At 41.6% G+C, this 138013-nt stretch overlaps 2 protein-coding genes across 7 annotated transcripts in view; one reads left to right on the forward strand and one right to left on the reverse strand.

Moving 5' to 3' along the window:
- Positions 1 to 5002, forward strand: part of LOC128406670 (proteoglycan 4-like) — a 14561-nt gene extending 9559 nt beyond the window's left edge. For all 5 annotated transcript variants that reach the window (XM_053374231.1, XM_053374230.1, XM_053374232.1 and 2 more), the window contains 3 exons: positions 172 to 287; positions 2129 to 3469; positions 4837 to 5002. In XM_053374231.1, coding sequence (XP_053230206.1) covers positions 172 to 287; positions 2129 to 3469; positions 4837 to 4869 — 1490 coding nt within the window. In that variant the 3' untranslated portion in view covers positions 4870 to 5002. The remainder of the gene's footprint in view (positions 1 to 171; positions 288 to 2128; positions 3470 to 4836) is intronic.
- Positions 5003 to 33124: 28122 nt separating this feature from the next.
- Positions 33125 to 91169, reverse strand: RPS6KA6 (ribosomal protein S6 kinase A6). 2 transcript variants are annotated; one of them, XM_053375034.1, is made up of 22 exons: positions 90420 to 91169; positions 75055 to 75114; positions 67653 to 67769; positions 64354 to 64435; positions 63121 to 63201; positions 62318 to 62397; positions 60407 to 60513; positions 59398 to 59435; positions 53096 to 53238; positions 52482 to 52552; positions 51270 to 51358; positions 48553 to 48617; positions 46367 to 46469; positions 45846 to 45970; positions 44191 to 44316; positions 41372 to 41461; positions 38712 to 38870; positions 37970 to 38131; positions 37463 to 37539; positions 36331 to 36448; positions 35031 to 35171; positions 33125 to 34922 (listed from the first exon to the last, which is right to left on the reverse strand). In XM_053375034.1, exons 1-22 carry the CDS (start codon positions 90591 to 90593, stop codon positions 34797 to 34799), a joined length of 2334 nt encoding a protein of 777 aa, XP_053231009.1. In that variant the 5' UTR covers positions 90594 to 91169; the 3' UTR covers positions 33125 to 34796. The 2 variants fall into 2 exon arrangements, with proteins under 2 accessions (XP_053231009.1, XP_053231010.1); XM_053375035.1 differs by lacking the exon at positions 90420 to 91169 and adding an exon at positions 90380 to 90400.
- Positions 91170 to 138013: the final 46844 nt, after the last annotated feature.

A 138013-nucleotide genomic window follows, 5' to 3' on the forward strand; every position in this document is an offset into this window, starting at 1 on the left:
GGCCACCGTGAGATTAAGATGGTGGTCTAGATCACAATTGACCTGATTCAGTAGGGCTGTTCTTATGCTGTCCTTTTAAGCAGCTGTTAAGAACTGAACTCATAGGTGAATTCATTGTTGTTGGGTTCCCCCCTCCCTCAAAGGTCTTTCTTATTTCTATCTATATTTCAGATATCGAGTGCTATAATGCCATACTAAAGCCACGAGTCAGCCTAAGCTTTCCTCTGGACTTTCCAAAGCCAGTACGACCTGGTACCAAAACAAGATCAAGGCCTTCTGCTTTAAAGGTAAGCAGAATTCCTCCAGGCAATTAATAAGACAAGAACTTTTAATAAAGTGCAATATTAGGAGGGGGCAATGCATTGAAATTGATAAAGACAAAACTCTATTTTAGTTTAGTTTAGTTTAGTATTCAAGTATTTTAGAAGTTGTCAAAGCCATATGGGTATATTGGTTTCAATATAAAAGATGTGTCATATCTGCTACAACATAGTTGAGGAACCTTTGCTCTTATGGATGTTGTTGGACTACAACTCCTGTCATCCATGACCACTGACCATGCTGGCTAAGTCTGATAGGAGCAGGACCTGAAGGGCCAAAGATCCCCAGCCATTAAGGGAGTGATCTACAAAAAACCCTGAAAGGTACAAAACTGCCAACAGAATAGCATGGTGAAATCTGCTTACAGAGCCAGGAAGTTCAATGGAAAATCCACCTGGCCTGTGACATTTCAATGTATATATTTTATATTCTGCTGACTGGATGTTTTGACATGTGCTTTTTTGTGAGAATGCACTGCATCGTGGGCATTGTAGTCCACAGTAGCTTTATAAAAAATGATTACAATTAGAACTACACTCACATTATAGAAGCCCAGATGGGTTGTGTGCATCCTTTCAACCCTTAGCAATGGCCTTCCATGTTGGAGAAACTCAACAAAGATCCAAGCTGGTGAAGAGGACACCAGAAGGGTAGCTTGCCACATTTTGAACTAAGTGAAGCAACACATACTGTATTACAATCAAAAATATATGAAAGTCTCCCTGCTTCCCTATAGTTCCTCTTGTATGCTGTGATCAGCAGAGGGTAACCTCTTGGTAGTTCCATCACCTGCAGAGGTTTGTGGGGGACCCTAAGAGAAGGCCTTTCTTGTGGCAGCCGCAAAGCTGTGGAAGACCCTCCCTACAATAGTGCATCTGGCACCTTTATTGTACAGCTTCTGGCAAATGCTGAAGAAACACCTCTTTAACCCTGGCTTTTGACACATGAGGTGTATAATTTTAAGACCAACTTTATTTTTGTGATTCCAAATTATTTCAAATTGTTTTTGATATTGCATTTTAATTTGCAACCCACCCTGGAACCTTAGGGTGAAGGGTGGCATAATGTCACCACAGGCACCACTCTACCCATTTGCCCTCTCACTCTTGTTGGCTCTTGTCCTATCTACAATGGCCCAACATAACTTTATGGGTCCAAGTCACATGAGATCACCAACTTTGCTGCCAGATTTATACTCAACACACACATGTCAACTGTGCCGATTCTCTAAGGTCAGCTCTCATTCTCCCCTTCCACTGATATAACACTGGCTTTTAGGGATGCTTTGTTAAAATATTTTTTGTGTGATTTGCTAGATAAAAACAGTGGTTAAATCCCTGTACCCCTGATCTAAGGAAGTTAAATTTCTAAGTTATGGAGATGGGTGCATCTTGCCCCTAATGTACATCCGTACTGATGCACACCCATAGGCAGTAAGGTGTCATGTTCTGCACTGTCTGCCACTTCTCATGCTGATGAAGCTCATTTTTATAACAGATTGTACAGCAGTTATGAGAGGTTTTTTGAAGCATATCTTTAGCCAAAAGAACAAAAGAATGAACATCTTGGTTTTCTTGAAGCCCCAGATGTGCCACTGCAAATTAATGAATGCAGTATAGCTTTGTGCAGCTAGAGTAGAGTTTTCTACCCTGAGAAATGAAGGAGGTGTGAACGTGGCCGCGGAACAAGAGATATTTGGTATGAGAGAGTTGGAAGGTCTGCAGCTATCCATGGATTCTCTCCTTATCTCAATCCCACTCTCTCTATGTCACAATTACTAACATGCAATTTGATTGCTGCCTTTCAGCGAGTCAACGTACCACTAGCACCGGCACATGTGCAAGTAGACTCTAAAATCCCCACCACTGAACCACCCAAGCCAATTGCTCCAGGTGAATCTGATGAACCATCTCTAGAACCATCTCTAGAACCAAGCCAGAACCAAGCCTTAGAGAGCTCCGAGAAAGCAGATCCAAGCAAGTCAGAGGAGAAAAAGAAATTCTGGCACAAGTTGCCTTGTTGGAAGAAAAAGAAGGCCCCTGTATCAGACACTAAGGAACATGCAGGTGATCATACCAAGGTAGATGCAGCTGGTAATATAACAGTTACACCTGAAAATGAAGAAAAATCACACCATAGCAGTGTATCACCCCAGACCACTGTGGAATCGCCATCACCACCACCACCACCACCACCAAAATCACCACCACCCATTTCCCCTTCAGCTACTAAACCTAGGAAAAGAATCGAAGATAAGAAAGATACCACACTGATGGTATCTCCATCAGACATAACCCCTCAAACATCTGCTGCGCCATCACCAAGTGATGATGGGGAACAGTCAAAATCACCCAAAGGGATTTTGAAATCATCAGTGGAAAAAATGCAGCCTGGAAAATCTGTTTCCATCCATACACCACAAGAGATAAACAGCACCAAGCCTCCTCCAAAGCATTCAATGACTCATTTTAGAAGTAAGGAAATTTCACCTGTGACTAATGACAGTCCAACCTCTGAGAGAACATCAGCCACTGATGAAACAGAGCTGAGTTCTGCACCTACCACATCACTCAAATCTCAGAGGCGCACACCTCTGTTTGCCAGAGCTTTTAAGCCACCACTAAATGTTTCCAGGAAACGTTTTGGAAAGGGAAAAGAAGAAGGCAAAGTTTCCACTGTTGCAGCTTCAGAAACACCTTTGCCTGAGTCTACTAATTCTGGAGATCAAGAAATTTCACCTCTGACATCTCAGCCGCCATTGGAGAAAACAGTGCCCACATCACCACCTGGCATGGTGCCTCCTGATTCAGCGCCCAGATCACCACCCAGAAATTTGCCGCCACCACCAGAAGATCAATTGAACACAGAGGCAGCTTCTGCTCTCACTACCTCTCTCAGATCTCAGAAGCGGGCACGTATGTTTGCCAGAGCAAGTACACCATCCCCAAATGTTGCCACTACTCATTTCAGAAGTGAGGAAATGTCACCTACAGCTGACAGCAGCTTGCCTCACCCAAAGCCTGGGAAAACACCACTCAAATCACCCACCACTTCTCCCAAAGATACTGAGAAACACACAGCGGTGCACAAATCTTTCTTCACCACAATTCCAACAGGATCTCTGGAGGAGGTGAAAGCTGCACGCCTAGTAAGTTGTTTCTCTTTTTCTTCAAATCTCATGAAAAGGCAAGTCAGAAATGTTGGTGTAATAAGGTCAAATAGTTGGTGTAAGGCAGTCAAATATTATACCATGGAGAAGAGGTAATATTGGGTGCACCGCAATCAGAACTTCAATACAGGTAGTCTAAAGTTTAAAAAGCTGCAACATTGCTTGTAAAATACAAGTGCTCATTGGCCGAAGCATTAGAAAACAGGAGCAAATGTATTCATACTAAGCAAACTAGTAGAATCCTACCTATCTTGCTCATTCTTACATCTGACATTCTTGTGAAATAGCTTAGTTATATAAAAGTTTCCTCAGAGAGACACTCCAGCATGAAATGGCTGAAACAGGAGTTTGTTTCTATGGATGCAATGAAGGGATTGAGCACCTCAAGCCTGAAATGGCAATGTGTGCACACCCCCTCAGCCTCTCTATCTGGCCCTCAGGATTTTCCCTAAGCCACACTCCGAAACTGTGCTGCTGTGTACCCTCCTTAAGTCATTTTGCCTGGCTAGACTACATCCTTGAACTCTGATGATGCCTTGTCCCAAGCATATACAACTCACAATGAGGACATGTGATTGGACGTTTGGTTCTTTAGTGTCAAAGCACTCAACTACATCAGCTTCTAAATAGCTAAATAGCTACCTAGGCATCTCCTTCATCAGGCTTGTGCTCTGACCCAGATATCTGGAGCAACAATGCAAACATGCCCCTTTCAGCACACATACCCACACTTGTGATGCCAGCAGCTGGTGACCTCCTGTACTACAGCTCCAGCTGCTCCTGTCCCTTCAAACCCCTCCTTGTCCTTGGAGACAGCAAGGGAAGAAGCAGAGGAGATTCTAATGGCCTAGCTGTCTCTGCCTCTGTCTCTTCCACCTCTGTGCCTTCCTGTAACTCTTCCCTACCTCCTTTTCTCCCATTTCTGACTCTTCTTCTTCCCTCTGCCACATGGGTGGTACAGAACCCCACAAATCACCGGCCTCTTCCCCTTGATCATCCTCCTGCTCCCCTGGCTCCTCTGCCCACCCTTCAGACTCCTGCCTGCACCTGGCATGCTTCTTGCTTATCTGGGTGGAGAACAGAGATGGGTGTGTGAGTACGTGTATATTAGTAGACAAAGGTAACATTTACATATATTTTTTTCTCTGCCCACTTTTGTTTCTGGCCCCATCTGCTACCTGAAAGTGGCCCTCCGAAGGCACTACTCTCAGATAACTGTGTGCAGAAATGCATTCTTGTATGTGTATAAGGTGGCAAAACTTGCATGTTTCTTTCTGCAGAATAATTTGTAATTCTTCTTGTTGTTATTAATTCCATTCTCATGCCTTCTATCTTCCTCATTCCAGCCTGGAGCAAAATGGGTTCAAAAATTCCTTTAATAAAAAGAAAGGAGGAATTATTTTTTCAGTTCTACCACAACACTTCTCTGGGGATTCTTTATGCAGCAGCTGGTATCAATGAATAGCTCTTCCTTTTATTAAAAGCTAACAAATAAAACATATCCGCCAACAACCTGTGAGTAGTGAGTTTATTGGCATAACTTGGTAATTGCCTTGTTCATGCTCAGTCTGTAGAGCATGAGATTTTTAATTTCAGGGTCATGGATTCAAGCCCTACATTGGGCAAAAGATTGCAATATGCATTGCAAAGCATTGGCCTAGATGACCCTTGGAGTCACTTCCTACTCTAAGATTCTGCATCTGATACCAGAATCCTCGGAGGAAGGCAGCCCAGAAGTTGCAGGACCATGGACAGCTCCAAGTAAACAGGTTGCTCTCACAAAGGTTAAGAGCAGACTGAGTCTTTAAAACAACAACAACAGCAGCATGTTTGGTTCCTTGCCTTTTCCCAGCAGACATAGCATAGGAGGTTGGGTGTTGCCACTGCAGCTTGCCAGGGCAGGGCAGGGTGGTGGTAAAGGCAGCCAGCTGCAACTTCAGATATGGGAATGTAGCTTTTGAGGTTTCTGCCCAAATCAGCCACTTCTGCACCATTCCCTGTGTACAGCATGTCTTTGTAGGAACTATGGTGCAAATCACTTCATGCTCCCAAAGTGGATCCTTTGAATCAATGTGTCAGATGGAGAAATGGTTGTGTGAACTGCCTTTCCCCCAGAATGCTGGTGTCACAGCATGGGCATATTTTTCTCACTCTGATACAGTCTGCCAACTTAACAACACATTTCTCTGCAAGTTCTGGCTTTTTAGCAAAGACCAGTCATTGCAATGTGTACTAGAGCAGTACTCCAATTTGGCCAAGTACACCAACAGAACAGACTGACAGAAATGTGGTGTCAAGATAGGCATATAGGAAATAAATGCAGTGTGTCCATCCTGGCTTTGGGACAAATGTCACAATATAGCTTCAGCAGTTAATGTGATTGAACACATTTTTTAGTCTTGGGAGGTGGTGGTGGTTGGTTTCAACAACTCCAGCAATGCAGAAACCTCTTTATAAATCAAACTCAGGATTTCCCTCCATGATGTTTGGAAAGGATACCATCACCTTAAGAAACAGAGGCTAGATCCAGACACATCAAAAAAGCGATTCAGTTAAACACCTTGTAGACTTCTTAAAGGGAAATCCCGTTGGTGAAAGATGGGAATCCACAGCGCCATCTGGTCTCACAGTGTTATAACACATATAAAGTGTTTTGGGGTTTTTTCTTTATCAATGTGGCTGTGGCATAGAATCAGTTTGTAATGAGCCCTGCAAGAGAGCAAAATGCAGCGGACCAGGAGACAGTGCAAACATTCTTGAAATGCACACTATTTGGAACAGAGGTGGATGGTGCCCCTTGGGACTAGTAGGGCATAAGGCAAGGGGACTAACAGTGATAGTCAGAGTCACCCCCCTGGTTGGTTTAAGGAGGGAGGCTGGCTGGCTGAGGGCAGACTGAGCTTGCTGGGCCAGTGCCTCATTTACACTAATGGACCTGTCCACACTGGCTGGGGGTGGGGGGGGGGAGGCAAAGTACATGTGTAAAGTTATGTATGTTGTGAAATAAGTGGATAGGACAAAGTTTTTTCTACTCACCTTCCACACAGTGAATCAATGGAATTTGCTCCCATAGTGGTCAGCAGCCAGGGCAGCTTTAGTGGGGAGAGGTAGACATTTTCATGGAGGGAAAGGCTGTGGGTTGCTACTAGCCATGATGGCAAGGCCCTTCTACCATTATTGTACTGAAAAGATTTTTAAAAGGGAGGCAGCCATATTGATCAAGGAGTTGGAGCAACTCCCTTATGCACAACAGTTATAACATCTGGAGCTCTTTCATTTAGAAAATGTGAGAGTAGTAGTGTGGCGGGGGGAGAGACATAATAGAGGAATAAAAAAAGTAACCATGATGGGAGAAAGTGTATAGAGGGGTTCCCCCCCTCAAAACACCAGATCTCTGTGGCATCCAATGAAGCAGACTTTCTGAAGATTCAGCAGGCTGCCTCATAATACGATCGAAAGTCTGGCAGTGCAAAGCCACCTCTGTCTTTAGTATCTATCAAAATTTTATACTTTATTCTTCACTCCCCCCCCCCCACCAGACAAATCTTGAAATATCTCTTTGCCATTCCCTAAAGCAGCTAGTGCTATTTGTTACTGGTATTGTTTGGAATAAGAACAAAGGTAAGATATTCATCTTTAAGGCTGAAATCCTTCCTAAAAATGATAGTTTCACCTTCCCCCATATTTCCAAATCCTTTTTAACGAGTTTCAGAAGATTCAGGGCAGACCAAAGGAAATACTTCATGCAGTACATAGTTAAAGTATGGAATTCCCTCCTGCAAGATGCAACTAGACACATTCATGGAGAATTAGGCTATAAACGACTAAAGGAAAAAAAGTTAAGGACCCCTAGATGCTTAAGTCCAGTCAAAGGTGACTCTGGGGTTGCGGCGCTCATCTCACTTTCAGGCTGAGGGAGCTGGCGATTGTCCACAGACAGCTTTCTAGGTCATGTGGCCAGCATGACTAAACCGCTTCTGGAGCAACAGAACACCATGACGGAGACCAGAGTGCACGGAAACGCCATTTACCAGTACCTATTTATCTACTTGCACTGGTATGCTTTTGAACTGCTAGGTTGGCAGGAGCTGGGACAGAGCAACGGGAGCTCACCCTGTCCCAGGGATTCAAACCGCCAACCTTCTGATCAGCAAGTCCAAGAGGCTCAGTGGTTTAGACCGCAGCACCACCCACATCCCCTAAATGGCTACTAGCCATAGTGGGTGTGCTCACCTTCCAGTGTTGGGGCCAGCATGTCTCTGAATACTGGTTTCAGGGGATCACAAGCAGGAAGAGTGCTGTTGCACTCATGTCCTCTTTGCAGGTTTCCCAGAGGCATCCACTTGTTTAGGAGGCTGGACTAGTTGAACAGGATAATGGACCAGAAGGGCCATTAGAATGATACAGCAGGGCTTGTATAAATAATGCTTGAATTGACTCTTGGTTAATTTAAATGAAAATCCATGAGCATTTTTTAAAAAATGTGTATTTTTGAAGTAAGTGCAACAAAGGCCATTTACACATCGATGATGATGATGAAGATGAAGATTTACTGTTATTTAAGCCTCATGGTGCAGTGGGTCTGTGTATCTGGTTGTTAACCAGAAGGCTTGGGTTTCAAGCCACCCAGGGACAGCTGTGGGAAAGATTCCTACATTGCAGGCGGTTGGACAAGATGACCTTCAGGGTCCCTTCCAATTCTACAGTTCTACAATACTATGAAATCTACGAAAAGCCCCTTTTGGGGGCTTTTATGATACACCCCCCCCCCGCTGAAACCCTGCTCCATAATTCATTCAGCTACCTTAAAAGAATTAAATACCCAACTGCCCAAGGCTCAGAATGTGTTTGTGGAAGTGATGCAAAGTAATAAATGACAACAAATTCTTAAATATTAATTTGGCCTCCAGCACTTAACAGAATGATTTGCATGAATTAATCTGAGACAAAGCTTGCATCAGTTTCGGTAAGGAATTTGCTAGGAACTTCCAGCCACTACGAATCTTTCAAAAGATGCTAGTTTGAAGTTCTATAACAGCATACTTCAGTTCAGTCATGACCTCCCACTTGACACATTAAAAAAAAAAATACTTCCAAAGAGAAATTTGGTAATTTCCTGGGAAATCATGAAAATTTAACAAATTGCTACAGAGCTTATTCCTAATTTTTGTATATGGTAATTTAGAGAATAAATGATGGATATAAGGCTGCAGTTGAACCTCTGGTTTTTTCACACAGAAGCACTTTTAAAAGTTATGTCACATCTGTACTATGCATTTAAACCATCAGTTTTGGCTCCTCCAAAGAATCCTTTTAACTTTAAGGGCAGTGAGAGTTGTTGTTAGGAGACTCCTAATCCCTCTTCCAAGGGAACCTCTTGGGGTTGTAGCTCTGGAGAGCAACAGGGGTCTCCTAACAACTCTCAGCACCTTCATAATTCCCAGGATTATTTCGGGGAAGTCATCACTGTCAAAGTGGTATACAGTGGTACCTCTTGTTGAGAACAGGATCCGTTCCGGAGGCGCGTTCACAACATGAAAAGCCCGCAACCTGAAGCACTGTATCTGCACAGGTGTGCTTGTGCGCATGCGTGAAGCACGATTTAGCACTTCTGCACATGCGCGAGTGGCGAAACCCAGAAGTAACTCTTTCCAGTACTTCCGGGTCACCGCAGGACACAACCTGAAAAAACGTATCATGAAGCAAACATAACATGAGGTATGACTGTGATAGTACTTTAAAGAAATGATAGGGATATGGCCTTAGACTATTGTAGTAAGGAACAGCAAATTTTCTTTTCTTGAGGTGGTTGCCTCTTTCTGCCTTATAGTAAGATCCACCACTGGCAAAGCATGAATCACCTTTACTTGTGTAACACATGAAAGGGAATAATCTCCCTCCTCAAATAGCTAGCCAGAGAAGGAGGCAGGAGCAGGGCTGTGGCCGGATCGTCCATGTTCACTGCCTCTTTGCAGCTTCTGCAGTTAGCAGCAAAGCAGCTTCAGCAGCTGCAATGCTAAGCCTCATTTTCTAACAGGAAAAAGTATCTGAATCTTTCCTCATCCTTCATTTTGGAGGAGTGGGGTCAGGGTAAGTGTCTTTCACCCCTCCCTCAGTGGTGTTTTCCCATTGATTGAGAACTACTGATTAAAAGGATATAGAAACTCAGGAATGGGACTTAAAATAAGGTTACCGGAGTGACTTGCAGCAATCAGTAACAGAAAAGTTCCTGCCCTCAAGCATACAGTCCAAAAAGCCAAGGCACAAAAGAAAAAGGGTTTCGAAGGCAGGAAGAACAGTGCAAACTTGGACACTGCTTCTCACTAGCTAAGTTATTGTAAGTGTTCTTTCCAATAGGATTTGGTGGAAACAAGGCCATTGCTGGCGCTCCTTCATGGGCCAATGGATTATTTCCCCCCATGCCATAATGACCTTTCTGGGAGACAGGGGGACAGCTTTCCAGTGGCCCTTGGTTCCCTTGCTGAGACCAGAGCATGCTGTCCTTCAGCTCTGCAGTCTTAGGACAACTGTCCATTGGACTCTGCTAGTCTGCTAGGGGAGGGGAGGGGAAACCAAACTCCCTGTATAGGAACACAGGAATCTGCTTTATCAGTTCATCTAACTCTGTATTATCTACACTGGCAAGTAGTGTTTCACCAGAGTTTCAATCAGGGGAGATTCCAAGCACTGCCTGCCTGCGAATGAACCTCGGACCTTTTGTGTGCAAAGCAGATGTTATTCCATTGAGCTATGACACCCCTTTAAGAGAAGCTGCTGGTCCTCTGCCCAATGGATGGGGGCAGGAGAGTCTCCCCTTTGCAATAAAGCTGCTTCCCCCCCCCCTTGGAGGAAGTGGGTGCAGCCTCCCAACCACCTTTAGGTACTAGGTTATGACACAGTCCATAGTGGGCTGACCAGAAAATGTAGCTCATATGGCTAAAGTGCGATCCTAAGCATACTTACCTGGGTGTAAACACATTGAACACAGTGGGACTTAATTTTTAGCAAACATTCCTAGGATTGCATTGTGTGCCAACTCTTTCAAACTGATGGAAAGAAGTTACATTTTTAATTGAAAAAGATGGAATTTTATTACATTTTTGAAAACGAAGAAAAGAAAGATGGTTAATACCCAGTAACAGCAGTGTTTTCTCTTATGTAAACTTATTTCAAAGCAGTTATTTCATTTGTATAACCATGTATGTTCAAAAAGGAAAGTGAAAAGGATATAACACATACACACACACACACACACAAACACACCCTGGGGGATTGGTTTATTATTATTATTATTAATAATAATAATAATAATAATAATGCTGCAATTAGCCACTGTAAACTGTTCTATTTTTTATTTTCATGAAATCTTTACTTAAAACATTCATTTATTGTTTTTATTATTATTTTAAGTATCTGTTTGATTTTGGAAAGATGTTGGCTGGCCCAGTTTCAGACTGAAAATAAGAGTGAATAATCAAATGCTACTTTATAATGCCCTAGGGACTAATCCTGCTCTAGTTAAAATAGAGCAAGAATCATATAGGATGGAGAATGGCTCCATCTTCTGACCAAAGAAAAGAGTATGAAGAGGGAAAATAGAGGGAAATTTCAGCATGAGCAAAAATATAGTGGAACAGTTTTCATATTATCTCTCTGGAACGGTTAATCTGATTTGGAGATCCACCTTGACTGGGGAGGGTTAGCCTCCATTACTTCATACTATTGACAAAATGAGCCTACGTGTGCTTACTTGAAAGTAAATCTCAGTAGTTCAATGGGGCTTAGTTGATTGAAGAATTGTATTTCTATGGTGCTTTCCATTCAAATGAATGCTAAAGCTGCTTACAAAGAATAAATAACAGTACCAGAACAGAACATCACAAATACATCATAAAAAATATAATATAATTAACAAATCAAGAGTTAAACAATTACAACCTATAAAATACTATTAAAAAACCAACAACTAAAGATAAAACAAAAATCACCATTACAGTATTAAAAAATCAGTGTAACGCTGCTTGTAATGCTGTTTTACATCATTTCCCTTCTCTGGTTATCAGTCTCTTGTAAGTAAGGATTGCTGCCTAAGGGGTGGGGGGTTGGGAAACAGAGCCCCACTTTTTGGGAAGCTGCATTGTGTTGGGAAACTGGTAACTGTTCAGAACTGGGTAATCAAGAGCAAGAAAGAAAACAGATCCAGATCTCCTGGTAGACATCTGGTTGATTTGCAGTCAATCATCAAGAGTTTCTGATTTCCCTGATTGATTGGCATCTTGTCCCTCTGAACCTCTGCATCCCCCGCCTGCAAATTAGGACAAGTAGTGAAGATTGCTGACACAGCTTAAGTTTAAGAGAGAGAAAATGCTTGCATCACTGCTGTGCCTATTTTAATAAATGTTTTAACCTTCCACCTTCTTCTGGCCAATGGAACTCAATGGAAGGCAGATTATACAGCAAACATTTAGAATAAAAATTAAAAGACAGTAAAAACACAATGCAGTGCCGGGGGAGGGAGCTTTGTACGTCCAAGGATCACATTTCCCTTTGGGGACAGTATACCAGTGGTGGGTGGAGCTGGAGACAAAAGTAGGCAGGGCTCGACCAATTACACACACACATAGGCACATACTCTCTTCTTTGTGCAGACACAAACATCCATTCATATTTCCTTCCATCCATTTCATACTCTTCCCCATCGTTCTCCCACCTCCCCTCTTCCATCCCTAGCTGCCTCCCATCCTCACTGCACACAGCAGTTGAGCTTTCCATAAAGGCTTTTTAAAAGCCTAACTATTGCATTTGGGGGGGGGGGAATCTGTGTTATGCGGCAACATATAAATGACGTATCAATCAATCAATGTTTATTGTGCTAGTCAAAGGCCATGACACAAGCAAAAGCACAAACAGTTTTAGACTCAAAATATAAATCAAGGCATTGGCTGAAACAAACAGAATCATCAGCTTCTGGTGAGACTATAACCAGGGGGTCTCCGCTGCTATATACAAAATGTATTTCGGATTTAGACCTCTGAATACCCCTTACAGTTCACAGCTATTTTGTCCAAATCCTTCTACCTAATCTCCTTAGCCACCAACGCGAAAAGTGTCACTCTATGTGTCACTAATGTGTTGGAATTACTCAGTAACCACAGAACGCGCTCAATTGTGGGATGATTGCTTCCTTGAACAAACAAAGGTTTAAAAAAGCTTGGGGGTGTGTATAAGGGGCAGTATAACAAATAATGAATAATATCTTCCACCTCCAATTACCTGCATATACAACATCTATCTGCATATGGAATCTTTTTGTAACAACCAACCAGCACTGCCAAGGGCATTGCTTGAAAGCGCAACTCAATAAAGGCAGATATTAATGATACAGGCAGGGCTTTTGACAAGTAACTGGCTCTAAAATGCTCCATTTTCAGTATAGAGGAACATGGGGAGCATTGAGATGATTTAATTGCTTCTAAGTTCCCTGGTACGCAGGCTGAGACCCTACCCGCCTGCGGACTGTCTCGCCAGAGTGGTGCATGCTTTAGTTATCTCCCGCTTGGACTACTGCAATGCGCTCTACGTGGGGCTACCCTTGAAGGTGACCCAGAAACTTTAATTAATCCAGAAAGCAGCAGCTAGACTGGTGACTGGGATTGGCTGCCGGGGCCATATAACACATGTCCTGAGAGATCTGCATTGGCTCCCAGTACGTTTCTGAGCACAATTCAAAGTGTTGGTGATGACCTTTAAAGCCCTAAACGGCCTTGGTTCTGTATACCTGAAGGAGCGTCTCCACCTGCATCGTTCAGACCGGCACTGAGATCCAGCGCCAAGGGCCTTCTGGTGGTTCCCTCATTGTGAGAAGTGAGGTCACAGGGAACCAGACAGAGGGCCTTCTCTGTAGTGGCGCCCACCCTGTGGAACACCCTCCCATCAGATGTGAAGGAAATAAGCAGCTATTTTATCTTTAAAAGACATCTGAAGGCCGTCCTGTTTAGGGAAGTTTTTAATATTTAATGCTGTATTGTTTTTAACATTCGATTGGGAGCCGCCCCGAGTGGCTGGGGAAACTCGGCCAGATGGGCGGGGTATAAATAATAAATTATTATTATTATTATTATTATTATTATTATTATTATTATTCAGGAGTTTAACCAGTGACGCCAATCCCTGGTTAGTGCTTATCCATCTTCAGAACCTCCTTCAGGTCTTGCAGGCAACAGTAACCAAGACTGCTTTGAATGTTTCGCATTGCTTCCGCTGAAGCCAGGAGAGTCTGCTCTTTGAGGCTGGCGGTGGGGGAAAGCAGCGCTTCCCCCATCACCAGCCCCAGAGGATCGGGGGGGGGCACAATCTGGGTCGAAAAGCCCGCAGGAGCCGCGCGCTCTTTAAAGAGCACGCCGCTCTTGGGGGCATTTCCCCAAGGAGGGAGAAGGGACTGACTGGCAAAGTCAGTCCCTTCTTGCTCCTGTGGGCTTTTGTGGGAGATGGGGGAATTCCCCCACCTCCCGCAAAAGCACGCAGAAGCGGCGTGCTCTTTAAAGGCTGCGCAACTTCTGCTGGCTTTTCTAGGAGGTGGGGAAATTCCCGCACCTCCCACAGAAGCCCGCAGAAGCCGTGCGCTCTTTAAAGGGGCTGCGCGGCTTCTGCTGGCTTTTCTACGAGGTGGGGGAATTCCCCCACCTCGTAGAAATGCCCGCAGGAGCCGCACACCCTTTAAAGAGCGCGCCGCTCTTGGGGGCTTTTCCCCGAGGAGGGAGAAGAGACTGACTGGCCATTTCAGTTCCTTCTCCCTCCTGGTCGAAAAGCCCGCAGGAGTCGCGCCGGCTCCTGTGGGCTTTTGCAGGAGGTGGGGGAATTCCGCCACCTCCCGCAAAAGCAGGGAGAAGGTATTGGAGTAGCGCACAGGCTGTGTGCAGCCTGTCCGCTGCTCCCAGAGCTGCAGGGGGGGGTCATATTTTTTTCCTTGAATTCCCCCCCGAAAACTAGGTGCGTCCTATGGGCCGGTGCGTCCTATAGGGCGAAAAATATGGTAGTTTCCCCCAATGTATGTTTAAATTAATGAAATCATTTCATTAATTTAGGCCTCCTTCAAAAATCTGCTTTCTCGTTCTTGAGCAGTTTTTTATAATCTGCTCTAGCATTACTCCATTTTTCCATGGATTTCGCTACAGATTTCTTCTAGAAAGCCCTGTTAAACTTTGCCAGAACTTTCATAACTTCTTTACATTGTGCATCAAGCCAGCTGTATTGAACCATCTGAGTACATTGTTTGAAGCTTTTGAATTTAATAACCTGGGTCTGCTGCAGTTTGTGGGAAGGTGTCCACCAGAACTGACAATTCACTTTCAAAGCTCTTGCACAGAATCATCATACGATCACTAGATAATATCTTTTGAGCGTTATTGCTTAGATTGAGTGACCATTTCAATCTTTTCACACCCAAAAGCTCTCCAGAATCACCTCCTGCCTGAGGAAGACATTTTATTAGGGGACTTAATAAAGGGAAGTGATCACTTTCTGTTTGTTCTTGCACTTCAAATATTTTCACATAAGAAAATAATGAGGGTGGTACTCTAAATATAATCAACAACACTTCCACTGTTTAGATAGCTAGAATAGATCAGCTGGTAGAGCATGAGTCTCTTAATCTCAGGATTATGGGTTCCAGCTTCACCTTTAACAAAATATTCCTGCATTGCAGGGAGCTGGACTAGATGGCCCTTGGGGTCCCTTTTAACTCTACAATTATATGATTCTAACTATATGAAGAATGGGACGTGGGTGGCACTGTGGGTTAAACCACTGAGCCTAGGACTTGCTGATCAGAAGGTTGGCAGTTTGAATCCCCGCGACGGGGTGAGCTCCAATTGCTCGGTCCCTGCTCCCGCCAACCTAGCAGTTCGAAAGCACGTCAAAGTGCAAGTAGATAAATAGGTACTGCTCTGGCGGGAAGGTAAACAGCGTTTCCGTGTGCTGCTCTGGTTCGCCAGGAGCGGCTTAGTCATGCTGGCCACATGACCCGGAAGCTGTACGCCGGCTCCCTCGGCCAATAAAGTGAGATGAGCACCACAACCCCAGAGTCGGTCACGACTGGACCTAATGGTCAGGGGTCCCTATACCTTTAACTATATGAAAGAATGTAAACTGACCCTCTGAGGGCTCCATGAAGCATGTTCAAATCATGAATAAAAACCCTATCCAACAGTTTCATACCCTGCGGATTGTATTTCTTGTCCAGGAAGTAGCGTGGTAAAAGAAAAAGGCCCCCCAGCTCTAAACATAAGGGGAGTACGACTCCTTCTGAAGCACCTCCTGCAAACAAAGTAAGTAAAGGCAGCTAAAACCATGAGAACATAAACACAGCCCTTCTGGATCAGATCAAAGACCCACCAAGTCCAGTAGCCAACTAGATGCCTTTGAGAAGCCCACAAGCAAGACCTGTGAGCAACAGCATTCTCCCCACTTGTTTCCCCCAGCAACTGGCATTCAGAGGCATATTTCCTCCAACATTGGAGGCAGAGCACAGCCATTGACAGCCTAATCCACCGTTTGCCTAACCCCCTTTTAAAGCAATCAAAGTTGGGGGTCATTGCTACATCTCATGGTATTGTCAGAGAACTTATTGAAATTATAGCATGAAAATTGAAACGTGTGTTGGAAGGGTTTAGCAAGCGAAGGTTGGAATGTGAAGGTTGTTTTTGCAAGAGAACCATGAGAGAAGAACAAAGCAGCACGTAAGCAAGAGGAAGGAGATAAGGATGAAGGCCATTGCTATTTCAGAAGGCGGTTGAGCTATGCTGTGTGACGTAGCTGGCCAGAACAGTTGTTGTGTAGGAATGCTTAAAGTTTAACTATTGCTATGCTTTTTACATGAGGTGGCACTTTCTGCTCTAGGCGGTTAAATGGTGTCCATTGCAATGCTAAATAAACACCTTGCTTTGCTAACCTCTGGAGTCTGGATTTTATTGGCCATTCCGGCCCGAACCTGCAAGGTACTGGCTACTGAAACCCAATATTTCCCCATTAGTAGAACATTCCATAGTTTAACTACATGCTGTGTGAGGAACTATTTATTTTTGTCTGTCCTGAACCTTCCAACAATCAGCTTCATTAGATGACCCCAGACACGAAAACTAGTGATCTTTCTCTTTTTAAAAACATTATGTGAGTCTTATTGCATATTTATTTATTTTTCATATAAATTTTTATTGGTTTTCCATTAATTATACATATATACAGTCTAGATTACATAAGTTGCATATAACATAGCTGTTACAAGAATCATATATATAATACACAGTTATTTTGGGCATATTTATAATGGTTCTGCACTTATCTGATTTTTAAAAAAATGAAATTGCCATATACAAGTAACTTTATAAAGAAGAGCCCTTGCAAAAGGGTCTGTTTTTCATCTTGCATACTGTCATTGCAAGCAGGTTGGCGGTGCTTGACAAACAAGGAGTGGCACATTTTCCTGGTTCTGGTGTGCTCTGATCTGCTTGCAGTTATGATTAAGATGATGAAGAAGATGCACCATTTGGAAGACCAGGAAGAAGTGCCATTGGAAGGACTTGATTTGGCATGCCAAGCAAGATAGGGCCCATGAGCTATAGGTGGACCGTACACAATAGCTTTCATTTCTTTTCATTAACATAGCTGTGAAAATTGGCTTGGAATCTCTTTTACCTCCAATCCTTTAATATCGAGATATGGCATGGTTAGAGTGTTGTACTAGGACCCGAGAAGCCAGGGTTCAAATCCCCATTCGGCCATGAAGCTCACTGGGTAACCTAGGGCCAGACACTGAGGATAAAATGGTGAGTAGAACCACAGCGGGTGGCGCTGTGGTTAAACAACAGAGCCTAAGGCTTGCCAATCAGAAGGCTGGCGGTCCGAATCCCCATGACAGGGTGAGCTCCCGTTCTTCATCCCTGCTCCTGCCAACCTAGCAGTTCAAAAGCACGTCAAATTGCAAGTAGATAAATAGGTACCGCTCCGGCGGGAAGGCAAACAGCATTTCCGTGCGCTACTCTGGTTCGCCAGAAGCGGCTTAGTCATGCTGGCCACATGACCCGGAAGCTGTACGCCGGCTCCCTCGGCCAATAAAGCGAGATGAGCGCCGCAACCCCAGAGTCGGCCACGACTGGACCTAATGGTCAGGGGTCCCATTACCTTTAGAACCATGTATGCCACCGTTCCTTGCAGGAAGGGGGGCATCTAAATGTAATTTTAAAAATTGCTTTTTAAAGAAAAAAGCATGGCAATACCTGTGCAAAGTGAAAAGCTGCTTAGTACATATTTTTATAAACAGAACCAATGTATGTTGTGAGTTGGTGGCAGAATGACATCTGGAGGTTGTGATGTTACTTTTTTGAAAATCTTCATGGTTTTGAAATATTATTTTGACTTATTATTTGCCGTGAAGCATAACTGTTACTGGCACTGCTCTTGAACAATAAACGAATCAAGGGCATTCTAGAGCATTCACTTGGGGCAATGGTTCACATTTTAGTTTAAAAATACCAATTGCTGCCAATGTATCTTTACTTCCCCCTTTCTGCTTATTCAGGTGTTGCTCTCCCCCTTCCCTCCATCCCCTTCTATGTATGTCAAAGGGACTATTAATAGGCTTCAGAACTGCCAGAACAAGGACATCCAAATTTGATTCTCATGGGAGAGGAAATAACTGCTCCAGCTTGATGCAGATGGTGAGGTTTATTCCAATGCCACACATTGGGTTTTTGCAAAGTGTTGCAAAAGTGACTTTAAACACACACACAGAAAGAGAGCAGTGTTCTAGGTATAAACCAATGTGCACGTAATTCTGCAAGTCAATCAATAGATTTTATTGCATTAGCCGTGTGGCCATAGCATGATATACATAGAAATAACAACATAAAATGGGGGTGGGGAGGTAAAGGTAGATATCGTCCTGGGCAAATACTTAAAGGGAGGGGGGAAAAAAGAAATAACAGAAGCAACAGGGGATTTAAAACATCGAGTGACCGATAGTACAAAAACAAAAAGACAAAAAACTGCTGAGGCTGGAGGAGGATCATTAAGGGGTCCTTCAGCTCCTCAGATTTGTCCTAGCTCCATTGTCCTTGGACAATAAAGCTGCTTGGAACTTCGTTCGATTGTGCAGCGTATCGACTGCAGCTGTGGTGTTAAAAAGAAGTTAGTGCCGCTTTCCTCTTCATCACACTGAGCAGGAAGTTAGCTGTCATCTCGGTGATCCAACAATCAGAATCCTGCAAAAGAAGGGACACTATCCAGGGCTGGATTGGGAGATGAAGCTTGTTCATGAGAGGAGTTAAAAACCGAGATCTTTCATCTGTCCAGTTGGGACAGAAGAGCATTACATGTTCCATAGTCTCCAGAGCCGTGTCATTACAGATGCATGTTCTGTTTGCGATGGGGACTCTGGAATAACGACCCGACAGAACTGCTGTAGGAAAACAGTTGAGACGGGCACAGGTAAAGGCCCTTCGCTTAGCCTCCGAAGAAATTGTAAAACAGTATAGAGGGATTCCTTCAGGGGGAGGAATAGCTAGGGCTAGGCCTGAACACGGCCCTCTTGCATCGGCAGCTGAGTTAGAGAAGTCAAGTTGCTGTAGCTTCTTTTTAATTGAAGGTAGGGCCGCCGGACTAATACACTCTAATTTAAGAACAGTTTTGCAATTCAGATTGTAAAGAGAGCTGAGTTTGAGGTTAATTGTAGTTTTCCAAGGGGAATTATGGATATCTCTTAGGATCAGATTGGAAAAACCACCTCTAATTCGAGCATCCGATGCTAGTAGGTGGGAGCTATAGGAAATGGCTCGACACCATGCTCGTTTTACAATTGAGGGCTGAGCGAACTCAAGTCGTAGGGCTGCACCTGAGACGCATCTCGGGACACCGGAAAGAGATCTCAGAAACATATGAAGTGGGCGATCCAAGTTACTTGATATTGCTGTAGTCCATACTTCACAGCCATATAATAATTTAGGAACAACTTTGGCATTAAATATTTGAATTGCTGCTGGAAGGTGTTTGCCGCCCTTCTGGTGGTAAAATCGGACAATGGCATTGGAGGTCGTGGTTGCGGCGAAAAAGGCAGATTGTAGATGGGTGGTCCAGGAGAGATTATAAGTGAATATTAAGCCTAGATATTTAAAGGCTTTTACCTTTTCTAAGCAGCCACCTGTGATCTTAAGCGGCTCCAGCTTGAGTTTGCGGGAACGAGTGAAGTGAAGGACTTTCGATTTTTTATAATTAATATTAAGAGCTTCCGCCTTACAATAGGCGATAAATGCATTAACTGCATTTGCTAGGTCCGCAGCTGTTCTGGATAAGATGACGGCATCATCTGCATAGAAAAGGGAAGCAACGGGGTGACCTGCTAAGTGAGGAGGATACTTAGTTGCTAGCTTCAAAGGGGAAATTGCATCATGAAGATAGAGATTAAACAGTAAAGGGGCCAAGAGACAACCTTGTCGGACGCCCTTGGCCGTTGGGAATGGAGTGGTAAGGGAGCCGTTGGGACCACTTCGGACGCAAGCTGTGGTGTTTGAATAAAGGGAAATAATTAGGGAGAGGAGGTGCGGATCAATTCCCAGATGGGCAAGTTTGGACCATAATCTCTGCCTAGGAATAGAATCAAAGGCGGCCTCCAGGTCCATGAAAGCGACAAATAGGTGGCCTTGCCTTGGTGCAGTATATTTACTGGCAAGGTGATAAAGAGTTAGACAGTGGACCATGGTTGATGCTGACTTTCGGAAGCCAATCTGTTCTGGCGGTAGAATGTTCCTCTCCTGGACCCATGAAAGAAGTTCTTCCAGTAGTACAGCGGCAAATATTTTCCCCGGAATAGATAATAAACTGATGGGGCGATAGTTCCTAGGGATGTTTGGCTGGCCGCCTTTGAAGATCGGAACTATTATAGCTTCTCTCCAGGAGTCGGGGATGTCTAGGGCGGAAGAGATAGCGGTGAATACAGGAGTCAGCTGTTCGCTCCACCAAAGAGGATCAGTCAGGAAAAGGTCCAACGGGACCATGTCTGGGCCGGGGGCCTTATTCCTTCGCATGGACATTATGATGTTGAAGATGCGAGTTGAGGTAAAGTTTATTGGAGAAGTGGGACTAAGAGAACAGGAACAGAAGTCCGGCGGGGGGTGAAGGAGATCTGTAAAATGATTTGGAGAAGCGAAACTGGTTGAATAATAGGCAATCCATTCATCAGCGAAAATCTGGGTAGCTGAATTGAGTGGTGCCGAAGGTCTAACTAAGCGCCAGAAGGAGCGGGAGTCATGCCTCTCTACAGCCGAACGAAGAGTGGACCAAGCCTCAAGGATATGCTGCTGTTTCTTGCAATGAATCATGTTTCTGTATGTCCTTTTAATATCTATGAGCTTTGCACGGGTTTGGGGGTCGTTGGAAAATTTGATGATTCTGACCATTTTCCTAATTCGCCTTCTTAGGGCTTTACATTCCTTGTCAAACCAAGGTGATTCAGAGAAGAGGCGTTGGTGGATAGGCGAGGTGGTGGTTATGTAGGTTGTTGAGAAAGCATCAATTAATTTCCGATACTGGTCAGCGGGCAGAATTGGGTCAGAAGGAACAGCAGACATATCAAATGATTTTTGTATGTCCAGGGCAAGAGAGGAACTGAGGCTTGTCCATTTCTTTGTTTTGTATACAGGGTGGCTTTGTGTCGTGGAACTATAGTTTGTGGGGGCTGAAAATGGCTCTATTAGGTTTAACAATAGAGTCAATGGAAGGTGGTCACCACCAAAATATTCAGCCACTTCCATTTTTGTAGAAATTGAAAATAGCTCCGGCGTCAATAAGATGTAGTCGACAACACTGGTTCCCCGGGAAGTGATGCACGTTAACTGCTGCGAAGACAAGGGAGTGATGTTACCATTCGCGATGCAAAGATCGTTTTCCATGGCCAATTGGGCCATCAGCCTCCCCGACGCATTTGTTATAGGATCAAGAGAGCATCTGTTTCCCCAGGGGGGCTGCAGGGGATTGTCCAAGAGAGCTGCGGGAGATAATATATCATCGTCGTTGGGACCTATTCTTGCATTAAAGTCGCCTAAGAGGATTTGGGGAAGTCCTGGGTTAGTTGTTTGAAGATCATGGAGCCAAGACGAAAGTTCAGACCACCTTTCATTGCGGTCAAAATCATTGATTGCTGGGGGCAGATATACTGTAGTTATCAACCATGGGCTTTTGGTCTTTGGAAGATGGATCTTTATAGTGAGAAAGTAAGGGGACGATTTAATTTCCTCGCAAATAGTGAGGGATAAGTTGGTTGAAATAAGACAGGCGAGGCCAACTTGGGGGTGACCCCTGTTGGTTAGTTTACGAGCACAGGAGCTAAAGGAGCAATAATTAGGGAGAGCGATACTTTGTTGGGACCAGGTCTCTTGGAGGCACACTATGTCAAAAGAAGAGATGAAGTTTATTGCCTCAGGATCCATTTGCTTTGTCGCCCAGCCGTTAACATTCCAGGAGACAATTTTAAGGCTCTGGGATGGATTGGATGCGTCTTTAAAGGAAGGAACTGCTTTTGCTTGATTTGTGAGTGGGGATTGAGTCTGTTTATACCTAATGATGTCGAATTTCCGCGGAGATAGGGAGCCGGCTGGTGTTTGCCTCTGGTCTGATCTTTGTCAATTATTTCCCAAGGTGCTTTTAGGGATTACTCTTTTATGAGCTGGCCCATTGCTCTCCATACATGGCAGACTAGCCAAGTGATCTATAGTTTCGGCTGTTGAGTGTTGAATACTGACATTAGTGGTCACCGGGCCTTTGAAGTGTGTTATCTCTTTCCGTAAGTATTCTTCCGGTACCTGATTATGGCCCAGTTCTGCCTCGTCTAGGTACCTCAGCTTGTCCCAAGAGCCTGGTGAGTTCACCTTGGGGATGGTTCTCCTTGTTGGAGGTGGTGTGGTGTTCTCTTCAGTGTGCTGGGCTTCCTTGATTGGAGGTAGGTTAATCTCAGCCACCGTCTGAAGGTAACGTGGCCGACAGGCCGCTGGGTTTTGTTCTTGTATAGGGTTCAAATTATAGGAAGTCTGGTCCTTATTGTGGGCGTCCACGTTAATTTCCTTATTTATATCTCTCCCAGCCAGTTTAACCCTCAGCAAATCCAGTCTTTCCAATATTTCAGTCTGTATTGGAGATGGAAAATGGCAAAATTGCCTAATTAAGGTATTTTCTTCCACGGAGAAAAGGTCCTCATCTTCATTCTCTTGAAATTGCAGGTCTTGCAGGTGAGCATCTTTCCTTTTTAGTTTTTGAGGCTCTTGTTTCTGGAGACCAGGCCAGGTTCTGGGAGGTTGTTTCTCCTTACTAGGGTTTGCATGCTTAGTTTCCAGAAGGGGATTCGGTGGAGCCTTGTTTTCAAAAAATCTGAGAATTTTTATCTGGGCCTTTGAGAATATATATCTTGATCTGTAGATAAACTTGGCCAGGTTCTGGTCTCTAAATGTGATCATTGCTCTCATTGAACAACCATCATGATGCAAATAGTCTACAGAAGTAATGTCATATGGCTTTACTGCTCCTGGCAGTATATCATTCAGAATGTTCAAGGAGCTCATTCTTCGATCTTTCCCTGAAAGGAAGCCCTTTGATTTTGGGAAGTTTGTAAATACCAATTTGTGGGGATTTAAAATCAAGTTCCAACATCTTGCCTGAGTAAAGGCTTGCCCATCTTGTATAATGTTGTCATCGCGATTGGGCATTGCATCATCCCCTTTTCCCGGTTTGCTAAGCGGTTTACTACCTTCATTGTTAGGCACCACTTCTCCCCCAGATTCTAGCTCACTGAGTGAACTGTTACCAGAGCTCTGGGACGTTGCTTCCATCCTCCCATTTAGTTCTGAACTATGCTTCGGAGATGCCACCTTAGCCATTAGCTGTGGCGATGACTTCTTTTTCCCCTTCCTGCCTTTCCCTTTTTTATCTCGTGCAGCAGATTTATTTGAGTCCGATGGGAGTAGATTAAATAATTTCTGCCATTGTTTATGTCGGCTTATCTTTATTTTCCTTGTTGTTTTAATGTTCTTAGTTTTCTTTTCCCTGGCTTTTGATCTATTTTTTTGCAATTTCTTGGTTGTTACTGCTTGTCTCATCTTCACAGGTTCATCTGGGTTATGCACAAGTTCATCTGGTTTGTGCACTTGGGGTGCATCCGTTGCTATTGTCTCTTTTGGTTGGGGAATAAAATTTTCCACAAGGGTCAGCAATAACCCATTTGTTATTGTCAAGTAATTTTTTATGTTGAAAAGGTCTGTATTTATATCTTGGAGGTGGGCCTGAAAATGGCCATCACTCGGTTCAGTTTGAGTATATTTAGAAGTGGGCGCCTGGTCTTGGTGGCATGTTGTTAATTCTGCCAGGGGCCGCGGATTATAGGTGACAGAAATATTTTCCTCGAGTTTCTCCGCTAGAACTAGCTCTTGCGCCAAGCTTCTTGGGGAATTTGTATTTGCAGAGTTTTGTTGAAGCTCTTTGAAGTAATGTGACCGTTCAAGATAAGTAAGGGGGGGAGGAGTGACTTCGTCAATAGTTAGTTCAATTTGTTCGCTCATGCATTCCTCCCTCTTAGGGAAATAATTTATAATTTTACTTTGTCTCTTTCCGGGTCCCGGGGGGCTAAGTGGCGTATCTGGCAAGATACCCAACTCCTTACATAACTTTCTGGTGAGGACCATGTTGGGTAGTTGTCTTCCAATTAGAAAGCTGGTTGTCCCCAAGTGTTTCTACCTAATTTGCAGGACCGATGGATGAATGTGGGTGTATCTGCAGCTTTCTCCTGCTTAGCTCATCAGCAAGCACTGATTCTCAATATGTTTCTTTGGTGGAGCAGGAAAAGGGAGGAAGGGAGGAAGGTTTGAGAGCTCCTCCGTCAGCTCCCAGTGTCCTTTTGCTGATAAAAGCTGGGGGTTAATTGATATAAGGTGAAAGATGGTAATTATTTTCCAAGCCGAGCCTCTTTATCAGCCTGCTTTGCTGAAGACGGTCTTACTCACACAGGCGGGACTCGAAGGGGACTTGCTTCAACCCTTTTTTCGGTGTTTCCGATCACCCACCTTGAGTTTTTTCCTTTCCAGTGACGGGGGATCCCTTCACGGCAGGGGAGTCAGGCCAGACCTCTTCCCTTCCCCACTCATTCGTTTCAGGGGATAACTCAGCTCCACGGCATCGAATGCATAGCGGGGGGTGCGGCAAGGCAGTAAGGCTGAAGCTCGAATCAGGTAGTAAAACAATAAAGCAATAAAAGCCCAGAGGGGTTAAAAAACTACTTAAAACTACTTAAAACTGCTTGAAGCTTAATCTAAAACAATAAAGCAATAAAAGCCCGGAGGGGGTTGAAGAAAAAAACTACTTAAAACTACTTAAAACTTAATCTAAAAGCAGACAAAGTTAACTAGGCTACTACCTTCGTCGCCATCTTGGCTTCTGCAAGTCAAGGCTGGTCCAAGACATTTTTCTATCTGAAAGGACAAGACAACCCACCCCCACTTCTATATAGGAATTCACAAGGCCAGTAATTGAATATTACTTCAAAACTGGCAATAATATGCTTTCCTCTGCCATATCCAAGAGCAGCAGACTAAGGTGTGCAGAACACGTTGTGTGACAAATAAATTCTTATCTTCCAACCATGCACATCTGCAGGAACCCCCACACCCATCCCATGAACCATGGAACTTAAGAACATAAGAAGAGCCCTGCTGGATCAGGTCAGTGGCCCGTCAAATCCAGCATCCTGATCTCACAGTGGTCAACCAGGTGTCCATGGGAAACCCTCAAGCAGGACCTGAGGACAAGTGATTCTGTGCATGGCATCCAAGACACGCATTCCATTTCCAAGAGGACTTATGCTAGTGCAATGGAACTCCCCCCCCCCCAATGTGTGCCCTGCACTCCCCCAAGATCTGTTCTGCAGGGAAGGGGGAACCCCATAACAAATTTAGAGGAACATGGGTGAGAGAGGAGAGGGAGGAGTTCCATTGTGCAAGGGGATGTCACTATGCTAACATAACTAGTTACCTAGAGCTGCACTAGATGCAACCACTAGCTTCCTTCCTTCCTTCCTTCCTTCCTTCCTTCCTTCCTTCCTTCTTTTTCAAGCAGGTTTCTAGCATTTGTAGAACCCAAGATACGAGACAAAATGTAGACAGTATTCTTCTCATTTTTTTGAGGTTAGCCTGCTCCCCACTTTCAGTATTTTACTTTGTGTGTCCCCACTCCTTCCCCAGGGGAAAAAATCCTATGCACACTTGTGTCCAACACCTTGCAGCTGCTCCCTGCTTCCCAGCACCCACCATCTCAGGCAGCTACTTCACTCTTTCTTATAGTAGGGCTGACCCTGCAGAAGATTTCATTGACCTTCACATGATCCCCAACATCTGTGGAGGAAGGGCCAGAAGGCTGAGTGCATTCCTTAAAAAATAAATGAAAAAAATAAAGGAGCCCCATTTAATTGTTATAGAAAGAAGTGGGAATTCAAACAAATGAGTTCTAAATGGAAGGTTTTATTTCATTTCAATTGAAGCCCTCCTAGAACAGCCCGTACAAGTCACAGAAGGGTTACAAGAGGATTGAAGAGAGCAAGAACACAGTGTCATTTTTAGATTACTTATAAAATGGTGACCCCTTGCTATGCCTTATTATTATTATTATTATTATTATTATTATTATTATTGAAATCGGATGACTTGGGAGATAGTATTAAAATGCATAACCATTTCATGCCATCCAATAGGATGGAAAACATAGAACTTACAAGCAGGAGAAGAACTGGATCTCCTATGGAAAGCAATAAGAAACATAAAGGATATGCCTCTTTTAAAACTCCTTCTAAAGCAGGAAATCTTTCTCTAATATATCTGCAGTATTGACTTTTTGATGCTTTCAAGGAATAGGGGGAACTCTGGATGTATCTTCAATACCAAAGGTACAGGCAGCAGAATACTGGCTAGCCCCCCCCCCCCCCCCCGAAAATAATAGCAAATACAAACAGCACTAATGGAAACAAAATGAAATAGTTCCAAAGTTATGAAAAAGAACAAAAAGGAAACAAATAAAACATTCAATACTGAAAATAAACTGAGTAACCCCCCCCCACACACAAAAATACCATTGTACATCCCTATGTGAAAGTGAGCAGTAAGCCAATGCACATATGCAGATGTCAAAGTACTCAGATCTCACAGGCATGTTCCAGATTCACATCAATCACTCACTCAGCATTTGCTGCATTTGTCACAGGTGTTCTCCAAAAATTGGATCAGGGTCAAGTAGCCCATCCTACTGCTACTGACACATGCAGGTGTGAACATGTACATGCAGCAGGTCTTCACACCTGTTCTTGTATGCAAAAATGCTTCCATGTGCTCCAGATCAAGAGGATAAATCTTTGAACAATACATGAAGGCCCTGTCCTTGCAGATGTTTGTAACGTACGTATAGAAAACAGTTGGGGGGGGGACTATTTAGTGGGCATGTAGGGGAAGAGCTACTTATTCTGGCCCAGTTCCCCTCTCATGTGTTGGGAGCATGCATGTGGAATTCTTCTGAAGAGGGTCAAACATGGAGTTGTTCCTCTTTATGTCAAGCATCCACACCTGTTAACATGAAGTTACACTTGTTGCAGTCACCCTGTTTTTGTAGCACTCAAACCCAGCGTTCTGTGCCTGGGGGGAAAGGAAACACTTTACACAGACAGACATTCACTGTGATTTGAGGTGCGTAAAGTAGGAGCCTGCTTCATGACATTTCTTAGCCTCTGAGGCCCTTCCCAATGTTGCCAGAGTGATATTGGATGGTGGGGAACGAGAGGGTGGACTTTTTCCAGTGTGTATTTTGTTTACAGCATTTATACCCTGATCTTTAGCCAAGAAGGTTGTCAGTGTGGCTTCCAAAAATGTGTCCTAATAGGGTTTGTACCCATATCTCTATACTATACACATCTGCTGTTTTTACTTGTATTTTATATTGCTGATTTTATACTTTGGCACCATCTTGAGTTGGAATGTGTCTTGAAAGACAGGGTATAAGTTTTATTATAAATATGTGTTGTCACAGGAAACTTATCAAAAACTGCTGTACCTTAGTGAGGAACCACCACTACCTGATGAGCTTAAAGGGTTTGCTTTTTTTAAACTTATAAGTCCTTTGAAACTGTATAATTCCAACACTGGTGCATCCAGCTAACTATGGGGGGGGGGGATTAAATGACATCTCTCTCTCTCTCCCTTCTCCTCTCAGAAGCACGTATGAAGCCAATAGTGTGAATGACACTCGTATGAAAAGGCTTACGGTCCCAAGAGGACCAGTACAGGTATATGCTATGATTAAGCCCTATAAGAATAAGTTACGGCAGGGGTTGCCAACAATTTTTGCGTCACTGAGCACATGTGAAATTTTGAGAACATGCTCTGGACAGCAGTGACACCAGTTGCACAATGGTGCCACAGGGGTGTGGCATAAGGCAAAATGGTTGGTGTAGAGGCATGTCCTAACACAAAACATCTACCACATCTAAAAGAGGGGGAAATAGACCTTTGAAATCTGCTCCAGGGTTGTGGGACTTTATGGAGCACATTAGAGGGGGTGGGCATGGGAAGAGGAGGAAAGGGAAGTATTGTGTGAGTGGAACTCTGATTGTGTAGAATTGGATTCAACTTTATGTTAGGAAGAACTGGTGCTGGCAACATGCTCCCAGAATACGGCACCTATTCCTGTGTGACAAAAATTTAAGAGGGCTGAAGAGAAGACGTAAATGTCAGCAATGCAGGCTTTGGCACAATCTTTACCTTACTTTTACCTCTGAACATACACACACACACACACACACACACTATTCCACAGCATGTGCACAATCTTAGTGGGGCCTCTTACAATTGAGAGGAATTTAAGTTCAAGTAACTGTAGGAGCTTTGATGAAAAACTAAGAAGATTCAAAACTAAAAACGATCAAAATTGTTTCACTTGGCAAACCTTCTGAGTGAGTGTGTGCATTATAAAATATATCTTGTACCCATGGACCCTTAAATTTAAAGATGCTCCTCACAAAATTTCAACAGAAGCAATAACAAAAACACAGATTTCTATGCTGTCTTTGGCATATGTCATGATTCAGAGAGAGAAAGCATACACTGTCTTTAGCAGCATGGATGCAAAGAACAACATACTATGTAATACAATACCAGCTACATCCTTAAGTAGAATGTAATACAACACAAACTTTAATGTCAATATATACAGAGCCTTAAAAGAAAACTTTTTTTAAAAAAAAGGAAGACAACCTGAACAAAATAAATACAATATGATACAAATCCACAATGTTTTGAGAAATGAATGTTATAACGTTAACAACAGGGTTGAAGTGGGAAGGACTTTTTTGTGACTTTAAATCTGTAAGAAAATGCTGTACCCTCAAATAGCATGTATTTAAACACTGCGTAATTTGCTGTCACATGATGCTTTTTCCAGGTTTTGAAATTCACAGCCAGGCACATGCCCAAACAGGTTCAAAAATGTAAACTAGGCAATGGTCTGGTTCCGACATAACATTGAAGACTACCTAGGTTAATTAACCATAGGTTCCCATTATGTCTGAAAGGGGGAAGCTATAGTTACAAAGTTTAGGACAAACCAAGAGCTTCAAACCTTGTTCCAATTTTAGGACCTATAGTTTACCACTTTAGATGTAAGAGGAAACTATGACTAACTCAAGTATGAAGAGGAAGGAAGCAAAGAAAGGGCAGTGAGAACAAGGCCCATGCATATCTTGGCTTTATACACAGAGTTGTGTTATGTCTGAATCAAACCATTCAGTGCAAGAATGCCAAAGTGCTTGGGACGGTGGAAGAATGCAGCATAAGTAAAAGTCAATTGCAACCACAGTTTTCCCACACCCTTTTTAATATGAACATTTCCATCCTAGAAAAGGGATACCGCTTCTGCTCATTTCTTCAGCAACTTAACACAAATGTTCAGTTTAATAAAACTTTTCTGAAGAGGATATTCAGGAACTATATCTGGAAGAACTGCCCATTTGTAATTTAAAACTGCATTTACTTACATGAACCCCTCCCCCCCAAAAAAGATGGCTTTTGACTTACCTAAATTTGTTTTTTTTTAAATTCACCTATTAGTTTCAGCTACTCAGTATCTCTACTTCCACTGCAAGTCTATATTAACACAGATAACTAATTTTATAATTATCCTCTAGCAATACTGCAGAGTGGGAGCAACCATCCCTCAATCCTCATAGGAGACAAGAAGCTAAAAACCACTGAGACCTTTCCCTGTTTAAGTTGTGCTAAAATGAAGGCAACTCTGCAAGGACTCTAATGCATCTGCACAACAACTGCTATTAAGTTCAAAGGGTGTGCATAGTAGAGTTTTCTAGCGGGTTGATAAACTTAGCCACTGTGTAATTGGAAGACCCTTCCCTTGTTGTCTAACACAGATTGGGATCATACTGCCAAGTGCAGAATGAATACATATCTGTACAGGCACAACCACCACTTTCCACCAACAGAACTATTCAAAATATGGGTAAAATTGGTTTGCCAAAAAATATAGCTCCTATTGGATCACATACTAAAAGTAATCCTTGTATTTAATGCTGATGTATTTAAATGACGTATTTACAACAAAATTAACTAGTGGCTTTTAAAAAATGACAGAGTGCCCATTTTTAATAGGGCAGATTCAACAAGTGCTATAATATAAAATCTGGGCTTTGAAACACACATAATTTGGTTTACTGAAGCCGTCTTGAAGTCACACAGGTTATTTCTCTTTATATAATGCATCTGAATACAAGTGTGTGGATCCTTTGCTGCCCCATCAATTGACACAGCTGTGCCTGTAGACTTTTCATGCTACGCTACTGTGTACTTGCCAGGAAACTGTTTCTGGCTTCCTACTTTTTCAGGGCTTCCTCCCTGCCCCAAAGGCAAGGTAGAAAATCAAAGAGGCCATGTGCTGCAAGTTGCACCAGCATTACCCAATCTTTCAGGGTACCACTGCCCTAAAAGAAGATCGTCCTAAGCAAGCAGCTTTGCCATAAAGATGTCAGTCACTGTTTTTTTCATGCAGTTTACCAGAGCAAGAAGCAAGAAAAGTGGGCCACAGCTTGGAGAAAGACAAATGTGATTAAACAATACACTGATTTTCCAACAGGTATTTGGGCATGGAGAGCCTCACAGAACCCAAACGATGGGCTGTGATATCATGATAATTTTGTCACATGTCTATGATTTCTTCAGGTGATTGAATTAAAGCAGCCTATGCGCATGCACCCCAAAGGTAATTTTTTGAATTTGTATTGCATTTTAGCAATGTGCAATAATATTTCAAGATTCCACCTATATAATCAAATTGGAGGAGACAGTATGTTAATCACTCAGCAGCAGTGCTCTGAATGCAGTAGTCCTCGCATTGGGAGCTCCAATTAAGCACAGGTAGATTTTTAAAGAAGAAATATTTCTAAAGCAACACTTTAGATGACAACCAGGACACAGTTGGTGATAGAAAACTCTATGGGGAGGGTGGGAATCTAATCACACAGGCACAATGGAGTCTCAGAGCACATAATCAAGACCATCCAACTGGGATTAGTTGACTCATAGAATGGTTATATTTACCCTCACAACAGCCAATTCACACTAGCCAGTGGTCCTCATGAATGCTTGCAAATATACTGGGCCACTTTCGAGATTTTGGTTAGGAGATGTCATTTATATGAACAAACAGCTCCACACAGGGGGCTGTGTTGCAATTTCTACAATGACAGCAGCTCTAGAAATGGGGTTGCTGCAAGTGTGGATGTCGAAACATCCACACTTCGTTTGCCACACAAAGGTGGCAGTTCATTCAAATTTCATCTCCGCATAGAGGTCCTTGTAAAGGTGCCACTACCTAGTGCAAACCAGCTCTTAGTGCAGTAAAATTCATTCTGAGAGGTAAAAGTCAGGCTGCTAATCCACTTTAGCATATGGCAACCTATGGTATGATCATTCAGTGTAGGGCTATCACTGTGGATGTTCTGTATGTGCTGATGGCACACACACAGAAATAATTTAGTATCTTTCAAATTGCCTGTCATGAGTCTCTGAATAAGGCACTTCACTCTTTCGGCATAAAAACAAAAAATGAAAAGAGAACAGCTTTGCTTGAATCAAAGAAGTGGTCCATTTAGCATGGAACCCTATTCTGGTTTTATAAGGAAGTGCACACTAAATCCTATACTCCATTCCCTGGTATCCACTCTTCTGCCTTTTGGTGGTGAGGATGAAGGGCAACAATACATTTGGCTGGATGCCCTGATCCCCAATCCTAATTGACAGCGATGTTTCTAACTTCCATTACTGCTTTCCTTAGAGAGAATTATCCATGTTCTAGCCATCTTGCAGGAAAACAAACAAAAGTCTGGTGGCACCATAAAAAGAAACGCATTGTGGCAACTTGCATGGATATAAAATAAGATGTAACATAAAATAAAATAAGATGTAACATCACTTTTCATAAAATAAGATGTAACATCACTTTTCAAATCTGCTCCACATTACTTTTGAGGGGGCGGGGAGGTTTAAGAGGGAGAATGCCAGTAACCAGGGCTTTTTTTTTAGCCGGAACTCACTGCAACTCAGTTCTGGCACCTCTCAGGTGCGCTCCATTGCCATTAGAAGTGAACAAGGTGAATTCATGGTGAATTCTGGCATCTCTTTTTCTAGAAAAACAGCACAGTCAATGTCTAGTTTTCCATTGCACAGAAGGCACTCTTGTCTTCTCCTACTCTATTATATTCTGTGCTTTATGCTATGTAAGCATAATTACAAACATGAATAATTTTGTCCTAACAAACAATTCCATCTGCCACCCTCTTCTTTCAACATAGCTGGATGCTTCTATTACCTTACAGTCTCCCACAGATTTAGCTAATTTGGTATTACCAACAAACCAGCATTTGTTCATAGCAGCTAGCACAGAACAAGGAAGTTCTGAGCTCAAATCCCCATTCAACCATGGACTATGAGCGAGTCACTATTTCTCAGCTGGTTAATCTCACATGGTTTTTATGTTTCAACTCTAGTTCAAAGGATCTGTTGTGAAAGGTCCCTGCCCAAGACCCAGGAGAGAGTCATCCAGTCAGAATAGACAACACTGGGCTATGTTTGCTGACGAGGTTTAAGGCAGTTATATAGATTTGGGGAAAGGGAAGGACACACCAAACACACTATCCAAAATTCTTTGGAAGAGTGGGACATTAAACTGTAAAATGTTAAGTCACACTTTCACTGATGAAATAAATGAGGGATCTATAATCTTCTTTACTCATATAATTTTATGCTCATAAACTAGGGTAGATTATTGTAATGATTTATTGAATTTAGAAACTGCATTCTATTTCAGGTGTTCAGCTCCAGCTGCTCTGTTATTCCCAATGGAAGCATCAACAAAAATGATATGATCTCCCAGCATATTAAACAATATGTAAATAATTAAAACTAGTTAAGTTCTTCATATTTGGTCACATGGAATGGAGTTTCTTTTCCCTGACTGCATTAGTGGTTATTTCAAGAACTCACAATAAAAAAGGTGATCATATATTATCAACATGAGGGTTTTTATTGGGGGAAGGTTACATCTGATCTCATCTTGCAACATCTCAGAAGCATATTCTATGGCCAAATATTGAGAGATCATTATAAAGTCTAGGCTAAGGCTTACTGAAATGTGCTTCTTTTAAAATTCACATCTTTGGGGTAACATACACCAGTTTGTAAATCCAATGTGGGCTAAGATGTTCAGCTGCTGACCTTATGCTTAAGATTGGTTATGGCCACAACAGCAAGAAACTGCAGACTTTTCTCTACTTTTTCCATTGAGACAAATTCTCCAGAACAGATTAAAAAAAATATTTAGAACACATTTCAAAGTTTAGATCTGATCCAGGACTTTGAAGGGCTTAAAATGGATATTCATCTTTGAAATTTTTATAAAGGGTCTGGGGAAAAACGATGTACTAATTTCCTACAGAAAGTATGAATAAATTTTAAAAACATTATGAAATGTGAATATGTGTTTTTTTTAATAAAAAAATCAGTATCTTATAATTCATGGTGAAATAACATCTAACGGTGGAAAGGGAAGGAAACAAGAAGAGAACACAGTGGACTATCAAGGTAGCTTCAATTGCCTGTCAAGAGTAATAATGATAATTCTATAGGTTCTTGCTCTAGAGGGCTTGTATTTAAAACCTCAGTGCAGAAACAATTATCAGCCCTTCTACAGTAAATGAAAGGGCACAGCCCATGTTTTGCAAATGTATACAGTACTGACAATGGAACACACCTAATCCCTTATCACAGAATGATAATATTGTTGGAGGGGGGCTCATCTAGATCACCTCACAGTCCTAGATATTCTATACCTAATTGTCTTATTCTATACCTAAAGCATACCCAAAATGCCTACTCACCCTTTTCTTCAAAGTCTCCGAGGATGGAGATGTCACATGTATGTTAAAAATATAGTAGGCTTTATCATTCTAACCACCAACACCTCACAGCAGTCTTACACAAAAGCACTCCCAGGCTGACCAATCCTACAGTTCTAGTGATGGCTTTCACACTAGGATGAAGTGCAGGTTCATGGCTGATTCCCTTTGTACATTTTCTTCAGTTGCCTGTTACCAGGCATACTTGGGGCTTCCATTTTAGCGTACATGAGTTTTGCACCAACACATCCTTTTCAGTTATCCTTATCTTGCTGTACCAATGAGTTAAGTGAATCGAGTCCATTGGTAAAGTGACCAATTTACAAAACTAGAGCACATAAGTTTGATTTTGTTTTGTTATTTTACAATAGGGCCAGATAGCAAAAATACTAAAACACTGACTATTTTCTTTCAATTTTAAATTTACAACTTGAGCAGTGTTGATGGTCCCCTAAACCATTTATTTATAAACTGGGAAAAACTATACAGTATTTAAAAGTATTAACATAATGCAACAGATCTTTGAAAAGGACCGTGTACAGAAAACTCTTCATGATCATTATGATGTACCCTGATGCTTTGTTTCAATGAATCACTGACACTTCCTGCAAAATGTGTGATGAATCCCACTGAACCTGTGGATATCTTCTCTTTCTTCAACAGAATTCAAGTAGTGTAGGAGGAACTTGTATATGCCTTTTAAATCACAGGCCAGGCAGATACAGAGCCACTTATTGAATTTTTTCTCTTGCTCCACTTTGGTTAAGTGCCCCGGTGGAACTATAAGTCGGTTGATGTTAGCTTTTTCATGCTCCGTCGTTGAGCTAAGCTTGAAGCTGCAACAGGCTCCAACACAGGCTGAAATGTCTTGTTATTCAGTGCAGAATAGGTGGCAGCCATGGCACCCTAAAAGATAATGAAATTAAAATAGATCATGATACCCTCATGAAGAATAACAAAACCAAAACCCCAATCTCCCACAGGTAATAACAGATTAATTAGTTCCAGTTTTACCTTTACTAGATGAGGTGCATCTTGCCTGTTTAGCTGGTAATGTGGCAACTGGTCCCTGCATGCTATCCATGAATGCTTAAGAACTTGCTCTGCAGTATATCGCTGATGTGGATCTACATGCAGCATATGAGATAGCAAATCCTAAAGCAAATTGGACAGATACAACTGTTACAACCAAATCTAAGCAGTGAGAGATTGGACCCTTTTGGTCTTATCAATCATATAATGACATTCAAGTGATCTTTCTTTTGAAGCAGTTAACACTCATACAAAGAGAGAAGCCCAAATGAAAAAGAGCACCATGTGTGCATCAGAGCCCACATGAGTCTCTGAATTTTCCTCAGAGATTTAAACATACAGTAAATTCCAAAAAAGCAATAGAGCATGTTCTAAATTTTAATTTTGTATAAAACAGTCTCATGTTGCTTTATGTTGCTTTTGGCCAACACTCATAACCCACTTAGGCATGCTGCAGATGTAATATTTCCATCTCTTACAGAGAACATTCTATGTGAACTATTAAAAGTCTCAATTGCATTTCGTAAATTCAGTAGAATAGTTTCCGAAGTAGTAAATTATACATGTTATCGACTTTTAAATAATTGTTGATCAAAGGTGCTATATGTGATGAATATATATACTGTTTGCATTTATTCTATCCTATGGGTGACATCAAATGTTAGTCATACACTGAGTGGAACCACTGACGTCAATTGACTTACGTCCATTTATTTTAATAGGTCTATTCAAAGTTTGATTTAGTTTAATGTCACCCTATGCTTTTAAATGTGACCTTTCATACAGTTTTAAATTTCCACTGCTTACCTATAAATCTAAGATAAACAAGAACTTCTGATTTCAGAGATGAGGTACAGTAAAAGTCTCAGACATCAAATGCCATAGGAAAACAGGATAATTGAATGTCAAAATAAATGGGCTCATAATTTACATACCATCTATTCATATATATAGAAATTTAATGAGTTTTTAAATAATTAAAGCTCATGCAACACAAATTCTACAACAGCAGCTTGGGTCTGAGTTTCGTAAATAACAAAACAGGTTGCTTTTTCTACCTCCGATAAATACCTTAGGAGCCAAAAGTGACAGAGACCAAAGCGATGCTTTCAGTTCTGCTTCAGTACAAAATTACCTTTCAGATGTTTACAGAGAAAGGCCTTAAAGGTAAATTTGCTGTTGATGTCATAGTTTGAATTATTGATCCTAGCCAAAAATGTTATTCTGATGTTTCACACAGTTACCTGTATTTTATAAATTATAAGATAAAATACATTTACACCTTTGCTGCGTCTGAAACAGTGTCCCAGTTGCCTCCACTTAAAGAAAAATTCCCACTGCCTATTCGTAACAGGATTTCCTCAGGGGTATCATTGGGACCATTGGCAAAAGGAGTATACCTGGGTTCCAATACAAAAGAACAAGATTAGAATAATACAATAATTTTAACAGACATCACTGAAGCCTATTGACTATGAGGTGCCAAATTTCATGTAGGATGGCACTTACTTCACCTGTAAGTGCTAGACTATAGAAAAATAGCTACAGCCACATAAAAAAAACCAGTGTGGTATAGTGGTTAGTGTGCTGGACTAGGACCAGGGAGACCACTCAGAGATAAAGCTCACTGCATGATCTTGGCCAGTCACTATCTCTCAACCTAACCTACCTCACAGGCTTGTTGTGATGGTAAAACAGAGAGAGGGAGAAGTGTGTAAGTTTCAAGGCGGGAGTTGGGAGCAAGTTCGCAAAAACTTACAAGGTGTCTGTGAAGTTAACTCTTTATTCAAAGAAACAAAACAGTGCAGGCCTAGTGACAACTCTTCCTAGTATGTCTTGCCCCAATTAGGCCGTTGCGAGGACTGAAGGTCCCCACCTTCCACTGCTCTCTAAAGGTTCCTCCTCCCTTGGATCCTTCCCCAGGAACCTGAAGCTCCTTCATTTTGTCTCTCTTTGCTCTGCCCTATTCATCCCTCTTCATGTTCTGAGAGACCAGGGAGGAGGGGAGCTGGTCCCAGCAGCAGGAGGAGACATATTGGTTTCTTCAGCAGCCTGTTTCCACTCTGCCTCTTGGTCCCCCTCCTCACCAGCCTACGCTTCTGCTTCTGGACTGCTCTCTGCCACAGCCTCTTCCTGCTCACTAAACCCTATTAGCTCTTCAGCTCCTGAAACCTCATCTTCCCAGTCTCCTCCCTCTTCTACTACTTATCATTGTCCCACCACCCATCCCATGGCTCTGAGCCTTCTTCCCCTGGGGGACCCCCAGCTTGTGCCTCCCACCACTCTTCCTGCATCCAGCCAGTCCATGACAGTACAACACCTTGAGCTCCTAGGAGAAAAGGTGGGATATAAATGTAATAAAATAGTAATAATAAAACATTCAGTGCAATGATTAAATGAAAAATACTTCTTACCCAGCCAACATTGTATAAAGAAGGACACCCAAGCTCCAGATATCACAAGCAGCATCATATCCCTGTCTCATGAGAACCTAATGAAATAGAGAAGAATAAACAGTTCAATTTTTCTGTCATGAAAAGACTATAATTTGAAAGTCCCAAGTAACAGCTTAAAAGAAAATCTCAAAAATATGCTAGTTACAGTAGCTATGATTTCAGAAATGTTCTGGTTAAAGATGACAACAGTTAATATTGAAAATTGGTTTCTATGCATCTGCTTTAACACTGTTAAAAGAACAAAATGTATTCTTAACATATTTATTTTGCAAAGCTTTGTTAACTGCCTTGAGCTATGAGAACAGCTCTCTATAAATGTAATAAGTAAACAATTTGATAAAAAAGTAACAAAACAATTAACCTTTTGCAATTAGAAGATACAAGGCAAATAGATAATATAATGTAACTACTTTCTTGAGATGTCACAAGAGCATGTGCAAATAATATACATGTAATTCAGCATACCTCTGGCGCTACAAAGTTGGCAGTGTAGCAGGGGGTTAAAAGAAGCCCATTCTCCCCCCGAAGTTGTTTTGCAAAACCAAAATCACAGATCCTGATGGAGTCAGCATTATTTGAGTCATCCATATATAAAATGTTACTGGGTTTAAGGTCTCGATGCACCACCTTAAAAATACACAAATGTTAAACTGAAAACTGAAAAAAGCAGGAAATGATCATTTGGAGATTTTTCATTTTTTTTAAAAGAAAGAGACAAATACTTCAGATGCAGAATCAATACAACACGCATGTGGGCCCAATATGGGTGATCTAATTAGATACTATTCATAGCATAAATGCAACTTAACCAGGCTGCTGATTTAGACTGCAATCTTAAGAACACAGGATAAGGAATAAACCCTATTGAGATTGGTGAAATTTATTTTTGAGTAAGCATGCTTTCATTAATTTTTTTAAGAACTGATGCTTGCTTTTCCATCATGAAAGCAGATCCGGATTTTAGTCACTAGTGAAAAAAAGAAAAACTACATATTTTTCTTTTGCCTACAGATTTCAGAATAAATTACTATTGTAAATTTACTTTTACGTTATTGCTTACCTAATCAAACTCCTGAACACAATATCCTACAGTCCTGTTTACTATGTAGAGTACTGCCTAGTTTAAAGTTACTCCACAATATTAATAACATATTAGAATGTATACGAATGTAATTACTATACAATAATCAAAATGGACATAACTTACTCCTTGACAATGAAGGTAATCAACTGTTTTAGTGATCGTAAACAATACAGCACTTGCTTCCCGTTCTGAGAAATACTTTTGTCTGAGTATACGATCCAGTAGTTCACCTCCCTTCATTAATTCTGTGACAAGGTAGATATATTTACCATCATCATACACCTGCGGAAATTAAATGCATATGAGTAATGTAAATATTCCCAGGCACCTGATTACTTGAGAAAAGTGAATCAGAGTCATATAATATATTCAACTAAGTTTAACTCAGCATAGACCTACTAAAGTTCATATCCCTAACAGAGTCATGCTTATTAATTTCAATATATCTACTCTGAGTAAAATGACCCCAAAAAATCTCAATTACAAAGTCAAATTCCAGTATAGGAAGGGCATCCCTTCCCTGGCAGGAAACAGGATCATGCAGCCCAGGCAGCAGGATTTAATCTCCACTCAGCACCAGATGAGCAGAGATAGAAGATCAGCCCAAGACTAGAGGATTTAAAAGGCAAAGGGGAGACTTGCAAAGGCTTTTGCAAGGCTCCTCTGCTTCCAAATACCAAATCGTGTGCCAAACTTTCAGGCAGCATTTTGCAAGCAAAGGCAGGGTGCAAGAGAACTCCTCTCCATTGCATTGGCATGCAAAGTGCACCTTTCTTTCTCCCCTCCCAGTTTATTGATGTGAAAGAGAAAAAGGAAGGCACATAGACAGTGGATCCTGTCTTAAAGTACCTGTCTTAAAGCACACTTTGGAGCACCCACCCCATCCTTTAAAGGAGGTGGTCACTACTTCAAAGGGTGCTTTGCAGCTTTAAGATAGAATGCTAGAGTGTTTACCTTTGCAAGTCTTTGTGCATTTCTCTTTTAAAACTTCAACAGTGGCTTGAAGGAGAAGTGAAAGACAACGTGCAAAGCTGCACAAGGGATTTTGACAGGTGGGTATTTCTGTCCACCTTTCATTATTATTATTTATCCAATTTATATATCATCTGAAGATCAGAAGGTGGTTTACAAAAACCACTAAAAATCATAACATAATAACAAACGAACTCCTCATACCCTGTTTAAAAGGCCATAGGTGGTTTAATTAGGAAAAGGCATAGGAACAGAGAAATATTTTTGCCTGGCACCTAAAGATATGCAACGAAGGCACCAGGCAAGCCTCCCAGGGGAGAGCACTCCAGAAGCAGGAAGCCACCGCACAAAAGGCTCCCTTCTCATGTTGCTGCCCTCCGGACGTCTTTCAGAGGCAGCACAGGAAGTAGGGCCTGATATGATGATTGCAGGGTCTGGGTTGGTTCCTATGTAGAGAGGTGGTCTTTGAGTTATTGCAGTCCTGAGGCTTTATAGGTTAAAAACCAGCACTTAGAGTTGGGCCTGGAAACTAATTGGTAGCCAGTTTAGTTGGTCCAAGATGGATGTTATATGCTCAAACTGCCTTGCCCAGTGAGCATATTGCTGACAATGTACTCCAAAATTCTGAATGACCCTACTCAGCAGTTTCATGTGGATGTTAAAAAGCATTGAGGGGGATTGAACCCTGAGGAACCCCACATTCCAGGCTCCAGAGGAGTGAAGAGCACTCCCCAAGCATCTCCTCTGGAAATGACCATCCAAGTAGGACGAAAACCACTGCAAAGTGGTGCTACCCAGCCGTAATTTCGACAGCAGCTCCAAAAGGGTATCATGGTCGATGATATCTAAAGCCACTAAGAGGCTGAGAAGAATTAACAAGGACAAATATCCCCTGCCTCTCTCCTGAAAGATGTCATCATGCAAGGCGACCCAAGCAATTTCTGCGCCACAATTCCGACTGAAATGGATCTAGAAAATCAGATTTTCTAAGACACCAGGTGATTGGCAGGTGCTCACCTGTCAAATAAGGCCCTGAGCGGCCTGGTAAGAATCTGTCTTCTAGAACCAAAAATATTATCCATCCCTAGTTCTAGCAGATTCAAATGCACATCTACTAAGGCCACATTGGTGTTTCATTTCACTATCTGTGTGAGTCCATAAACCAAATGAAACCACGTGCAAATGAATTCCAGGCAATGCTAACATACTACCAATTCCCACAGAGATTACATCATTTCTTATGCAGGAAGGTGCACAGATATATGTGCGGACCTCTATGCATGTCTGTGGGGTTTAGCAAAAAGGCACAGTCTCCCCTACAGCAATGGTCACATGGACAATTGAACACATGGCATAGCATTACAGTGGAACCTCCACTTACAGACATAATCCATCCCGGAGGTCCGTCCGCTGGTCAAAATGGGATGCTAGAAGAGGCGTCTTGTGCATGTGCGCATTTGGCGGCAGTGCACTTTTGCGCGTGCGCAGACGGCGGCTGCCGCTTCTGCACATGCGCAGATGGCAGAAGCCACTTCCGCACATGCGCGAATTGCGGCAAACCCGGTGTTTACTTCCGGGTTTGCCGCAGATGCAACTTGGAACGTCCGTGAGACAAGGCATATGTAAGTCTAGGTTCCACTGTACATTCAATTATGGTAATGGGCTTTTAATGAGGCACAGTGAAATATTTCCCTGAAAATTATTAAAGAGGTTGAACTTTCTATATTCTAGTGAAGAATAGCAAGAACATGTTTTACTAAATCCATGTTTACAGACAGTATGCTTTTTCAGAAACCAAGAAGAATACATACATCTTTTAAAGTAATAATGTTAGGATGCTGTCCATAGCGCATCAGAATCTCGATTTCTTCAGAGGGATCTCTTTTACTTTTGTCAATTATCTGGAAATATTAAACGGCATGCAAAAGTTACACATTAGTTTTTTAAAATGAAAACAGTTTTATAGTAACAATAAAATGTAAACAACTTTTAAAACCTGTAAACCACAATAAACATAGCGTTTGTAGGCATACATCTGAGCAAGTGCTTTACCTCTAAGAGAGGTCATTTCAAGGAGTGCAGTCCAGTTAAGACCATGTAAATGGTATGCTTTTTCAAATAAAATGATATTGAGTTGGAATGCAAATGACTGGCTTGTTTATATGACAAAATGAGTTCTTGCTACACTAAAAGAGAAGGAATCCAGGTTGGATGTTCTCTGTACTACTCTCTGCTCATGTAACAGCTACTAAGATCAGTAACATCTTTCCAGTTTTTAGAGCTCTGCAACCAGCATAAAATAATCCCAATTTTAGAGGGTTTCGGAATAATACCACATAAACACAGAGGAAAGGATTCCTCTCAATTTTTTGTTCAGTGATAATATTATTTCTTTAAAGACTATGTTGCATAATGTTTTCACTGCTGGGTGGTTACATATGAGGTGCCAATATGGGAATCTTCCATGACAATTCCTCCAGCACACACTGTATCTCCCCACCCCATTTTTATTGTGAACCAATTGCACAGGTGACCTGTGAGCTAGCTTGAGAGTCCCCCCCGCACCATGCCAACTGAAACATATATTAAAAGCTTGGATGCCCATATTTTATTCAATTGGTTTGTTTTTAATTCCTCTGCAAGGTCTTTTCCCCACACAACTTTCAATCCCAAGAAGGAAAGATACGGTAAGTAGTATTTTTTAAAATTGCATAAATCTTTGACAGCAGGTCTTTCAAAGATGTTAAAAAAATGTGAGAGGATGAATCACCTGTTTTAAAATAAAGGAACTGGAGATAAACTAATGAACTTGCTGGAGAATTAACAAACCCATCAGGGCACCTTGGAGTTGGTTTTTTAGCTGCTTTTCTGACAATGGGCTACCATTAATATAAGAACATATGAATCTATAAAGGCCTTTTCTTTGAAATGCCTTGAAGGAAGTTATTTTTTCTTGACAGAGCAATTGTGTTAAATGGGAAGGACACAGTGACAACTTCTGCCATTTACAGTGGTACCTCGGGTTATAGATGCTTCAGGTTACAAACTCCGCTAACCCAGAAATAGTACCTCGGGTTAAGAATTTTACTTCAGGATGAGAAAAGAAATCGTGCGGTGGCGGTGCGGCAGCAGTGGGAGGCCCCATTTGCTAAAGTGGTACCTCAGGTTAAGAACAGTTTCAGGATAAGAACGGGCCTCCAGAACGAATTAAGTTTTTAACCTGAGGTACCACTGTATACCAAAATTCAATCAAAGAGGATGGGAAGAGATTATTCATGTGTTGTCATTTCTTAAAAGAAGAGGATGATATTTTCTAGCCTCTTAGGAATTATAAGCATGGGGAGGCGTGTAGCACTGCACACTACCACCTTATCTACTATTGACCATCAACTGAATACAGTGGTACCTCAGGTTAAGTACTTAATTCATTCCGGAGGTCAGTTCTTAACCTGAAACTGTACTTAACCTGAAGCACCACTTTAGCTAATGGGGCCTCCCGCTGCTGCCGCCCGCCAGAGCACGATTTCTGTTCTCATCCTGAAGCAAAGTTCTTAACCTGAAGCACTATTTCTGGGTTAGCGGAGTCTGTAACCTGAAGCGTCTGTAACCTGAAGCTTATGTAACCCGAGGTACCACTGCGCATCAGTTGGTGTTCACAACTCATGCACTCAAGGTTTCTCTTTAGCCTACGTGTTATGATGCTCTGAGAAACAAGGACAGCAATAGAAGTAAGGAACAGATCACCATTTCGCCAATGTAGGTCTTCTGACTGGAGGACCACTAATGACTGAAATATTTACTTGTTTCAGTTTATTATCAGCTTTATCCCCAAGTGCTCTGTTGATTATCAGTTTCAAAAATATTTTTATTTGACTTCTGCTTTATTTTGAAATATGTATAGAATGCTTAATCATAAAAATCTAAGCAGTTTACATTGTTATTTTAGTATTAATAAGCACAAATGAGATCAGCAAAGCATAAAAACAGAATGTACAACACTAAATTATATGTCTGGGTTGGCATGCTGAAAGAAAAAGATTTTCAGCAGGTGTCTAAAACAATACAGTAAGGCCACTTGCCTAGCATCAATAGGCAAGGTGTTTCGAAACACAGATGTGACCGCACTAGAAGATTGACACATAGCTACTGTGGAACATTATATAGCACTTGTAAATAGCGCAAGTTCTGCAGACAGAAGCTGTCCAGAAAGTACATATGGAGGAAGGCAATCCTCCAAGGAAACTGGTCACAAGCCATTAAGGGCTGTATAGACCATTTATTTATAGAAGATAAAGAGTACTGTGGCATCAAAGAGACTAAATCTATTTAAGTGTCCTAAGCAACTGCAACAGGACATTACAAAGATATTCCTAAATTGCAGGATACTCCTTTGGGTACATGAAGGTAACTATATGTAAGCAAGAATACTGAGTATTTATTGTAAAGCTTACAGTTGAATAATGTTTTAATAACAGGCTGCTTTATAAACATTAGAGTGAAAGGTCTTTGTTTTAAAAACGTACATTTTCGTATTCAGCAGAAATAGTTAAGTATGGTTAGAGGAAAGAGATCTAAGATCTATTAATAGATTTGCCAGTACCAACTATGGAGAAAGGAACTCCATATATACCTTCACAGCAAACTCCATGCTTGAAGCCATGTGGATGCAGCGCTTACACACTGAATATGAGCCAACACCAATGTCCTCCTTAAGTTCATAAGCATCTGTGAACAGTGCACTGTTCCCATGAAGTTGCTAAAAGCAAACAAACTGTTGTTTAAAGCTATACACAATTCTTAACAATCATTTCATAACCTCAGTAAACGATTCAGTTCCCAAACATATGGCAAATATACTTTTATTAGATGCTTCTGCAGTGTGCCCAGAGTGGTACAATAGGGCATCAATGAGAACCATAAGGGCACAGAGCTGCAAAACAAGATCACAATTTATTGGCCTAACTTAACTACTGATAGTTTTGTCTGCCTCAAGTAGGACCCTAAGGACAAGAAAATGTAGCCATGAACTAAGGGAGATGCAGAGATCTAAATAGAGACCATTATTTGTGGTGTGACACCCCTTTTGTTTATATTTATTTTTGATTCAGATTTGTCATGGTCAGTAGCTAGTACAATAAAGATATTTGGATTGGATTGGGCATTGGAAGCCTGATGATCTGCACCTAAATGTTAATTGCCTTATATAAGATGTGAATAAGATATTCTACATAAGACATGCTCCCCGCCCCCTGAACCTCCAGAAAAAACAATCCTCAGCTGGGAAAATGTGTGTACTAGCTAGAATTTTGAGACTGACAAGTTTCATCCTCTATGTTTATTTGTGAACCTGCTACAACAAGGGTGGGCAACCAGATCCAGTTGGCAGGCTGGATTCTAAAATCCCTCCACCTTCCCTGTGGGCCAACTTTGGAAGACGGGTGGAGCTGCCCACTTGTCAATCACCTGACATCAGATGATGACTTCAAGTGAGTTCTCTCTCACTGCTAAATTAGGAAACACCTTTAAAGTCTGTTTGCAAGTATGGTATGGATTCAAACCATGCCAGCAGGTGGACATTTTTCCTCTGCCGCTCTTCACATAAAAAAAAATGACGTTTTTGCTCTGCAGATTGGCAGAGGAAAAAACACTGTTTTCAGGCAGAATTTGAATTCCTACTATGCTTGTAAATGGACCTCAGAGGAGTTCTCTTTCAGCACCCATCGGCGGATAAAATTGAGAAGTTCTTTTAAAAGCTTGCACTCAGCACAACTTCAAAAGGCACTAGATTTCAGCACACGTTAGCTGATTGGCTCAGAGAAAAGCCTTACCAGCTTACTAGCAAGTTCCCAGTGCAGCTGATTCCAGTCATGTATTCCAGCCCTGTATTTGCCTGCCCCACTTCTGATGTTACATATCCATAGCTGTCAACTTTTCCCTTTTCTTGCGAGGAATCCTATTCGGAATAAGGGAATTTCCCTTAAAAAAGGGGAAACGACAGCTATGCATATGACATCTCATACGATGTTACATATGATGTTCGGTGCAATACAGATTGGTGTGGCTTGGATAAAACTGCCTCGCGGGCCAATTAGATCTGTGAGACAGAGGTCTTCCACGGCTGTGCTGGAGGATTAATATTCAGAAAATAGAAAATATGCATCTTGTATAAGCAATATTTGCTTAATAAGCAATTACTGCAAATCTTATCACTACACCACTGGAAGAAGCTATTTCAATAGTTATATGTGTATACAGGACCCAGGGTGAGAAAACGAAACCTTTTACCTGTACTATTGGCAATATGTTGTTGAGAGGGGAGATTTTGTGGTCTTCTATGGCCGTAGTTGCGACAAAGCTAAAGCCTTTGAAGAGCTGGTGTGCATTAGCACTAGGTGGAACTCCTGGAGAATCTAATGATTAAATTTACAATACATTAGACAGCCCATAATACATTTTTTCCCCTGCAGTTATGGATTTTTATTTCACTTTTTGAAAAATAAAGACAAGTATAAATAGTAAGCTCATTTACATTTATAAGAATTTAACGGATCTATAAGAGGAAGAAACTGACAAAGGCAGAAGGAATTAAGAGCTACTTCGTCTTCTTTCTGAGATTTGTTTTTCAAACATTTAACTTGACGATTTAATTTCCAAAGAAATCAAAAAGCATATTTCATTTTATTGTTTTTAAGCAGATTAGATCCATTCCAACACTGCTTGGATTTTAACTGAAATTTACACTGTAAATGGGCATGGTAGAGAAAAGAGTTTATATTGTTTTTTGCTTGTTTGTTTTACCGTATTACCTTTTGGTGTTTTTGCTGTAAATTCTGGATCAAAACAAAATGTGTCTTCTGGCCTCCCGGAAGCAGGTTTAAATGGAGGCAGAATCTCTCTCCTGTATAGTTTCTGAAAATGGAATTGCAATATATTATTTCCTCATGAACGCAAACACATCACATGCAAAATTAAAGCATCAAAATGTAAAGTAGGTACTTCTCTTTAAGTTGGGTTCACCTGATTCTCTAGTGTGAATCTGAAGAACTTCCAAAAGGCTACAAAAAACAATTCTCTGCATGCTTGAGTGGGGGAAAAAGACAAGAAAAATATCTTTCTCCCGACTCACTTCTTGCACATAATGGCTGAATTTGCACATTAAAGCTAAGCCATGGCTTAACAGTACATGCATGAGTTGTAGTGAGCCTCAGTGAAACATTGGTTTTCTACTCTCACTTCCTCTTCTCTTCCTGCAAATTTGGAAAAAGGACTTCCACAGAGAATGGTTTTATTCTAATAAGATATAAGACTATGAAGATCTTAAGATAGAGACAGGAAATGTAATGATACTGAATTGTTAATAAGATCAAAAATATTCAGTATGGCAAGTATATTTTGGACATTCCACTGACTGTTGGCATCCATCAGCAAATGTTTGGTAAGCAAATAAAATTGATTAGATCAAAGGTTGATCTAATGGTAAATGAAAGCAAGCCAGAGACAAATGAAATGAAAAGTGGAATCAAAGATGATACAGAGACTGTGGAGAAGAATATGGGTAAAGGATTGGCAGAACCAGAGGGTGAAATGGTAGAGTTGGAGGGAACAGATAGTGAAATAGAAAAGCCCTTCACAAGGGTGTTTGGAGGAAAGAAACAGCCAAATGGTGGAGTTTGATTCTGCAGGAATGGAATGAAGTCATGGATGGAGAGAGATAGGATCTGTAATCAAGAGAGCTGAGAAAGAAATGCTCTCTCAGTGTACAATTTTGAGTGAACTCAGAAGAAAAAGATATCAAACCTCTGGCCCTTTTCTTGGAAATGTTTTTTAGATAAGGATGCAAAACCACATAAAACCCAACAGGAAATTGGAACTGAAGACACTGAACTGGGTATGAATTAATGGTTACATAACAAAAAAAGAACTATGGATAATATCTCAATATAACAGCAGAGAGACTTATGTGGACAATGACAGAATTTTTATTGTTATTGTTAAATATGGAGGCATGATTGTTGAACTTATTGGGGGCAAAGTTGATATGTTTGATCAAAGAAAAGCCATTGCTGTCTTTTATTAATAATAACAATTAGATAAAAATTAGAGTATGAAACGGGAAAATGAACAAATTTTAGACATTTAGGACTGAAGGTTGGAAATGGCCGCTTACCTGGTGCCAGGGTGGGTGGCAGTTGTGGTGTGTCGCAGCTGCCCCTCTACTCCCCATGGGACAAGACGCCACCTCATAGTGGCTGATTGTTTGGGGATCCACAGGAGAGCACGTCATCCTCCAAATTGCCAAATCAAGGGCATGCTGGAGGCTGGGATTGGGCAGTGACCAGAGTGGATGTCTTCACTCTGGTCTGACACCTGAATATTTAGACTGGTTGTGCCTGAGTTCAGGACCACTATGGTTTAATAATTGCTGTATCTGGAGCCAGGAAGGAATTTTCCTCCAAACAGATTGGGCCCTATTGGAGGTTTTGGCTTCCTCATAGCAAAAAGGCATTGAGTTGAGATGAAGTGGTGCATCACCTCTACCTCAATCAGGTGTGATCTAAGGATATCCCATTAACAGGGACTAAATGGGTCTCTGTCCAGTTTAAAAGGCCATAGATTGTTTAATTAGCCAAAGGCCTGTGAGAAGAGGAGTGTTTTTGCCTGGTGCCTAAAGATACAGAAGAAAGGCTCCTCAAGCATTCCACAACTGGGGAGTTCCCACAGAAAACACTCACTTTCCTGGAGGAGATACATGAAGAAGGGCCTCAGATGATGACTGTAGGGTCTGGGTTGATTCATATGTGATTTCATCTCAGTCTCCCTTAATGGTTTTTTTCTTCTTTTCTTTTTAGAAAACAGGTTTTCTAAATAGATGCTAGAAGTACACAATGTTTGGCTGCTTGAACAATTTGATATATCCCACATTTATTTATTTTTTGAAAGGCAACATTACAAAAATGGAGTGTTAAATTTCAGCCTTCTTTTATGTACTCACATTCCAATCAATGGTTGAAAAGAAAGGATGTCTCTTGATTTCTTCAACCCCATCAGGACCAGCTCCTGTCATTGCAGGAAATGAAAGGTACTAAATCAAACAGCGTAAAGAAAAATATTGTGGGGCATCCAAAGAGGTTTTGACTTTTAGTTTCTCAAATAGCACCTCTATACCTTACCTAAAATATATTGGAATATCGTTTCAAAACTAAGGGTTTTGAGTGATAGTTTTGAATAGCAGACTGTTTTCTCTTAGCTGACATGCCTCAAACCTTGGGCACTCTTTGAATCCCAGCCTATATTTAGTAACCAGATTTAAAAGAAAGTCTGAGGATATGGAACACATCTACTTATAGCATTTGAAGTGAAATAAAAATTCCAGGATTGACCACATGCAGTTTTTTCACCTTCAGGTGTACCATGAAAATGAAAAAAGAAACAAGATTGTTTATATCAGGTACTGTACCCACACATACATCACTACCCAAAACAAACAAGCCCCTGTCACAGTTATTAGCCGACTACTATAATTTTATCTTTGGGAACACAGTATTTTATTAGTGCATTATACAACAAGTTCACAACAGAATACACCCCAAAGGAGCTGCATAAACTACATCAAGGTGAGGAACCTCTATCCCTCTGTAAGTTATTGCAGACCAACTCCCTTCAGCCAGAGCCTGCAAGTTCAATGGTCAAAGATGAGGCGTTTTAGTTCAGCAACATCTCCGGGGCCACAGGTTCGCCACCCAAACTACATTATTTTGAATGACGGCTCATTTTGATGAAGCAGAGTATGATTCATTATAACTTGAACACAAGCAGAAATTATAGTCAGGCTGTATCAGAAGACAGAAAAGAAGGGATGTGAGGCCACCATCTGTCCTGTCATCTGGCAGCAGTCATTACATCAGGCTGCAGCAAAGAAAGAACAAGAAGAAATGCAGAGGACACACCATTGACTCCACTGAAAGGCCAGCAATGCTACTGAAGTTTTCCACTCAAACAGTTCATTACAACAACTTGAACCCAATTTTCTTATTTCCTCCTTTTTCCAAATCTATTTTCCAGGGGAAATAGTATAACCTTTGCATAAGCCAGGACAGACCATAAATGCAAAGCTAGTGAGACAACTGAATAGGAACTTAATATTTAACATGCAAGGAAATGCTTGGTTCGAAAGCATCTTTAAGACATATCCATCTGTGGTTTTGCTAAGATTCAACAGAATGAATCTTTGATAAACAACTAAATAAGCAAGCCTTAGTTGCTTACAATATAGGCCAGTGATGGCGAATCATTTAGAGACTGAGTGCCCAAACTGCAACCCAAAACCCACTTATTTATCACAGAGTACCAACGCGGCAATTTAACCTGAATACTGAGGTTTTAGTTTAGAAGGGGAGGTTGGTGCATCCACGTGGAGAGAGAATGGAGCAATACAGTGGTACCTCAGTTTTCGAACAGCTTAGTTCTCGAACTGCTTGGAACCCAAACACTTCAAACCCGGAAACGAAGTGTTCTGGTTTTCAAACTCTTTTCAGAAGTGGAACGTGCTCTGTTTTGAGTATAACTTCTATTTTGAGTGCCACACTTCCATTTTCAGAGTGAGTGAAGGCAGGCTGGGTGGCAAGTGAGCAGGCACCTGCCACCCTCTAGCGCTGGGTCCCTCTGCCGCCGCAGCCACAACAGCAACCACCCCCTCCTCCAGCTCTGGAGGCGCTGAGTGAGGGAAGGCTGGGCTGGGGCGGCAAGCGAGCAGGCAAGGGATATCATCGCCACCCACACACCCCACCCTGCTCCAGCTTGCAGGCAAGTAGGAGTGCAATTGGACTGCTCTGCTAGGCAGCGTTGCTGCTTGCACGGGAACAGGAGCTGGATTGGGGCTGCTCAGCTGGGGAGGTGCAGGCTCCATCACACTTTCCATTGAGAGGTTTGCAGCTGCACTCCCCTCAAGGGAGAAGTTTAAAGGATCCCCCAGCTCCGCATCAGATCCCCTGCAACCCCATGGAGGCAGCCAGGCTGAATAGTTGCTGAGGTTGGGGGAGGTGGAGGCAGCCCAGAAGCTGCATCTGAGAGCCCCTGTACCACCTGAAGGCAGCCAGGTGCTCCTCAGCTGAGCTGCCCAATCCCACTTCTATTTGTGTGCAAGCAGGAATGGAGGCAGGGATCTCTCAGAAGTGGAGTGGAGTGGGGTGGAGGCTTCATGCTCCCCAGCTGAGCTGCCCAATCCTGCTCCTGCTTGCTCGAAAGTAGGGGTGGGATCGGGCAGCTCAGGTGGGGAGCGTGAAGCCTCCACTCCACTTCTGACTCCGTTCCCATTGGCCCTGGCCAGAGGGTATGCGAAGCCTCAACCTCGCAGCATCAGGAGGAAGGTGGCTGCTTGTAACTCTTGGTGGCCCACCAACGCAGCAGCACACTTTTGAGCATGTGCATTGCGCTGTGCCCTCCCCACCCACAGCGGAGGTTCCCCAAGGGAAAATGTGCCCCCCGGAGGTTGTGGCTACGTTTTGCGCACACATATACACACCCCGATGCCCCATCTGAGGCACTTCTACTCGGACACAAGTTGAGCTGAGGACTCAACACGCTGCCCTTTCCTTCTGCAACCTCTGTGCTGGGGCGACAGTGCACGTGCCCACAGAGAGGGCTCTGAGTGACCCCTCTGGCATGCATGCCATAGGTTCACCAACACTAATCTAGGCGATACAAACTTACCTAACCTATTTGAAGGATTCCTTTTAAACAACATCCGGAGAAGACTTTGAGCTTCAGTACTAAGAAACTGTGGCATGCCTAGTTTTGCTCTAGAAAAAGAGAGAATTCATATTCAAAATATACTCACTAATTAAAAAAAACATAGAGTATGATCTGTGCAATACACTTCAATGCAACAAGGAAGTATGCAGTTCAATTCAATTACCCTAAAAGAGCACATTTTAAAAGGCTTTAACTATTCATGTCATCCACTTTCTATATTGCATCTTACACAGAATTGCATATTCTTGTTCATCTATTCCAGATAAACAAACAATTTTCTGGGAATACAATACTCCATTATGCTTTCATGAGCTGACTATTTAATCAGAGTTCTTTGCAAAGCTTTTCTCCCCATTCCATAGTCCAAAATCACTGAGCAAGTCACCAGAACAGATGCTCATTCCCTATGTAGAATGAAGTCCCAAAAGCACTCACTGTGGCTGGAGAGGGGCAAGAATCTAGTATACAATCTGGCAAGTAAAAGTGTTCATCACTTTTCCAAGAAATATATCTGATACTATACGGAAGCTTTTTTAAAAAGGGGGGGTGGGAATGAACACAGTGATCTTAACTTTTGCACAAAAACCCGCCAGCATTGCCAGATTAAGTTTCTTGCAACACTAACCAAAAGCTAGGGTTTGCAACATTGTGTCTCTGCTGGTGGCAAGCCCCAAACTAACCCAATTCTAAAGATTAAACCGTTTGACTGTAAGTTTAATAAGCAAAGACCCTCTAAAGCAGGGGTAGTCAACCTTTTTATACCTACTGCCCACTAATGCATCTTTCTTGATGGTAAAATTTTCTTCCCACCCACTTGTGCTCGATGGAAGTGGATTCAGCTTGTGCCATAGAACCCCTACCGCTCACCTAGAATCCTGAAACACCAATTAGTGGGCCGTAGGGACCAGGTTGACAACCCCTGCTATAAAGCATAGAAGACATTAAAATTTAAAGAAAATGCCATCTCCAAAATGTAATTTGTTCATTTGTAGAATACATTTTCTAATCATTTAGGTCATAAAGAAAACTGTATTTTTACTCTATATTTTCTTTCATTCAAGTTAAAGATTGCTATAGGGTATTAGTCAAATATAATTTGTATTATACTTTCTAAGTTGGAAATACTTAGAAATAGAAATATTTTGAGATAGAGAACAGAAAAATACTTACTTGAGTATCATATTCATAGTTTCATTTCGATCTTTACCTTGAAATGGTAGTGTACCAGTAAGCATTTCAAACTGGGAAAGAAACAAGCCCAGATCAAACTTTTAGAAAATCTAATTTTAATTTGGAGGAATTTTGAACTGGGGGTAGGAAAGCAGCAAGAAAATAATAAAATAACTAGACGTGGAATTTATGATATATTGCCCCATGAAGTTTGGAGGGCCATTAGTTAAAATGCAGCAATACTATTGGCAATTGATAGTTTGTTCAGCCATAGCACATACAGACAAACAAAATGCCCTTGGCTAAAATTCAGTCCATGAGTTTGTTGTAGTAGTTCATTGCCACAATAAAAAAGCACAAAGGAATATAAGATTCTTCAATCAAATGGTTATGCTAAAATGTATTAAGGTTTTCATTGTCAAAATATTGTGTGGTGAAATGTTTTCAGTTGCCATACTTCAGTTATTCAACACAGAAAATAACTACAAATTTCACACAGAAGTTAAGTATATTTTAAAACAAAAACTTTCTCAGATTTTAAACATGTGGACAATGGCAACAACATGCAGCACATCTGATTGTCATGTAAAATTAGGTAATGAAATATACAGTACCATAAGAACACCAAATGACCACCAGTCAGCACTCTGGTTGTGGCCTCGTCTGTTTACAACTTCAGGAGCCATGTACTCTACAGTACCACAGAAAGAATAGGCTTTCTTTTCTTGATCCACAGATTCTTTGCTAAGGCCGAAGTCTAAAATAGTATTATAAAATAGTTCACATAAAGAAACTTTGTGCCATAGGGGTTGCGAAACATTACAAGCTTGAACTGTGTATTTTTTAGGAGTGCATATACTATCATATAGCCCAAAGGACAGAAAAAAATGGGATGCAAAACAGCTGATCAAGGAACTCTCAAATTAAACAGAAAAATGACTGAAACATTTGCAAACTGCATGATAACACGGTATTCTTTTACTGTGTTATTTCTTGTACTATAATGGCTTCATGTGCTCAGGGTTAATTAATATGATATTATTAACCTAAAGGCAAAATGATGGAAGATACAAACAAAGTGGTTGCCATACTGTTCCACCAATATATGAGCTTCAATGACTCATGTGAATATTAATAAGTCACCCTTGGCTTATTATACTTCAAACAAAATTAAATAGTTTTTTTAAAGTGGATCTAAAAAAAAAAGCACTATGCTGGAAGACTGAACATAATCTGTACATACAATATAACATTTATTTTCAGGTATGCTTTCAGTTTATACTTCTGCTTCATTGACTATGCAAAAGCCTTTGACTGTGTCGACCACAGCAAACTATGGCAAGTTCTTAAAGAAATGGGAGTGCCTGATCACCTCATCTGTCTCCTGAGAAATCTCTATGTGGGACAAGAAGCTACAGTTAGAACTGGATATGGAACAACTGATTGGTTCAAAATTGGAAAAGGAGTACGACAAGGCTGTATTTTGTCTCCCTGCTTATTTAACTTATATGCAGAATTCATCATGCGAAAGGCTGGGCTGGATGAATCCCTAGCCGGAATTAAGATTGCCGGAAGAAATATCAACAACCTCAGATATGCAGATGACACAACCTTGATGGCAGAAAGTGAGGAGGAATTAAAGAACCTTTTAATGAGGGTGAAAGAGGAGAGCGCAAAATATGGTCTGAAGCTCAACATCAAAAAAACGAAGATCATGGCCACTGGTCCCATCACCTCCTGGCAAATAGAAGGGGAAGAAATGGAGGCAGTGAGAGATTTTACTTTCTTGGGCTCCATGATCACTGCAGATGGTGACAGCAGTCACGAAATTAAAAGACGCCTGCTTCTTGGGAGAAGGGCAATGACAGGCCTAGACAGCATCTTGAGAAGTAGAGACATCACCTTGCCAACAAAGGTTCGTATAGTTAAAGCTATGGTTTTCCCAGTAGTGATGTATGGAAGTGAGAGCTGGACCATAAAGAAGGCTGATCGCCGAAGAATTGATGCTTTTGAATTATGGTGCTGGAGGAGACTCTTGAGAGTCCCATGGACTGCAAGAAGATCAAACCTCTCCATTCTGAAGGAAATCAGCCCTGAGTGCTCACTGGAAGGACAGATTGTGAAGCTGAGGCTCCAGTACTTTGGCCACCTCATGAGAAGAGAAGACTCCCTGGAGAAGACCCTGATGTTGGGAAAGATGGAGGGCACAAGGAGAAGGGGGCGACAGAGGACGAGATGGTTGGATAGTGTTTTCGAGGTTACCAGCATGAGTTTGACCAAACTGCGGGAGGCAGTGGAGGACAGAGGTGCCTGGCGTTCTCTGGTCCATGGGGTCACGAAGAGTCGGACACGACTAAACGACTAAACAACAACAACAACAACATGCTTTCAGTGCTGCTCAACAGTGAATACAAGGACAGCACAGTTTATTAAATAAGTTGGCCTCCTAACAAGCCATTCTATATACACGCAGGTCCCACTATCTGCCCACTTGTTACCCGCAAATTCACTTATCTGAACACAAGGAGTTATGCCCAAATCTTGTTATATGCACAGCTGACTCAGAAATCCCAACAGCCAGAGTTTGCTCATTTACTTATTTGTTTGTGCTTTGCTCATCAGCGGCAGCCATTTTGGGGCAGAAATCATGGACAGAGGGAGGGGAGAGTGAGATAAGACAACTCAGAGAGCAGGAGAAGTTGGACAAATCAGTTTTTCCTTTGTAATTCTTTTGCTGGTTGGTTGCAGCCATTTTAGGAAGAAACCACGGTGGGACAGGGCAGAAAAAGATCATGGATTATAAATGTTCTCATAGGAAAAAAATGGAAATCATTAGCTCATTGTGTGAATGCTCACCCAACAAATGATTCCCTGGGAACTGTAAGTGGGGTCTGCATGTACAAACCTCTTGCCAAATTCTTGCCGTACAATATAACATGAAAATGTTCATCAATGGCAAAACTATTACTGAAAAGTCTCATTTTTATCTAACATAAGGAATTATGGATGTATTTTTAAAGCCATGTAGAAACATGCCAGTAGCAGCTCATATTAACAAAGTTGCTGCTTGGTTTAAAATCAGTTTTCCTCCAGCTGCTGTGATTGAAGTTTCAAGGAAAGAACAGGTTACAAGAATCGATCAAGTCCAATTTTTTGTAAAGCTTTTTCAGACCATTTTTTTAATCTTTACATGGCTTCCACCAGTGTCCAGAAGCACAGTCTGCAAGTTAATCCAATGGTACAAAGGCAAATCCAGCCAAGAAAAAGTAAGGGGAGTGTGTGTATTTGTGCATGTGTATGTGCATGCATGTTTAACTGTCATCTGTAATACTATCTCCCTCCCCCTCAGGATTTAGTTTAAAGCTCTCCTGATCAGGTTCACGAGACTCTTAGCAAACATATTCTTGCCAACTGCTATGAGGTGCAGCAAATGCCCATTTACAAGTTCACATCATAATAGCATTCAAACATAATATCATACAATCATATTATTAAATCAATCAGCCATCTCATTCAATCATAGAATCATTCATAATTATAATAACATTGCAATACAATACAATGCAATACAATTATAATATCACAATTCCATAATCATAAACACACAACACCATACAACCACACAATCAGATCAATATCATATAATCATAATATTTCCCAATCACAATAGCATAACAATGCCATCACCAAATATCATAGCCCTCACCTCCCCAGCCCACATACCCCACCCCGGCTGGCCAATGCAAAACAAATTTCAAGGAGAGGGAAATTAAGCCTCTCCCATTTTACACTGGTCATCAGCAACATGTGTTGGCGGAGCTGGATATAGGTTAATTTCCTTCATTAATGATCATATGATATGATTTGATGATTGTACAATATGATAGTGTGATATTGTGATGGTATGATATTGTTATATTGATTGTATAGTTGTGTGACCATATGATATTGTGACTGTATGATTTTGCTATTATGATAGTACGATATCATGATTATATACTATTATATGATATGATTGTTTGATATTATGATTGCAGGATATTATATTATGATTGAATAATTTGTTTTAGATCCTTGTGCCCCTTTAGAACAATACATTTCACAACTTAATGTTGTCTTCTACAAAGATTCATTGACTGCTAACAATGCCACACCAAAAGCTGAGTAAGCTTGACCAAATAACGTTTTCTCATTTCTTTTGCTGTGGCTATGTGAAATACTGCCAAAATTCACTCATAAATGCCTACTTTGCTTTTTTGTCCCTTATAATAAAGCGGAAGAGAATTTAAAGTGTGCTTGCTAACAAGCAATTTTCAACTATATTTTAGCATTTTTCTTTCTATTAAAATTGCAGCCTGCAAAATAATGCAATATTCCCCTCCATGACAGAAAGAACATTCTGTTCTAAATTCCAGTTCCCCTACGACTGCAGAAGCAAGGCAAAGGGACATTCCAGACCTATCCAAAGAACAAGACCCACTAACTGCTATTCAAGAAAGAATGCCAGCAAGTGAAGATCAACCAGGCCCAAACTGGATGTAAAGACATGCTTAGAGACCGGTACTTTGTTCAACTGACCAGAAGTACTGATCTGTCACCTCCCCTTGTCCCTTTTCTCCTAAAGCCATTCTCTTTTCTTATTTTCTTTTTAACTGAGGTGAGACACTTTGGGAGAAAACCATTTTCTACAAAACGTGACTAAAATAAGGTAAATGCAAACCATTCACATAGAACCCGAACAGGGATTTTACCAATCCTCACTCATCCTAAATTTGGGGCGAACCAGCTTCTCCCTGCATACTATTTTTCCTGTCTTATCAAGAGTAAAAATTGAAAATTTTGAAGGACTCAGATGAATTTTCTCTCTTTTGGAATGACTGAAAGACTAAACTCAGATTGTTTAGTATGAAGATACTTAAGGCAATCTACAATGATAATACCTCTACCTCTACTTATGCTCCCTACTTATGCTCCCTTTTCGATTTTTTTAGTCCCTCCCACAAGTGTGTAAAGCTGAATCTGCGTAAATAGTACTTCTATAGACGTATACAACATTTAAATCCAAGGTGCATTTCTGCACTTATACTACATTCCATCTACATGAGAGAAGTGTACTAGGTCTTCTTCCTGCTTATCTTTGGTGAACCTTTATATACTTTGGAGATACTAAAAGCAAATATTCTGTGTCTGCTATCATTAGGACATAATCCTTCATCTCTCTCATCAAACAACTGTGACACACAGATCCTGATACAAAACTAAGACATTAATATTTTTGAGGCTACAATCCTTTGTGTGCTTACTTGGGGAAAAACACCACTAAACAGAGTCTTACTTCCGAGTACACATGCAGTGGATTATTCTGTAAATTTCAGCAAGATGTCAGAAGGTATCCACCAATGAGTTCTTAAATAACTAAATGGTCAAACTGCCGAGCTTCTATTTTAAATATTTCCACCTGATTTATAAATTTCACAGTTACTATGTTTAACTGCTTAGGTTTTTTGTTATTTTTACTTTATGTGTCTTTTTTTATTAAACCACTGTGAAGAAAAGTGTCTAATACATTTATAAGCTGACTAAATATATATGAGGGCAATCTCAATAGCAAATGAGCTACAACAAATAGAAACCATGCCTGACAAACTGGGCCATCAAACTGGAACATAATATCTGCTTCCATCATATTTTTGGACCAAGAAATGGATCTAACAGCTGACATCCTCTGCAGAAAAGCAGAAGTAGATTAAAAGAATCATGAGGATATTAAATTATACTTTGGGTTCTAACCCACTCAAAAAATGCAGACAAGAACTGCTTCCACTTCACTGTTGAAAATCCTTTCAACGAGGATCGAAGGGTACTATTGCAAAAAAAGAAGGCATTTCCTTTGGGCAGCTGAGGTCTCAATTTCAGAGACCCCTCTTCTTGATGCAGCCTCCGAGCTCAAATGCCGTTCTGTTTCAGTGACTCCTTACAATAATCAGATGATTTCGCAGAAGTAAGGCATTGGTGGTGAAAAATTATATTCAATTCAGAAGCTAAGCCAATATATTAAAACATATTGTTGCAGAATAAGTGCTTTGGCCCTATATACCTAAATGACCATCTCCACCCCCATCATCCAGCCCGAACAATGAGGTATCACTCAGAGGGCCTTCTAGCAGTTCCCACATTGCGAGAAGGGAACCAGGTACATTACCTTCTCAGTAGTTGCACCTGCCCTGTAGAAAGCCCTCCCATCAGGTGTTAAAGAGGGGGAATCTACACACATAAAAACACTGTGAAAATGTTTTTTAAAAAAAAGTTTTGAAAAAGGCATTGAATTTTGCATAGCTCACTACGTATTACTATCTAGTGTCACATTTGTATATTGCACTTTACAACACATTTAAAACGTTTTATTTGCAACTGTGTAGCTGAGTCCAGAGATAAACAATTATATAACTTTCCATAGACATCTGAAGACAGCCCTGTATTGGGAAGCTTGTAATGTTCAATGTTTTGTTGTGTTTTTTATATTCTTGGACAGGGTACAAGAATGAACGAATGAATGAATGAATGAATGAATGAATGAATGGAATTCTTCTTCATCTTCTTCTTTTTCCCTGATTTAATTAAAAATCTCCAAGAAGTGCTTAACAGTCAACAGGATGGTGCATGAGAATATGTGAGCTTGCTGGCTAGGACACTGGAGGAAGTCACAACAGCTTACAACCTGGCTAGAAGAAAGTCATTTCTGGCTATATGCACAAGATCCTGGCATACAATAACTTCTAAGTCTAAAATGATTGAAAATGCACAAGAAAAAATGCACATAACAACAGCTATGAAAAATTCAATGCAGTATCTCCTGCTACAACTTTTCAAGATACTTATATATTTTTTAAAAGTTATGTTGGTAAGTTCCACCTACCTGTTAACTTGATATGTCCTGCTTCATCAAGCAAAATGCTGAAAATTAAAATCCACATTCACCAATACACATAACAGGAGAATTTATAATACATTTAATTTAGCAAATGAAATAATAATTAAACCAATATTATTTATATACAGGCATTTCCCCCCCAACCTTATGTGGAGGTTATGTTCCCAGACTCCGCACATATATGTGAAAAATGGGGGGCACTATTGAGAGACGCTGGAAAACAGCTCTCTCTCAGCAGATCCCATCCATCCCATCAGTTTTCCCCGGGCAGCTATGTACCCTTGGACATGCATGCCCTGCCTGCCTCCAGTGACCAGAAAGTTGAGCTGTGGGTTGGTAGCTGTTTGGTTGCAGGTGCCCAACACTGCTGCTGGGCTTCTCAGCACTCTCTCTAGTAGTCTTGGAAGTTGCTGTAGACTGTTTATTTTTTAACTAATTTCTCCCTCACCCCTCAAGAAATAATGTTGCTGCCTATTTGTTGGGGGGCAAGGGAGAGGGCGATCAGAGGGCAGAGGGACTCTCGGATCCTGTCCAAGAAACAAAACTGACACAAGCGAGTGAGCGAGGGATGGGTAGGTGGGCAGAGGCATGGAGCACCCCCACCCCACAATGGCTCTGCTGCCAAGGAAGAAGAAAGACAAGGAGGGTGCATTAGTGGAGGCGGCAAGACAATCGGAGCGGCCGTGCAAGCTGTTTTTCCCCACTCTCCAGGTCTCTCTTGCTCTTTTCGCAGTGTTTTGGCACCATTTCCTGGTTTAAATCATTTATTTATTTCACGGTGATGCGTCTAAACATGGTCACACGTGAGTGGAATGCGCGTAAGTGGGGGGGTGCCTGTATTATATTAACAAATATGCAATACTCTATTTTCAATATATATTAGAAGAATAAAATATCTAAACTTCCATGTGATTCTATATTCTGATTACAAAAAAGGCAAATAAATCTTCGAACAAGAGTACTGTAGTAACGGATAAAATACATTTTACTTTACTTTTCTGGCTTCAGGTCCCTGTACACAATTCCCAAGCTGTGCAGATGATCCAAAGCAAGGGCCAGTTCTGCGAGGTAGAATTTCACATCTTCCTCTGTAAACATAACCTAATAAGAACTATATAGATTTACATTCTGATCTTGTTAAATTTCTGCATATCTAAGATGACTATAAACTCCCGTAAGATCTAAAAAGCTGTGATGCATGTATCCCCCATAATCCAGGATGATGGGAGCTCAGGCTGTATATAGGCCATCAGAAAAGACAAGCTAGAGAGGGCTAGCATAAATCCTGCTAGCTCCCAACGGAACAGATATTCAGATCATTCCTCCTTCTTCCCCTCACCCCTGCTAAAAGATGACTGGGATGGACAGAAGGGAAGTAGAATGATGCTAAACTCCCTAACAGATCATCATGTGCTCTACTTGCACACCCACTCCCTCCACATGAAATAAAGATCTGAATGCAGTCCAGATACTCCTTGGTATAAAAATGCTGATAACTGATTTCAGAAAACAGCCATTTTATAAAAATATTCTGCAACTTGGAATGAAGTAGGTAGAAATGTAAATGCCAAAGTAGTATATATGAAGTATAAAAATATTTATAGAAGAATATTTATAACAGGTGGAAGAGATTCAAAGCAGAGTCAAGATTTTCATTTTCTCTTGTTCCAAGGAAAAGTTAATACTTAAACACACATTCCTGTTTTAGGAATGAGCAGTTGTAAATGGGAGGCATATTTCTCAGTCCATACTGTATACTGAACGAATTACAGGACAATCCTATGTATACAGGCGTCCCCCCACTTACGCGGGGGTTACGTTCTGGGGGCCCCGCACACGTAAGTGAAATTGCGTAAAATGAGGAGCGCCCCACTTTATTAGGGACAGTGTGTGGGGAGGAGAGAGAGAGACTAACCCCAGAATTTGCCCAAGGCTGCTGCCAAGCCTTTCTCAAGTCTGTCTTTGTGCCCGAGGGGAACCAGTGTGAACAGTGCTGGCAGCTGGCCACAGAGAGCAACGGCCAAAAAGAACACCCAGCAGAACTATCACAAGAATAGGGACGCGGACACGCAGCCAAGTGGCAGGGAGAAGGTATCTCCCGACCCCACGTCAATTGAAGGCTGCCTTCCCTTATTCAGTAGAAGCCCAGAGCAACTTCAGGGCAGAAGCCTCGAGCAAGGGAAGGTCTGTCTGTCTGTCTGTCTATTTATTTGTTTGCTTGTTTGCTTGTTTGTTTATTGGCTATCCACATAAACGTGGTCGTGCATTAATGGGATGCATGTAAGTGGTGGGGTGCCTGTACTGCTCAGAAACACCCCACAGATTGAGTGTGCATGGGATTATAGCCTTCAGCTCATAAAAACCAAAGAAAGTTATTTAGGTTTAGAAGGAAAAAAAACTTTTATTGGCACAAATCAAGATGTCACAGAGAGGTGGCACGGTTCTGAGTTCTCCAGAATTCAAGATCATGGAACAGAATCCAGAAGCTGACCTCACGGTTACTACATCAGCCTTATTTTTGTACTCTTTTGTTTTTCTTCACTCTTGTCACTCCCTACTTTGTGCAACATCTTGCTTGGTGAACAGTCCTGGATAACTCAAAAGCTTGCCACACTTCTGTGACATTTTGTTTGGTCCTGGTGAATGTTCTTCCCAATCGCGGGTACAGGAGCCTTACCCAAAACACACCCATTACTGGAAACTCTGCTCATTTAATTAAATAGGCCCAGCTACTTACAGTTTTCTAAGTTGGTATGTCTTTATGATATATGTACTAATGTATATTCAATATATATCATGCAATGCACAAATGTGGAAGGACAGGGTAAAAATGTAAAATTACAAGATAGTCCATTTTGCCTAATGTAAATATTAATTTTGTTTTCAAAATTATAGAAATACGTACCTCTTTGGATAATCTTGTGAACACATCTCCTCCCCTGAGAAAATCCAATATTAAATATAGCTTCCCTTCAGTCTGAAAAGCTGATTTGAATAATCATAAGAATACTTCATCAAAATACTAAATTAATACCAGCATGCTTATCTAGAACTCTAAATATTTTAATACTATTTACAAATTAAAAGTACTCAAGACTTTTTCTACAGCAAATATCTAATTTTGTATCCAATTTTACAATTAAACCTTTAAAGAAAGCAGACAAAAGCCATGAAAGTTAAATTCATCACATGCTTGCATTCTTATTTGCATACGTAGAAACCTCAATCTAAATTCAAGTGAACTTTATTGAGACAGGAAAGCAAACATGTAACAAATAGGCTTCATGAGGGAGTAGAATTAGCACTACAATTTGGTCGTGTTGAGGCAAAAATTCCATATTTAGCAATGTGGTCACAGGTTACCAAGATGTCATACATCACATACAAGATGTCATACATCACATACAACTTCACAGTGGTGTGAAGGGTCCTTTTAAAAATAGCTTCTTATAAAACTACGGCTATTTCCAGATTGGCCAAGAACAATTTTAGGACAGACCAAATAGTGCATTGAAGAGCTCATTCAGTTCAGGGATTGATCATTGTTAGTTTCATGCATTTTCACTATCAGTTTATCATGTGTTCATTCATAAATAAGTTCTATTTTGCTTTCCCATCAGTCAGCAAATTTCCCCCCAAAATCTGTAAGAAAATGCATATTAGAATTTTCATTTAAATATGCATTTCAATGGACACAAAAATACTCACCATAGTGCAGTTTGACAATAAATGGATGATTTACTTCTACTAATATATCTCTCTCCATCTTTGTACGAACTCTATCTCGAACTGCAAACAGAAATGGCTGTTATCTATATTAAGCAAGCTACCTGAATTAAATCAGCTGCAGAAAACTTTATAAACAACCACAGTTTAGTTAAATGGCTATTTTGACTAAGAATTTGAGGGAAAATATATACAACAGCCAGAATTCACCAAGGAGTTTCTGTACACAAACCACTAATGTTTATTCTACAAAATGACTCTCCTTCACTGGAGAAGGTTGGATGGCCATCTGTCAGGGATTCTTTAACTGTGATTCCTGCATTTCAGAGAATTGGACTAGATAACCCTTGGGGTCCGTTCCAACTCTACAATTTATGATTGCACTGGGTCACCAACCAGATTCACACACACTGCAACAAAAAAGTCAAGAGAAATTCACTGCAGTAGTATGATTTACAGGTATAACACGATATATATGGAGAGGCCATATTTTAAAATCCATAAATCACTGCCATATCTGTTTAAACCTTTATTAAGACAAGGCCTAAAAATATGTCATTTAAAGCTAGGGAATAAAGACATGCTTTTGAAGAGAGTGTAGTCTTCAACCTTGTTTTCAGTGTTCAGGATAAATAGTGGAACAAATGCCCCTCAACATGTGCAGAGTCCTTTTCACTTAACAGGGATATTCTGTCACTATATTTTACATCAAAATGAGCAACTGCCAGGCAGGATAAGCCCAGGCACTTTTTAGTCAGGAAATCAAGCACCGATTTAAGATGAAGGAAACAACTGGTTTAAACAGAAGTCTGCCATCATTAAGCCACACACTTTGAAATAATCAATAAGCAAAACCCATTGAACTATTTCAGATGTATGCCCTTGAGGACTGCAGCCAAACACTTCAGTCCTACAACATATTTACTTAGGATATAAGTACCTTCAATTGAACTTGTAATTAACTTTAGTATAGGAATGATTATTAAACTATAAAACAAGGCATGGTTATAGAAAAATGTATTCACCTGGCCCCTAAAGATAAGTAATGAAGGAGTCAGGAAAGCTTCCCTACAGAGAGCATTCCACAAATGGGAGCCACAGCAGAGAAGGCCTGTTCTCCTGTTGCCACCCTCTGGGCCTCTGGTGTAAGGGGCACATGAAGAAGGGGCTTTAGCCAATGTACTGTATTATTTTTTTAAAAAAATGCAAGCAAACCTTTTAAAGAAGCTTTCTTCAGAACTTTCATTGCATACAGCTGTCCAGCATCAGGACCAAAAATTTTCCTCACGAGGAAAACCTAAGCAGAGAACAGAGATTAAATATTTTACAAATGCTTACGAATTATGCACAATGATTGCTTTTGAAAAGCTAATGTGAACTTGTAATCCTTTAGTGCAGATGTTTTCAAACTTTTTGGGTCCATGGCTCTCTTGTCAAACTACATTATTTCTGCAGCACCGCTGTGGGGCTCAAAAGCCCAGTTATGTCACCCCTTGCCTACAGAGCCAGCAGCCCCTCATCCCTCCATTGTGGAGGGTTCTCTCAGCCTCCTTCTCCTCTCCTTGGCAGTCCTCTGGGCAGCTACAGCTGCCCCCCCGGTCTCTGAGTTGCCCCCCTGCCCCAAAGTGAGGTGCCTCCTCACACTGCACCAGAGCGGCCTAGGAAGCACCCCTGGCCAGCCCCAGAGGCACCATTCACCTGGACAGCTTGTAGTCAGGACTGCTGCAACAAACAGCTGTGCAAGCCTTTGGGAGGCAGAGATGCAAGAGGGCCTCAGAGGAGGGAAGGAAAGTGGGACAGAGGCCAGTGTTGCCCGTGGCACCCCTGACCATCATTCAAGGCACCTTGGGGTGCCACAGCACATTGGTTGAAAACCACTGCTTTAGGGAAAGGTCTTGTTTTCCAAATCTATAAAGTACTAAACTGAAATGTTGCCACCTCTCACAATTATAAAGGCATGATAGGAAAAAGATTTGGGTGATCCATTAGATTATACCTTATGGAACAGAATCCAGGTAAAAGCCCCTTTTAAATCTGCTCCAGTAAGAACCAGGAAAATGCACTTAAAGGTATACACTACTTGTATAATTTTATTATTGAGTAAAATGACTAAAAAAGCATTAGCTATGTATTGGAGAAATTGTAATGTCACACGGTCATTTATCCACCTGCGGTGGCAATACCCCAAAGTCTTTTTGTTTTGAAAAAAAGTAGGCCAAAACAAGATACCCACTTTGATCCTAAAACAGCACTTCCATCATACTACTCACAAACTGATCAACAGCTTTCCCAGAAGGATCTTATTACTCACCTGATCAATGCAGCATGGCTTACAATTGCAAGGTATTAGAAGACTGTAAATGCAGAACTATTTTGAGACCTCACACCCCCGGGACTTAACATTAATGGACAAAGTGACAAACCATGTCTAAGAGAGTTGAATAGACAAGAAAACCACTGCTTTTCAATCAACCTGGCACAGTTTTATTACATATGCAACATTGATAGAACATGGTTATATGCCTGCTAGGACAAATGACAACTTGCGGAATGATACCTGTTTAAAAACTTAAATGTTATTACATATACATTTGGTACTTCAGGAGGTGTTTAAGAAGTAAAAATGATAAAATATTTTTAGGGGAGTGATTACTGAAGTACGCACATGGTACATGCTCCAGTGTTGAAGTCAAAATACAAACTTGCTTTCAGGCAAGCAGTAAGTCTGCAGATAAGGAGAATCCCAGGACCACCGAGTGGCCAATATGATAATATGTCAGATTAGAATAATCCTTCCCTTACCTAGCTGACCTGGTTTTTTCTAGTCCCAATTCTACAAACTGAATACTACAGAAATAAAAACTTAATACAGGCAACCCCAATTTATGCACAGGTTACGTTCCAAGGCACCACGCATTTAAGTGAAACCGCATATATTTGAAGCAACATTGAAAAAGCCTGAAAACTTTGTTTTGTCCCCACCCCATTCTGCCCATTTGTGACATTTTCAGGTCACTTCCGGATTCAGCACAATGCGCATGGGCACAATCGTGCACATACTGAACCGCACAAATGGGGGGGTTGCTTTTATATCCACAGCATGAACTAATTAAGAGGCTGTGTACTCATGTAAAATAGAGGCTAACTTGTACCTACTCTTCCATGTGACCTATAAATATTAAACACAAAGGTGAACTATTGTGTTTCTGGGGGAAGAGGAAGGGAACTGACAGAGAACCACATAAAAATACTTGCTTTGAAATATTACTTAGACTTTAAATTATTTGCAAACCTGTAAAATTTGCCAGTTTGACTTCTTTCCAGGTACTCTAGATATATGAAAGCTCCCACTCTTAATTCATTTACTCTGATACCGGTGCAGAGGCTAACTATGTCAAGTCATACCATGCTTAAAAAGGATTATGAACCACCCTTAGCCCCCTTCCCCCAATTTTACTTTCATTTTTATAACCTAGCCATGCTATAACATTATTTCAGTCCAAGTGTTTTAGCTGGAACTAGTTAGCAAACCAGCTTTCAATAATAGCTGTAAACTGTCATTTGGATCTAACAGCTGGTAACAAACCTGCTGATTCAGATGTAACACTTAACCATAGTTAACAATGAAACATAGCGGGAAGGAAAGTATAAAATAGCAGTGGATAACCTTTGACCCATAAGGCACTGATGAACTTCCAAGTCCCATCAGCCCTAGCAGGCATGGCCAATGACAAGGGATGATAGGAATTGTAGTTCAGCAAAATCTGCTCTCTATGCCTGATATAAAAGAAGATGATATAAGCGGGAAGGGAACACCCCTGATCTTCTAACCATTGATTGGTTAACTTCTGCATTAGGCCTATAAATAATATAATCAATTTTAAAATTGTTATAAAATGTTCATATCATATAAAAATATTTCCACACCACCCAACTTTGAATTTTCAGTGTAAAACTTATCTATAAGTGAAACTGCTAATGAAAAATAAAAATGCATTATTTAAGTTGTGTTGAATCTAGCAACTCATTCCACAAACACGCACATTTTAGTGTTTTAATAGTAGTGGAGATGAATACACATCCGTTTAAGGGTCACTTTCATAGCTTTCCAATTATTAGTTATATGCCACCCATCTGACTGGGCTGGCCCAGCCACTCTGGGCATCTTCCAACAAATTATAAAAACCACAGTAAACATCAATTGTGTTGGCTAATCGTTTACACTCAGTAAATCAAATATGCCTTTTCCATCTTCCACCAAAAGCAATATGTACTGTTTCATCATAAAAATGACTAAAATACTTTCGAAAAGAAAAACGTCTTGTGAAAGCAGTGGAGAAGGTATTAGTGTATATCCTTTGTAAATTTACTATAATAACTCTCCAACATAGATAGCTCACTATACAGTCATTAAATACAAATCAAGTATGTCTTTAGATGAATGAACAGGATTAGAAATCAAATATGACATGAAATTGCATTATTTAGAATAAACAGTTCTAGTTTTGTCTTACCTTTCCAAATGATCCTTGACCAAGAACTTTAAGTAATTCAAATTGTGCAGGATCTGCTTTTTCACATCCTTCTTTCACATGGTGAGTAATAGGTATCTCTTTCACAACTCCTTCATCCTATTCAAATAAAAATGAATAATAACGACCACTGAAATAATAATCTTTACTGCCCCCATCTGTCTACTTTACTGTTTGTGAAGGGGAAATTATTTATAATTTATTATTCATACAATCTACAGCTAGTGCTATAAAAATAAGCTGCTCTGCCCATAGATGTATAATCATAAACAATATACCACTACCACCTATCAGAAGCGCTACTACAAATTATCCAAAAAGTGAGGATGGGTGATGGGCTGGATGTTAGCCAACAAACTGAAGCTGAATCCTGAAAAGACAGAAGTGTTATATGTTCAAATTTCTGAAGTCAAGAAGGAGAGAAAACAGCCTGTTCTGGATGAGGTTGCACTCCCCTGGAAGGAGCATGTTCATAGCCTCGGACTATTCCTAGATCCAGCATTGTCACTTGAGGCCCTTGGTGGCTGGGTCTGCCTATTTTCAGCTACAGCTGATTTGCCAGCTACAGCCTCTTTTGGACAGAGATTATTTGGTCACTGTACTCCATGCTCTGGGAAATTCCAATGTGCTCTACATGAGGCTGCTGAACTAACTTCAACTAGTCCAAAATGCAGTGCCCAAATTATTGGCTGGGGTTGCTTGTTTTAAAATAGCTGCCTGGGCCACCAGTTCATTACCAGGCTCAAGGTGCTCATTTTAGTATTTAAGCCCAAAAAAACATGGGCTCCAAATATCTGAAAGACCGCTTCCTTCCTTACAAACCCGCTTGGTTGTTAAGATCAGCAGAGGGGGGCCCTTGGTAGTTACACTTCCTGCAAAAGTTTGGTTGCCAATGGCCTAGGAGAGGGCATTCATTCCCTGTGGCATCCACTTAGTGGTTGAATTCCCTCCCCATGGAGGTATGTCTGGCCTCTTCACTATACAACTGTTCAGGAATACTGATAACACACCTCTTTACCCTGGCCTTTGGCACTTGAGATTCATGTTTACAGAAACCCACCTATTCTGGTGAATGTAGAATGTTTTAATTGTTTTTAATTCCGAATTTCAAAGTGTTGTAACACACCCTGAGACCTGCTGGTGAAGAGCAGTGATAAATAATATTTAAATAATAATAAAAATGGGAAGGACAATTCAGGCCTCTATGATCCTTTCATAGCAGACTGTTCCTTTTTCTATTGAAAAGCTCCTGTTTTTAGGGAACCACTGAGTGGGGAGGATACTGCAGGCAATAGTTACAACATTGTCCAAGACATAGTCTCTAGCAGATCCTTATATTGGTTGTGAGGAAGCAACGAGATTATCAGACCTTGAGATTAATTCATTGTCTACAAACAGAAAATAAATGCTTAGGATATGAAGCATGCTGCTGTTTTATCAACATAAAATTACAAATCACTGTGCAAGGTAGTGTAAGTTTGGGACTATGGGTAAAATGTTGCTTAAATGGGTAAAATGTTTGACAAAGTGTTTACAGTTTAAGTAGGCTAAGTGGTTAGAAGTTAGGTGTGAAACGAGGTGAATAAAACAGAGATGACAGTCTCATAGTCATGGGGGAAGGAGAAGGCTAGGAATGCATTTCACCACTTTCCTCTGGTTTGCCAACTATAGCTGTTCCTGGACAAGAATAGCTTAACCACTGTCGTCCACACATTGGCAACTTCAAGGCTAGATTACTTTAATAGGTTCTATATGGGGCTGCCCTTGGGTCTGATTCAGCAGCTCCAGCTGGTGCAGAATGCTAGTATTTAGTTATGGTTTATTTGGTCTGCCATCTTGATTCAACATGGCACTTGGTGTCTAAACATAGGAAGTCTGCCTCTTCCACCTTGGGAATCCTCATGCCAAGTTCAGTGAAAATATTTTCAGAGGCATCCAAAACTGAATAGGTTGCAACTGTCCTGCCAAATTTGGCAATGCTATCTTCAGAGCCATCCAAATTAGTACTGGTTGGAACTATTGGTTCAAATTTGGCAAAGTCATGGTAAACTGGGTAACAATATATTCAGAAGCATACAAATGGATGCATAACGCCAAATTGGGCAAAATCACACCAGTCATGTTTCTGTCCAGCATCTTGATTCAGAATGACAGCCAGAAGCTCCACGTTAACAAAAATTGCTGTCCCAACCTCAGGAACCTTCATGCCAAGTTTGAATCAGTGCAGTTTGTACCAGTCATGCGAAAAATCAGACAAAGTTGTGCCCAAGTCACGTTTTGGACTATCATCCTAATTTGAAAGTGCATTCAGTGTTCCAAGGTTGATAAAAAAAATAGCTGCTCCCACGTCAGGAACAATTGTACCAAGAATGAAATTGGTGCAGTTTGCACCCACTGCACTGAAAATCCAGTGAAGTTACACCAAAGTCATGTTTCAAGCTGCCATCTTGATTCAAAATGGCATCCAGTGTTCCAACATCAACAAAAACCACCACCCTCACCTCAGAAGCCTTCATAGTTTAGCAATAATAGCTCAAGAGGCATCTGCATGGAGAATAAACAAACCACTTTCCAAAATATATAGTAGATAATGAATATATACAATGTTCTCAGACATTTACTGCTTGAATTTCAAAAGATGGTATTAATCAACAAAGCAAGTTATTACCTCAATATGCATAAAACACCTTAGACACCTCAGTATCTGAATAACTGTTCCAGTTCCTCACAGTGATGAGAAATATAGAAAATAAAAGGCTTACATTTTCAAAACTTAATATTTAAGATGTGTAACAACAAATCTGCTTTGTTTTTAAAGAACTCAGTTTCTTCTAACAATGCACTGAAGATATAAAAACCACTAAGAACTTCAAATGTATATAAATGCTGACATCAGAGCCTCCATCTTTCCCTCACATAAGATTAGAAGGCATCTATGTACTGTCCTGACACATATTAAAAATTCATCCCTCCTTTTCTTAAGGAAAAAACAGTTAAAATGCTAGTATTCATGTTGCCTAGTGACAGAAAAAACAGAAGTCATATCAATAAGCTCTAATAAAATCTTTAACAGCTACTGTTGCCACACACAAGACATTCAACAATGCTGTTTTCATATTTCAATAAACTGGAACATTTGCATGAAAAACCATTTTAGTTATTCATCTGTTTCTATTTTCTTCTTCCACCTTAAGTTACTATCCTATGACATCACAATTTGTTTCTGTGGAACTTGGCAACAGTCATTAAATAAGAATTCAACAGGAAAAAGCAATCATACAATTGTCCATGGAATAGTCTCCTGTAATATAAATCCAAGGTCCTGGCTGAGTAATTTTAGATCCCATGTGCTATTCAGTTATATTCATTAATTTGAAAAAACTACATTCAGTGTATCCTAAGAATTGAGTAGCAACCATGTAATGTAACAAAAGAAAAGAACTTGGTCACTCAACAGCTGTTCAGTGTGGGCAGCAGCAAAAGAAGCAGAGCATAAGTATCAGGGAGAGAAACCAGGTTTTATCAACAGTATAGTGCTCTCAATCACTTTACTTTTGTTTCAGATTTAGCCTTCTGCACATTTTGTTCCTTGGACTACAGCTCTTTAAACCTCTGTTGTCTTCTACTTTCTTCCTGCTATTGTAGTCCTATCTTCATCTACCTACAAGTTTGATCTGCTAAAGCCAACTTCCTTTAGTTTCTCTACTCCAGCCCCTTAATTAAGATGTCACAATCCAGAACATCTGCAACATAAATTAGGGTCCAGGGGGGTAGTCCAGAATATTGTACCAATTCTGCTGCAGGTTGTCAAGCTGGTCCCACAGTACTCTTAGTTCCTCTTCTTCCCCCCACCCTGACTTTAAAGCCAAAAAAATCAGATCACACAACCACCATCACAGCCAAAGTTGAGCAACCAAGCTATGAACAAGTCATCCATCCTTTTCAGATCCTGATTTGAAGAACTTGCTCTGTCTGCCCTATGATCTATAAACACCAACCTCACTCACTGTTTCCTTGAATACTCATTGTTATGTAATTTAGAACTGCATGTGGTATTTTATTGCTTGTAAAATAAAGTATCAGGTATGAATATTATGGTGTGTGTGTTTTTACTCTCCTTGCCTAAACTAAGACTTCTTCCGTTTTAAAATGAAGCACACTACTAATAAGCAGGAGTCCGCAGCTTAATAAAGGCGGCAACAATTTTGCATGGAGGTTCCATTCCTGGCCTCCACACGTATCAGCAGAACATGGATAAGCACCTCCTGCCCCAATTTAGCCCTCATTTTGCCTTCTTCCAGGTCCAAAAGGACCTGTGCATTGGCAGTCGCGCATCAATTGGACACACCTAAAATGGTTGCTGCCTCTATCACATTGCTTCAGTAACAAAAGAAGCCACAACTAGCAGAAGCCACCTTCCAACAAAGGTGAGACAATAGTTCCGTCAGATCTAGAGTCCACAATCCTAGGACTACTTGGCACCTGGCCCTGTCCTCCAAAGCTCTTATTTTCACACTTCTTTCCTGCTCATACAGCCTTTTATATTACCCAGGCTTTACATCAGCTCCTATACAGCCCGCTGCCAAGTCGACTCCACTTCCTTTAGTTACTCTATTCTTGACTCCAGTTCCTCTCAATCCCCAGCATAGAACTATTCCTCAATTCTAGACTTCTTCAGAGATGCCTTTCACCTAAATTTATCTGTCTCTTTTGCACTTTGTAACAAAGCACTCATGGCTACAACAGCAAGCTGCTTATCAGAAAGCAGGACTGAATCAAAAATAACTCCCAGGTTCCAAAGCTGTTCCAGTGGGGAGATTACAGCCCCATAAATTATAGGAAGATCTATCATCACTTCTTACTTGTCTGAATTCAGATTCAATCTGTTACCCCTCTTCCACTTGACCATAGCTTCCGGACACTGATTTAGGACAAAGATAACAGCATTTGGAAACTTAGTAACTTAAATTTAGAGCTGGATGTCATCAGCATATTTGATTAAGACTGTTGTAAAACCACTAACGAAGAAACTCTCTTCAAACCTTGAAGATTTTAACCAATCATCAGCTGCTCAAAAATAACCACAAATCACCTTCTTAGGCAAGCTACTTGAGCAAGAGGATGAAACTGATTGTCTTGTTTCATTTCAGTCTAGTTCTAGGCTTGTTCTTGGCACAGAAACTGCCCTAGCCAACCTAATGGATGACATATGCCAGGATAAGGGGAGTGCTTCCAGAAGCAACGAAGTACTGACAGTTATTTATAAAGCACTTCACAACACTAGGCACCTACTGGAATGGCCCCTCACCCACCAAATACCCTGTTGGAATGATTCCAGAGATAGGGGAAGAAAGGCAAAGACCAGCTCCAGGGCTGGGCTGCTCTTATTTTAAGCTTGTGTGGCTTTTAACGTATTAATTACATTTTATTAATATTGAAAACTGGACTGGGAACATGTCTCAAATATTCTCTATCTCCAGTCAGACACAGAAATCTTTTTCTGCCTTTGTCCATGTTTCAATGCCTTCCAAACTAACAACTTCCCTTCCCTTCACAAAATATGCACTGTAAGGATTCTGTGTTGCCTCAGCAATCGTAATGTTTATAAATGATATTTCATGCCATCACATCATCTGAGCCAATCTGTGTATTGCCATCAAGTGCAAATAAGGTATACTGCCAGACATTAGAGGAATGGGGAATATGAAACATCCCCATCAACAGTCTTCCCTAACCTGGTCCCCTTCAGATGTTGCTGGACTATAACTACCATCATCCCTGACCATTGAAAAAGCTAGCCAGGCTGGTGGAAATACACCAGGTTGAGGAATCCTGCTCTTAATGTATGCAGTACTCAGAATCATATGTGCCTAATATCCAAGATAGCACTCATTGCCTAATATCCAAGATAACACCCAGGCTATGCATTCCATAGATTGCTTATGTAGTCACTATATATAGCACTAATATATAAACCAAAGAAGAAGCCAACTAATAAAAAAGAATTAGACCCAATAGCACATCACTCAGATGCCAGTACTGATGTTAGAAACCTAGAAGTTTTGCTTACAGGTCAAGCATTAGAAAACAAAAAACAGTATTTAAAATAAAATACTTTCACTGGATCCCCTGAGAAAGAATTTGGAAATTATTTAAGGCATCAGAACTTTACTATATGATTATCAGTCAAATGAAAATCAGAGAAAAGTAACACCACACAGAAAGTCTAAGGAAATTAAATACAATCCAGAACACTGTCTGTATACCTTTACTGGACAGAATGCCTATAAAATTAACATATTTGCCATAAACACACTTGAGTCTATTTCAGGCTGGCTGGTACTGCTCAAAAGTAATTTAAACATCAGAAAATGTTGTAGCATTCCAAAGTGGTGTTGATGATGATGATGGTGATTCATTTATTTATACCTCACCTTTTTCCCTAGCGGGACTCAAGGCAGCTTACAGATAAAAACAAACGCCACTAAAAACATAGTGTCTTATGATAAAACATTTTAAGAACTATTTTTTTCTTTCAACCAGGCTTGTAACTAGCACCATCTAAATTGCCTATGGCAAATAAGCATGGTTCCATTCCAAGTGATCAGGAAGAGCTTTGCATAACAAGCCCTCTCCATTTGTTAAGGCTATAAATGACTAACCAGCACATGTAAGCAGGCAGGCAAAAAATAGTTCTGTGAACTATTAAGTATTAAGCATTTATTTCCAAGACTGCTTTCAGTAACAATAAAAATAGATTCTAAAAATTATAATAATTTGTAGTTACTTCTTCCTTCTGAAACAAAATGTCATTCAGGCTGCCTGCTGCCAGTATACGGCTTTCCTCACCCAAACAAGCATCAGATATGTATCCAACACATATGGAACAAAAATTCATTGAAAGTACTACTTGATTTGCATCAATACTGCAAATCTTGAAAGTCAAACTATTTCAAGCAAGTTACAGATAGGTAGACGTGTTGGTCTGCCATAGTCAAAAAAAAAAATTTTTTTTCCTTCCAGTAGCACCTTAAAGACCAACTAAGTTAGTTCTTGGTATGAGCTTTCGTGTCCCCTGCACACGAAAGCTCATACCAAGAACTAACTTAGTTGGTCTTTAAGGTGCTACTGGAAGGGGGGGGGAATTTTTTTCCAAGCAAGGTTACACATCACCCATGTCATACACTCGGGCACATAGGAAAAAAATCCTGAACTTTTCCACTGAAGAAGCAGGGTAAATTTCTATTACTTCTCTTTTGCCTCTCATTTTGTCCTCCAAGTTTTCTCCTAGTTTGGTTCCTAAATAAAGCATCCAAAAGAAAATATGAAACGCAAAATATTTTGATGGCAGCTCCCACCCTTAAGGACTTATGCATGAACTTACTTCATAGGAATATGGTTCTCCTTCCTCCATAGGTTCATCCACCACTCTAATGCCATTCAGCTGCAGAAATAAATGAAAAATGAGGTTAAACAGAAAACTTAAATAGAATTGCAGAATATATCCAATACAAGTGTACTGGTCATCACATAATCCCTAATTAAATATCTTATTTAATAACCTTTCCAGAACACTGCTCAGAAGGGCAGAAATTTCAATAATGTACAATTGCCTAACGCTCCTCTTAAAAAATGCATGTTTTCTGCAGAGAAAAAGACATAAAGCTGAACGACCAGAAGTTTCAGATTATTTATACCTCTGGGTAGTATAAATACTTTAGATAATGTCAAATGGGTATTTTTAAAATTAAAACACCAATTAGTACGGATTCCTGTTCTGGAATTATAGTTGGAACCTGATTTGTTTTTTGCTTTGTTTTTCTTTTTAATCAATTACTTAAATTGCCTTGATTTAAAAGTCAAATCACCCAATTGACAGTTTTCAAATAGGTAAAGGTCATAAAAAGGGAAAATAACTGTCTGTCCATATGGCTTCTATGGTTCAAACTAGAAGAAGGAAATTTATTAAGAAGCATTAGAAAAATTCTTAAAAGTTCAACAGCTAAGAAAGAATATGGCTTTCAATGAGTAATCATGTATGCATGTTTTGTAACAGAATTGCCTGTTTGAAAGCAAGATAATTAGCAAGATGGCTCAGAGGGTCTGCCTCTACGAAGGAAACTGACCTATACAGAGTTAGATCATTGGTTTATCTAGTTCAGTATTGTCCACACTGACTGGCAGAGGATTTCCAAAGCTTTTGATTGAGTTTCTCCTAGCCTCACCTGTAGACACAAGGAGCTGAACCAGGGATCTTCTGCACGCAAAGCAGATCTACAGCAGTTCTCTACTAAATCTAATTTTATTACAATTGCCTCCATTTAATAAGAGCCGTAACTGTGCTAAGTTACGAGTTGCTAAATTTGATTAAACAGTTGAATCATACAAACAAGGATATGCACTTGCTCCGACATGTAGAATAGTAATAATTAAAAACTGGAAAAACCTGCTAAAGACAATTATTCATTTTGCTATATTAATTACCAAACGTCCCCTCCTGTGGTGTGCATACATATATATCATTACAACAAAACTACAAAACTTCCTGAGAAGTTCTTCCCCATTTTATCCTCAAAACAACCCTGAGAGGCAGCATAGGATAACAGATAGCAATTTGCCTATGGGACTGAATGGCTATTTGAACTCTTTAGTCAAATGTTTTTCCAATGGAAAATTATAGAATTTAATACACCTACAAAAGAGAAGATATATATTACTTGGAAAATTATTTCCACTGCAAGAAAAAAGGGGAGACTCTTCTCATTCAGCCAATCTGGATTCAGTCCCAGCATCAGCAGTCAACACAGAGGGCACCTGCTGAAGCCCACTGCTGAGTCAGTCAGCTACTGCTCTCTGTGGAAGCTGTGGCCAGGCTGAATTCCCAGTTGAGCAGCAATAATACACAGACAATTTCCCACTACAAGGCATTCCTGGCGCCTGTGCTCAGACCATATCTGAAGCTCTGTGTGGCTTCCTGTACTAAGATATTGAGTTTGAGTGTTGCTGGGAACAGGAGATTGCAATCTGTTGCACAAATCCTCGGCGGGATTTGTAAGGATCTTGCCTGCCTCCTTCTCAAAAAACGGTGTAAGTCTATTTAGACTCTAAGTTTACTTCATTGAATCCTTCTCACACTTTCAGTTTAGTAAAGTGTAGAATGTGTTATGCTATAGCAAAGATAACTTTGTTCAGTTCACACACTGAGCACTGTCTCCCAGGTAGCACTGTTAATCTTAGATCTAGTTTTAAAAGTGCCCAAAGGCAAACTTGGAAAATACATGGCCATGCCACACTTTCAATAAGGTAAAAGCAAATACAGGAATCATATAGACTTCCCAAAGTATACTGGTGAGTAAGAAGGGCACTTAGTTTCTCCTGCACCTGCAAAGTCTTCCTTGCAAATGCATTCCAGCATTAAAACAGAAAGACTGTGTTGAGAACCAAACGTTTTTCTTGTAACATCTAGTTGGCCCTAAACTTTGACTTCATTTAAAGAAGGGGAGAATACTTCAAACAGTGCTTTTGAGAAATACGTTAAGGCAACTCCTGCAGTCCCACTTCAGATGAAACAGGAGTATAGAGACTGCCTTAAAACACTTCTCAAAAGTGCAATTTGTGCACCTCTCCGGCAAGACCATACATGGACAGCAGCACAGTTACCACTGCTGCTCAGCCAACTGCTGGAGAAGTGTAGGAACTGCTTCAAACAGTGCTTTTGAAAAGCATTTTAATCCCCACCCTTCAGCAGATCAGTGGAGAGTAAATCCTTCTGCCTTGCCCATGCAATCTTGTTCCCTGCTGGGAGCAGGGCATGCAGCCAAGGCAAAATTAAACCCTGACCTCCCACCCATCAGCTAACATCATCAGTCACATCAGTGGATGGGCATGGTTAAGGGAAATGGTCTTTCAGGTCAAGATTGGTTCAGAGACCAGAGGTTCCTCACCCCTGCCTTAGGAGGTCTGCCCAGCAAGTGTGCTTTGTCTTGCCACCACCACCAACTGATCTGAACGGCTTCAAAATCATCAGCAGTTAATTTCTACTGAAAGAAGTTAAATACATTCACTGCATTCTAATATCTGGGTTTGGTTGCTCGAATATGACTTTTCAATCTCAAACAACTAACTTCATTATCAACACAGACATAACAAAGCTATCATGTAAACCAAGTCCACTATTTGATTATTATTTTCAACAAAAGCTTAATATTCAAAGCACCATTCAATCACCGCAAAGAACAAATTAAATGCTTGCTATCAATAAAACAGCAAGTCTCAAAAGCCTCTTGTGTTTACGTTCACACATAAAGCAATTAAGCATTTACCTAAAATAAAATACCTTTCTGCAGATGCCAGCCCAATCTACCCTGTAAGTAGTAGCAGCTTATATAAATTTTGATTATTCTTACTAAATATGTTTTAAATAATCTATTTTATATACATTAAATTTCTTCTGGCACAACAAAAAATCATTTCTTGTTTTGAAACCCTAAATCCATTGATACATTAGCTCCCCAATAAAGACACATTTCCAGCAAACTGAAAAGTTAGGGCAATTGTTTTTCAATGCAGAGGCAAACAAGGGGCTAGTGAAAACAAATACTCATATGGAAGAGATAGTTCTGCAACATTAATTGAACATCCCCCCTCCTCATATGTGGGTCCATAAACTGAGTTTGAATTCTGGAAAGACAGAGGCATGGTGAGTGGCTCCTCGATCTGAGAAATAGTTGCCTGTATTGAATCGGTTCAACTCCCTCTGGTGAAGCAGGTGCACAGTCTGGGGGTACCCCCTCACTTCTAGGCCTCTAAAATACATATCCTGTACAGGGGGGGGGGAGTACTATGAAACTAATCAAGCTTAAGCTTCAGGGCCCCTAATCTCAGATGGGCCCCTGAAGCAACTTTAGTCCACATTGTTTTTAAAAAACGGCCTAGTAGACCCAATTTTTGCTGCACGACTCAGATTGATTTTTTTAATGTATATATTTCAACAATCTCAAGGTTTGAGAGTCAATAGCACAGATGTTTTGAAGGAGTTGTGATCTATCATAGAACAACCCCACTGAAGAAGATAATAGATTTTTAAAAGTTTAAGTGAGGTATGGAGAATCTTTGACTCTCCAGATGTTGCTGAACTACAACTCCCAACAGCCCCAGCAAGCATGGTCAATGGACTAGGATGATGGGAGCTGTAGTTCAGCAACTAAGTTTCCCCACACCTGTTCTAGGTACACAATGTCAACAGGATGACCTATATCTATATGCCTGCTGACACTCTGTATACTTTCTTTTACAAATCCTGCACTGGACCGGATTGTGTTGTTGCTAACACAAAGTGGGAATCAATGGGGTAAGTATCAACAGGTAAGATTTAGACAAGACCCAAAACTCAGAACTACACTGCCTGAAAATAGGTATAACACATGGACTTCAGTGTGAGCTTGAGTGTCACTATGGCTTCATCAAAGTTTTTTTCAAAAGCTTGAGAAAACCTTTCTTCAAAAGCTTTAGAAAACTATGGTTGTTGCACTTTTTAACCTAGCTCCACAAAATTCCCACCACTCTAGAATTTTATTGGAAGGGGCAAAGCATAACCACCAAATATTGTCCACCAATATTTTGGACCGGGGGAGAAGAGAATAAGTAATGCAAGTATTGTACCCCTTCCCTGGTTCGATCATTAAGGTTTTCAAAGGTGCATCCTCTGGCTTTAATAGACCAATACCTGGGATAGCACTGTGGCTCCCAGCCAGAGAGAATAAGTGAGGTAGTTTGCCTCTTGCTGCTTGTATAGGGGCAACTAATGCTTGCTCTAATATTCACCTATAATGCTGCAGCAACTATTTTCCAATCTAGTCTAACTTTAGTCAAATTAATTTTTTCAGCATTTAATGAATTTAAAAGTTGGCAATAGAAGAAGTGGCTGCCCTTCCCCCCTTCTTCCTCTGGAACTTATTGTAAATATAAATGTCATAATATTTTGGAAAACGATCTGTAAATAACAAATTACAAATCTAGTAAATAAGGTTTCAAAGATCAAATACCAGCTTTCAAATCCCTTTAAACACTATGCTTTTCAGTGGATTTATTTCACACATTCAGCTGCAAGTCCTCATCTTGAGCTATCAAGTAAATGTTCATGCACATGTGAGACATCAGCCTATACCCATAATAGAAATGTAAAAGATGCACAGTACCTTACCAGTGTCCTTACTGTCACTGTTTAAAAGCAGAAGGTAAATAAATATGAAAAAAGATTTATTTCCCTTTAAAAACATTTCTTCATTTATCCAGAATTCTTTAATTCAGCCCTTATTTTTAATTCAGCCCTTAATTTCAAAAGAGGGCAAATGAACTCTAAAATTACAGCACCTAAGTAAATTTCCAAATATAGTTATTACTATTAGACATTTGACACCATTTGACACTACCTATGATTGTAAGAGATATAAATTCCTAAAAGTTCTCTTGCACACACATAGTACTTTTTGGAACGTACAACTTTGCCAGGGATGTTCACCATAACTGTGTTCTGTTTTGGTGAACTGTGAACCAAGATAAATGAGAACAATTTCATAAAATTAATCTAAGCAAAGACCATTGTAAAAAGGCTACTAGAAGAATTTATTTCTATTATTTCTATCACATAATGAATATAGGGACAAAGTTGATAATCCAAAAATGCACTCTTCTTTCTCACCAATTCAACAATAAGAACACACACAAAAGAGGCATTGAGCTGGCAAAGCAACAGAAAATGCAAGGTTCAATTCATATTCATGACAATATTTGCTGTCTCCAAATCCAACAGCATTGTCCTAAGTAAACATCCTTTTTGTTATAGCCGAATAATTTCATTTCAGGCTACAATGTTAATCTGGCATTTGACTTCCTCATAAACTTCAAAGAGTGAAGAAAACATTTCCCATGTACAAATCTAATTTTTAGAAAGAATAAAATAAAATAAACTGAAATTTAAGTTTTGCCTTAATAATCTACTAAACCAAACTAAACCAAAAAGCGCTCCCTCTCTCTCATGCACACACACATCAATTTTACATTTTAAATGCATAATCCTGTCTAAACCCCCCCACACACATACACCTCCAGAATATTACAGGAGGAGCAGTTCCTGTAACAGCACCCACATACCAAATGTGCAACTACTGGTAAAGCTCCATTAATTGTCCAACAATGATGTCTGAGAATGGACACTGAAAATGTTGCATGTGTACCAAGTTTACAAATTTTCCATAACTATCTACAGTGATGCTACCTGCAAAACTCCATTACTTGTGTGATAGCATCTGAGAATGGATACTGAAAATGTTCCAAGTGAATCTTAATCTGTGCTCTGTTAACAAATATACTGTAACTGATTTCAGACATTTCACAATTTTAGCACAGATTCAACAGAGATGTCATCTGTTTCTTTCTGTATCATACATGTATCTGCTCAACATAAAATTAGGAATCAGACTAATAAATTATTTCTAGAGTTACGACTTTAAACCAATGTTAATTTCAAAACATTTCTGGTTGTTTTGATAGTATGCAGAACCTGTACAACAATAGCTAAAGATCCATAAGATTAATTTGATTTACATTTAAATCCTTGATTTTAAAGCAACTAACAATTTGTGGAATATTTACAAGTATTTTTTAACATTTAATCTAAAACTCCCAGATTTGTACATAGTAGTAGCCCCATACTCCTAGTACTTCACTGAAAAATGATCCATTATAAGCGATCTTCTAGCAGGTACCAGTTGGTACCTTTCAAATAGTAAGAAGGATAGTGAAGTTGGAGTGGGGGGGGAACAGGAGGTACTGCGGAAACAGCACCTGTTTATGCATGAACATTCTACTAGATTTCTGGGTAGGGGAATACAGTGGTACCTCGGTTTACAAACTTGATCCTTTCCGGAAGTCCGTTCTTAAACCGAAACCATTCTTAAACCGAGGCACACTTTCCCTAATGAAGCCTCCCGCTGCCGGTACCCTTCCACTGTTTGGATTCCGTTCTTAAATCGAGGTAAAGTTCTCAAAATAGGACACTATTTCTGGTTTTGTGGAGTTTGTAAACTGAATAATTCTTAAACTGGACTGTTTTTTTTGGTTTTTTTAAAAAAAAGATATTTATTAAAGTTTCCAATTTTTATACAAACAAAAAGAAAAAAGCAAAAAAGTTTAAAAACACATAAAATTCACAATACTTAGTTTTCAATGACATATTTCCCTGACCTCCTCATACCTCCCCTTCTTGTATTCCAATTCAAATTATTTATTCAGCAAATCCTTATCTCAAAGCATTACAGCTAAAAAACCCTTGATTTCTATCCGACATCATTCAACATTCATTAATTTTACAATATTTCTGTAGATAGTCCTTGAATTTCTTCCAATCTTCTTCCGCCGACTCTTCTCCCTGGTCACGGATTCTGCCAGTCATTTCTGCCAATCCCATGCAGTCAATCATCTTCATCTGCCATTCTTCCAGTGGGTAAATCTTGCGTCTTCCAGTACTTTGCAATAAGTATTCTTGCTGCTGTTGTAGCATACATAAAGAAAGTTCTATCCTTTTTTGACACCAACTGGCCGACCATGCCCAAGAGAAAGGCCTTTGGTTTCTTCAAGAAGGTATATTTAAATACCTTTTTCAATTCGTTATAGATCATTTCCCAGAAAGCCTTAATCTTAGGGCACGCCCACCAAAGGTGAAAGAATGTACCTTCATTTTCTTTGCATTTCCAACATTTATTGTCGGGCAAATGGTAAATTTTTGCAAGCTTGACTGGGGTCATGTACCACCTGTATATCATTTTCATAATATTTTCTCTTAAGGCATTACATGCCGTAAATTTCATCCCAGTGGTCCACAACTGTTCCCAGTCAGCAAACATAATGTTATGTCCAACATCTTGTGCCCATTTGATCAGAGCAGATTTGACCATCTCATCCTGAGTGTTCCATTTCAACAGCAAGTTATACATTTCTGACAAAATCTTAGTTTTGGGTTCTGACAGTTCTGTTTCCAATTTAGATTTTTCCACCTGGAAGCCAACTTTCTTATCCAAATTGTAAGCCTCCATTATCTGATAATAATGAAGCCAGTCTTGCACTTTGTTTTTTAGTTTCTCAAAACTCTGCAGTTCCAGTCTATCTCCTTCTTGTTCCAAAATTTCCCAATACTTCGGCCATTTGGCCTCCATATTGAGCTTTTTCTGAGCTTTCGCTTCCATTGGTGACAACCACCTTGGGGTTTTATTTTCCAATAAATCTTTATATCTAATCCAAACATTAAACAATGCTTTCCTAACAATATGGTTTTTAAATGCTTTATGTGCTTTAACCTTGTCATACCACAAATATGCATGCCACCCAAATACATTGTTAAAACCTTCTAGATCCAAAATGTCTGTGTTCTCAAGAAGCAGGCAGTCTTTCAACCAACAGAACGCTGCTGATTCATAGTAAAGTTTAAAGTCTGGCAGGGCAAATCCACCCCTTTCCTTTGCATCAGTTAATATCTTAAATTTTATTCTGGGCTTCTTGCCCTGCCAGACAAATTTAGAAATGTCTTTCTGCCACTTCTTGAAACAGTCCATCTTGTCCACAATTTGCAATGTTTGAAACAAAAACAACATTCTAGGCAATACATTCATCTTTATAGCTGCAATTCGACCCAACAAGGAAAGCTTCAAATTTGACCAAATTTCTAAATCTTTTTTCACTTCCATCCAACATTTTTCATAGTTCTCTTTAAACAAATTCCCATTTTTAGCTGTCATGTTAATCCCCAGGTATTTCACTTTCTTAACCACAGTTAAACCTGTTTCATTCTGAAACTTCTCTCTTTCAGTCAATGTTAAGTTTTTTCTCTAAAACCTTAGTTTTTGACTTGTTCAATTTGAATCCTGCCACCTGACCAAATTCTTGAATTAGTTCTAAAACTCTTTTAGTACTAGATTCTGGCTCTTGTAACGTCAAAACTAGGTCATCTGCAAATGCTCTCAGTTTATACTGTTTAGCTCCGACCTGTATACCTTTAACCAACCGGTCCCTTCTAATCATGTTCAGCAGGACCGCCAGGACCGATATAAAAAGCAATGGGGAAATTGGGCACCCTTGTCGTGTCCCTTTTTCTATCTTAAATTGTTCCGTAACGTTATATACAATTAATTTAGCATTTTGTTCAGAATATATTGCACCTATACCATTCTCAAAGCCTTGGCCTACCCCCATACCCTGTAGGTTCTTTTTCATAAAACTCCAAGAGATATTGTCAAAAGCTTTCTCCGCATCCACAAATATCAGAACTGCTTTAGTGTTTATATTCACTTCTAGCTTTTCCAAAATGTCAATTATGTTCCTCAAATTATCAGATAGATGTCTTCCCGGTAGAAAGCCCGCTTGGTCCTTATGAATCTCCTCAATCAATACTTTTTTCAGTCTCTTAGCCCAAATATCAGCAAAAATTTTGTAATCCACATTTAATAAGGATATGGGACGGTAGTTCTTAAGTTGTGTCTTTTCAGTTTCCGTTTTCGGTATAAGTGTAATATACGCCTCTTTCCACGATTCTGGTGCTCTTTTCCCTTCCAAAATTTCATTACAGACTTCCTTCAAAGGTTGTAATAACCACTCTTTCAAATATCTGTAATATCTGGAAGTCAGCCCATCCGGTCCTGGAGACTTACCTAATTGCATATTTTGAATGGCACCTTCTATCTCCTGGTCAGATATTTTGCAATTCAACATTAGTTTGCTTTCTTGTGAAATTTTTTGTAATCCATTTGTTTTCAAAAAGCGTTCAATGTCCATTTCATTCTGTGGCCCTTGTGCATATAATTGTTTGAAGTATTTCTGGAAGCAATTTCTAATCTCAGTTGGATTGTGTATATCTTTTCTTTCTACTTCCAAATTTGTGATGGTATTTAGTTTTTGTCTTTTTTTCAATTGCCAAGCCAGTAGTTTCCCACATTTATTCGCTGATTCAAATGTCTTCTGTCTCATTTGTTTAATTTTCCATTCTATTTCCTGATTCATCAATTCCATATATTGTACTTGATATAATTTTATTTCTCTCAAAATCTCCTGCGACTTTGGCTTTACTCTCTGTTTTTTCTCCCCTTCTTTTATTTTCTCCAAAATTTTATCTTTTTTCTCATTTCGACTTCTCTTTTTTATTGCGTTCTGTTGTATCAAGAACCCTCTCATCACAGCTTTACTTGCATCCCAGATTACTCTTTTTTCAACATTAGTAGTCATATTTATTTCAAAATAGTCTCTCAAAGTTTTTTTGGCCTTTTTATATACTTCTTCATCTCCGACCATGGCTATGCGGCTTCACTCCGTGAAGAAGGTAGACGACTCTCAGCCCCGCGCCGCTCACCCCCGTTCCGTTCCGAAGCCTTTAAAAAGGCTCCTTCGCAGCGGGGGGGGGGCGCAAATGGAGCCCGCCGAGTCTCCAAGTTTTCTTCGGGTCCCAGCTTCGCCGCAGCGGCCAGACCCAGTCCTCGCGGAGCCGATTCCCTCCGGAGCTCAGAGGGAATCCGCCATTAGTCGCTGGCGCTGACCAGAAGTCCTTAAACCGGACTGTTCTTAAACTGAGGTACCACTGTAAATTAAAACCATGGTTTTCCAAAGACAGATTTCACCAGTAAGACACAGTATTTAAGGCATGCTTAGGATAGAGGCAAGCTTGACCTGCTTTTCCTACTGCAAAGTTTTGTCATCAGCTATACCCCCCACTGTTTCAGCTTTCAGAGTAGATCATAGTGTACCAGAAAAAAATATGGGGGAGGGGGGAGCAAGAGCTAGAAGGGCACAACACTTGCCCACAGAAGTTTCATGCTTTTGCTTCTAGGCGTTGTTGCCACTGCTTAGAAGCAGTGGGACTGGCAAACAGCCCTGCTTGGCAACTGGATCCTTTGCACATTAGTGTAATGTGTAATTTGGCCCTACACCTGACAAAGTTCAGTGGCATTTACTTCCACATATGCATAGGATTGTATTGTTAGAAGACAGTAATGACTACCGGAGGTGTGACATGCATATTAGTTTTTTGTTCAAATAAGTAACTTAATGAGTTACTTTAGAAGAAGAGTTTGGATTTGATATCCCACTTTATCACTACCCTAAGGAGTCTCAAAGTGGCTAACAATCTCCTTTCCCTTCCACCCCCACAACAAACATTCTGCGAGGTGAGTGAGGCTGAGAGACTTCAGAGAAGTGCGACTAGCCCAAGGTCACCCAGCAGCTGCATGTGGAGGAGCAGGGACGCAAACCCATTTCACCAGATTACGAGTCTACTGCTCTTAACCACTACACCACACTGGCACCTAACAATATGCTACTTTGCACACAGGTTCTTTAAAAGAAGGCTAAAGTTGTTTTTAAACAAATGCTGCTATGTTGTATTTTAATAATTTTGAATGTAAACACTAATCTTGTTTTTATTTAGATACTCAATAATGAATTTTATTATAGTATTTTCTTGAATTACTAAGGAACATACACCATGAGGGGAAGTGGGTGGCGCTGTGATCTAAACCACTGAGCCTCTTGGGCTTGCTGATCGGAAGGTCTGTGGTTTGAATCCGCATGATGGGGTGATCTCCTGTTGCTTTGTCCTAGCTACTGCAAACCTAGCAGTTCGAAAGCACACCAGTGCAAGCAGATAAATAGGTATCGCTGAGGCTGGAAGGTAAACGGTGTTTCCGCATGCTCTGGCACTCGTCATGGTGTCCTGTTGTGCGAGAAGCGGTTTAGTTATGCTGTCCACATGACTCGGAAAGCTGTCTGTGGACAAATGCCAGCTCCCTCGGCCTAAAAAGTGAGATGAGTGGCACAACCCCATAGTTGCCTTTGGCTGGACTTGACCATCCTGGGGTCCTTGATCTTTACCTTTTTTTACAGACCATGATTAAGGATTCAATCACAAAAATATTTCAAAGTGTATACAGTGGTGCCTCGCAAGACGAAATTAATCTGTTCCGCGAGTCTCTTCATCTTGCGTTTTTTTCGTCTTGCAAAGCACGGCTATTAGCGGCTTAGCGGCTATTAGCGGCTTAGCGGCTATTAACGGCTTAGCGGCTTTAAGAAAAAGGAAACAAACTCGCAAGAACTCGCAAGACGTTTCGTCTTGCAAAGCAACCCCATAGGGAAATTCGTCTTGCGGAACGACTCAAAAAACAGAAAATTCTTTCGTCTTGCGAGGTACCACTGTACTGCTATAATAGAGAATTGCACAGTAATTCAGTGCTCAGGAACAGCACTATGAACACATAAACAGCGAAGGTATAAAACACTAAGGATACAATCCTGCACTGTCATGCTGCTTAAATCCCACTGATTTCAATCCTATGCACACTTACTCTAGAGTTCAGCCCCATAATCTGTATGACTTACTTCCATGTATAGAATCTGGTGTTATTTAAAACTTCCTACCTCACAGAGTAATAAACTTTCAATTTATAGTCTCATACATTTACAACATAAAAAAAATATCATCTTGAGCAATGAATGAGTTCTTCTAATAGAAGTGGACCAATAAAAACACTTGAAGAACAACCAGAGACTAGTCCAACCAGTTTTTGAAACAGTATTTAGATAAGAATGTTCATTAACATAGCATATAAATTTGCATTTAAGGCCTATTTTTTATTTATTAAATTTATATATTGCTCTGCATCCGATCTCAGGGCTGTTCACAAGATAAAAATAAAGGATAAAAGAACAAAATAAATAGTTAAAACAAAAACAAAACATTAACCCCCCCCAAACACATATATTCAACTCTCTTCTACCAATCTCAGGAACATGGGGTCTAGCACAAAGTTTCTATATTCAGTGGTATTCTGTACTAGAATATTATTACTTGCACAATGTGAATTTTTTTTAACTCACACTATGCAATCAATTTCCAGCAATAGCTACATTAGGACTAAGGAGATTCCAAAAGTTGCTGCTTATTTTTTTACCATGAAACTGCTGAGTATCTTTTTTTTTTCAAAAAAGTGTTCCGACATTGTTGAAACTATCAATTTTAATGCATCTAGAATGTTTGTTTAATATCACTTCTGATGGTGCCTGGGACAAAGGGAAAAGTCAGTCAGACTGCTAAAATTAAGCCACTGAAAGCCAAACAAAAGCCATTCTGACAAAAGCTGTTACAACTGGTAGAATGTAAAAGATCCTGACATCAAACAGTATTTGATAACACCCTGGCAATGGTAGTATATGATACAGAAGTTTTGCATACCACTTTACAGAGAATATTTTATTCATCTGAACAATACTTTGAAGACTCTAACCTTGTACAGTGGTACCACGGGTTAAGAACTTAATTCATTCTGGAGGTCCATTCTTAACCTGAAACTGTTCTTGAAACCTGAAGCACTCCCACTGCCACCGCACCACAATTTCTGTTCTCATCCTGAAGCAAAGTTCTTAACTCGAGGTACTATTTCTGGGTTAGCGGAGTCTGTAACCTGAAGCTTCTGTAACCTGAAGCGTCTGTAACCCAAGGTACCACTGTACAAGCTGTTTTCCATAATAAATGAGCTCTTGAGAGAATAAAAGGTTTACCAGCTTCTCCTTGACTTAGAAACAGTTACTACATAGGTTCTTAGATCCTCTAAGGACAAATAAGGCTCAAAGTGCAGGTGGTTTATAAGGATAAAGAAGAATCTAAAGATGGGACAATTGAATGACTTTTAAGCTGAACCAGTCTTAAAGAGATGTTTAAGGAGTGGGGGCTTGTTCTGAGTGAAGCTTGGGGTGGGGGGTCAAGACTGTGTTTAAGAACACATGATGCAGCACCCTTGCTGAAGCTATGCAGGTCTAAGTCTAATGCACTGCCTCATTGCGAGGCCATCTGGGACCCCCAGAGCTCTATTAACACAGTAATAAATATAGTGAATTTTATTTGAGGTGCTTGAAAGTAGTAAAGCAAAATCAGCTAAGCCAAAAACAGCATGACATCTTCCAAAGCAGATGCATCCAGAAAGGGTCATTAGTAATTCCTTGTTTTTATTGCTAAGTTTTGCAGAACATTCCTTATGTCTGTTCCAAATTTATGTAGTTGACAGATGTCACCACACCTCTTGTTTTTAAAATGGAATGTTAGCATCACTCCAGTAGGACTGATACAGGAAATATGGCAGGAATCTATAGGTCATTAGGGCTACTTAGAGGAGACACCTCAAGGGCAAAGAGCAGCAGGCTCTTTTGAGAAGTTCAAACAAAATTTGTGGAATGGTAAGGACAATTTGGAGCCTTTCAGAATTAGGATATTAGATGCAAACCATAGCAAGATATTTCAGCAACAAATTCAAAATAGTTCATCTTCTTAAGTCAACAAGCACTGAAGCAAAGAGGAGTAACTCACTCTTGCACCATGGTGCCAAATATGTTTTAATGCTGAAGTAAAAGAGGTAATTTTTGTGAGAGTAAAGTATTAGTTAAGTAAGAACGAACTCAAGAGTCAGTGCCTTGTTGTGAAGGGGAGACAGCTAGCAGGGTAGAGGAAGGATGCATCAGACCTTGATGTCTGGGATTAACTACCAGGAGAACTAGGGTGAACAAAGTAGGAAGTGGTTGTCAATAAAAATAGATGGAGATGGACATAGAAGTGTAGAATGGAGGCATCTGGCAACTGTTTGGAACCGAGCATCTTTAGGACGCAGAGGTTAATTTGTCAAGGTAAGGATGAAAGACAAACAGATGTGGACAGGATCTGCCTTGGAGAGGAATCTATCTGGTAAAAGTACTTCAGTGAAAAAAAAGTGAAACCTGAGGCAGCAATAGGTAGATGGACAAGAAGAAAATGATAAGGCAATACTTTTTTAAAAACCAAGTGGTTGTAGAAAGGGGGGGACAGTTTTCAGAGACTTTTGGGTGTCACTGGATCCTGTGCAGTAAAAGAAGAGAGACCTGGAATTCGGAGCTAGAGAAGATCGAAAAGTGAAACAAAAGGGAACAGCTTTCCGTTTCAGGATTCCCTTGCATTCCACTACAAAAAGTGAGTTAGCTCTAAAATTCCCGTTCTCTGATGGGGCTGCTGAATCGACTTTTGAATAAGTCGGGGTTCTCTGTCCTCTCAGGGGCAATTAGCAAGGCCGGAGTTAGTGAAAGAGAAAGAGAAGGTGCCAGCCAAGACGGCAGGAAAACGGGCAAGCGGAGGATGCGCGCAAAGAAGAGATAAGAGAATGACAGCGCAAGTTCAGCTGTTGATGGATGGAGGAATCTATAGAGGATTGACAGGGAGGCATGACGGAGAGGGACAGGTCAGAATAACGAGGGTATTGAAAATAAATAAATAAGGATGCGGCAGGTAAGCAAGCATAAGACAAGTTGAAGGACCAGGTGGAGTCAAGGGAGATGGGGGGGTGGCATGAAAGATACCGTAGGGAACGCATGAAAACGGGGTGGGGGTGTCGACTTGGTGTCACGAAACTCCTCTCACGACCCCGGCCGCCCCCCGCCAGCCCCTTCTCCCTCAGACCCCTCCGGAACCGGTTCCCGCATCCCTGCGGGGAGAGGAGGAGACGAAGCACCGAGGGATGGGAGAACAGCGGCAAGCCGGTACTTTCCCCTCCGCCTCCCTCACTGCCCACCACCGGCAGCGCCACGCACGCCCCCTCCTCTTAAGCCGGCGCTGCCTCTGCCTGCCGCCCGCCCGATCCCCCCTCAGAACCTTTTACCTCAAGTTCCCTCAGAAAACCCAGCCCGGGACTCCCTCACCTCTCCGCCTGGGCTGCTGCTGCTGCCGCCGCCTCCTCCTCCTCCGCCGGAGATCTCCATGAGGCCGGCGGCGGCGGCGGCAGGAGGCGGGGGCGGAGGAGGGCAGGAGGAGGGCTCCGCTTCGGGCTCAGGCTGAGGCTCCTCCGCGCCCTCCGGCGGCGCGAAGGGCACCATGACTGTGTGGCGGCGGCGGCGGCTGTCGTCGTCGTCGTCCTGGTGGCGGCCGCCGCGCTCCTCCTCCACCTCCGCCTCCTCCGCCTCTCCTCCTCGTTCTCGCCCAAGCGGCGCCGCGGCGGGCAGGGACGGGGCAGCCGTTCATGCTCTTCCCCTCCCCTCGTGCTGAGGGGACGGGAAGGAGGAGGAGGGGGAGGGAGAAAGGAGGGAGCTTCGCCCTCCCTCGCTCGCTCGCCTTTCCCCTAGTCAGCCGAAGCCTCCAAGGCTGCTGCGGTTTCGCTCATCGCTCCCAGCCTTTCCATGCAGTGGCCCGTCGAGGAGGAGGAGCTGCTGCTGCTGCTGCTGCTACCCGGGCAGGCGGGGGCGGCTCCGTGTTACGCCGACCTCCCCTCCTCCTCCTCCTCCTCCTCCTTCTAACATGGCGGGAGGAGAAGGCCGTCGCTAAACCGGCGTCTCTGCTTTGGTGGGCTGTTGGGTGAGGGAGGAGTGATGTCAGGCCCGGGTAGAGGAGAATTCCCCCTGCGGGAGGGGGGGAGTTGCAAGCATCACGCGTAGGGTGGTGGGAGGGGGTGAGAAGGTAGAGTTGGGGAGGGAGGGGGAGGTGTGGCGTCAGCGATTGCGTGGGCTCGGGGAAAGGTGACGTCGGTGGCGATGACGTCGGCACCCGCCGCTTTTCCACCGCCACCCATATCGTCTTCCTCTCTCCCCCCCTCCACCGCACCACCACCGAAATGTGCAACGCTACTCGGATCAGAGGAGGAGGGAGATTTGGCTGTTTTAAATAATAAAGGCTATTTTATACTCGAGATGAGTTTTGGGTTGGGTGAAAGGGGTAGCGGGGGGGGGGGCGACAGGCAAGCTGTGGAAGAACTAATTTCCTTTAAAAAAATTAAATAAATAAATCCAGATGCTATTGAGACAGTCGTGCTGCTGTTGCAACTGAAGCACCCTAAAAGGCTGGTGCCGCACAGTAAACCGGTTAGGGCTGCAGCTCCAAACGTTTGCTTCCCACCCCCACCCCCTTCAATGTTCCATTTAGTTATTTCGTGGAATTTGCATACCTCTTGACTAAGAAGAAGAAACCTCAAAGCGGTTTACAAAAAGAATAAAACAATAACATCAATAAAACAGCTGCGACATATTAAAAGAGTGATTAAAAAATAGCTATAAGCTAAGGACCAACCAAGTTAAAACACACCAACGTGCTACATATTTGGGCAGGCTTGCCTAAACAAGAATGTTGGGTTTTGTGTTGTTGTTTTTTTAAAAAACGCAGGCTTCAAAAAGAGTACAGTGAAGGCACCTGTCTGACGTCAATAAGTGCTGCCACACGTAAGGTGGATTTCTTACAAGTGCAGAATGGGTATTATGTGGCACCTGTAGCAGTGCCAGTTCCACAGATCAAAGCAAGTCAGGTATATGGCGTAAGGCAATCTCACGCGTAAACTGCTCCCAAGTTGTTAAAGGTTTTACATACTTGAACTTGGCCCAGTAGCAAGTCAACAACCAGTATAGGTCTCTGAGCACAGGCATTATATGCTGACAAGGTCTCACTCCTGCCAGCAGTTGTGCCACAGCCTTCTGGATCAAGTGCAAAGGAAGCCCCATATGGAGCACATTGTTGTAATCCAATCTTGGATGTAAGCAATGCATGAACTACTGTGGCCAAGCTTTCCCAGTCCAAGGTGCTTCTAGCCTCTGAGGCTGCCTTGGTCTCCAGTGACAAAACTCAATCCAGGCAAACCCCCAGACTGTCAACCTGCTCCTTCAAGGGAAGTGCAACCCTATTCAGAAAAGGCAATTGACCAATTTCTCAGACATGGGAACCACTCACCCGCAGTGCCTCTGTCTTGCCAGGATTCAAGTTCAGCTTGTTTTTCCTCATCCATCTCACCATTGTCTCCAAGCACTGGTCTAGGTATACTGCATGGCTTCTCCCTGTTCAGATGCTCACTATGCTCCAAAAAGTGGCCTAAATTATATTGAATGAATGCACTTACTAGAGAATGTGCTTACCAAGTCCCAATGAACACAGGAAGCAGATCCTGTAAAATTAAGTAGCAACAAGAGTCCTTGACGATTTTGTAGTCTTAAGACAACTACCTCTCTGAAATAAAAAGTGATGGGTGAAAATATATATGCAAACTGGGACCTTTCTTCCACACCAGGTTTCAAGGACCTGCTTCTAAGAATGTTCAGAGTGCCTTTCTCCAACACTAAGGCCTGTGTACTTTACTGCTGATGGCAAGGTGGGTAACCAGTAAGACACTGGGCTTAGCGCCACATGCAAAGTTCAGTTTTTGCCACACCATATTATCCCTCTCTCCATAAGCTCTTGAAGGGAAATGTGATGTATCACAAGACAAATTTTGTATGCACTGGTTGAAGATATGCACTGGTTGGCTGAAAGTTGGCGGAATAATATTTATATAATACTTACCCCCAAATGCTCAAAGAGTGTCACATGAATTCTGATAGTTATTGTTAGAACATCCCTGCAATGTGAGTTACTATTATTATCTTTGCCATATTGGGGGTGGGAAAGGTTTAGTGACAGCAGGCATACAACTAACTCATTCTTCTTTCGTAAAGTAGATTCAAAGCTATTTAGAACTTAAAAGTTAAGAACCAGTACCTTGAATTGTGCCTGAAACTGAATAAGCGTACAATGTAATTCTTTATGAATTGATCTAGTAATATGCATCCTGCTATCCACACCAGGCAGAATTCAGCTTCAAGAATTCTGAAGTTTCTAAGTCATCTTCAAGGGCAGCCCCACATATAATTTACCACAGCAGTACAACTGGAAGACTAACAGGGCTGGAAGACTCACCATAGCTAGGGTATCCCTAACCAGGAATGGCTACAACTGGGCAAATTAACCTAAGCTGGTAAAAGGGACTTAGTACCACTCAAGGTTTCATTAACAGAGCTGGATCAAGGAGTATTCCCAGACTGTGCACCTGCTCTCTCAGAGGGAGTGCCAAAACATTCAGAACAGGAAAAACAGCAAGCTCCCAGACCTGAGAACCACCTACCCATAGCACCTTAATCTTGTCAGTATTCAGCATCAGTTTCTTGGCCCTTATCCAGCCCTTTACCTAATCCAGACAACAGTTCTGAAATCCTTTGAGATGTTTGTAGGCTGTCAACTTCCCACACACCTCTCCCTGGCATTTTCCCCTTTTCTTTTCTTCAGCCTTCCAACCTTTTGCCATCGCGTTCATTCTGCTCGTCTCCACCCCTTGCTTATAATATATTTCCTTTTGGGTGAAAGGCAGTGGTTGCGGCAGAGCAACTGCAAATGTTCTTGGGCAGTACTAATTATCTGGGTTTAGCCCACGTTTTGGGACTGAACCAGCCTTGATCTCCCTGATAGATTTCCTTTATGAAAAGCAACCCTGTGTTACTCAATATTTAAGTTGTGTTTGATACCATTAACCATTGTATCCTGGACCAGTTGTTCAGGATGGCTATCAGAATCACTGTATTACTTCAATTCCTGCCTGTGCTGCTGATTCCAAAGAGCATTGGCAGAATACTCCTTGGTGGCTGTCATTGTGCTATAGGTTCTGCTGCGCACTATTTTGTCCCCAATGCTATTTAGCATCTAAATAATTGAGTCAGGAGCAGTCATTCAGAGTTTTGGAGCACAGTGTCATCACTACTCTGATGACACACAACTCTATTTCTCCATAACATCTTAATCAGGACAGGCTGTGCAAGCCCTGGACCAATGCCTGAATGCAGTGAAGGACTGGACGAGAGCCAATAAACTAAAATGAGAATTATAGAATTGTGGAGTTTGAAGGGCCCACACGGATCATCTAGTCCAACCCTCTGCAATGCAGGAATCTTTTACTCAACATGGGGCTCAAACCTACGACCTTGAGATTAAGAGTCTCATGTTCTGCTGACTTTATGTTTTGCACCACATTGATAATTTATATGCAGGGGCTATTATAAATATTTTAAATAATTAATAAATAATTACTCAATGCCTACATCATTTCCCACGTTATTTGGCTCTAGAGTATTGGTCCAACAAGTAGATTAGGACCCACACATGGTCTGATTTATGGTGGGTCTCATCTGTTGTGCTAGATTTCTGTTTGTTTTTTTAAGAGTAGCAGGAAGGGAGAGTGCTCTTGTGCTTGAATCCTGCTTGTGGGTTTCCCACAGGCATCTGATCAGCCACTGTGAAAACAGATGGGCCATTGGCCTGATCCAGCAGGCTCTTCTTATGTTCTTATCAACATTAAGATGAAATCTTTAAAAGGTTGGTGTTTACTACTCTGGATGCTTTATAATAAACCTTATAAGGCCTGTTCTCAATCCTTTGTAATGACTCTTCCTGAGCTGAGATGCCCTGCAATCAAGGCCAAGTTTGCCTTTGGATGTGTGAAAATGCAAGCAATGTAGAGAGGTGTATGTTTTCCAGAGATGTGCATTCTGCAGATTTTCACACTTCTGACTGTGCATTCCCTTTCTCTGAATATTGTGGTCTCTTGTTAGGCTTCCCACATTTGCATTTGTATCTGTAGATGTGTGCAGCCAACCATGGCCTCACAAAGTAATATGATAAGGGCCCAAAGATGCAAATCCCCAGTTTTCAATTGAGGCATGGCTAGGCTTCAGCAAAAATTTTAGCACCATTCCTATGATTAATTCTCTCTCCCACCATTTCCTGTGACATAGCAGAGGAAACAGTCACTGCAGCCACTTGTTTGGGCATCTGGCTTGGCTTCTTTGTAGGAGCTAAAAGGTGTAGGAGAAGCAATATTTATTCCTCCTGCCCATGCCATTTCCTTGAAACAATCTGTGCCCAGTGACCTTAAAAACTCATGCTTGGGTGACTAACTAGAAATACCTAATGCAAGCCAGGGACAGGTTTTGGGCAGATTTGCACAAATACTATGTTTGTACCACATTTGTGATGGTACACACTACACAAACAGGGCTCCTCCAGTCCAGATGACCATTCATTCTGATTCGCTTACACAGTGATTAGACTATGTCCAGTCTTTATTGAGCATTCATTCTGATTTTGTAGGTGGTAGTTACAGGACAATGAATATTCATCCTGGTTTGCTTGCAGGTGTTTACACGTGTTCCCACTGATTATTTGTCCCCCCCACACTTTTCAGGATTTGCACATTATTTTCCTAATAGCAAAAGTCATTAAAAGTCATCATCTGAGGCCCTCCTTCATGTGCCTCCTCTGAGAGAGATCTAGAGGACGGCAATAAGAGAATGGGCATTTTCTGCAGTGGCACCCTATTTGTGGAATGCTCTCGCCAAGGGGGTTCACCTTTAGGCACCATGCAAAAACATTCCTCTCCTCCCAGATCTTTGGCTAATTAAACAATCTATGACAGTTTACACTATGAGGGGACGTTATTTTTGTTTGTTATTATGGTATGTATTTTGTGTGTTTTTTATTGTAACAAATCTTTGGATGAAAGGCAGCATAGAAATTTAATAAATAATAATAAGAATATTAAGAAATGGATTTGTTGCATTAGGAATGCAGAGCATTGAATCCAGTTTAATTGTACAAGCTTAAATTTCCAGTATGCACTTGAATCTAATAATAATAATGAGAGTCATATGTAAAACATTTATTTCTGCTCTCCACTGTTTTCCAGCTACAAACAGGGACACACTCCTGTGCTTTACCTAACACATAATATTTTCCCCTATCCCACTTCAGCCCCATCAAGGCACTTTATTTTTAGGGCTACAGCGCTTAGTATATTGCTGTAATTTGTTAGACTAAAAGCATCTTTCCTCAATTAATCAAGTAAAAATTGCCCTGGTTCAGCGCGCGCACCTATGTGTGTGTGTGTTATGAAAACCTAATAAACTACCACAGAAATTCCAGAGGATTACCAACAATCCAGAATTAAATATAATATGAATCAAGGTTTTCAAATCATCACACACACACACACACACACACACACACACACACACGAGTGTGTTTTAGCCAACTAAATGTTACTCAAAGTAGATCCACTGAAATTAGTGGAACTAAATTACTCGTGTTCATTAATTTCAATGGGTAAATTCTGAGGAGGACTAGCATTGGATATAAGCTAGCTAGCTAGGAAAACTGAAGATAATAAGCATCATCTTTCTCTTTTGTCTTATATAGGAAGGAATGTGCCTTCTGAGATTATGCCTGCTATAACTCACTCATGCATCATTTTAAAACAAAGAATGCATGTTTTTGGCATCATACATATATTTGTTTCTTCTTGTTGTTGCTTAGTCGTTTAGTCGTGTCCGACTCTTCGTGACCCCCATGGACCAGAGCACGCCAGGCACTCCTGTCTTCCACTGCCTCCCGCAGTTTGGTCAAACTCATGCTGGTAACCTCGAAAACACTATCCAACCATCCCGTCCTCTGTCGCCCCCTTCTCCTTGTGCCCTCCATCTTTCCCAACATCAGTGTCTTTTCCAGGGAGTCTTCTCTTCTCATGAGGTGGCCAAAGTATTGGAGCCTCAGCTTCACGATCTGCCCTTCCAGTGAGCTCTCAGGGCTGATTTCCTTCAGAATGGAGAGGTTTGATCTTCTTGCAGTCCATGGGACTCTCAAGAGTCTCCTCCAGCACCATAATTCAAAAGCATCAATTCTTTGGTGATCAGCTTTCTTTATGGTCCAGCTTTCACTTCCATACTTCACTACTGGGAAAACCATAGCTTTAACTACACGGACCTTTGTTGGTAAGGTGATGTCTCTGCTTTTTAAGATGCTGTCTAGGTTTGCCATTGCTTTTCTCCCAAGAAGCAGGGGTCCTTTAATTTCATGGCTGCTGTCACCATCTGCAGTGATCATGGAGCCCAAGAAAGTAAAATCTCTCGCTGCCTCCATTTCTTCACCTTCTATTTGCCAGGAGGTGATGGGACCAGTGGCCATGATCTTTGTTTTTTTGATGTTGAGCTTCAGACCATATTTTGTGCTCTCCTCTTTCACCCTCATTAAAAGGTTCTTTAATTCCTCCTCACTTTCTGCCACCAAGGTTGTGTCATCTGCATATGTGAGGTTGTTGATAGTTCTTCCAGCAATCTTAATTCTGGCTTGGGATTCATCCAGCCTAGCCTTTCGCTTTTGTTTCCTTATGCAAGTTTAATTGACTACAGCTCATACAATCAAATGATTAAATGTCTTTAATGTTCTCTACCTGTTGTATTTACCGTATATTTTGCTGCCCCTGTGTTGTCCTTACCTGGGTACCCCACTTGCAGTGGAGAGGCATCACCAGCTTCTGGGGGATCTCATTCTACCTAGCTGCTGCCAGGAGGATCACTGCTGCTGAGTTGGAAAGGGAACTAGAGGTGCAAATGAGTGCTGGAGGATAAAGCGGGGGGGGGGGACGGACACAGATGATCCTGGGAGGTTTTCCAAGCACAAAAACAAGAAACTTAGTTGATTTCAACAAGACAGGAGGGGTTTGAAGGTGAGTAGCTTTCCTTGGCTTTTCAGTTGTGTGTGGTTTTTTGGAAGCCAATCAAAAGATCTTCTGTAAGACACACACACACAGAGACTCTCTCTCTCTATATATATATAATAGAAATAGGTGAAGGCAAGACATTTGCACATTCCAGAGGTCCCAGGTTTCTGAACAGCAGGTGTGGTGAGCCACTCCCTTGTTCATGACAATGAAGAGACTGTGGTGGGTAATGTTCTCCCATTGGATTTTGTCCTCTGAAGTCAAGTTGCTGCATAAATGCTATGCTTGTTTACAAGCAAAACAAAATAGCAAAACAAGCAAAACAAAACTGTGTGAGCCAAGGTAGCAGGGCAATACCTGGCAACACCTGCTTACAGACAGACCTCAAAATTTCATGGAAATGTTGCCCTTTAAGATTGGCTCTACCAACGCACATTCGAGGGTGTCTTGATAGTTTTGCTTTCATATGGCATCACTTGCGACTTTAGAGCATCACAGAAAAAGCTAGCAAGTGAAGAGAAAACAAGGCACTTGGGTCTGTCATTCCCCCCTCCCTATTTTTTTGTAACATTGGCAAGAATGATGGAACAATCTGGTCCACCACATGGTTCAGGAGAAGATTCTCTCTCTCTTGTTCAAAGGCAGTGTTCACATTTGTAAATCTGGGTACAGGCTCCAGGCTGTTGTAGCGTTGTTTATCTGAAAATGTTGGGAAGAACTACATGTTTTATTCAACTAACCATAATAATACACTGTTACACAGCTACGTGATTCTAAAAGAGAATTGCAGTTCATGGGTGCTGATATAGTCATGTAGTCATATCACAAATGGCAATATGAGTTGTTTTAGCAAAATATATATTGTGACTTCTTCTGAAGTTTAGAAACTTGGACTGAATGTTGTCTGTTTGTTTTTAAAGGCCATTTGCAGCAGCGTTTGGCAGGTTGCAAGAAAACTCAACCTAGAACTCAAAACAATCATGGGTGTAGGTCATGGGACTTTGGGACACAAGTATCACAGGTGGATATAACCAGCAAGCAAAGTAAACCATGAGCAGCAAGCCAAAAATAAACCTTGGTTTCTGCTCATTGTTTGGTGAGAAACAAACCATAAGCACTGGTTCAGATAGAATGGTAAGCAAGCCTATGAGTTGGTTGCTTGCTTGTTTGTTTACCACATTTATGTCCTACCTTTTTCTCCAAGGAGCTCAAGGGGGCATACATGGTTCTCCTTCTCCTCATTTAAGCTTCACAACAGCCCTATTAGGCTGAGAGGCAGTGACTGGCACAAGGTCACCCAATGAGCTTTATGGCTGAGTAGGGATTTTAACCCTGGTCTCCCAAGTCATAGTCTAGCATTCTAACCACTACACCACACTAGCTTTCATTGTGTCAGAATCTGGGGAGCATAGGAGTCAGCTCCTAGAGGCCGTGGGGAGTTATCTGAGGCTGGGCCCCCACACAGTTGATGGGCATTCGCATTCAAATGGTGTGTGTGCACTGTGCCATGTGATCAATTATGCAGGGCGGGGCTTATCTGGGCCCCCACAATATTTTATTCAAATTGGCACCCCTGAGAGGAAGTGAACCTGGCACTAGTCATAAGCGGTGCACACACCCCCGCTACTCATTCTCTAAATATTTCCCAGCTTTATGCTACAGGGAAGACCTCAAAAGCAGTTAATCCTAAAGCAACAACATTTCCCATATTTTCCATGATGAATTACTGTCCATTGGCACATATATTGGCCTGTATTCAAGTAACTAATCTCTCTTGTGGCCAAACAAAGCACTTTCCCACTAATTTTTTCACCACTGTTAATTCATCTACAATCATATTAAAGGTTAAATTGTTGTCCATCTGGATGTTGTCCTTTATCAGACTCTCCTGCCTTGTCCTGCTGGCAAATTTCAATATGTCCAGATCATGGGTATCCTTAAATCTACTGGCAGTTCTGCAAAAGGTCCTTTCTTCCTCTCCTTCCCACTCTTGGCATAGATTGGAAGGAGCTAACTCCTTCTATCATACAAATTGCTAATCAAAGGTCTCCAGAGATATGATCAAGAGGGTCAATCCATTCAGACTGTCTGCCAGTAATTCCCTTTCCACCTCTTCCCGGCCCAACCCAGTCACAGAACAGCTGTTGTATGAAAAAAATAAAAGCAAACAATGAAACATATCCTCCAAGTGTCCCTATTTTCCAGGGACAGTCCTAGATTTACAAAAGCCGTCTTGGTTTCTGATTTGATCCCGGAATGTCCCACTTTTTTAAGGATGTCCCTATTTTCATTGGAGAAATGTTGGAGGGTATGGAGTCATGTGACACACACACACACACACACACACACACACACACACCCCGAGCAAAGGAAATAAGTAACTATACAACCTTTAGAAGACATATGAAGACAGCCCTGTGAAGAGAAGATTTTAATGTTTAATGTTCTATTATGCTGTGGTTTAAACCACAGAGCCTAGGACTTGCCGATCAGGTCAGTGATTCGAATCCCCGTGACGGGGAGAGTTCCCGTTGCTCGGTCCCTGCTCGTGCCAACCTAGCAGTTCGAAAGCACATCAAAGTGCAAGTAGATAAATAGGTACCTTTCCGGTGGGAAGGTAAACGGCATTTCCGTGCGTTGCTCTGGTTCGTCAGAAGCGGCTTAGTCATGCTGACCACATGACCTGGAAGCTGTACGCCGGCTCCCTCAGCCAATAAAGCGAGATGAGCGCCGCAACCCCAGAGTCAGTCACGACTGGACGTAACGGTCAGGGGTCCCTTTACCTTTTACTATATGTTTGAAGCTGGGGTGGCTGGGGCAATCCAGTCAGGTGGGCAGGGTATATATATATATATATATATATATATATATATATATGTATGTATGTATGTATTATTCCATTATGGAATAGGACACCCCTATTTTCATTGGATAAATGTTGGAGGGTATGATGAAGCATCTACAAATAATATAGGGATCAGCCCCTACCTTAGATTTATTTATCCATTTAACAAAAATTATATACTGCTTGACTGCAACAAAACCACTAAGTGGTTATATTAAGGATATATTGAAACTATAAATAAAAACAGTAAAATCAAGTAATTAAAAATATTTTTAAAATAATTAAAATCAGCAGTAAACTACAAAGGGAAGAGAAGTAGGATAGCGTATGGAAGGGACTTTGCTATGCAGTTATGCATCCTGGTTTTCCTTTGCTTGTTCCAAATCCGGGCTGTACGTAGACAGGGACTGGAGTGCATGAACAGCAGCCAATTTGCTTTGAGATGTGCCGTTTTTCGTTCCATTTTTAAATTATCCATTATGAGACAAGCCTTCAGTGCTATTTGCCCTCGCACTTGATGCTACATTATGAGGCGAAATAATTGTAAGTGCACTTTTGCTATATCACCTTCATTATAACAGCTAATCCATACTACTCCCCAGCTCAAATGTTATTGTTCTGTTAACTGGTTTCCTATCAGAGAAAGTGGAGAGAAAAATCATTTTAGAGAGACCACTCATTTTAGACTGATTGCTTTGTTTCTCAACAACCTTGGTTTATTAGCAGTGTGCTTGTTGAGTTTTAAATGAGAACCACTCTCTCTCAAAACAACATGGTAGAAAATGTTCTCTTTGCAATGTCATGATATTGCTATAAATTGTTAGACTTGTTACTGACTTTCTTTGTGTAACTTAACAATGAGTTCTGATTGCATGCTATTACTGGTGGTTGACAGGAGGGCATGGAAAGCTAAATGAGAGGAGACTGGGATGAGAAACAAAATTCAACAGTTCTTACTGATAATAGGCACCACAGAGTTAATAATTTGTCACTGCACTCTGCCTCTGGTGCCACTTTTAAGAGCAAGGGCCAACCTTAAGATTTTCTGAATAGACTGAGACCTAGAGAAGACAGGGTCCTAGTAGGAAGTGAAAAGATTAGGCAGCTGGCTAATTAGGGACCAGAGAGAAGATCAGCAGGGGAAAGCCATGCCACAGGTTGCTTTTTTATCTCTATGGGAATTAAACATTTAAATGAAGCTGTTGGGAGGGGTCATTAGAAGGTCTGGAGTAAGGTGCCATCATTATGCTGATGATACTCAGCTCTGTTCCTCCCCAACAACTAAATCAGAAGACGCTGTGCAGTGCCTGGGCTGTCGCCTGGATGTAGTGTTGTGAATGAAGAAAAATAAACTGGAGGTAATGAAATGCAGTCTACTGATCTTTCAAATAAATAAACAAGTGGGAGTAATGGAAAGGATCAACCAAAGAAAGGGGCGCGCACACATGTGGGGGGGGGACTCAGAAAGGTTAGAGACAAGGGGGTCTAAAAATGGGAAATTTGCAGTCAGGTGGCCCAATGTATAAATGAAAATTAGTGGGGTGGGAATTGTTTTGAATTAGCTAGAAGAAGCTTTCATTGCAGGTGCCTAGAAAATATACAGGTTTTACAAAGCGTGTTCTCCTTCCTGGAGAGCACGTGTTGCGGTGGGGGCCGACAGGACACTCCAAAGTTGTGGGGTGGGCTAATTGATCGTTGGCCGCTGTTGTGATTGGGCTTCCCTTGGTGTTGGGATGAAGTTAATGTTGCTATTTGTTGATTGACAGCCAGAAATGCTAAAACTCCCTGCAGGAGGCATAGAGCTTCCTCATTTTGCCCCGTGCATCAGATTGCCCGTCCCCCCTCCCTATATTTAGGGTTGTTCGCTTTGACCTTGCTATGCCTGTCATGGGGTCGTCTGCTCTTGGGGCAGGGGCCCGGTAGGAATTTTGTCCGTCTGGCTGATTGGCTGGGGCCATTTGGTTTTTGCCTACTCCGTAGCAAATCGTCACAACTTGTAAGGTTGTGGTTAGGCATTGGTTTATGGTTTGGTTGGTTGAGGGGCATGGATTGGCTGTGCCTGCCCCTCTAATGCTGCTGCAAGGGATTCCGTTAAAGGAATACAGGGGCTCACTATTGCTTTTGTCCAACCCTGTCAAGGGGCTAGGGCCATGCAAGAGCCCCTGGTTGCATTTGGGGAGGGCTGAGGGCAGGTTCCCTGCTCCGTCGCTACCCCCAAGTGTATTCCCCTTTTCTGACTTTCGTAGGCGTGCAGAATGTCAGTCTGTCCCCCACTGGGGGGCAGATAGTCGCAACCAATGCCTAAGCAACCACTCACATTTTTGTATTTTAATAAAGTTGTGGCCAAAAATTATGCCAAAAACCTTAAACAAAATTTCTGTGTGATGTGTGAGTTATTTGGGGTGGCCCTGGGGACCTCGACATGCAAGCTGCTGTTATGACATAAAGTTCCATACATCTGCATAATTTACCTAAATTGCTTTCTCTCTTTTTTCATAATGAAGGCTTTAATCACACTCCCTTGCCTTCAGATTCATCGGTGGGTTATATCCTCATTGTTATTCTTTGGCCCACATTGCTTAACTGCATCAACTTTACTCTCAGTGATGTCACCCACTAATGGACATTTAATCTTTCCTTCACATTCCAGCTTCCACTCTTGATTTACTGTCATAGTACCCAGTACCCAGAATTCTCATTAACGCTCCATTTCAGGAATGCATTCTTTTCCAAGAAAGCATTTAGGACACTTTTATGTCTGTGGTTATACATGATACGAAACGGAATGCATCTTAAAGATACATATAAGGCTAAATTTGTTCATAAGAGTTTTCCTAGATCCTAGTCATCATTCATCATTTAAAATTATTGCGAGAAAAATCTCAAGGTTCTCTTGCATACAAAACAGATTCTAACGGGAGAGAGATAACAGATTTGTATTACATTGATTTTCTCCCCCTCCTTCAAAGGGATTGGGGTTGCATCCATAGGGTCACTCTGTTTGTCCCCATAATGACCCCCCTCAGGTAGAAACAACAAAGAGTAGCACCTCAAACACTAACACATTTATTGTGACAGAGGCTCCATGGGCTCAGGCTTCCTTCATCAGCTGAATGCAGTGGAATCTTAGTTAGCAGGTATATAAAGGTGAAAATAGTAAGGTGGGAGCTGAATGGCAATTACAGTGAGTTACATGTATGTTAAATAAGCAAACATTTACTTTTTTACAGCAGCAGATTTGTGCATGGATTATAGTGACAAGAGATTCCAACTAAACATCAGGAAGAACTTTCTGACAGTAAGAGATGTTCAACTGTGGAACAGACTTCCACAAGAGGTGGTGGAGTGTATTTCCTTTGATGTTTTTAAGCAAAAGTTGGATGTCCATCTGTCATGGATTTTTTAATTGAGATTCCTGCATTGCACGGGGTTGGGCTCGATGTCCCTTGGGTTTCCTTCCAACTATACAGTTCTGTGATTCTACTTTGCATTGCTGAGATGGTTGTGTTACCACCTATAGTGCAGCTGGAAGGGGAAAACAACAACAACAAAAGCAAAACAAAAAACAGCAGATCCCCTGGCACTGGTAAGTTAATTAAAACCTGTAGCGTGACCAAATAAATAAATAAATAAATGTGATGAGTCAATTTAATGCACAAGTGATGACATGGAACTTTTTAATGAACCTCTGAGGTATGTTAGGCACTAGGAAAAAGAGAGAGTTATTTATTTATTATACTCTACGTGCTGATTTTCATCAACAACAAGAAGTTCTTAAAGCAGTTTACATAGTACAAGTTGGTTTAGGAGAGGTTTCGAGAGCAGTGGGTTTTCACATGTGGATCTCCTCCTGTTGAAAAGACAACAGTCAGCACCAGTCTAGTATACAGTACTTGCAGAGAGCATTCCACATCAAGGATGCCGTCACTGAAAAGACATCCTCTACACCTCACAGATTCTCAGTGAATATGACATGAAGATATATCAGAATGTATAGTACTTGTCTTCTATGTAACACACACACAACCTGTAAAGGAAATGACACCCCACACACTTTGGAAAAACTGACCCAGAAACATAGATCATTGTATTTTAATATATCATTGTATTTTAGTATTCTGCTGGAAGCCGCCCAGAGTGGCTGGGGAAGCCCAACCAGATGGGTGGGGTATAAATATATTATTATTATTATTATTATTATTATTATTATTATTATTATTATTAGTGTTGCCTTATATCATCCTGATTCACACATTAAGCTGGATGAATAGCTCAGCTGGTAGAGCATGGGACACTTACCGTATTTTTCGCCCTATAGGACGTACTTTTTCCCCTCCAAAAATGAAGGGGAAATGTGTGTGCGTCCTATGGGGCGAATGCAGGCTTCAGGAAGCTCTGCGCAACCCTTGGGAGACTGGCGCGGCTTCGCGCTGGGCTCCCAAGGGTTGCGCAGAGCTGCCTGCGCTCCTGGGGTTCGCGCAGTTCTGCGCAACCCTAGGGAGCCCGGCGCGAAGCCGCGCCGGGCTCCCAAAGGTTGCACAGAGCTGCCTGCATTCCGAAGCCTGGGGTGCACTGAAGAGCGCGCCCGCGCTTCGTGCAGCTCTCCGCAAGCCTGAGGAGACCAGCGCGGCTCCCTAGGCTTGCGGATAGCAGGCTGTTCTGGGGGCTGGGGTCGGGGGAAGCTCGGGCTTCCCCCGCGCCAGCCCCGTGCCTGGGGGGGAAATAAAAAAAAATTCTTTATTCCCCCCCCCAAAAAAAAACTAGGTGCGTCCTATGGGGCAGTGCGCCCTATGGGGCGAAAAATACGGTAATATCAGTTATGTGGGTTCAAATCCCACATTGGGCAAAAGATTCCTGCATTGCAGGGGGTTGGACTAGATTACTCTTGTGGTCCCTTCCAACTCTGCACTTCTATGATCAGCTATGTGTGTTCTATGGTCCATGATCACTTTATAGCAGGGGTCAGCAAACTTTTTCAGCAGGGGGCTGGTCCACTGTCCCTCAGACCTTGTGGGGAGCCGCACTATATTTTGGAGAAAAAAATAAATGAACAAATGCCCCACAAATAACCCAGAGATGCATTTTAAATAAAAGGACACATTCTACTCATGTAAAAACACACTGATTCCTGGACTGTGGGCCAGACTGAGAAGGCGATTGGGCCGGATCTGGCCCCTGGGCCTTAGTTTGCCTACCCATGCTTCATACTGTAAAAAAAAAAACAGCCTGGTTTAATGTGACTACTACATGCAGGCTGCTACATGCTGCTGAAATCACATGTGCTTTGCTTCTCTGTTGCTGCTGCTGCGCTTCTAGGAAACAAGCCACAATGTGCTTAGCATTATGTTTAAACCTGGACTCATCTTTTGTTTCTAAACAAACCAGGATACTGCATTCATATGCAATGCAGGCCACAACATGGTTTATTTCCTGGCAGTGCAGACTCAGGGCAGAAGTGAAGCATCAGCATGATGTGTATTCACAATAAAATGAAAGCGCCTCTGACCATTTGGTCCATCTAGCTCAGTATTGTCACAGACTAGCAGCAGCTCTTCTGGGTTTCAAGGCCAAGCTACATGAGACGATAAATGCCATATTTGCATCTAATGTGCAAGGTTTCTAAAGTAAAAATTGAATTAGCTGGAGGAATTGATAATCCACAGTATCACAGCAGGCATGGAGAAGGAATTTAATCCTTTCTTCCCCTACTGTGATCCTGAGGAAAATCCTCTGAATAACTTGAACTTGATTTGGTTTGTTTCCTTCTCCCTCCCATCCTTTTCCCTTTTGTGTTCTGAGGGCAGTGACTGTAATTTGTAAGCCATTCTAGGATCATTTTTTGGCTGAAGTGTGTGTGTGTGTGTGTGTGTGTGTGTGTGTGTGTGTACAGTGGTACCTTGGGTTACATATGCTTCAGGTTACAGACACTTCAGGTTACAGACTCCGCTAACCCAGAAATAGTACCTCAGGTTAAGAACTTTGCTTCAGGATGAGAACAGAAATCGCGGCGGCAGCAGGAGGCCCCATTAGCTAAAGTGGTGCTTCAGGTTAAGAACAGTTTCAGGTTAAGAACGGACCTCCAGAACGAATTAAGTTCTTAACCTGAGGTACCTCTGGATGCGAACGGGATCCGTTCTGGAGTCCCGTTTGCATTCTGAAGCGAACGCAACCTGCGTCTGCGCTTCTGTGCATGCGCGGGTCGCGATTCGCCGCTTCCGCACATGCACGTGACGTCATTTTGAGCATCTGCACATGCATGAGCGGCGAAACCTGGAAGTAACGTGCTCCGTTACTTCCGGGTCACCGCGAGTGCAACCCGAAAATATTCACCCCAAAGCATATTTAACCCGAGGTATGACTGTGTGTGTGTGTGTGTGTGTATGCAAGCAAACAAACAAATGCAGGCTTGTGCATCAACAGGAAGGCAAGAGATTAACTACCGGTATCTGCTACAGTGGAGGAAATATCCCATGACAATTCCTGATTGGTGCAATGTTGCAACGATCCTATAAGAATCTCTGCACTTCTTGTGGCCTTGAAGTCTGCATGTGTTTATTATATGTCCAAACACACATTTCAACCTTTAAATGAGATGGCGTTCACCTTGTGGTGCATAGTGCATGAATTTTGGAGCATGCTCTAACAAGTGAATGGGAAAGCAGCGCCTGGAAAGTTCATTTTTAAAAACAAACTAGTTCAAGTTCATCCTGTCCAAAAAGGAATAAGTTCCAGTTTGTCCTTTTGCAAAATGAACTAGTTCAGTTCTAGCTAATCCAAATGAACTTTTTAGTTCAGTCTTGGCAAAAGAAATTCAGCATTCAGTATGTTGCACAAGCTGATATGCAGAAGTATAGGATCCAAAAGTAAATCAGGAGCCACACACAAGTAATAAAATGTCAGACAAAATGTCAACTGGTGAGGCTTTCCCCATTATATCATTTTCAAACTAAAAATGCTTAATATGTGCCAGATACAGTGGTATCTCGGGTTACAGACGCTTCAGGTTACAGACTCCCACTAACCCAGAAATTGCACCTCTGGTTAAGAACTTTGCTTCAGGATGAGAACAGAAATCGCACGGCGGTGGCGCAGCAGCAGCGAGAGGCCCCATTAGCTAAAGTGGTGCTTCAGGTTAAGAACAGTTTCAGGTTGAGAACGGACCTCCGAAATGAATTAGGTTCTTAACCTGAGGTACCACTATACACAGATGTTAAAAGTACAAGGCATCATTTGCTGCTCCTCTTGAAAGAGCATGAATTTTTTCAGCAGTGAAGAGATAGGAAATGCCTCACATTCCTTTCTTCCTTTTGATTGCTCAGCGACAGTGATTACATGATTAAGTGATCTTAGGAACAGCACTGCCTCCATAGCTGCATAATAAGCCTTAGAGCTTTGCCTCCATGTTTTCATGGACATCCAGTTGACACAATTGTTTTTATTTATTTAATGAAAGCTAAGAATCTGGGCCTCCTGCTGCATGATGTGGGTGTGAAGGGAATGAACATGAATACAAACTAGAAATTGTTAACAGTTTTACTGCAAAATGAATTTAATTAATCTTTAGTTCATCTGGCAATTATGAGGAAATAGGACTCAGCTATACAGCTGCAAATAAAACGTTTTAAGTGCAATATACAATATGCATTAGATGGCAATAGTGAGCCTTATGGAAAATTCAACATATTTTTAAAAAAGCATTTTCAGAACTTTTTATATATGTGTGTGTGTGTGTAGATTCCACTCTACTTTCAGGTGTAGTTCAGAATTTTTTTACTCCAAGCACTGTGGGAAAGTAATGCAGATTTTTGTTATCACCGTGTGACTAAGACAAAAAGGGTGGTAGATACCAGCAAACTATTGTTCCTGAAATAGAAATCTTGCCATCAGAATCAAAAGAAAAGAAAAATCCAGTTTATCTAAAATCTTGATAGCAGATACTTCTTACTGCTAGTCTTGCTGTAAAACGGGGGGGTGGGGGGGACCTGTTGTTGACAAATTCCAGTCGGGCAGAAGCATTTGAAGAGGAAGACAAGGTGAAGGGCCAGTGAGGGGTGTGATCTGGGGAGAATCCCAAGGCCTGAACAGAGAGGTCTGGAGGGCCTCATTACTGAAATTCTCCATTCCTGCTGTAAAAAATCAAGTTAACAAAGTATAGAAAAGATCCTGACTATTCGCAAGGATGACCAATGAACTTATCTTCAGGCCTGTTGTTTATCTAAGCTAGGGGTGAAGAACTCTTTTCATCATGAGGGCTGCATCCCCTTCAGAGGTAGGCAGGGCCAGAGGCAAAAGGCAGTGGAGCAATTAATGTAAATTTTACCTTTGTACAGTAGGCTTGTTTCTGCACACACTCACAGTCCCCTCTCCATCCTCCAGCCAGTCAAGCAAGTGGCATATTAGAGTTCAAAAGCACATTCCAACTGGCAAAAATACTCAAAGACAGTGCAAAGCAGTCTGGGTAAAGAGGGTGTGGCCAGGCAGAGGGTCTGACCTGGGAAGAGTCCCAAGGGCCAGACAGAGAAGCCTGGAGAGTCACATATGGTCCCACCCCTGACCCAAACTATGGCTTTCCAACTAGGGGGACCCTAGTGTTTCTAAGTGTCAAGATATGAAAATGGAAGACAAGCTTCCTGAAAATACAGTTTGCCTACTAAACTTTCCCTATAGTGTGCAGCCAAAGGAGGCTACATTGGGTGTGTTCTAGACAAACTTTCCATCCATTTGGAGATGTGGATGAGGCCCAGCAGGCTTGGACAATGACCTGTGTAAATAGTTCGCACACGAACACCCCCCAAATCTTCTGCAACACAGATAAGTTCCCTGGCAATTGTTCAGCAACAGACAATGTAGAAAAGGTTTCCCAATGGCAGATCATAGAATCATAGGATTGCAGAGTTGGAGGGGACTCCAAGGGTCATCTTGTTCAATTCCCTGAAATGCAGGAATCTCAACTAATGGATCATGTCCTAAACTAACCTGCAATCTTAATGAGAATATCAGAATCACCAGGATGCCTTGCACTGTTAAGCACCTCACCTTGAGTATTAAGTATCATTCACTGTTGGAGATACAGTATCTCCTGGTATGTCCCGCAGAGGACCCTAAAGTCCATGAATAATAATAGCTTAAAGGTCCCAGGCCCTAAGGAAGCCAGACTATCCTCCACCAGGGCCAGGGCTTTTTCAGTGTTGGCTATGACCTGGTGGAATGTTCTGTCCCACGAGCCTAGGGCCCTGCAGGACTTGATCTCCTTCTGCATGGCCTGTAAGACAGAGCTATTCTGCCTGGTCTTCAATTTGAATTAGCCTGATCCTCTATTCCCTTTTCCCTTTCCTCTTCTTTGAAGCAACCCTTTCTGGGACGCCACGCTTAAATTCTTATTCACACACCTCCTTGCTGGCTCTAGTAGGACCAACTTGGCCAGTTAGCCCTGGTGATCATTCGATGTCTACTGACTGGGGTCCCCCCCCAAAAAAAAATGACCCCTGAATTTTTGAATTTTATTGATATTGATGCTGCATTTTATGTTGTATTCTATGCCGTTTTATGCTGTTTTTAAGTTGCATTTTAATCAATGTTTTATATTTGCTGTTAGCTGCCCTGAGCCTGGTTTTTAAACTGGGAAGGGTGGGGTATAAATAAAATTTTATTATATATTAGTAGTAGTAGTAGTAGTAGTATTTTGGACTATACAAGTCCCTGATACATATTTGTATGGCTGTTGTGATATGAACACCACTCACTCCTAACCAGTGGTTGCCAGAACCAGCAACCGTTGTCAAGATAATACTTAAACTTTTTTTGACTTTTTTCTTTCTTTTTTTTTTTTTTTTGCTTGCAAGATTTCTATTTCAAGAACAATAGCCTGGCAATTTCTATCAATCTTTGCATCTTAGTCATACCTTGATAACAAGCTAACCTCAGCTCCTTTCCATTCTTTTCTTCCTCTTCCTGAAAAGTGCTTTTAATATAAAAAATAACTAGATGCCATGAGAACAATCTTTTCAGGAAAAGATATGTATATGGTATTGAACATACTTTTCAAATATTGTTCTCAGCAAGGTTAGGGTGACATGTATGTTCTCACATTCACAGCAGTGCTTTGAGACTCTCTATTGCTGCGTATGTATAGCTTGCTTAAGGACCAAGTCCTTGAATGCAGCTATTTTAATACTGTTCCTAAGAGCCTTTAGTAAGAGTGTATGTAGAGTTCCAATCACAATTTGTTGAAAGGTGTGATTTCACAGTTAGGGGTACTCATTATACATCTTTGTCACTTGGACTCAAAGGACTTCAATACCTAGGAGTGCCTTTTACCAGTTTCAGCTATTCCTGGGCAGCGATAATCTGACCACAGTGGTCCATGGATTCATAAAAGATTACTGCAATGTACCAAAAGGAAAGGGACACGGGTGACGCTGTGGGTTAAACCACAGAGCCTAGGACTTGCCGATCAGAAGGTCGGCGGTTTGAGTGAGCTCCCGTTGCTTGGTCCTTGCTCCTGCCAACCTAGCAGTTCGAAAGCACGACAAAGCACAAGTAGATAAATAGATACCGCTCCAGCGGGAAGGTTAACAGCGTTTCCATGCGCTGCTCTGGTTCGCCAGAAGCGGCTTAGTCATGCTGGCCACATGACCCGGAAGCTGTACGCTGGCTCCCTCGGCCAATAAAGCGAGATGAGCGCCACAACTCCAGAGTCGGCCACGACTGGACCTAATGGTCAGGGGTCCCTTTACCTTTACCTTTACCAAAAGGAAGAGAGGAAGCTGCCTTATACTGAGTCAAATCACTGGTCCATCTAGTGGTATTATCCACACTGACTGGCAGTGGTTCTCCAGAGTGGAATCTTTCCCCAGCTCTACCTGGAGATGCCAGCAGTTGATCCTGGGATGTTTTCCATAAAAGGCAGGTGCTGTATCACTAAGCTACAACCCTTCCCTGGGCTGCCCTTGTGGATGATCCAGCAATTGCAGTTAGAACAAAATGCTGCTGCTGCAAGGTTGCTGTACAAAGCAAACCATCGTCAGCACATGACATCTTCATTGAATCAGCTGCATTGGCTACCTATATGCTGCCAGGATAGGTTTACGGTATTGCTACTTGTTTACAAATCCCTAAGCAACTTGGGACCAGGCTTCTTGAGAAACTGCCTCTCTCCTTACACCCCTATCTATCCATTACATTCCATGGTAGAAGACCTCCTGTTACTATGGACAGCTCCTACGCTTTGCCTTGTGTCCACCTAAAGTTGGGCTTTCTGTGTGGTGGCCCCTTTAGTGTGGAATTCATAAACACTTAAGATAAGGCATGCTCCAAAATCTATTCTATGCTTAAAACATTTTTTTTACCCAAATAATTTACCCAATTTTTAAAATAATTTGTCTGAATTCTTCTTTTTTTAATAAAAAAGTCACCTGATCATCTTCTTGTGTTTTGCTATTATTTTAACTGCCTTATTTTTTATGAATATTTTATGCTACCTTTTGGTTTTCTGTGCACTACTCTGAACTTTTATAATGTGAGTGGTCTATAAACCTTCTTAAAAATAATAATAAATATTAATCAAGAGGGAAATATAGAAGAATGTTATTCAAACTACAGGCTGGCGTATCATTGTCCAGATTTCAGAAAGCAACTCTAAATGGCAAGAAGTCAGCTGCCAGTGAGGCTTGGAGAACGCCACTCCAAGCTTACAAATCAGTCCAAGTGAAAATAAGTCAAAAACAAGAAGTTCCATGTTCGGTCCTAAGTAGACGGTAGTGACTGACACCGACACAAAATCCAGACTACTCCAGCACCAACTCAGCAGCTACTCAAGCTCCCTCATTTAGAGGTAGGGCCATAGTTCTGCAATAGAGCAGATGTTTTGCATGTAGAAAGTCCCAGGTTCAATCCCAGACAATGGACTTGTCCTGATTTGCTTGCACAATGCTTACGTGGAGGTTAGACAGTGCCTGTTCTCCACTGAACATTCATTCTGATTTGTTTGCAAGGAGTATATAACAACAATCGTTCATCCTGATTTGTTTGTGCAGCAGTTATATGTCTTCTCATCAATCAGTCGTTCATCCCATCCTTTTTTTCCTGTGCTTCTCTGCCACTTTCCTAAAGTCAAAAGGTCCAAATTCCCCGCTGCACAAACCTAAATCTCCAGCATGTGGCTGAAGTCCTCTCACAAATAGTGGTGCTTCAGGCCACCTTAGAATTAAGTAGAAGCTAACTTCAGAGCCAGTGCCATGGTTTCATCACTTTGAAACATGAACCAGTCATGAAGAAGGGCGACTTAGCCTGTGCAGACCACCTTTCTTATAACTTGGGAGAGGTGAATTTTCAACTCTTGGCTTCCCTCAGTTTCTCATTTTTCTTATCTTAAGTTCAGTTTTCCACATCTCTTTGCATTTATTTTCTTTAAAAATTATTCATCAGCATTTTAGTTTGAGTTTCTCATGACATGCACATTTTTGTATGCAATTTTGCTTAATAACATATTTTGGAAAGCAATTTTCCCCAGTACAATGCATTTGTGTATGGTTTTTTGGGTTTTTTTCCAATACAGTGGTACCTCTGGTTACGTACTTAATTCGTTCCGGAGGTCCATTCTTAACCTGAAACTGTTCTTAACGTGAAGCACCACTTTAGCTAATGGTGCCTCCCGCTGCTGCCACGCCACCGCCGCACGATTTCTGTTCTCATCCTGAAGCAAAGTTCTTAACCCGAGGTACTATTTCTGGGTTAGCAGAGTCTGTAACCTGAAGTATATGTAACCTGAAGCATATGTAACCCGTGGTACCACTGTATATGCATTTTTATGTACACTTTAACACCAGTGTATGCATCTTTGTACACATTAGTTGGCTGAAGAACTGCATTGCAAAATTCAGAGAAGTGTGAATTTTGAAAGATGAACATGTTTTGGTTCACATACAGTGGTACCTCGGGTTAAGTACTTAATTCGTTCTGGAGGTCCGTACTTAACCTGAAACTGTTCTTTACCTGAAGCACCACTTTAGCCAATGGGGCCTCCCGCTGCTGCCGCGCCGCCAGAGCATGATTTCTATTCTCCTCCTGAAGCAAAGTTCTTAACCTGAAGCACTATTTCTGGGTTAGCAGAGTCTGTAACCTGAAGCGTCTGTAACCTGAGGTACCACTGTATTGTTTTATAAATTATGAAATAGGTAAAGTCACCTTTAAATGAAAACCGAATTGAATTTCTCCCTCACCCCAACCAATAACCACAGTCACTTTTATACATATATTGGATTACCAATTGGACTTTGCAGCTTCAAAACAGACTGATGCTCGAGGACCTCTCCTTTTTGAAATTAACTGTGGGGACTGACTGTTCTAAATAGTTTTGTCTTGTACTGAAGCACTGTCCATGAAAGCTGTGCCATTCATTTTCCTCTTGTTTTGCTTTTAAAGGACACATCCGAAATAGCAATTACTTTTGCTATGTATTTTTAAATTACAGCTTTGATACAGAGAAGGATGGTAATGTGAATCACAGCTCATGTAATTGTCTTCCTCCCACTGGTGACTTCTTCTTTTTTAACCAGGAAAGGAAGAAAGAATAATAATCTAGGGAAGTCAAAGGGCTAACAGGCAATCCCTAGTTATTTGCAACAGCTTTTATTACTTAAAAAAAGAGAAAGAATTCATGATCGGCACAGAACATGAAAATACGTCTTTGACAGTTCAGGGTCTCCCTTCCTAATTATTAGGAAGTGCTAGACAACCGTCCTACAGGCTGCTACATGTCCCTGACTTTTCTTGAATATCCAGTTTCAGGTGTATTTTGTGTGGCTGAGTGAAGTGACCTTGGAGGTGCTATTTTTGCTTTATTTTTTGTTTTGTTTTGCATTACTGAGGCCAGCTACCTGGGAAAGAATGGGGGGCAGGGAGAGTTCCACTCCCACACAGGATATTCTGTCACTTTTTGAATTATTTTATTTTATACAAAGATTCATATCCTGCTCTTCTGGTGCTCACACAACACTCATGGTAGCTAATAAATTTTTAAAAAGCAAAAAACAATAAAATGCAATCCTATTCCAAAAAACACAATATAATAAAAAGCAGAGATTTTCATGGCACTGAAAGAGTGGCAAGTGGGAGTGAGTTTTCACCCCTCTCATAGAACTCACGGCCATCCAGTAAAGGTGAATGTTTGAATGTTTGGGACAGAGAAAAAGGAAGTGCTTCTTCACACAGTGCATAGTTAGCTATGGAATTTGTTCGCACAATATCTGGTGATTGCCACCAACTTGGTTGGCTTTAAAATAGGAGTTATTGTCAGGGCTTCTTTCCGCTGGAACTTGCTGGGAGTCAGTTCTGGCACCTCTCATGTGGGTGCCATTGCTATTATAACAGAACAGGGGAGGCATTCATGGCGAGTTCTATGGGAAAAAATAGCACTGGTTATTGTTATTACAGTGGTACTCGGGTTACATATGCTTCAGGTTACATACGCTTCAGGTTACAGACTCCGCTAACCCAGAAATAGTGCTTCAGGTTAAGAACTTTGCTTCAGGATGAGAACAGAAATCGTGCTCCAGAAATCGTGCAGCAGGAGGCCCCATTAGCTAAAGTGGTGCTTCAGGTTAAGAACACTTTCAGGTTAAGTATGGACCTCCGGAACGAATTAAGTACTTAACCCGAGGTACCACTGTATTGGTATATTTTAAACAGATTTTATATATGTATATAGTTTTCATTCTATCACTGTTTAATTGTATTTTAATGGTTGGTTTTTCTATCTTTTCTATGTTTTTAGCAGTTCTTGTTTATATCTGTAAGCTGCCTTGAGTTCCGTCAGGGGAAAAGGTGGGATATAAATAGTAATAGTGGTAATAATAATAATAATAATAATAATAATAATAATAGTAATAATAATACAGATTCATGGAGGATAAGGCTATAAATGACTGCTAGCCATGATGGATTTGTATGACCTTCACTGCCAGAGCGAGTATTTCTCTGAATACCAGTTTCTAGGAATCACAATCTGGGAAAGTGATGTTGCACAAAGTCCTGGTTGTGGGCTTCCTTCCCATAGGCATCTGGTTGGCCATGATGAAGACAGAATACAGAACTGAATAGGTCTTTGCTCTGATCCAGCAGCACTCTTCTTAAATCCAGTCCTATGGACCAATTTAAAGAAGTAAACATTGCAAGAAGTAGTGATAGTGTCCGAATGACTGACTGATAGATTATGATCACACTTCATCTGAAGCTCTCAAAACAACTTATAAAAAATAAAGGGAGTAAACAATAAAAATCACTGTGGCGATCACACAAGGTCCCCAGACGTTTGACGGTCTATTGATCCCTGTGCCACCACTGTCATTGCTTTCTTCACTGCCACCAACCCGTTTCTCCTCACGGGTACACACGGAGTCCAGACAGTTGTTAACAGTAAAAAATAATCAAGTTTATTTTATAGGCAGGGACAAGCTTATGGTTTCAGTTAATTTTTCTTGGCAGTTTCTTAATCTTAGTTTCTTTCAGCTTCAAACTGATTGTCCCCAACTATCTATCTGACTCCACCTAACAATTCCTCTCACTCTCTCACAATACAACTCTACCAACCCACACACAATCCTCCCTCTTCCTTCTTCAATTCCCAAACTTTAACTGACTTTCCAAACCTCCTACTCTAACTTTTACTCCTCCCTTGCATTCCCACTGGCCAATCACATCACACTCATTTTAGCCCTTTCCTTATGACCCACCTAGGAGGCAAACGCCACAATCACCAAAAGAAAAACAGTTAAATAACTAGCATACTCTGAGAGGCTTGTGCAGACAGAATGCTTTTCTAAACCTGGTCCTCAAAACTGAGAGGAAGATCCAAGCATAGATGCCACCACAGATAAGGCCCTGTCAGCACCCAACTCACTTCTGGACATGGAGGGGCCTAGATGAAATCCATCCCTATATGTCAGGCAAAGCCCTCCTCAGAAACCCCCTATCCCCCTAGTCATAGCTCCGTGGCAGTAAAGCACACATATTGCATGAGAAATGTCCCAGGTTGAATCCCTGGCAGCTCCAGGTATAAAGATAAGGTGGTGGGTTATGGCAAAGACATCTGCCAGATACCTTGGAAAGCAGTTGATACTAGTGAGCAGATGGATAAATAGTCAGACTAGCATGCTTTCTGAAGATCAGTGAGCTGAGACCAGCACAGGTTTATGCCAACTTTCCAAGAGATGAAAATTTAACGCGACTCAGAAGCTCCTGCCGCTTTCTCGCCCCCATGTCAAGGGACAGCACAATATTCTTGTGCAAGGGAGACAAGACTGACATAGAAGCAGAGAAATGGAGTAGGGTGACCTGCTCCTTATATATATATATAAAAACATTTCAGGCTAGTCAGGCTAGTGGCTATCACAACATCCTGTGGCATAATCATGTTTTTTTGGGTGAGAGAGAGAAAGAAAAGGACAAAATAATTTCTGCTTCTCCATTTCCCCAACCCACACAGTTTACAATTTATAAACGTCTATACACATCACACTTTTGATTCCCCCCCCCCCGCTTCAAATTAAAAGCTCCAACTTTGTAGGTCATTTCAATTGTCTTGACTAGCCTAAGATTCCTATCTCCTATTGTCTGTTCTGCTCAAAAGCCTGGAAACACAATAAGATAGCATTTTAAATTACTACTAATAAAGACCTTTTGTGGAATGGCTGTTTGCTGATTCACAAAGGTGACCTTTCTGTTTCTATGGTCTTGTGGGACATTTTATATAATGGAGAACTAAATCTTACAATTAAATCCAACTATCTTTCCCATGTTCCTAAAATGCAGAGGAAATACCCCCACTCCCAAAAAAGGCTTTTTCGGTGAGCTGTTATCTGCTGACTTTTCTGCTGGCAGAACACATTGTATTTTATCTACAACCACACTGCTCCTTTGGTCTTTTGTGCAACTGAAGCTTTAGGATTAACCCTGACCCTGTATGCGTAAGTCAATCCCATTGAGTTTAATGAAGCTTTAAAAGGCAAAGGGACACCTGACCACTCATCTCACTTTATTGGCCGAGGGAGCCAGCGTACAGCTTCCGGGTCATGTGGCCAGCATGACTAAGCCGCTTCTGGCAAACCAGAGCAGCGCACGGAAACGCCGTTTACCTTCCCGTAGGAGCGGTACCTATTTATCTACTTGCACTTTGACGTGCTTTCAAACTGCTAGGTTGGCAGGAGCAGGGACCGAGCAACGGGAGCTCACCCCGTCATGGAGATTCGAACCGCCGACCTTCTGATCGGCAAGTCCTAGGCTCCATGGTTTAACCCACAGTGCCACCCGCATCCCTTTAATGAGGCTTACTCCTATGTAAATGGGCACAGGACTGCATGTTATTAGAAATAAAAACCCTTACCATTAAAACTTCATGTGTGAATAAGAACCCCATCAAAGAAAATAAGTGCCAAGCCTCTACTAGATTACGTCCCTTATTACCTGATTTCTTCTATGCTAATTTGTCACAAACTTGAAAGACTCATTATTACCTCATTCACTTGCAAAAGGAAGGACAGTCTGTCAGTTACCCTCTGGCAGATGTCATTGCCTTTCCTCTGAAAATGTCCCAGAGCTTTATTCCTCTGAAGTGATTTAGCAATTTAACCCATTGCAAAATGTATATGTTTTGAACCTAAACATTTGAACCAATTTCTTGTTTCATATACTAAATCTCTTAGATTTATTTTTTTTAAGATGATATTCTCACGATGTTGAATGCTTTGTAAGGTATGATGGATAGGCCTGATAAAATCTGCAGTGTGGTGATGAAATGTGTAGAATGCATATAGTGCTGACTGAAAGAGCCTGTTCTACAGGTTCTTTAGCAAAGCAGAAATGAGACTTAGATGGCCTAAAAGAAACACCTTTCTGAAGTACATGAGTGAAGTTGAATCTTAGCCCCAAATTGTTTGTGTTCAGATCCAACCTGGTATTTTATTGGAAATTGGCACTATTTTGATGTCAGGATAGTGTGCTGACCTGTTGCCAGCCATTGATTCAGATCTGAGTCAGACTTAAAAGCTACTCACTGAATCACTAACAGCATAGCTATTTTATGTGCCATGCATATTGCAGTACCTTTCGTTGCCACACATTCATCTTATGCACAAACAATCTGTGTGTGTGTGTGTGTGTGTGTGTTGCAAAGGCATGAATATATGGAATATCTTGACAAGGGTTACTGTTTTTTTGAATGACTTGACTTATGCAGCAGCTTGAAAACCAATGCCAGGCTTGTCGTTTCAAGATGGATAGATCAGTGCCACATTGAGTCAACAAATTGCTTCAGCGTGGGAGAAGTGAACAGTCAGATGATGTCACCATGCACTCTGTCATGAGGCCCTGAAGGAGCCAGCAACAATCAGGCTGAGATAGAGGGGTGCTGTCACTTCCAGCACTGTCATCAGGCACCTAATCCCAGAGCATTCCAAGAGAAGCTGAGACAAAAGCTCACCGAAGCATCCAATAAGCAGCTAATTTTTTTCTGGCACCAGTGAAGCTTGTTCTGAGCTATGTGAGATTTCAAAGGCTGAATATAAAAAGGTTAACGTGAGCATATAATAAGACTTGCATTTAATTTTTCATTGGGGATAAACAGCCAAGGTTCAAGATCTATCTCTGCAGCATGCTTACAGGGCAAGATAACGTACAAAAAAAAAACCTCCCTTGCCTCGATCAACTTCACAATCAACCTCACAAACAGAAGGCATTCAGAAATTGTTATCAGAGGACCTTGAAAATTCTGCCACAACCAAGGCAAGGCTTTACTGTTCATGTTTTATATTATCAATCCTGGACATTTTTAAAATCTCGCCTTTGTAAAAGCTAGAAGATAAAATAATGAAATCAAAACAGCAAACTAAAACCAGCCAATTCTGGGAGAGCAGAAGAAACAGCTACTGGATTAAAATGATTTGTTTAAAACCTGCAAAAATAAAAATAACAATTATTTGGTGTTGAAATGGCACCAAAGCAGGAACCATGCAAGCCTTCCTGAGGGGGAGTGGGGCTCGTCTTGGATGTTAAAGATTTTAGTGTATGGACAGCCATGAGATGTTGGATAGCATGCAAATACACTACACTAAGACATGAGGTTAAGTGCTATATAAATGGTTGAAATAAATAAAGTAAATAATTTAATTTCACATGTTATTACTTGGGAAAGAGTGTTGCACAAGGGCTGGCTTCTTCCCATATTTGTTCACCCTCGCATTTTTATTCCACACTTGAACCAGAAATGGTTCCCAAAGTTGCTACCATCATTTCAGACAGACACATGTATAATTTCATTTATGAATCGCTTCTCATAAGAAATCACAAAATGATTTACAATATGCTAACATATATTAAACAGTTACACACACACACATCTATATTTACAGAAACCACAACAATGTCTTTTTAAAAAGAAAGAAATGTATGAGGGAAGATTAGCCCCAAATTATTCACGTTCAGTTTCTGCTTGTAATTATATTGAAAACCAGCACTTGATCAGTATCACTGTGACTTTTTTCATTTCTTTTTAAAATACATTTAAGTAATAGTATAAAATGTTCTATAATATACAATTAAATTGACACTACAATGGAGGCCAGAGGACAGAAATAATCCAATAATAAATAAGGTTGTACACCATCCCAATCTTTGAGTGGTGAGAGATTCCAGGGGTTACAGGCACTTAGCCAGGGTTCATGCTTCCTTTTGGAAATGAGGCACAACAAAGACTGTGATGTCTTTAGGATATATGATTTTTTTACACATATATACAACCTGAGCCTACGGTGGAGGGGTTTGCAGCATTAGCACCCAAGAGGGCCTTGCTTCCCCCATCGCCACAACCCTGAATTCAAACAGAAATCAAACATTGCTCTGTCTCTCTCGTTTCCCAGCCTGCAGCCTTGCTTCTAGCTTCTCTACACACACACACACACACACACACACACACCTCCCAACTCTGGTCTTTGTCTTTCTAAGAACCAGAAATTTGAAGGAGGGGGCCCACCCTTTTGTTATCTGGCATGGAGCTGCTTCCTTTGTTACCTTAATGGCCATTTCAACCATTTGAATCTTTGCTTAGATTTCAACACTTGCTAGATCCAGGGATTAGAAGGGTCTTAGATATGCAGCCTAACACCCCCCCCCAAAAAAACACCCCATGACAATAATTTGAAGACCAACAGCGATAACTATTCATAATATTTATTCTTTTTAAAGCCTTTTTAAAAAATGGAAGATCACTTCCATTCTCACGAGGGTCTTGAGCAGGCCAGCCTAACCAGCCACAGAAGGGGACAACATGGAAAAAGCCCTAGATGAAGTCCACCATCCATCAAATGTCAGATGATGTGTGCACCTGCAATTGCTCAATGCACTGTGTAGAACCTATAGGAGGATGTACACTTTGTGGTATAGATAACCTTAAGTATTGAGCAAAAAAATGTTCTGGCTTGCTTGCAGAGGTGGTTGGTCTATTAGGGTGAATGGGTCTATGTCACTGGGGTAGGTGACACTTAATTTTTGCACATTTCTTCAGTGAGAGATCTTAAAAATATGTTTTTGGCTGTGAGGAATTCAAACCAGCTATTATTTTTGTGACTGGAGAACATTTATCTTGGTACATCTATGTTTGGTTAAAAAGCATAAAGCAGAGAAACATTACCTTGTAATCATAAAGCGACATAAGAAAGTAATTAGAAAGTTTATAAGAAATTTAAACAACAAGTTTCATCAGGTCTTGCTTTGCTTCGTTCTTGGACATCAGCTGCCAACTTGCTTCTTGGCCTCTGATGTAGCCCTGCTGCCTCTGTGACTTGTTGCACACACCTCTCCACAGACTGAGCATGACGGGGCCACAGTGGAACTTGAATGAGTTCGGCAATGAACTTCTTTATTTCAGCTGTAGTAAGTTGACGTGCAAAAGGAGCTTCATGAACCTCGTCAGACCAATCGATCAGCTCCCAACAAGGACGAAGCACTGGGGCTGATGGAAGGTGTCTTCCTCAAATGTACAGAAAGATCTACCAGTGTGTCATCATCACTGCCCCTTAGATCAACAATCTCTTTCTTCTCTCTCACAGACATCTGAGCACAAGGGTGACTGAATTAACATTTCACTGAATGCAAAGCATGCTGAGCACTGGATGGTTGGCAAAATGGCATCCTCTACAGCCTTCTTTTGCAGCAAAACTTGCGGCAGCTCAAACAAGATGTGGCGTGGGCCTTCCACCCAAGAATGTCATGCATGCAAATGACAGTATTCCACTGTCAGTCTCTAGTTGTTGAGGGTTTCGCCTTTAAGGCAAAAAACAAAACAAAAAACAGCCGGGGGGAAAGCCCTGTGGAGAATTTTCCTGGGGGAAATGGCAGGACAAATTAAAAACTGCTCAGACCCATGCCTAGAAAGTATGGGACAAGCAGAAAAACTCTCAGATCTGCACTTTCTAGGCACAAGCCAAGCAGAGGTGTGGATGAGCCCCTAGTCTCAGTGCTACCCTTGTTAAATGCAGCAGAGCAGAGGAGGATGGAGACAACACTAGAGTTAGTTCTGGCTCCGCATATCATAGGCTCTGGCTCCACCAACTCTTGGCCTCCCCACTTTCTGCCCTACCAATCCCAATGGGGACCAACCATCACTGCTTGCTTATACAGGTTGAAGTGTACATGGGTTCTCACGAAGTGAGACACAGTGATAACAGCAAGAACCTTTACTGAACTAACAGAACTGGACAACAGGGGCAAAGCAACTGCTTATATACATTTCTGAAAGCCTGGGCCACTCCCACTCTCAGCAAGATTGACTGTCTAAACTCCCAATGGCAGTAGCCCAAATCCTGAAATGGTCTGTGGTGATTGGATATCATTGGATATCGAATTAGATCACAGGGGCTCAGAATCCTTAGTCCAGACTCAAGCTCAGGCAGAGTCACCTAGCACTACACCAGGCTTCCTCAACCTCGGCCCTCCAGATGTTTTTGGCCTACAACTCCTATGATCCCTAGCTAGCAGGACCAGTGGTCAGGGATGAGGGGAATTGTAGTCTCAAAACATATTGAGGGCCGAGGTTGAGGAAGCCTGCACTACACATTTATGCCATGGGTGTTTTTCTGCAGCAGATTTGCTTTTCTGCCTAGGGCAGAAAAGGTTGAAATGCGTGGAGGTGTTGATGTGAGGCTGTCCCTGCCTCAGAGCAAAGAGACTGAGCTTTTGGTTTCAGCATGTAATGCACACTCTTGCCTTAAACTGAGAAGTATAATGGATTCACACCATGCTTGAATATGCAGAAGCTGGGGGGGGGGGTAGAGAGAGAGAGAAGAGATGGTTGTTCTTGGTAACGAATAGTGTGCTTTTATGGCAAAGCAGTTAATAGCAACAGTTGGTGAAACATAGCATAATGCACACTAAGGTTAGTAGGCAAACTCAAGCAGCAGCCAGGAAAGCAGAGCTTGGGATGAGGATTCAGGCCAACAAGGGAGGCTAGTGACATATAGAGGGCAGAGGGTGGGGACTCAAGAGTCTGGAAAATAAGGCTAGAACAGCAGTACTATTTGGAGAGGAAAAGGTCACGAGCACAGGGTGAGCTGGTGCTCACACAAGAAGCTAAGGGGGACTTGGAACATCAGTAATCAAAAGGGTCCTAAAAGAAACAGAGGGAGCTGGCAAAGGCCTCATGCCAGGGCAAACAGCTGCTGCCAGACTATCTCCTGATAACCAGTGCAGTATCATAACTATATCAGATGCAGACATAATGTATACTGTGCTCCAAGGGCAGACCATTTCTGGTAAATCATCATGTATCTGCTGGTTGCTGGGATTCTTAACAAAGAATGTTCAGTCAGTGCAAGATGGACTTGCCCTGCAAGGTACCAAGCAAAAGTTTGCACTTAAAGCAGTAAAGACGGTGTAGTTATGCCTTGCAATATATAAAATATGCATAGAATCACAGAATCATAAAATTGTAGAGATTGAAGGGACCGTGTGGCTCATCTAGTCCAACCCCTGCAATGCAGGAATCTCAGCAAAAGCATCTGTAACAGATGGCCATCCAATCTGCTTAAAAACCTCCAAGGAAGGAAAGTCCACCATCTTCTGAGGGAGTCCATTCCACTATCAAACAGCTCTTGCTGCCAGAAAGCTCTTCCTGATGTTTAGTCAGAATCTCCTTCCTTGAAACTTGAATCCATTGGTTCAGGTCCTACCCGCCAGAGCAAGAGAAAACAAGCTTATCCCATCTTCCATGTCACAGCTCTTTAGATATTTGAATATGGCTATCCTATCTCCTCTCAATCTTTTCTTTCCCAGGCTAAACATACCCAGCTCCTTCAACCGCTCCTCATAAGGCTTAGTTTCCAGACCATTGAACATCTTGGTCTCCCGTCTCTGCACATGTTCCAACCTGACAATATCCTTCTTAAATTGTGGCACCTAGAATGGTCACAGTACGCCAGGTGTGGTCTGACCAAGGCAGAACAGAAAGACTTCCCTTCATGACTTCTGTTGGTGCAGCTTAGAATAGCATTAGCGTACATATTTTTTGCTGCTACATCACATTGTTAATTTATGTTAAGCTAGCTTGCTTTTAAAATGCATATGCATATGCATATGCATCAGGAAACCATGGGATCTCCATTTTTTAAAAAAATAAAGTAAATAAATTAAATAGACCATTCAAGACTGAGATTAGCCCAAGCCTGAGCTGTTGTGTTAGATTTGTATGTGTGAAACCTCTGTTCAAATCCTATTGAAGATCACTGGATCAACTTCGACTTCTCTCTCTCTCTCTCTCTCTCTCTCTCTCTCTCTCTCTCTCCCTAACCTACCTTGCAGCATGATTCTACATAAATAAATAGGAAGCAGCTTTAGCAACTGCTAGGGGAAGGCCAACCCTTTCCTCAGAAAGACGTATTGTTTCCACAGTTATGTCCTATAATCTTTGCCCATTGACTTCCAAGGGATTTTTTTTTAATTGTCCCAGAATACTTAACACAACCTACCTTACAGGGTTGTTTGTGTGTGGGGGAGAGGAGGAAGAGATACTCCCAAATACAGAACACTGGGGTCCATGATCCATGAAGGAACAATATTACAGATTGATCAAATGGGGTGGAACAAATTAAGGTCACAGAGATATGTAGGTTGTGGAAAGAGGGAGATGATGACTTGCTGAATCAAACTTGGCAGAATTAGAACAACGGGGAGAGGGAAGTGTGCAGAGGAAGGAAGATTCAATTCAATAAGAAATATTTGGCAGAATTATCCCAACATGTTTATAGTACAGATGGGAATGTGCGTATGATTCACTCACTGAGCAGAGCTCTTGCTCCTTTTTAGAACAACAACCCCCAAAAAAGTCCATTGTCAATTCTTCATGGTGGAAAGGACTTCAAAGGCAGCTTTTGAATATAGCAGTTGCCTAATACATGCTTAAATGATTATATTACAATCATAGGTCATCTTTGCTCTGAAAGCCCTACAACTTAATGCCCCAAATGAGCAGGAAGTCATCTTAAAATAGGGAATAAAGCAGATGGGTGGCCTTGGGTAAATCACTGTTTTTCAGCCTAGCCTGCTACACAGGTTTATTATCCCAGTAGGTACACCAGCCTGAGCTCCCTGGGGGAATACTAAGTGACCAAATCCCCCCAACCTCTACATTTTAGTTACTGGTTGAAAAATGCATATCTATAATTTGGGATGGGGGATAAATGCAATTAAGTTCACATTTAAAAGTGAGCTTACTTAATCACACTTCATGAAACAATACACAAAGTGAACTACAGTAGGGCAGCACAGCAGATTCGGACAAATCCTGAACTGAATTGGGCTGATTTCTTCCCTGTCTGAATTAGGTTGAGGTAGCTACTAATCACTGCAGAGCAGATTGGATTGTCCCAAATCAATTTGTAGAGATTTGTGATGATCTGTAGCTCAAAACAATATCTCAGGAAGTCAGTAAGCCAGTCCCCAAACTGTTGCAATTATTAATTCCAACACCATATAAGGTGTGGGGAGCAGGAGGGGAGGGGAAGGAAGGGGAAATGGAGGAAGGCTGGAATTATCTGAACCCACCCAACACTCTTGAGTCACCATGCTTAAGGGGGGTGGGCTCTGCTTAATGAGAGCTGCAGGGCTGGCCTAAGATGCTGCCACCCCACCCAGTACTCTCTAAGTTCTGTCTCTTAGAAAGTGTTTGGTGTTGCTGAATGGATTTGTTTAACTTGTGCTTCTTTTATATCCTCCCCCAATCAATCTCAGTCTCATCCTTTAAAAAAAAAAGTTTGCTGTCTGTATTTTAGTTTTCCCCTCTTCCACCACATATACCCTCTATGTGCTAGGGTCTCTTCTATGTTTTTTTTCCTTGTTGTTGACAATTTGTTCCTCAAAAGACTCCTGTATCTGGTTTATTTTCTCACACACACCCCAGCATATCTTCATGCCGCTGCAGTGCAGTTCCCCAGCCAAGCGAGAAATACATACATACATGTTGTTGTTGTTGTTTAGTCGTTTAGTCATGTCCGACTCTTCGTGACCCCATGGACCAGAGCACGCCAGGCACTCCTGTCTTCCACTGCCTCCCACAGTTTGGTCAAACCCATGCTGGTAGCTTCGAGAACACTGTCCAACCATCTTGTCCTCTGCCGTCCCCTTCTCCTTGTGCCCTCCATCTTTCCCAACATCAGGGTCTTTTCCAGGGAGTCTTTTCTTCTCATGAGGTGGCCAAAGTATTGGAGCCTCAGCTTCAGGATCTGTCCTTCTAGTGAGCACTCAGCGCTGATTTCCTTCAGAATGGATAGGTTTGATCTTCTTGCAGTCCATGGGACTCTCAAGAGTCTCCTCCAGCACCATAATTCAAAAGCATCTATTCTTCGGCGATCAGGCTTCTTTATGGTCCAGCTCTCACTTCCATACATCACTACTGGGAAAACCATAGCTTTAACTATACGGACCTTTGTTGGCAAGGTGATGTCTCTGCTTTTTAAGATGCTGTCTAGGTTTGTCATTGCTTTTCTCCCAAGAAGCAGGCGTCTTTTAATTTGGTGACTGCTGTCACCATCTGCAGTGATCACATACATACATACATACATACATATTACAGTAAAATGGTCTTATAACTGCATATGTTATTGAGCCTACCATTTAAAAATGCGTTATTTTGAGCTTACCATTTAAAAATGCATTATTTTTTGGAGGAGGAAAACAAGAAAAAAATATTCTGAATCCCAGAAGCCAGAACAGCAAGAGGGATCGCTGCGCAGCAAAAGCAGCAATCCCTCTCACTGTTCTGGCTTCTGGGATAGCTGTGCAGCCTGCATTTACTCCATAAGACGCACGCACACTTCCCCTTACTTTTTAGGAGGGAAAAAGTGAGTCTTATAGAGCAAAAAATACGGTAATTTTTATGAGAACTTAAAAAAAAGAAAGATTCAAACTGATATGGAAATGATGAGAACTAAAGAGTGGAAGAATGAGAAACTGAGAGAAACCAAAACTGACAGATTTGCTCATCTCTATCCCTCATACAGTCTACTATCCTACCATTTCACTTGGAACTAATTGCTATATATAAGTAATTGTCACAAACATTCTAACAATCTAATCAACACTAACAATGAAAACAGAGGAACCGTGAGTTAGAAAAAAGACCTGGAAGTAGCTGTACCATAATTCATTACACAGTTTCTCAGAGCTTGTTTCTTCTTATTGTTATCATAAGCCAGAAAATCTCAAGTGATTGCAGGATGTGTGCCCTCTCCAGGAAGATCATTCCACAAATGTGGTGCCACTGCTGATGAGACAGTGCCATACATAATCACCAAACTCAGTTCAGACAGAGGCACAGTTTGCTATTGAGCACTTCCAGGTTGTCACTGTTTAAACACATACCAACAAATTCAGCTTGTGCAATTGAGGTGAATTTGGCCCTCTTGTGCATCAAAAACTCTTCTGAAAACCATCAGACTTTTGGCAGTAAATAAAAATAAAAATTGATGAGAGCATGTACAGGAAAGTGTGAGATAACAATTGCTTGAGGTGACATTGTATAACAGGCATCCCCAAACTCGGCCCTCCAGATGTTTTAGGACTACAACTCCCACCATCCCTGACCACTGGTCCTGTTAGCTAGGGATGATGGGAGTTGTAGTCCCAAAACATCTGGAAGGCTGAGTTTGGGGGGGTGCCTGTTGTATAACCTCTCCACAAACAAATCAGAATGAAGGCTCAGTAAGTGGCTGGGCTGGTGTTGTATAACTTCTGAACAAACCCTCTGCAAAACAAAAAGAGGAACAAAAAATACCAAGATGAATGTTCAATAACCAGGTCATCTGAAGTAGACCTTAAATTATCCAGCGTATGATTATGTAATGGACTGGCTGGATGCAGAGGAGTGGTGTAAGGCACAAGTTGGGGAGTCCCCAAAGGAATCCACAAGGGAAGAACTCTCAGACCACAGGGGTTAGTGTTGGGATGATGATAAGTGTTCAGAGGATGAAGAGGGAGCATATTGGGAGGAGGAAGTGTCAGAAGCAGAAGAGGTAACAGAGTTTAGTGAGAGGGAAGAGGCAGTGGCAGAGAGCAGTCCAGAAGCAAAAGAGGAGGGAGTCCATGAGGCAGAGATGAGTTGGTCTGGTGAAGAAACCAAGTTCCCCTTTCCCTTGGTCCCTGAAGACCAGAAGAGGTATGAAGGAGAAGGAGGAACAGAGACAGGCACATAGGCATAGTCTCAGATTGCTTGGGAAAGACCTGGGGGGGGGAGGGAGCTGTGGAAAGGTGGGGACCTTCAGTCCTTGCAGGTGTCTCATTGGGGCAAGACCTACTGGGAAGAGTTGCACTGTTTTGGTTCCTTTGAACCACTGACACCGGGTGTTCTATTGCTGACCTGCCCTGACTCCAGCTCCTGACAGATGAGCCTCTACCATCCACACTCATGAAACTTATCAGATTTATGCAGCTTCTTCAACAAACTCTTTGCTGGATCTATCATGAATTGAGCTACTGTTAACAGATTCACACCCATCATGCAGTGAATATCATATGCCTCCTGCCTCTAAAATCAGGATTGCACCTTTGTGAAGGGTATGCACACATCTGGATAATTACATGGATCCTGCGTGGAAAGTTTTCCACAAATGCAGAGCAAATGGCCTCTTGATGGTAGTCAAGAGGATCAGTCCAAAGTTTAACCAAAAATAACTCCACACACTATCAAATGGGAATTTTCCAAAGGCTACCATCAATAATTCAGACTGAATTGCTATTTTATGCTAGTGCACTGAAGAGAGGAAAAACTGCTTTTAAACAGAAAGGAAGATGGGTGAGAATGGAGGCAGTTTTGCCACAATAAAGAGGATTAGTCTATTATCAGAATCTTACCCTAGTATTTATTTATTCATTTAGACTATTTCCATTCCATCTTGCAACTTACGTTTTCAAGATAATTAAAAAAATTAAGACAAAAATGGTATGACAGAAGCAGTTTTAAAAACCAAAGGTAATGGAATTGTTTAAATAAACAAAATACAGCACTATTAAAGGAAAGAAGAAGGGGGAGCACCCTAGAGGACTCAGATTAAGGGGATAGGCAAATCCGTCAATTTCAGTTTCTCTCTGTTTCTCATTTTCCCACTCTTATCCAGTTCTCCATATTTCCACATCACTTCGTATTTTTTAAAAAGAAGTCTTACTCAAAATTAATCTACATTTCAGTGCATATTTTCCTGAAGAGAGAGAGAGAGTAAAGGTAAAGGGACCCCTGACCATTAGGTCCAGTTGTGGCCGACCCTGGGCTTGCGGTGCTCATCTCGCTTTATTGGCCGAAGGAGCCAGCGTACTGCTTCCGGGTCATGTGGCCAGCATGACTAAGCCACTTCTGGCGAGCCAGAGCAGCGCACGGAAACGCCGTTTACCTTCCCACTGGAGCGGTACCTATTTATCTACTTGCACTTTGACGTGCTTTCGAACTGCTAGGTTGGCAGGAGCAGGGACCGAGCAACGGGAGCTCACCCCGTCGCAGGGATTCAAACCGCCAACCTTCTGATCAGCAAGTCCTAGGCTCTGTGGTTTAACCCACAGCGCCACCCGCATCCCATAGTATAGTATAGTATATATTTTGTTGCAGGGCAATTTCCCCTGCTACAGTAAGTGCACTTTCATAAAACTATTTTCTGTTACATATGTTATTTATATGCCACCCTTCATCTGAGGATTACAGGGCAGTATACAGTATAAAAACAAATAACATAATAAAAAACAATAACCAATAACAACAAGGCTTTAGGTTGTTTAATTAACCAAAGGCCTGGAGAGAAGAGGAATGTTTGATGAGGCATTGTTGGAAGCATCAATCTTTGTGTGTGGCGACAGGAGGCCACAACTCAGTAGAACAGCATATGCCTTTACAAATCCTGGGATGGGTCTTATAAGGCAAGATGTCTCTGAGATGGTCAATACCCAGGCTATTGATTTATTTAACCTATTCATTACATTTATATCCCACCTTTCCCCCAAGAAGCTAAAGATGGCGTACCCTCCAAGTGCCCCAGTTTTCCAAGGAGAGTCCTAGAATCACGAAAGCCATCCCAGCTTCTGATTTGGTCCTGGAATGTCCCTATTTTCCCCACCTGCACCACTGCTGAGCTCAGGGAGGAGGATGATTTGTCCCAAGGGATGCTTTTCCCAAGCAATGACAACGGTGGCGGTGAGCATCCCTTTGCCTCTTCGTGGCTTCTCCACGGCCACTGCTGCTGACCTCCTCCTCTGCTGGGCAGCTCGTAGCAGCTGTTGGGAGAGTGAGTGAGGATGAGGGGCTTCCACCACCCAGGCCCTGCGCCATGTGATGTGTTGGCTCTGAAGGAAAGGCAGAAGGCAGGGCTACCCTGGGAGGGAATCAAAGCAGGAGCCCAAGGTGTCTTAATTTTTTTTTTTAATGCTTTGTACCTCCATGTCTATTCTTGCCCATTTCTTAAATTTATTTATTTAAATCTACCAAACAATAAGAGAAAATAAAATTGGGTTAAGGGGTTTTCTCAGGGCGGTGGAGGGTATGTCTGCTGTGTTCCATTGGTGTCGCTTGTGTTTCTTCCATCTGTAAAGGTAAAGGGACCCCTGACCTTTAGGTCCAGTCGTGACCAACTCTGGGGTTGCAGCGCTCATCTCGCTTTATTGGCCGAGGGAGCCGGCATACAGCTTCCGGGTCATGTGGCCAGCATGACTAAGCCACTTCTGGCGAACCAGAGCAGCGCACGGAAATGCCGTTTACCTTCCTGCTGGAGCGGTACCTATTTATCTACTTGCACTTTGACGTGCTTTTGAACTGCTAGGAGCAGTTGGCAGGAGCTGGGACCGAGCAACGGGAGCTCACCCTGTCATGGGGATTCAAACCGCCGACCTTCTGATCGGCAAGTCCTAGGCTCTGTGGTTTAACCCACAGCGCCACCTGAATCTTCAATACTGGGTTAGTGCCAGCTAGTCTCCTCCTGGTTTTATTCACCTCTTTGTTTTTTGTTTCTTTAATTTTGACCCCCACACTCTCCACTCAAGCAGCTCAAGGTGGCAATATATCCTCCTCCTTTGCATTTCCGTCAAACAACCCAGTGTCAAGGTATCTTACAGAACAAACAACTAATCCAAAACTAGGGTGAAATCTGACCACCGCTGCACAGGAAAATTTCAACAAAGCATTTCAGTTCAGCTGATTCTTTACACAACTTCACCACCGGGTGTCAGTACAGTAGCACATATTACACAGAGAATGAATCCACAGTTTGTGTCCCCTTCAAGTCAAGAGCAGTTGGAACATATTAATCTACAATTCCTTCCCTAGCCCTGTTTGTTTCCCCAATAATTGTCACCTCAGTGGCGGAGCAATGTCTGTTTTGCACCCAGGTTCAACCCCCTGTGTTTCCAGATAGGAGTGAGAGAGACCTCCAGATCAATGTTCTGGATAAGAACCTCTAAAGCAGCAACAGCTAACAAAGTGCCCTCCAAATGCAGCTAGAACCCCTCATCATCCCTGACTATTGGCCATGGTAGCTGGAGCTGATGAAGCTGACCAACATCTAGAGAACATTGCACTGGCTATCCCTGCTGTAAAGGCAGACAGAATTGGACAAATCTCAGTTTCATTCCTGGACAAACAAAACCAGAGCAAACAGATTTGTTTGCTCCACTAAAGTAGTAGTAGTAGTAGTAATAATAATAATAATAATAATAATAATAATAATAATACAGTGGTACCTCGGGTTAAGTACTTAATTCATTCCGGAGGTCCGTTCTTAACCTGAAACTGTTCTTCACCTGAAGCACCACTTTAGCTAATGGGGCCTCCTGCTGCTGCTGCGCCACTGGAGCCCGATTTCTGTTCTCATCCTGGAGCAAAGTTCTTAAACCGAGGTGCTATTTCTGGGTTAGCGGAGTCTGTAACCTGAAGCGTATGTAACCTGAAGCATATGTAACCTGATGTACCACTGTAATGGTTTGGGTTTGAGAAAACAATTTTCACAAACAAATGTTGCCTCTCACATTCATAGCAGAGATAACCTGCAAAATGCACACAGAGAATTTGTGTAACAGATGCTGCAGAGTTGGGATACTGTGCCCTTGTGCTCCTTCATGGCCGCTCATGTTTCACACCTGCCCCACATTTCCCCCACGTTCTTCCATCACACTCAGCCCATCAACCCCCAGAATTCCAAGTTCTGCAGAGAATGAGACATAACTGCAAGATATTTATTTGGGATTGTAAGTAAACCAAGAAAGAAAAGTGTACCTGCATCATAGGCTCAGCTGCTCGGTTTCAGGGATTCTCATGGCCCCTCCAGGTGCCCTATTTACTGTGCACTCACTCATGATTATTTGCACTCATGATGGTATTGGGGAAGCTACTGTATATGCAACCCCATAGTTTGCACCTGCCAAAGTTATGGGGTAGGCTTACAGCTTTGTTTCGAAGCAGTGCCTGCCTCATAACTACTCCTGGTGGTTTTTATACCGCAAATGTTCTGATTTAATTTTTTATCCTGCTTTTGTTGTGGTATGGTGCAAGAGTGCCCCTCCATATGGCAATAATGCAACAACACTGGAGAAGCATCCCAAAACTAACAAAGCTGAATGATGTGTGGACGGCCAATATAAATCCACCACTAATTCCACTGCCATTATTGCATCAATAACATGTTGCAGAAAACCCCAGTCTGGAGACGCTCACGGGGCTTGGAAGACCAAATACGATGGCAGGAATTCTACCTGAATAAGCCAGCTTGGCACCATATAGACATCATGCTGTTTCTGTTCCTAACATAACTATTTGTGGGGACTGTATTGTGAGAATGGATTGATTTATTAAATTTACATGCCCGACTATCAATAACTACAACCACCAAAATCAATCAAAATCAAAAGGAAAATAGATACTCATTAAAATCAACAATGAACAACAGCCAGACTACATCTTTTCATTACAAGAAAGACAGCATCAAACAGCCTGGGTTTGATCTTTTGTAAACCACTCTTGAGAGCCTCAAGGGCTGTAAAGCGGGATATAAGTATTCTAGGGTTGCATATACATTATACATTTAGAGTACATTTAATAATGGTACTGCTCTATTCTGCCTTGGTCAGACTACACCTGGAGTACCACATCCAGTTCTGGGAGCCACGTTTTAAGAAGGATATTGACAAGCTGGAATGTGTTCAGAGGAGAGCGACCAAGATGATCAAGGGTCTGGAAACCAAACTTTAGGAGGAGTGCTTGAAGGAGCTGGGTATGTTTAGCCCGGTAAAGAGGAGTCTGAGATAGCCATCTTCAAATATCTAAAGGGCTTCTACATGGAAGATGGAGCAAGCCTGTTTTCTGCTGCTCCAGAGGGCAGGACCTGAACCAATGAAATCATGTTATAAGAAAGGAAGAACTTTCTGATGGTAAGAGTTGTTTGACAGTGGAACAGACGCTCCTTCCTTGGAGGTTGGATGGCCATCTGTCCTGGATGCTTTCATTGAGATCCCTGCATTGCAAGGGGTTGGACTGGATGACCTTTCATGTCCCTTCCAAATCTACACTTTTATGATTCTGTGAAATCCTGGAAAGAGCTGTAGCACTGTGAGAGGTAGGCTACAGTTCCAAGGATTCTTGAGGGAAAGTGATGTGGTTTAAATGGATGGGCCTTAACAGTGTAAAGGTAAAGGTAAAGGGACCCCTGACCATTAGGTCCAGTCGTGGCCGACTCTGGGTTGCGGCGCTCATCTCGCTTTATTGGCCGAGGGAGCCGGCATACAGCTTCCAGGTCATGTGGCCAGCAGGACTAAGCCGCTTCTGGCGAGCCAGAGCAGCACACGGAAACGCCGCTTACCTTCCTGCCGGAGCGGTACCTATTTATCTGCTTGCACTTTGACGTGCTTTCGAACTGCTAGGTTGGCAGGAGCAGGGACCGAGCAACGGGAGCTCACCCGGTCACGGGGATTCGAATCGCCAACCTTCTGATAGGCAAGTCCTAGGCTCTGTGGTTTAACCCACAGTGTCACCCGTGTCCCTTTAACAGTGTATGCAGCCTAAACAAACAAATATCAACTTATCTGAACATGCAATTTTACTTATTTAATGTTGAATTCAAGGTGGTTCTTTTTAAAAGGTGATTTTTAAAACCTTCATCCTTAATTCATGGCAGCACACGTTTAAAATACATAGAGGTATTCAACAATGTAGCTCCATCAGTGCAAGAAATTATGTTTCTGCAATTGGACTTACCTTCTCCTCTCCCACTGTTTGCCATGCACCCTCCCCAAATCTGCTCTGAGGGTTGTGTGGGAAACCCAGATTTAGGGGACATTCATGGAGGGAAGATGGAATGGAAGTCCCATTGCACATCCAGAAGTCCTTGAGGTAAAGAAACTACTTTGCTGGATACCACCCTCAGTCTTTTATCTCCAGGTTTAATTATAACATTCATGGACAAACTGCTCTTGGAAGGTGTAGAGATTACATTACGTATGGCTCTGTTCAGCATGGGTTAAAAGGGGCAACCCGTCCACATTAAATCGCCTAAGTGATGCACCCAGGATTAACAGGATACCTCTCAAAGTATTAACAGACCACCCCATTTACTGCTGGATGCATGCTGTATAAATCCCACAGCAGGAGAGACTGGGAACTCAGCTAGACTGGTAAGAAAAAGAATTTATATGTGTTGTATATGCCGTATAACATTCTGCCACCAGATGGCGACATGGAGTTCCATTTTTCTCTACCTGTTTTCCCTGTAAGATTGCCGGAATAAGTATCAACAATCTCAGATATGCAGATGACACAACCTTGATGGCATAAAGTGAGGAGGAATTAAAGAACCTTTTAATGAGGGTGAAAGAGGAGCATGCAAAATATGGTCTGAAGCTCAACATCAAAAAAATGAAGATCATGGGCACTGGTCCCATCACCTCCTGCCAAATAGAAGGGGAAGAAATGGAGGCAGTGAGAGATTTTTACTTTCTTGGGTTCCGTGATCACTGCAGATGGTGACAGCAGTCACGAAATTAAAAGATGCCTGCTCCCTGGGAGAAAGGCGATGGCAAAACTAGACAGCATCTTAAAAAGCAGAGACATCACCTTGCCAACAAAGGTCTGTATAGTTAAAGCTATGGTTTTCCCTCGTAGTGATGTATGGAAGTGAGAGCTGGACCATCAAGAAGGCTGATCGCCAAAGAATTGATGCTTTTGAATTATGGTGCTGGAGGAGACTCTTGAGAGTCCCATGGACTGCAAGAAGATCAAACCTATCCATTCTTAAGGAAATCAGCCTTGAGTGCTCACTGGAAGGACAGATCCTGAAGCTGAGGCTCCAATACTTTGACCACCTCATGAGAAGAGAAGACTCCCTGGAAAAGACCCTGATGTTGGGAAAGATGGAAGGCACAAGGAGAAGGGGACGACAGAGGACGAGATGGTTGGACAGTGTTCTCGAAGCTACCAGCATGAGTTTGGCAAAACTGCGGGAGGCAGTGGAAGACAGGAGTGCCTGGCATGCTCTGGTCCATGGGGTCAAGAAGAGTAGGACATGACTAAACGACTAAACAACAAAAACTGAAATGCTTATTTGATGTGTTTAGATCCAGCCAAGCAGTGGTTCACTGTTCACCTAGCATGGTCCTATACCTGCCCCCCATCCATCCACCCTCCTCATTTCCAATGTCCCCATGGACCTGAAAGATGCTGTCATGGCTGGATTCCCTACCCCACCCCCTGTCTCTTATAGAAAACATCTGGTTTGCTCCCTCCAGACAAAGCTGCTCATTTCAGTTTTTGTATTCATGTGCTTTTGCAGGCTGCTAATAGCTCCATCAATATTGCAAACCTCACACTTCATTAATGATTTCAATCCAGCCTTTTCTGATTCGCCCCACTGTTGATGCTGCTAATTAACAGCTTGTAGAGGGGGAGAGTGGCAGGGGATGCTACAAAGGAAGCAGCCCCATGCAGGACTTTCATCTTCATCTGGCATAAACAGCAATGCCTGGCAGAGACCCAGAGATGGCTAAAAGGAACATTCTTCCTTGTTCTGGTGAGACAATGAGGGGAAAGAGTTTTCAAAGGGAAGCAGAACCTTATTCATGTTTTAAGTCAAAGCAGAAATAAAGATGGTTTCATGATTGGCTTTAGCCTGTTTTGGTCTGTGCACTCAAAACCATAGTTTGCACATAGTACACATAGCCTGTACCCTGCCAAGCTAGTCATAACCCACCAGTTATATTGGACCAGCAGAAGATTGCAAGACTGCCTGGCTTTGCTGCCAGTCTGGGACTGCAAAAATGGGAGGGTGTGTTCTACAACTGTCCTTATTTAGCTAGTCATCCTTCTGCAGAATTCAGCCCCCTTCCCTTCCCCAAATCTCTAGAAGTGAATTATCCAAGTGAGAGGTGCATGCATTTGCTTAGAATGGGTTTGTGTTTGCATTTATTTATTACACCCAAACCAGCAGTGGGCAGCAGTGCAAGGAACTTTACCTCCTCCCATCATGACTAATGTCCACAGGCCCAAAGGAGGACTTGTGGGAGTGGTTGGGTGCAGGGATACCAAAGAAGGATGTCAAAAACATCAGAGGGATCAGTTCAAGTGCTTTATTAAAGAAAGGTGTAGACTTACAGCAAAGCAGCCTGCCAGGTCTGCAAGATTTTATAAATGTGGGACCGACACCGCAGCAAGGAGAGGGCTTGTCCACACCCAAGCAGATGTTTATACTTTCATTATACACAAAGCATCATATATCACTTTGCCCAGGACTTCCCATTATGGCACCTGAGTAGATGACAGCATAAGTGGCACATACCCAAATCTTACAGATAGTCTCCCTTTCTGGACCAGAGTCCAGCACCCCAAGCTCCACAGATAAGGGCCACATCAAAGCAAGCTGATTAGCTTATATCAAAACAAGTAAATATAAACATCTATGAGCTCATTCTTACAACAGCTACCAATTAATTGTGGGGTTATCTTGACTACCAAAATGGCGTTTGCATATCTTCTGGAACAGCTCACCCTTAGTTCAACACTGTGGCTTAGCAGGTAGGGGAGGGAGAGGTTTGTGCATTGCAAATGCAGCAACTGAAGCACCAAATTGCCCCCTCCCCATCACAGTAAGCCACAGGAATGCAGGGAAATGCTGCCCTGCCAACCTCTACTGACCACACCCTCTCAAGAGGGGAGCTAATGGAAATGTCAGCCATGCAACTCAAAGTGCAGCAGAGAAGGACCAATAAAAGTAATGTCCGTCTTATTATACTCCAAAGGCCAGCCATGCAACTCAAAGTGCAGCAGAGAAGGACCAATAAAAGTAATGTCCGTCTTATTATACTCCAAAGGCCTGTTGGATCAAATGGGTGTTGAGTAGCCTGGAAGCATATAAATGTAGAGAACAGTGATTTCCACAGGGAGGGAGTTCAATAACCAAGGCACCACCACCAAGAAGGACCTGTCTCATATGCCCCCAGATTATGTTCACCAAGTGTACCACAAGCCAGATCTCATCTGCAGATCTCAAAACATGGGTTGGTTGGGACTGGATAATGTGCCCAATCTTTAAGTACTTGCGTCCTAAGCCATTTCTAGTTTTGTGTGC

Source organism: Podarcis raffonei, chromosome Z, assembly GCF_027172205.1.
Source record: "Podarcis raffonei isolate rPodRaf1 chromosome Z, rPodRaf1.pri, whole genome shotgun sequence".
Taxonomy (NCBI): Eukaryota; Metazoa; Chordata; class Lepidosauria; order Squamata; family Lacertidae; genus Podarcis; species Podarcis raffonei.

What these genes read in the sequence shown, in the direction of transcription:
- RPS6KA6 (XM_053375034.1), bottom strand. Translation starts at nt 90,593, where the DNA reads ATGGTGCCCTTCGCGCCGCCGGAGGGCGCGGAGGAGCCTCAGCCTGAG. An exon ending in AGGACATATCAAGTTAACAG is followed by an intron (nt 53,239 to 59,397) that starts GTAGGTGGAACT and finishes ATACTATTTTAG; the next exon opens with ACTTCGGCCTTAGCAAAGAA. An exon ending in CTGTTTCAGACGCAGCAAAG is followed by an intron (nt 35,172 to 36,330) that starts GTGTAAATGTAT and finishes AATTTGCTTTAG; the next exon opens with GATTTGCTATCTCATATGCT.